The 144,179-nt window shown below is 42.0% G+C and overlaps 1 long non-coding RNA gene across 1 annotated transcript; it reads left to right on the forward strand.

The window, feature by feature from the left end:
- Positions 1–28,865: 28,865 nt before the first annotated feature.
- LOC146072563 (uncharacterized) lies at positions 28,866–61,375 on the forward strand. Its single transcript, XR_014473187.1, has 3 exons — positions 28,866–29,044; positions 37,160–37,272; positions 60,159–61,375. It is a non-coding gene; the product is annotated as an uncharacterized LOC146072563 (long non-coding RNA).
- Positions 61,376–144,179: the final 82,804 nt, after the last annotated feature.

Here is a 144,179-nt window from a genome sequence, read left to right on the forward strand (position 1 = left end):
TCCTGGATGTAGAATGCACAGAACTGGCGGATAGAAAACACAAGGTATGGACAGATGTCTTTGCATGACTTGGAGCCAGTTTGGCAATACTGCATAGGACTGAGTGTTTTGTTCTCTATAGAATTTATTAGCAGAGTGAGAGCTTTACCTCCCCCCCCTACTGAGCTTCCAAACCATCCTGGTTATTGAGGCAGAGGAATATCCAGCAACTCGACCAATGTCACAGGGAGTTGCCATTTGGGCTGTGTTGAATGGCACTTTTGTTTTGTTTCCAGAGCTTCTGTCTTTGTGATGTGGAAATGTAATGTGAACTCATTACTCTCCTTATCTACATTGGTGTAATTGCACAACATCACGTGTTTTGTTTAACAAAAAGAACAAAAAACAGCTGATGTTCTGCTAAACTCACTCATCTTCTTAAACATTGACTCGTTATCCCTAGGTACTGAATAACTCAAAGACCACTGTGTGTATAATGCTACACTGAGCACCATGGCAAGGAAGCCTAACAATATCAGTCTGTTGGACATGTCGGCTGGCCTGTCATGTTTAATTTGCGCATGACCTCTTGGCCAAAAAATGGGAGTGAAGTGGCAGAATGTGGGACTGAAAGCTCATATCATTGCTTTGACAGTTTCACTCATCTAGAAGTAATGCAAAATGCAATTTATATTTATACTCTCTGACCTTCTGTACAGTGAGTGAAACTAGCTAATGATGTTGTGAGGGAGAAGAAGACGACACAGATCTCAATAGAGATGGGGGGTTTGTCTACATGTTTGATTTTCAAACATTCAATTAGAATAGAAGAGAAATAAATGAAACGTGAAGAGTGCACAGGTTTGGTAGTGACCGAATTGTTCTTCCACTGACTGCTTTTTGCCCCCCCTATTTTGGTTTAGTCTCCTGGAAGGGGGCTTGTTTCCTAGATATGGATGATCTGCAGGTTACTTCTAGGTGGGTTGAGAGGGACAAAACTCTCTCTCTTTTTAGGTGTGTCATTACATCCTTTAAGGAGGAAAAATAGACACCACCGACTCAGTAGCATAGTCTCACTAAACACTTGGATTTTCTAAAGAGCGCCTGACATTTTAATCCTATTAGTGGTCATGAATAAGCGCAGGCCTAGTTGTAACCACTGCATTTCCCAGCTTAGCTAAGAAAAAAAAAATGTCTGTCTGAATATATCACATTCTTTTTAGAGAACGCAATGTTTATTTCTTTGCAGCCAGGACTTTGGCTAAAACAGATTAAAGTTAACATTATATCCAAGAGATTATAAAGAAGAGGGAATTCTTAAAATAAACAGTAGTTCCTTTGAAAATCTCATAAAGGCAAGGATGTGATGATATTACAGTCAGCGGATCATTCCATGGGAAGCAGACAACACAGTAAGCGGTTTAGAGAGGTTTGATAAGTGTCAAATATGGGAAAGGGAAGCCAGTGTAAAAATATGGCTCGTTAGACATAATTACAGTTATATATTAAGACTCCTATATAATTATGTTGTGATTTGTTCGAACTGTTGTACATGGAACACATGAGAGGAAATGAGCGGTTGAACTTGTGAACTTGCAGAACTAAACAGAAAGTGACATTTTTATATTTATCCGTGTCCCTGCGCAAGGTCTCGTACAGACGAGTTTTAAAGTTAATTTTTGAATGCGGGTTCTTTGATGCTTATGCTAAATGTAAGCAAATGGACATGTACGTGAATGTTCTGTCCAGCGTTCGCTTCATCTTGCTTGGAAGGTTTGAGACACATTAGTGGATGTTCTTCTGTTGTCCTATCATAGCATGAACCAAAGTAAAAGTTTTGCCTATGCTTTTAACTAGTATTGTTTTCCAATGTTTTACTGGCTGCAAAATCAATGTATCAAGCCTTCTAGAAAGGACAGTTGGAGGTGGGGATGGTGTAATGGTTAGCATTACTGCCTCACAGCACTGAGGTCATGGGTTCTATCCCCACCATGGCCCTAACTGTGTGGAGATTGTATATTCTCCCCGTACTTGCGTGGGTTTTCTCTGGGTACTCCGGTTTCCTCCCACATTCCAAAAATATACTTTTAGGTTAATTGGCTCCCAACAAATTAACCCTAGAAAGTCTGTGTGTACATGTGGTAGGAAATATAGATTGTAAGCTCCACTGGGGCAGGGACTGATGTGAATGTTCAAATATTCTCTGTAAAGTGCTGCAGAATATGTATGCGCTATATAAGAAACTGTTTCAATTTCAACTTTATTTAAATTTTTCCGTATAACAAAATATAAGTAAAAAAAAAAAAAAGCAATCATTGGTTTCCATTCAATGGAGGGCAATCCATACTGTTAATTATTACCAACATAGTTTATACTTTTTCTAAAGCAGAGCATATGAACACTATCATATACATTAAAACAACATTATCATAGAGTTGTAATCATCTTGGTATAGCCCCCCAGCATAGACGCGGGAGAGCAATCCCAGTGGTTCTATCCATTTCCTAATTGCCGAGGGCATTAGCTATCGGGGCACTCATGTATAAGAAACTGTTAATATTGCCCATGGCAACCAATCACATTATAGATATCATTTATAGAATGTACTAGGTAAATGATAGCTACAAGCTGATTGGATGCTATGGAATATCAGTGTATTTCCCTTTTAAACAGATATTAATAATAACAATAATAATAATAATAGTAATAATAATAATTATTATTATTATTATTATTATTATTATTGTTGTTATAATTATTGTTATTTTTATTTTTTATTATTATTATATAGTGCTCTTTCTCCATTAGAATTCAAGGTGCTTAACAGAAAACAGTACAAAGTACAGAAAAGTTTTTCATAAAAGAGAGATGGAGAGCATGGAGATATTAAGCGGATATATGCAGGGCTGCCAAGAGAAATCCTGGGCCCCGGTACAACAGCGTCACGGGGCCCCCCTGGAGTGGCGAGCAACAGAAAAGAGGTGTGGCCATTAAAGGATATAGGGGTGTGTACCACACCATATACCCTTTATGCAACACAATAGTAGACCCCTTATACTTGCCCCTTACACATTATGCTACACAAAATTCAAATCGATTACTTCCTGCCCCGTTCGTATGCAGCAGTGTGGATAAAAGCGTGGGGTGGTGGATATGGGTTGCGCCCATGGGAGTAAGGGGTCGTGGCCATGGATGGGCATATAGCGGCAGGGTCCCTACGGAGGATGGGAACTAGGTAATAGCTCCCATCCTCCGCAAGGACCCCACTGCTGTCTGCCCATCCGTCACAGGGACCCTCTGCCCCCCTGCGCTGCCCAGACCCCTATGCCATACAGCAGGGGTGGCCAGCCCGCGGCTCCTCTCCCCAAGATCTGTGACTGGCACGATCATCCCCATTTGAAGCGCCGCCTCTGGAGTATAAGTATCCCAAGCTCACACACGCAGCAGGGAAAGCGGCAACAGTTCTGGCAAGAAGCAGCAGATGCCACTACTTGCAGTATCGCCGAGCTGAGCTGCCGGTATCTGCTGTGTCCCCCAAAGCTACAGATCCGGCGCCAAGAGCAGCTGCATTGTGATGGCCAGCGGTATGTGCACCTGGAGGGAGAGGGGGGATTGTGTCCATTAAACCTCTTTAATCTCATGTGATCCTGGGCAGCATGGTCCCACCCAGATCGCATTCCATATATGATCCGTCATAAATGGGCCCCATGTAGCCTGTTCCCTTCACTCACATTGGAGGTCATTCTGATTGACCACAAAGCTGCAAAATTTGCAGCTTTGCGGGTCATCTAAATACCTCAGATTTCACGCATGCGAACGGATGTTTTACATAATCATCGATTTGCAGCTTGTGTGCAGGGCAGTGCGGTCGCCGACCATCAAATGATTTCTCAAGCGCTCGCAGATCTAAGTCAGTCTCTGCTGTCTTAGATCTGTGGCGCTCCTGTACGAGAAGAGGTGGGCAGCTGACATCCGGTGACATCAGCTGCCCTCCCCCGGCACTCACGTCATGGGAGTTCCCATGGGCGCAAACCATATCCACCACCCCACGCTTCCGTCCACACTGCTGCATGCGATCGGGGCGGCAAATAATCGGTTTGCTCGCTCACACAAAGTGGCTGCACATGCACAACATCGCTCCCCTGTGTGACCGTGCGGGGGAGCGAACCAACCTGAATGAGGGCCATAGCCTGTTACACACACACATAGCCTGTTCCTTCACACATACAGTACATAGCCTGTTACACACACACACACACACACACACACATACATACATAGCCTGTTACACACACACACACACACACACACACACACACACACATAGCCTGTTACACACACACACACATATATACATACACAGCCTGTTCCTTCACACATACAGAACATAGCCTGTGTTACACACACACACACACACACACACACATATATATATATATATATATATATATATATATATATATATATATATATATATATATATATACAAAGCCTGTTACACACACACACACACATAGCCTGTTACACACACACACACATATAGACATACATACATACATAGCCTGTTACACACACACACACACACACATAGGGCGGGATGTACTAATGCTTGCCGCCGTGGAAGTTGTCTTTTATCTCCGCGTTCCTGCGTTCTCGAATGCACTAAAGTAGAGGTGGTTTTGTTCTGCTCTTCAGTAGCCCGTCGGGGAGTATCGAGGGACACCCACGACGAGACTTCCTCCTCATAGACGGCTGAGTAGAATTGTCACGGCTCACATGCACTAACAGCTGCACTGTTTGCTAAAAGCGATTAAAGCAGTGGGCATTAACGCCACAATAAGCTGGCGAATTTCCTCATTATTTTCTTGTATTATTTGTCTACAGCATATTTATTTGTATATAATATATATATATATATATATATATATATATATATATATATATATATATATATATATATATATGTGTAATATTGCCAGCACTGGTACTTGGTGGATGGATAGGAGTATGTAAGGATGTAATTAAGTATTCTTTCATATTGGGTTATACAGAACCCTTTGACATTTTGCAAATCCCTTAAGGTACCGTGACCATCAACAAGTGCGCACTGCGCATGACGGCAAGGAAATAAACCTGCGCATGCGCAGTACAAAAAAAAACACACCATGACGGACGCACTGTCCGCAACTCCAGCAGGGAAGTCTGAAGTTTAGAGCATGAGGCGGACGAAGATGCACCAGGCAAACATAACGCAGCATACAACAAACGTTAGGTAGGCGAAAAAATAATAATAAATTGCGAAATTTAGTACATCCCGCCCTACGCCTGTTACACACACATATATACATACACAGCCTGTTACACACACACACATATACATACATAAAAAGCCTGTTACACACACACACACACAGAGCCGGCCCTAGCCTAAATGACGCCCTAGGCAAGATTTTGGCTGGTGCCCCCTAGCACCGCCACTAGTTCCGCCTCTGACCCTGCTCCCCTTTCCCAGCACCATCAACCCTCATCATAGCAGTTATCGTTTTGGTGCTCCTACCCGCAATATTTAAAATAGAAACAGTGCACACATTCGGTGCGCAGCCCAAACAGGGGTGTGTTCTTGCTGGGAAGGAGCATGTCCACACAATTTTACCCCCAATTCAAATTGTGCCACACAGTAGTGCAACTTTATTCACATTATATCATGCGAGGGTGTCCCTTATTCACGTTACATCACACTGTAGTACCACCTTATATACATTACTCCTCACATTAAACCCTTAGAAAAAAATCCTGACAAAATATTGTATTTGAATCACCTCCATGGCCACACTGCAATCCAGCACAAAGCAGTGTGTGCTGGGCAGAGGAGAAGAGCTGCAGCTGCTGCTGTCACTTAAAGGGAGGGGGCCCGGGGCCCCCACTGGGGCCTCCCATCAGACTTTGGCCTGGGTAATTTGTACCCCCTACCCTTTTCTCTCGGCACCCCTGATAATACCACACAGTAATGCTCCTTACACATGACACACATTATTAATGTCCTTATAACCAAAATGTCCCTTACACATTATGCCAACCTTTATTAATGCCCTTCATACACATAATGACACACATAATGCCCCTTACACAAATGTTGCACATTATTAATGCCCTTATACACATGACACACATAATGCCCATTACACATATGTTGCACATTATTAATGCCCTTATACATGACACACATAATGCCTGTTACACATATGTCGCACATTATTAATGCATTTATACATGACACATAATGCCCCTTACACATATGCAGAACACTATTGCACAACCAACCCACCCGCAGACAGCACTCGCACAGCGCCTAACACTGTGACCTCTGCCTCTGCTTGGATACAGATTTTTCTCATACATCTTGCCTCAATAAGCCATGCAGCTCCTGGGCAGTTGTGCTAACGTTGGGTGCCTTTTTTGCTGAAAATTCATCTTATTTGCATTGTAATGACCAGCACACACAAGGAGCTTCCGATGATTAAAATGATATGCGGCATGCCTATATTCTGTGTGCGACTGTGGCTGTACCTGAATACGGAATGCTATGTTACAGTGATTTCCATGAATTCACTATTTGATATGCAGATACAGCCTCACTCACACATAGAATATAGGCATGCTGCATATCATTTTAATCAGCAGAAGCTGCTGATGCCCCTAGGCATTCCAAATGCCCTAGGCAATTGCCTAGTTTGCCTATGCCTAAGGCCGGCCCTGCACACACACATAGCCTTTTACACACACACACATATATATACATACATACAAAGCCTGTTACACACACACACACACACACACACACACACACAAATAGACATACATACATAGCATGTTACACACACATAGCCTGTCACACACACACATATATACATACACAGCCTGTTACACACACACACACACACACACACACACACACACACACACACACACACACACACACACACACACACATATACATATATACAAAGCCTGTTACACACACACACACAGCCTGTTACACACACACACACACACACACACACACATATATCCATACATACACAGCCTGTTACATACATACACACACACACACACACACACACACACACACACGCTTTTTGTCTGTTCCCCCTGTCCATAGCCATGCATTGCGGGCGGCATTACCTTTTGGAACAGGAACTTGGAGCAGGAGTAGGACAGCTATCGCTGACCGGGCTTAGGCAAATTCGGGGGCGTGGCCTAATCGCGGACCCGTGGCCACGCCCCCTTTTTAAAAAAAAACCCGATTTTTTTTTTTTTTGTGTCGGGACCCGGGCCCCCCTGGCAGGCCCGGGCCCAGGTAAAATGTACCCGCCCCCCCTGCCTCTCGGCGGCCCTGGATATATGTTACTGATTGCTACAATGGTTTACATAGTTTAAATGACAGTAGTTCGCTTTAACAAGCTTTTTTGAGAAATATATTTTTAGTGTATATTATGGGGCTTAATGGTGTTCCATGGAGAACGCAATAATGTGACAGGTACTTGTATCAGAGAGTAGAGATTTTGTATATTTGTGCATATTTGGCTACAAATTTTCATTGCAAACACATCACATTACAGTCATAACCATTTAAATTAATAAATAAATAAATTATGACACTGGAAAGAAACCTGACCACAATACACCCTTTCTGCTAATTATTTTTATTATTATTTAGTTTCTTATATAGCGCAGCATATTCCGTTGCACTTTACAATTGGAAACAACAGTGATTAAACAAACTGGGTAGATACAAACCGACATGGAGGTAGGGGGGCCCTGCTCGCAAGCTTACAACCTTTAGGGTAATTATATAACATAGTAATACACAACCAGTATGAAAACATAAATAAGAAAACTTCAGGTTAGTCAACCAATTCTTTTGGAAAGTGATGAGTCCCAGATATTAGTATTATTATTAACATTAATATTAATAATAATAATATTATGCTTCATTTATATAGCGCACCAAAGGATCCACAGCAACCAATTACGGAGTCCATAAACTAATAAACAAGAAAGGAAATGCTGACTACACAGTTGAATACAATAGAGGACAAGTTCAGGGTACATAAATCTGGCTGCATCAGGATAGCAGAAAACCACAGGATTTGGTGCCATCGAAGATGATTTAAGTAAGAGAAGGAAAAGCACATGAGGGAAGAGGGTCCTGCTTGTGAGAGCTTACATTCTAAAATAATGTTGTGTTGGTATGTGCTGAGCCCCAGTGGTGTTGGAATGACAGTACTTTTACTAGTGGTATAGTGAATCCATCTACTCTCACTTAATAAATGTTATATGTAGGAAAGTATATTCACTTTATCAAATGGTAATTACTTTGCGTTGGCTCTAACAATGGGTAAAATGTACAATATCTGTTCCTTTGTGTAAGTGGGGATTGGTGAAATGGCAGTTTGTGTAAAGGATAACAAGGGGCTATTCAGTTTCCACCCTCATGCAGCACAACCCTAGAACAAGCTATATTGGCTAAGTCTATTGTAGCATTTATATGAAATACAAGGAACTGAGAGGGCGATTCAGACCCGCTGCATGCCAAATTCGCTACCCTGTATGATTGTTAGGGTCTGCGCTTGTGCACACCCCCAGAGCGAACACTTTTGGTGAGTTTCACATTCACCGGTGGCTGATATCAGATGATATCAGTGCCTGCCCCATATTCAGCCATCTCCAGCCAGATAAAAGTAAGCCTAGCCTTACTTTTATTTGCAAAGGGAAGAAAAATCATTTAATGGTGTATGCAAATGCATCCACTAGCATGCTAGTGAGGGGATTTGGGTGGAGGGGCAGGGTGGCTGGGCAACATATCGAGCAGGTCTGAGTCAGAGCCTAAGACACCATACTTTAAGGCAGGGGTGGGCAAGGGGCCCTCCAGCTGTTGATGGACTACACATCCCAGCATGCCCTGCCTTAGTTTTGCTATTTGGCCATGCTGAAACTGATGTACAATCCAGCATGAGATTTTGACCATATAGTCAAAATCGCATGCAGATCGCATGCGGATCGTAAGCAGATCGCATGCAGATTGCACAGGTTTTTTACCTTGCGATCCCGATGCGCGCTCCCGAGACAGCACAAATCGAAACCCAGATAGATAGGGCAGCAATGACTATATAGTGCAAATCTAAAGCAGATAGCGTGAATTGTATGTAAATAGCACATGAGTTAGCAAAGAGTGTATAGTTAGTCGAATAGCAAAGGAATATATGTACACACCATAAAGGTGCCCATACACTGCTGCGATGTCTTGCAGCAGTGTATGGATACATAGGTGCCGATTTATGTTTTTGCTGGTGGGTGCTCAAGCCAAAAATATAGGAGTGGCTTCATGGGGAAGGGGTGTGGCCACAAAATAATACCAATTTATATTGCAGAGCACAGTTGTCTCCAATATTCAAATTACGGCAACAGAGTTCCAAATACATAAATGCCCCCACAGTGCCGGTACATAAATGCCCCCACAGTGCAGGTACATAAATGCCCCCACAGTGCAGGTACTCCGCGGACAGAATACACTATTCCCGGCATACTGTTTCCCAGGTGGCCGCAAACTAGCAAGTTAATATGGCGGCCTGTGCTTATCAATTTCTGTGGGGGTTTGGGCCCTTGAGCACCCACAGAATCGGCACCTATGTATGGACACCCGACAGCCTGCGAGCCACCGGGACCTTCCCGGCGGCAGGGACGCATGCAATCCGTTGTGATGGATCACATGCGTCCCTGCTTCCCACCCGCCTCGCCACCAGGAGGAACAGTGGTCGGACGGCCTGCCGGTCCCACCACCTGGTCGGGTCCAATGCGCATGGGACCGCGCATCGGACCCGACGGCATGTCAGGGAGGGACGATTTGGTCCGATTTAACGGGTCGAGTGGTCGCAATCGGCCGAAATCGGACCAAATCGCCTCAATGTATGGGGGCCTTTAGTCATTTAGCTCTTCAGTTACTTCCCCCGTTATCATTGCGCATATATAACACATTTATAGCATGTCCCCTATAGGATCTCACAGAGACTATAATACATTGTGCGATAGTAACTGAACAAGACATGTATATTCGTATATTTTACTTGGAATTCTTACTGGTTTTATGCACTCTTCACTCTGTCCTCTATCTCATGGGAAATCCCAGCCTTCAGCAGCACAAGATGCAGAGATACAGACAGATACAGAAAACAGTGACTGTCCTGGCAATAAGAACTAACATTGTGCAGTATATTTTCCAGGAAGAAAGTATAGAGCTGTACTTTAAACATGACATAAAAGACAGATATCTCATCGTGAGAAAGGCAGACATCAAATTACATTTTGATCTGGTGCCACTGAAAGGGGTCGGTAATTGAAATGGGATGCTAAAGGGATGCTAAAGTTGTTGAAATGTCATCTTTATCAGCATTATGGCAGAGAGTGTCCTGAATATCTGCTTTAAATGAGGGGAATGAGAAATGAGAAAGCAAAGGTACCCTGGTGAAGTCATGACGGCAGCCGCTGGAAGTTCTCCTCGGTAATTGAAGTGATAGAGGGCATTACATTTCTCATCCACTACTTTTCTCTCACTAAAGAGGCCAGACAGTTAAATGTTCTACAATGTGCTAAACACTCTGCTTGCCAAAGAGGCATCTACAGGATGAATGCGTAATTACTCACACATTCATACCATATGCGCAGTATAGGGTGTGCATGTGTTCTATCTAGAACATCATAATCTACAAAATAATCTATATTTATTTATATAGCGCACCCATATTGGTGCTTACAATCTATATTCTCTACCACACGCACACACATTCAGTCTAGGGTTAATTTTGTTGGGAGCCAATCAGCATATTTTTGGAGTGTGGGAGGAAACCGGAGTACCCGGAGGAAATCCACGCAAGCAGGGGGAGAATATACAAACTACGCACAGTTAGAGCCATGGTGGGAATCGAACCCATGACCTCAGTGCAGTGTGGCAGTCATGCTAACCATTACACTGTCCGTATGTCATATTTATCTATCAGAATGGGAATGTTAATTAAACAGGCAAAATTTAGGTATTCAATATTCTAAATATATACACAACAATATACAATGTTTAGAAAACCAAAATAGTGACATTGACTATATATTGACGATCAATGGACAGAGTCAAAGGGTGAGATTTAATAGGATGAGAGATTCAAAAAGTGAGAGATTCGGGAAGAAATCTCCAGTTTATTTAAAGCGGCAACCATTTACACTGCAAAACCAGTTTGATTTTGAAGTGGAAATGATTGCCGCTTTAAAAAAAACTGGAGCTTTCTTCCCAAATCTCTCACTTTCTAAATATCTCATCCTATTAAATCTCACCCAAAATGTCTACAAGTATGGACAAGATTTAAAATATAGACCCACTGGTTTTGCAGTGTAAATGATTGCCGCTTTAAAAAAACTGGAGATTTCTTACCAAATCTCTCACTTTCTGAATCTCTCATCCTATTACATTTCACCCAATGGGTGAGATTTAATAGGATGAGAGATTCAGAAAGTGATAGATTTGGTGAGAAATCTCCAGTTTTTTTAAAGCGGCAATCATTCACCCTGCAAAACCAGTTGGATTTTGCAGTGTAAATGATTGCCGCTGTAAAAAAACCTGGAGATTTCTCACCAAATCTATCACTTTCTGAATCTCTCATCCTATTAAATCTCACCATACAAATCTATCTCCAGGGTATGCAAACTTTTGATCAGGGTCATTTGGGTAGTTTCTGTTGTCATTATGATATAAAAAGAGTAAACACAGTTGTTTGACAATAACTGGCTTAACCCAACCACTAACCATGAGTGAAAGAAAAGATTGTAAGTTATCATTCATATTCTCTGAGAAATGGCCAGAAAATCACAAATTCCGCTAGGGTTTGTACACTTATGAGCACAACTCTATCTATCTATCTATCTATCTGTCTGTCTGTCTGTCTGTCTGTCTGTCTGTCTGTCTGTCTGTCTGTCTGTCTGTCTTGTTACGTATGATATTCGCACAAAAATATCTCTGAGAAGTGAGGGTTGAATGGGGATATTTTGTATGTGCCAGGTATGTACATTATAGCCAGTTGATTACATTGCCTTTAAGTGTACACAACTGATGCATGCAAATGTCACTGCCATGACAGCTGAAACCATTTAGCCTGTCTGAGCTGTAATGCAGCTGTTCGCATGTTGGGCACACCTGATCCTCTACCTCACAGCTCATTTAAATATCATTCAAATTCTGTTTTCACCTTTGTATGATCACTGACAAATTGCTGCACACCGCCGGTTGCACCTACCGCTTTCATTACAGAAAATCTGTGTCTGTTTGTGAACATCTTCCAAATACGCCATCTTGGATCAAGCTAGACATGTTTTCGGGTGCATGTACTCTTCATTAGAAACTAAAGAAATAATACATTTGTAAGGACTGTAAGTACACAGAGGTCCATTACAAAGCACAGCGTACTGATTGTGAGTAGTGTCATGCACATAATATGAGTAGGTAATGTTCCATTTATAGTATATGCGATTCAATGTGAGACTAATATTTATTTAACGCATATGGGATATGACTGAAGTGATTGCATCATATGATATATGGGATTAATGTGTCCATAATGTAGTTAATGTTTAATATGATATGTAATGCTTTTTTACATTGAATAATTGTATTTGTCAAGAGAATAAAACGAAAAATCAACGTTTCGGATGCTGGAAACTGACATAAGAGCTGTGAGGTCCAGAATGTTACTAATAATTCCTAAAACATTTTAAAGAGCCCCTATTAGATTATTAGATTATTATCAAAATTAAGAAAGCATGTCTCCTTTTAATGTAAGTGATAATAAGAATGACAGCAATGTATGGTTAGAGTCTACCATTAATATTTTGTACCAAGCACTTCAATGCGTCATTAGATGCCTGGCTGTCCGGGAACACTGGACCGCGGGATACCACTTCATGGACTGAAATAGAAGCACATAGACAATAGGTTACAATAATATATGTGAAGTATGTAGTTATTATCTGGGGTGTATGGCCCTGATTCTCGGCAAATAAATTCCCCCCAGCAAAACCGCTTCCCTTTGCAACCATGCAAGGGGATGTGTTATGAAGACACGTCCCCTCGCACATGTCCGCTGCTGGAGAAATCATTCGATTGTCGCCGTCAATGGAGACTGACTTATATTTGAAGGCTTCCGGCCAAAGACAGGGTGGGCGACTGACATCATGTGACATCACCCATCTGCCCCCGGAACACCTCGTCCCACAAACATACCCATGGGAATAACCAGTGTTTTTAAGGGGACGCCTATGAAATGCTGGGCATTCCCATGGGTGACACCCATCCTGGCTGCCGCACACCTCCAGCCAGTCTCGGTGACTGTGAAAGTCGCCGTACTGGTTCTCACAGGGAACCTGCACATGTGCAGTAAAAATGTGTTGGTCCCACTGTGCGAACACGCGGGGGACTGCAGCCATTAGAATGACCCCCCTATGTGTGATGTCTTTGTGCTGTTAGCTTACTTGTGCATTGATCATTGTGTGTTTTGTGTGTTTTCTTAGTGACACAGACTTGCAGTGATCAGGGTGCAGTTTGAGGCTCAGCTAAGATTTCTCCATATGTCCGGGAGCTAAATTGTAGGACTTTGTACCCAAATATGTTATTATTATTTTAATGCATACAAACATAATGCATATGGTCATATGCATACAAACTATATGATATATTGTTTACGATATGCACTTGCACAATAACAATATCGTTCCATGTGTATGCACAAGATAGTTCGCCTGGGAGTTCCATGAAAAACACTAACAATATCGCTCATAGGCACTTATTCAGATTTGTTCTCAAAATGGGCAAAACCATGTGTACTGCAGGTGGGGCAGATGTAACATGTGCAGAGAGAGTTAAATTTGGGTTGGGTGTGTTGAAACTGACATCTAAATTGCAGTGTAAAAATAATGCAGCTAGTATTTACCCTGCACAGAAACAAAAAAGCTCACACAAATCGAACATGTTAACATCTGCCCCACCTGCAGTGCACATGGTTTTGCCCATTTTGAGAACAAATTTGTACTGCGATCAGATCTGAATAAGGGCCAAAGAGTATATTGTACAGTGTGTACAAAGCTTTTGATCATTTAAGAATTAACTATTGTTCTGTATAATATACCAACAAGAAAATGTATTGGATTACACAAGATATTTAATAGTATACAGTAATGTATTTATGTATGCACAAGTTGAGCAGTACTGCGCAGTGATGTCCTAAGTACTGAAGTGAACTAGTTAACAATGCTTGCAGTAGTTTAATCCACAAGTCTGTCCCCTGCCTGCCCTTATAATCTCCTGGCATGTGCTGGTGACATCACAAGACACTAGTTCCAATTTGCCAGCGACTGCTATTTAAGTGCCGCAACCAAATGAAAAATGACTGGGAGACACTCTGGCTCCCAACAATGACCTTGGGTATTATTAGAATGACCTTTCCTTGGCTGGACCAAGAAACAAATCTTTCTGATATCATCACACAGACGATGCAGCCCACATTTGTTAGCCTGATAAAACAGAAGGCAGCACACAGTGCAAACACAATACATATTCCATCCTGACTGCTCAGCTATGAGGAAATTCAGCACACACAATTTACACAACATCATGTAATAATCTGTGACGTTAGACCTGTTTGTCATGGTTTCATGCCAAGACAATAAATATGATATATTATTATAATGAGTAGATTGTTCTAGATATATATTTTAAAAACAAAACATTTGTATGTTGATAATTCTGACAGACAGCAAGTTGAGCAAGTGTGCATTGTGTGAGATTACCAGCTCTTCTGAATCAATGGTCTCTGTGTCCTCTGTGAGTACTGTACATACCCGCTCAGTCTTGGCCAGAGACATACTGGTCTACTTTTTAAAACTAGCTCCAGAGAGATTATAGTTGGTAGCAGAATTTTGCATGGTGCCCCATATAGGGGGCGTGTCATGCTCCACTTACATATATGGAGAGATTGTGAAAAGAGATTGTGAACGTGGTACCTAGAAGCGTGGCTGTGTACCGCTACATCTGAGAGGAATTTTTTGAAATTACTTAGATCCAAATGTAGATGAGCCCCAAAGCAGTTAGTAAGAGCTACTATACTTGGTAAAGTGCTGGGAAATGGTGCTGATGATTTAATAGAAATGTATCTGTCCCTCATTCCTTTTTTCCCCAAAAATGTAACAGTGTAATGTGGGCTAGGTGACATGAGGGAGATTGCTAGACTAATGAGAGAGGAGAGAGGGAGAGGGAGATTACTGCTATTTGAGGGAGTCTCTTGCAGAATGCAGGAGGGTAGGAAACTATGGCCAGAGGGTGTGGTATGCCGGGCCAACAGTCTGGAATCTGACGGTCAGTAATACCGACATTGGAATCCCCACTTCTGGTACTCTGACAGGGGGGCGAGCGCAACAAAGCCCCTTGTGGGCTTGGGGGCCCGCTGCACTCCCCACAGGTTCTATTATCCCTATATGGGAGTTGTGGACCCACACAAGGTAGGATAGCCCCTCTCAATCGGGATCCCGTCTGTCGGGCATTTTACAGTGAGGGTTCCAATGTCTGTGTACTGACCATAGGAATCCCGACTGTCGCTACGTCATCCGTCACCCTTGGTCAGGGAAGGACCTCCTGTAATGGTCACTGCAGTTGTTATGGGTGACCTGCGCATGCGAGGGACTGATGCATGCACGCCAAGGCCAGTGCCATACATACCCCATTACTGCCATTTGTAGTAAAATTCACTACTGAATGTGGGCATAAAATATACTATATACAAAAAAACGGGGGTTGGGGGGGATTTATCAAAGCTTGGCAAGAGGTAAAGTTGTGAGAGTACCAACAAAGTAGCACCTTGGTTGGAACTTTGGCTCTCCCAATGCTATCTCTTGAAAAACTTTGATAAATATTCGACTAAAATTATTTTGTGTTGTCAAAGGTTGTTCTCCTAATTGTTGGGTAATTAAGGACAAGAATGAATAAATCATTTGTTAATGAATTATAAGGCATAAAAGTGTGGTAGAATAGATGATAAACTAGTGTTTAGTTTGCAAATAACAGATCATTGAAATCGAACAGACCCTGCTGCGCTGTATCAGAAATATAGAACCCACTCAATGGAACGAGTTTGGGGAGTAACTCCCTCTGATTTCTAGTTAGAACACATATTATGTTACAAATGGTACACCCATTATATGCTACAGTAGAATGGTGATACAAGGCAATGCTTTCCTCTTTAAGGGGCCTATGCATTACAACTTATGGGCCTGTTATACACGCGGACATGCTAGTTTCTGTATGTTATGTGTAAGCAGCCATGCATTATTAGGGACCAGATAGGACTGGCTAATATTCATCAAACTGTTAGTACTGAAACTTTGTAGATTGTTTGCGAGAGCCATCAAAATCTTCAAACAACCCTGGTTCTTGGAGACCTGCTTCTTCCTGTTGCAAACAGGGTTCTGAGTGGATGCCTCCACTGGTGCAGCACAGTGGAACCTTTTGCTGTGTGCATTCATAACCCACAGTTGGTTGGACAGGTTTAAATAAGTATCACAATCAAATCATCATTCTTTCATCTGAGGAACATAGCCAGAATCAAGCACTTACTGTAATTCCCCCAGAAGATCTGCCTACAATGTTACATACATTTGTATCATCGCGTCTAGACTACTGGGGTATGAGTCAAGACACCCCCAGGAAGGGACACCCCTTGGACACTACAAGCTCCGGACTGCAGATTTTGATGTCCGGTCCGAGGTCTTGTCCGGGTCTGGTTTTTACATAGTCCCAGACTACTGCAACGCCCTCTACCTGGGTCTCTCAGCAAAAGATTTGCACTGGTACATGCAAAATACTCCCTAAGTATTAAAATAATAAGTTTTCAGCGAATATTTCTGAGTGACCTAGGTGCGTGTTTTTAGGTTTTGCACTTACAAACTGGGTTTGATGGCTCAATATACACAGTGCTATTTCCAGGTTGAACAGTGGTTAGTGTTGTTTTATTTAGTTTGATTTCACATTGGCCTCCAACTGAAAAGCAAACAAAAAGAAAAAGAAAAACCTAAGAGGATTAAATTGTATCCAATCCCCCATAGTGTCACCAAGCTCAGCTCCACCACGGGCATCTGCAGGTTCCTGGAGTAAAATCATCATAAAACTTTGTCAAGAGCTTCCTTTAATCAACCTTGCAACATACAGTACCTGCATGTTGTATATTAGGCAGAGAAAATTCCCTTTACCAAGACTACAGGAGACAGAGGAACTTAGCTCCAGGCTAGAAAGAGTTAAGACTAGTAAAGATAAGAAAGCCAGAGACCTGCTCCTTGCCTCTCCTCTGTCAGATGGATATGGAGCGAGTGCCCTCTGGACTTTAACTCCCCACAAAAGGGCATTTATTACAGGTTATGACAAGTTGCAGAGAGACATGGAGAACTCAATAAGTAGAAACAGCAAGTGGAATCACAAATGCTCTGGATGTTTTGAAGACAGAACGAAGATGACTAGAGATGACTTGAAATGATAGGTGTTAGCAGAATTCTTGATATAATCAGTAATCTGAGGCAGAACTTGAAACATGGCATCTTTAGCACTGTATGGAGAGACACAGAGAAAGGGAGAGAGGCTGCAATACCAGGAAGATGTGTGCCCTTTCTAATCAGATCAGCCTCTCAGAGCTGCTTCACTATTAATGCTGGCTGCTCTTCATAAAGTAACCAGCAGTGATTAGAGGCAGCTCTGCAGATCATGACTTGTTACTCATCCTTCACAATGCTCTCTTCTGTCCCTCTCCCTTTATCAGCCTCAAATTAATAAACCATGAGAGCAAGCAAGAATTAGATGGATGATAGAGAAAGAGATAGATAGATAGATAGATAGATAAATAGATAAATAGAGACAGACAGACAGATAGATAGATAGATAGATAGATATATAGATAGATAAAATAGATAGATAGAAAGATATATAAATAGATAGATAGACAGACAGACAGACAGACAGACAGACAGACAGACAGACAGACAGACAGACAGATAGATAGATAGATAGATAGATAGATAGATAGATAGATAGATAGATAGATAGATAGATAGATGATAAGCCCTGTACACACACTCAGATTTGCTTTAGATTTGATGTTAGTTTCGATTTTCTATTAGAACTGGCATTAGATCCCATTCGATTTGGCATTAGATCTGTACTTTTGCATTCGATTCGATTTCGATTTCACAATGTAGGCACATTCGATTTACTGGATCGAATTCAAGATTTCCTTGGCTGCACAGTAGATTTTTCTATTTGATTTTGAGAAAATGGGAGCGCGCATCAAATCGAATGCAGATCGAAAACAGGGAAAAATCTAAGCATGTGTACACAGCTTTAGGTAGATAGATAGATAGATAGATAGATAGATAGATAGATAGATAGATAGAAAGATAGATATTTAAATATGAAATAGATACATTCATATCATACATACCGTATGTACATATATACATATTCTAGATAGAAATGAGTGATAAAGATTATAGGTATATGTATGATTGATAGACATAGATAGATAGATATTTAAATATGAAATAGATAGATACATTCATATCATACATACATATATACATACATACATATTCTAGATAGAAATGAGTGATATAGATTATAGGTACATGTATGATAATTAAATATGATAGATAGATTGATTTTTAAGCATAAAGCGTACATTTAATGAAATGACTGTAAGCCAAGCACAATGGGGGTTATTTTGGTTCACTCTTTCTGACAAATTATATCTTAGATGGACAAAACCATGTGCACTGCAGGTGGGGCAGATGTTACTTGTGCAGAGAGAGTTAGATTTGGGTGGGGTTTTACTTCAAAGTGAGATCTTTATTGCAGTGTAAAACTAAAGCAGTCAGTATTTTCCCTGCACAGAAACAAAATAACTCACCAAAATCTAATTCTCTCTGCACATTATTTGTGTGGGTAAAGGGGCGGCACACCCAGTTGCTGTGCTACCACAACCAAACATGACTTTACATGCCCTTTTGCAGTCCATTAGGCAATATAGCTCAGCGTCTAGTTTGTAAGCTTGCGAGCAGGGCCCTCCTACCTCTATGTTGGTTTGTGACTACCCGGTTTGTTTTATCACTGTTTTCAATTGTAAAACAGAAAGAATATGCCGCACTATATAAGAAACTGTAAATAAATAGTCCTCCCACTCATGTATAAAGAGTGGCTGCTTTGCATGAGTATCTGTGTTTTGATCATATGCAACAAAAAAGTATCAAGTGTTTTGTTTTAAATATGAATTAATCTTAAATGAAGAACAGAGCTGCTGCAGGGCATATCAAATACGGGAGTTTAGTGTAACTGAAGCCCATGCTGTTCTGCAAACCCCGCTCCTCTCTGCAGTGCCCACAGTCAGCAGGGATCTTAATGAGCTCCCTGTTGTGTGACCACCAACACCACAAGAGATTTTATGCTGGTGCTCCAGAACTTAACTCTGTTGGGAAGGGGATTTGTGCTGGTGTTCCCTTCCTCTCTGAGCAGGAAGTATCCTGCAGAATGGGTGCAGCAGAGGAAAAGGAGCAGTCCAGCTGCCTAGTAATATAAGGGAGGGGAGTGGAGACTAGGGAAGGAGTCCTTATCTAAATCCTTGGGAGCCCTTTACCAATGATGTTGTGAGGCCTCCATAATTGTAGTTATGTCCTTGTTTGAAAATCTATTTATTATTTATTTATTAATAGTTTCTTATTTAGCGCACACATATTCTGCAGCGCTGTACAGAGAATATTTGAACGTTCACATCAGTCCCTGCCCCAGTGGAGCTTACAATCTATATTCCCTACCACATGCACACGCACACACAGACATTCTAGGGTTAATTTGTTGTGAGCCAATTAGCGTACCAGTATATTTTTTTGGATTGTAGGAGGAAACCGGAGTACCTGGAGAAAACCCACGCAAGTATGGGGAGAATATACAAACTCCACACAGTTAGGGCCATGGCGGGAATAGAACCCATGACCTCAGTGCTTTGAGGCAGTAATGCTAACCATTACACCATCCATACTGCATTAACTAACATCTACAGTATGTGGTGTTCTGCCCCGGGCTCCAGTTTTTTGTTTTTTTAACCACAAAAAAAATGAATTTTCTGATGTTAAATATGTTAATGTATGATTTAATATTTGCATATCTAAAAATATTTAATGAAGATGTGGACAATTGCAAATGGAAATGAACATTAGTAGCTGAGTACAAGGATGCATAAGTACAGTACATAAACATGAACACGCACCGATAACACATCACTACCCTGGGACATACATGTTCAAGTACACATCGCTGTCAACTGACAATCCTACATAAACCAGCGATCTGCCTATGTGGATTAACTGGTGTCCCTTACATGTTCTTGGATCAAAAAGGATGTATGTGCATTATAAATAATGACTTACCCAATTTCATCAATAGGACATTTTTAACAGTCATAATGTGGATATATATTGTTCAATGTGTGTATTTATGCATATTACTTTCAAGTGTTCCCTAAAAACTCACCTCTTCAGGCAAGCCTATCATATTTAAGTTCCACATGCATAACCATCTGAGACACTTATATATTACACAGCTTCCCTTCTGGACTTGTAACTTGGTGGGACTGCTATGCTGTTACTGGTGCCTGTCCTTGTGTTTCCCTCCTATGTCCCTATAGATTGTAAGCTTGCAGCAGGGCCCTCTAACCTCCATGTCTGTCTGTTGTTACCCAGTTTGTTAAATTACTGTTCACAATTGTAAATAAATAATAGATATAATGAAATGTTAAATAGTAAATATGACAAAACCAGCAATAAACAATATATTAAAAGTAGTGATTTACCAAAGGTACTATTGATGCTTATTTTCATTGCCCAATCAAATTAGAAGACAACAGAAAAGGTGTGTGTGTATGTGTGTGTGTGTGTGTGTGTGTGTGTGTGTGTGTGTGTGTGTGTGTGTAATGCAGAATGATCTACCAAGGCAAAGGGAGAATCTGTAGTTTAAGAAAAAAATACTGTAAATTTAAAAAATAACATTTAACCCCCCCCCCCCCCCCAAAAAAAAACAAATCTTCCCTAATTGACAGATTTACCTACTTGTGATGTAAATCTACAGATTCAATACATTATCTTTATAACATCAGTACAAAGATTTATTGAAAATATGATTCAAGAGTAGTTACATTAAAATTTTATTTCAAAATAGTTTCATACTGTGTAAGGTTACATTAACAATATAATGTAGATATTTTATTTCTAATTTGAAATTGTTTACAAATAAAGAATTTTTTTGATATGCTCTAATTTATGAACCTATAACTTTCTGATCAGATGTCTCTTTTCCAATCATTCAACATCTCTAAATTGAACTTGATAATGATAATAATAATAATAACAACAAAAATAATAATAATAATAATAATAATAATAATAATAATAATAATATGCACATTACAGGATAAAGACAGGCTGAAGTATGGGAAACAATAAAATGCAATGTGGTTACATACAGAATATTTTGATTATATAAAAATATTAAAAAACAAAACAAACAAGTCAAATGAGCAGATTCAAAATAAAAACATATTTGAAAATGTAACTGCTATTATTGTCTGCCTATAGTACCGTTTAGTACAGTTAAAAGAGGTTTGGTGGGGAAATTCTTTAGTAATACATTCGCTTTAGACACAGGCTCCTTAGAAATGATCTCCTTATATGCAACAGCTCTAGAATTTGACACCAAGCTTTTAACTCACATATTATGCACACTCATAATTGTGTAGAAATGTAAATAACGTTACATGTTCTTCCCCCAAAATGATTTAAATGTTAAATAATTGATTCTCCATAATTACTCCTGTCCTTTCGCACACAGCGTTATCTTTAAGCACATCAGCAGCAAAGTGTCATAAATACGGGTAAAATATAGTTAGAGAACCGCCCAGCGTTCCTCAATGAATATATATTTAGAAATGTCTATAACGCCAAGGAAATATTCCCCTGGCGTTATTATAGAACCACTTAGTAATAAGAAGCACAATAATACAATCGGTAGAATGTACAGCATTGTCATGAGTAAGATGTGTGCAATTCATTCTGCAATATTGTCAAAGGCACAAATGATACCCACTATAAATTATTAAGGCAAAGCAGTTGTCTCTTAACCCTTGCAGCTTCCTACAGACCTCAATTACCTAAGAGTTTATCTGTGAGAGATGCCACCAGGAGAATGGGGGGTGATCATTAACCCCATGCAACATCCATTGTTCTCTGCTCAGCCTCCTAACAACTAGTTAACCCTCTAGGTCCCCACTTCAGCAACCGCTGGCTGCGAAGTTGTTAAACAGCCTTTCCCAATCTCCCTGAAGCGTCCCACAGATATATTATATTTCCCTGTATATTCCAACTCTCTATTTGTATTGTTTATAGCGATCTGATGAATCTTTAACGTGATTAACGACGGACAAATTGAATCATGGACACCAATAGCCAAACCCACGCTTAGTAATTTAATATGGCTGTTGTAAAATAATGAACTTTAAATCTGTCAGATATCCGGATGTCCCCACCCCCCACCTGAACCCCCCAGCTCCCCCCCATCCCATATTTAGGCATTATTATTCTGGGCGATTAGAGACTACGTACAAACAGTAGATTAAATTTAAAAAAAAAGATGATTTGATGGGGAATGCATTAAACCTTTTGCTGAATCTGTCTGCGTTGTTAGCACATATACATAAATAATGCATTAGCCTATGCATGGGTTGGCATACACTGTAGCTTCTCTGTAATATAATGATGGGTTCACTCCAATATTCGTCTGATTGTCACAAATGGCTTCATTTGACACCCAAGTCATGAGACAAGTGATGGATACCATTGTCCAGAAATGACCCTCCATTAACACCAGCTCTCAGCATCTGTATCCTGTCACTAGCTTTCATCTCAGAGCCAAGAGAGGCTTCATTGTGAGAGTGCCATGCTGAGCCCAACCTTGGATCATCTAGATGGGTGCGGGGGCTGCCCTACAGCTTGATCTCCCCCTATCTGCTCGCTGCCTTACCCACCAGCTCCCATGCCACCGGTGTGCAGGTGCTGCCATCTGACGCTAAGCTCCGATGTGTCTTATCAGGGATTTCATAAAAACACAATAGGGGGGATATTATTAATATTAATTAACAAAATCCAATGGAAGGGGGGTTTTGTGGAAGGGATGAAAATGAAATCAGCTCATCCCTGGCCTGATTAGACGAAGAGCTTGGCTGGGGAAGGGGGGAGAGAGAGAGAGAGCTGACCCGGTGGGTGACAGGCACAGGTTGGAAGGGTGACATTGCATTGTGAGGCTGGCTGTGAAAGGAAGAAAAGGGAAGGAGCAGCCAGAGTAGTGCGGGAGCAGGAGTGCAGCGGCGTTGCTAGGCGACGGGGATGCTGCGAAAGTTCTATCAGAAGCGTTACTCTGACCTTATGCAAATAGCAGCCCCCAACTCTTTGTGCTGAGGCTGGGATATCCTCCCACTGTGTCACCCATACCTGGCATACAGCCCCTGCTTCACATGTGCTCAAAGCACACACAGAGCATGGGACAAAGCCTGACACGTTTAGGGCTGGAGGAAAAAATCCGAGGGGATGGAGGGGAAACAGTGTGGAAATGTCAGTCCCTCATAGTGGGGATCTCTCCCAGGCCAGGCACACTGGTAGTGTCAGCACAGCTAATGCTTACAGTAACGCAATCAGTATACGTTCACCTATAGTAACTGTATGTATGTATGTATGTATGTATGTATGTATGTATGTATGTATGTGTGTGTGTATGTATGCATGTACGTGTGTGTATGTATATATGTATGTATGTATGTATGTTTGTACGTACGTACGTATGTATGTATGTATGTGTGTGTGAGAGTATGTGTGTGTGTATATATATATACACATATATATGTATGTTTATGTATGTATGTATGTATGTATGTATGTATGTATGTATGTGTGTGCGTCAGAGTATGTGTCTCTCTCTCTCTCTCTATATATATATATATGCATGTATTTATGTATGTATATGTGTGTGCATCTGTATGCATATTGTATGTGTGTGTGTGTGTGTGTATATATATATATATATATATATATATATATATATATATATATATATATATATATATAGTGTGTATGCATATATATGTGCGTGTGTGTATTATTATTATTATTATTATTATTATTATTATTATTATTATTATAATATAGTTTAGTCCTATAAATACAGTGTAATAATACGGACACAGACTTTGATTCACCAGCTGTTGTGGGACTACAGATCCCAAACTGAAGGGCATGTGTGACATGTAGTTCATCAACAGGGAATGCCACATTTACCTACCCAAGGACTAAAGGATATGTACGCACGATATCTCTCTCTATGTATATATATATATATATATATATATAGATAGATATATATATATATATATATATATATCTATATATATATATATATATATATATATATATATATATCTATCTATCAATATATTGTACACACACACACTGTAACACACACCGAACTAATGCTAGGGATTGAAGCTAGGACGCTATTTTCTTATCTCATGGTCTCCGCTTTTAATTAGCCAGATTAAGCAGTAGGTAAAATTTTAAATGGGTTTTAAATGAAGTATAAAAGTGCCTAATCACCTTGATAAAGAGACACTGACACATGGCGGAGATGTGAGGCGGCTGGCCGCAGAGACTTATCTGCAGGGTATTCATTTCTACATTAAGGCAAATAATCGTCAGGAAATCGATATGGTCAAATCTGAGTTAAGAAAGTATTTCAAACACAGCTGTGATTTGTAGATAACATCAAACAGCAAAGGGGTTGATTGTGTCTACTGCTTTGGGACAAAGCGGAAAGACAGCAACCTTTATGTAGGGGATACACAAAGGCTACAACAAATCAATCCCTGCAATAGTGCTGCTCTTTAATGAAAATAAACCGATTATATCTACAGGGTGAAAAAAGTAGAAATGTGGAATCTTGTTTCATTTGTTGATTATGACATTTGTTGCTATTATTATTATGAAAGAAAGAAGAGAAAGAAAGAAAGAAAGAAAGAAAGAAAGAAAGAAAGAAAAAGGAAGAAAGAAAGAAATCATGCATTGTTCAAGTGTCCGGTCTTTTATGAAGATTTGCTGATCTGGTGTAATTCAATTTCATTTATAAACCACTGAATTCCCAATTTAATAAAGCCACTACCTTGCATGTCTTAACAGGGAGGATGAGCCTGTAAATAAATTACTCGGGGCCCAATGCGAGGAAAACGTGTTGTGGTTAATGTGACACAGTAATGAATTGTCTGCTACAAACGTCTCCCTCCGCCCTCCCCTCTTAGTGGTAAGACGTTTTATAATGTTCACTATCCCATTAATGTTTCATAGGAGCTGTTCTTATGGTGAACTTTGTGATGGGGAACTCAATAGTCGCAGTAAATATTAATGGAATATAAAATGAAGTCACGGCTACGTTGCGATGACAGTAAAAGGGAGTAAGCATGTGTTGGCCCTGGGGCTGGACTGGCCTTTACTCTTGTCTACACTGTTCCATTACATTAGGCCAAGGCGTTGTACAGTGCTCAGCTCCAAGGCTGGGGGGGGGGGGGGGGGGGGGGGGGGGGGGGGGGGGGGGTGCTCCTGATGGGTCACTACAGACAAATGCCCCTGTGTCTCGCCATTACATCCACACAACAAGCCTCTGGAGAGCATTTAAGGGTGTCTATTACAGGTAAAGAGCCTTTTTAAAGCAAATGCTGGATGGAGCCTGTGTTAAGTACCCTGGGAAGTCATTGAGAACAATTCTAGTGTGCTTTCCTCCTGGATGCAAACAATCACTTCATTTGTTCATATAATAGAAAATATAAAAATACTGGCACAGCCACTTCCAACAATGTATCAGTCAGGCTTGTGAGCACATTGAATGTCAAACGTCCTTTGTGTCTGTGAGGATCCATTCAGCAGGTTGTTGGTGAACTACAAAGCCCAGCATGCTATATAAGGGAGCAGGGAACAGCCTGAGAGCCAAATCTATTTATAGCCACGTGACCTTCCCTTGCTGCTTGTGGAATCTAGTATTGGGGGACACGCTACGGGGTAAATGTACTAAGATGTGAGTTCTTCTGAAGCTGGGGTGTTGCCTATAGCAACCAATCAAATTCTACTTATTGATTTTGCATCTTCGAATCTAGAAGATAATAGATCAATCTGACCGGTTGCTACGGGCAACATCCCTTACAGCTCCCATCTTAGTAAATTTACCCAGACGTCTGTTAGGAGATAGCCTCCTCTCTCAAAGCTGCTGTGGGGACTTTAAGCCTTCTGTGACTTGTAGTTCCACGACAGTGATGTGAATGCAGTATTAAATGTTACAAGCCTACCAGATGTATCATTGCTTTTGATATTGTTGCGATGGTTTTATATGAGCACCACTTGCATGTCCCTTTCCCGATCAAAGCTGCGCTGTACACAGATTGCCTGGTGCCAGAGTTGCTGAGTTGCACAAGAAGAGAGAACCTTCCTCAATTTGATACCACTTAAGTTCTTAACATGTCGCCTGATTTCCAGCAGATCCAGCAAGGCTCGGTGTCCCTTTCCAGATGTACTTTTACAGTTTGTGGGACTTAATTTAAACCGTCTATTGCACCCAGCATCAAAGTACAGAAAGCCATTTCTTTCCTATCACTTGAAAGGCCATTTCTTTCAAAGAATTTTTTTTTTTTTGTCACTGGGAGAAATAAAAGGGATGCAGGTTTTATAAGTGTTAAATAACTTGCCCAGCGTGCATTAAAGCAAGATTGTATTTTATCAACAGCTGATTGAAGCAGCTATGTGATCCTCCCTGCTTGTCTATGGTATCATATTTATTTAACCTGCTGGGGGACCATGTCCTGGGTCAGCCTGCTCACGCTGCTTAGAGCACGCACATTACACACTACCCCAGGTATTCTGATTGATTGTCACCACCCAAAGCCTTTGGATCATAATTTAACGCAGCGGGTTCTACATCACAAGCTCAATTTCAAAAACTCTAGTAAAGGAGTTTCATTGGAAAAAAAACAACAACTGACTGCATAGCTGTGGTGGGGTTTACTGATAGAGGATGCATATTAACAAGTGACAGCAACTTCAGTGCTTTTAGGGCTTTTCTATGGATTGCACGTTGGAACAGACGATGGTTGGGGAAGGAAAACTTCAGTATAGGGGATTAACAGTACAATAAGAGAGGAGTATACTGTATATCTCTCTCTTTGTGCAGGGCAACATGTGCAGGAAATGGGGCTGCAGCCTTGGGCATCCCAGCTATTGCTGTTCTGTACGGTGATCTGATCTGCCACCCGCAGCTTTGTTGTCAGAATCACAGTTTACAATGATAGAAAAGGGGCTTTCGGGCTGCAGATTACATTCATATAGGTTTTATATACCCTCCTGCAATTTTGACTGTATACTGATTTATCTGTTTTGTAGTTTTTGGTTATGTCTTTGTATTACCAGTTATTGTTTATTTTAAGCTATATAATAAGTTATTTCCTAATGCCATATGTGTCATACGCCAGTTTATTATTATTATTATTATTATTATTATTATTATTATTGTTATTATTATATTTAAATTTATTTGAAATAAATATGACTGTGTGATGTAGTAAAAGATGCAAAAAAAATTCCAGGTGCAAAATAGAAAGTAGAAAGTGATTTTACCAAGAGTTGCAGGCTAAAGCTAATACATTAAAGTAGAGTGAAGGTGCATGTGCCTATCTTACAGCATTCTTTGGTGCACATGGCTGCTGGGTCTGCTAATCTAATGGTCATTTCTGGGACTGATTCTGAGGGGTACATTTACTAAGATGGGAGTTTTAACCAATACGATTCTAGCTATAATCTTCTAGATATAGAACAGTGATGGCTAACCTTGACACTCCAGCTGTTGTTGAACTACACATCCCAGCATGCTCTGCTATAGTTTGGCTACTTGGCCATGCTAAAAATGATGTAGGGCATGCTGGGATGTGTAGTTCAACAACAGATGGAGTGTTAAGGTTAGCCATCATGGTTCTAGAAGGTGCTAAATAAGAAAACGTGTCTGATTGGTTGCTATTTGGCAACATCTTATCTTCCATAGAACTCCCATGTTAGTAAATTTACCCTGAGTTGGGCAAACAAGCAAATAAATGTACCTTTGTAAAAGCATGTTGCACCGCAGGTGGGGCAGATGTAAATAGTTTAGAGAGGAGGATGTGAGAGGGATATGTCCAAACTCAAATCTAAATTGCAATGTAGAAATAAAGCTGTCCAGCTTTTCCGGACTACATGCAAAAACAGATAGTGTTTACTCTGCATGTAATAAAATGAAATGTGTTTGCACCTGGCAGGTGCAATGTTCCAGGTATAAAGTTGCCATTTTTTTTCTTTGCTCCCAACTCAGAAACAACCTCTCTGCTTCAAAATAACACATTCTGTATGAATAATACTTTATTATATCTACATCTGGCCTTGTAAATTCCAGAACAACATTTTTTTTTAGCATTGCATGGGTTAATCCATTAATTTCTAATGTGGAAAGACTGGGTGCTTTTAAAGAAAAATAAATACATCCAAAGGTCATTTTATATCATGAATACACTAATGGTTGGCAAAGCTAGTCTCCATAGAGGCACGTCCCCAGCACTGATAAGTCATTGTTGGACATTTGATTCAGTGAACTAGTTGTTTGTACTGCAGCTAGGGCTGGATGACAGAAATGTTTGCAAGGCACCATGGGGGCCATCTTTTTGCTAAGAAAACCCTTGTTATCAGGGTGAATACACACAGGGTCCAAAGAGAAAGAGCAGCCTGGCATTGAAAATATTTACCTATGACTCAGATGTGACTGGGGGTACAAAGTCGTACCAAGGTGAGCAGCAGAGCGTTGTAGGTGGCACTTAATAGATCTCTCATAATCATCTGGGTCAAAGGAGTGTTGACAGATCACGTTAATCTGTAATGTTACCTATTGTTCTACAGAGGCTAAAATGTTTAGGGATCATCATTATTGTACAGTCTGCCCAATCTCGCTTGTTTCACCCTTTCACCTTCACATGTGTTTTGTTGCAGGGTAAATATACTATGTGAAAGGCAGGTGAGCACAGTGCTGTGTGTGTGCGTGTGCGTATGTGTGTGTGTGTGTGTGTGTGTGTGTGTGTGTGAGTGTGTGTGTTGCTGGTGCTCCTATTTGTGTGACTTATGTTTGGACACTATTATTATTATTATTATTATTAATAATTATTATCATTTGCAATGGTGCTTTTGTTAAATAAACATTTTTTTATGCTTATTATTATGCTGTTGTATAAGAAATTATTCAATGCAAAGTCAATATGGTAAAAGACCTAATTTGCACAGAAACTCTTTACTATGAATTAATACACTGCAAATGGTCAGTTTACTACACCAGTGATGGCGAACCTTGACCATCCAGCTGTTGTTGAACTACACATCCCAGCATGACTTGAATCAGTTTTACTATTTGGCCATGCTAAAACTGATGCAGGGCATGCTGGGATGTGTAGTTCAACAACAGCTGGAGTGTCAAGGTTAGCCATCACTGTACTACACCTATAGTGGCGATTGATGTGACAATTGTAAATAGCCCACGGAAGGTTCAAACAATTCACCAGCTAGGACTAAAGCTGTCTCATGGCTAAAATTCGCCATTTACCAGGACAGATTGGCTAACAGTTGACATTATGATGTCACCAGGAGGGTCTGAGTGGATTTGCCGTGGCTAGCTTCTGGGACCAAGAAGTTGAGAACATGGAGCATTGTAAAATATAGATCTCTTTTCAGGGACCCTGCAGTCCAAATACACACGCTATGGGTCAGCAATCGTGCTACCCACAAGAACCTGTGCACATGATGGCAGCACCGCTTTCCTACCTTAAGGTACATCCCTGGCTAAAGCTGGTCACACACTAGTGCGATTTGGCCACTTTTTACCACTTTTTACCATTTTTTACCTGATTCCGACAGATCAGGCAGAGAAACTGGGCGAAAAGTGGCCAAAATGTATGTGTTTAACATCCTAATGCAGGGTCCCGTACAAATTGGATCAGAGACAGAGATTGAATGTGCTGTACATCCGACCTTCGACTCAGACCATCTCCCAGCTGGGAAGAATGGGAAAACCTACAATATATCGGTACTTGTGTATTATCACGGTACCCCCGATATTTAGTCGCGCGATTTTTCATCGCATCGCATGCCATACACCCGATGCACTGCAATGCGATGCGATTTAAGCCCCCTATGCGATGGAAAATTGTATAAGCACCCTAATGGGTGGTAACAATGTTAAATGCACCCCCACGCCACCCCCCCCCAGTGTAAACGTGAACCCGAAGCGTGGCGAGCACAGCGAGCCCGCGAGGGGTGGCGGTACGCGTCCTACGACCTTTTTATACCCCCACTATCCACGTCGGCGTGGAGTTGATTTTACAAAGTGTGGGGAGCGCAGCGAGCCACCGAGCCCGAAGCGTGGCGAGCGCACGCGTATACCTGTGAAGTTATGCGCATCCACTCGCCACGCTTCGGGCTCGGTGGCTCGCTGCGCTCGCCACACTTTATAAAATCAACTCCATGCCGACGTGGATAGTGAGGGTATGAAAAGGTCGTAGGACGCGTACCGCTGCGCTCGCCACGCTTCGGGTTCACGTTCATAGTGGGGGTGGCGTGGGGGTGCATTTAACATTGTTAGCACCCATTAGGGTGCTTATACAAGTTATAATTGCATCCCATCGCATTGTATGGCATTGTATGCCATATACAGTGCCAAACAATTTTAAAATTGTATGACATTGGGGAACATTGCGCAATATCGCCTCGCATACCATCGCATGCCTTATGGTCTGCGATGCGATGGGCGCCGTGATACTACACAAGTACCGATATATCATATGCAAAAGGACCGCCAACAATATATTGTAGGCAATACTGTTACCCGGGAAACTCCCAGAAAGCTCAAGGGGCATCGCATGCGACGTCTTTACCCGGAGAAGTCGCATAGTGTATCAGTGTGTTATTTACAGACTTTGACTTCAGCATTTTAAAAGTAAATGCTCTATTTGTTTACTTTCTACGGTTACAGATAGCAAAAAATATCAATAAACCTAACCCTACTTATATATATATATATATATATATATATATATATATATATATATATATATATATATATATATATATATATATATATATATATATAAGACAGCAAATGTGTGGCACTCTGGATACCTTCTTTCATAAAAAACAGCAGACACTGTAGTCAGTTTGAACGTTTCATTTCTTTATAGAAATTTCTTTATTTAGAATTTCTATAAAGAAATGAAATGTTGAAACTGACTACAGTGTCTGCTGTTTTTTATGAAAGAAGGTATCCAGAGTGCCACACATTTGCTGTCTTCTATCTATCCTTGTTTGGAAGTGGGGGCACCGGATCAAGTATCCCTCATCTTACACAGTGCCGGGTCATCTATCTACTATATATATATATATATATATATATATATAGAAGATTCAAATCTGCCGGCACTCAATGATATAGATGAAGTTAAATGTACAGCGGGCCCCGGTGCCCAATGAAAATTCAATGCACAGACTCCAAAAGAATGGCACTCCAGAGGCAAAGTTCAGCATATGAAACAAGCGTGTATTAAAACATCAAGCTTTCGGGGTTTGATCCCCTTCGTCAGGATACACTACAGCATATATATATATTTGTCTAGGGGTGAGTGGACTGCCTTAAATAATCTAGAGAAACGTGATGACATTGTCATACGAGCCTCTGATAAAGGGGTCTCAATTGTGATTCAAGATGTTGTGGATTACAAAAAAGAAATAGAGAGACAATTATCGAACATTTCTGTTTATACCAAATTGAACAGTGACCCTACTAGTACATTTAAACATGAACTGGACCTATACCTGAGTGAAGCGACCTGCTCAGGAGTCATTAATTCAGATATCTGTGATCTGCTTATGACTGAATACCCCATAAAACCGCTACTGTACACGCTGCCCAAAGTGCATAAGAGCCTTGTGGACCACCCGGGCAGACCTATAATTTCTGCTAGGGGGTCGATTTTCCACAAGGTCTCTATGTACTTGGACACATACTTACAACCCTGTGTACAGAATGCTAAATGTGTATTACAAGATGCAACTGCTTTGCTATTGGCCTTGCGTGATTTGGAGGGTATAGAGGATATCAGTGTGTTGGCCAGTATTGACGTGGCCTCGTTGTACACATGCATACCCCACTTACAAGGTATAGCTGCGACTCGTCGCTTGATTACCAATAATGTTTTCTATAAGGGTCCTGACATTAATTTCTTCTGTGGGCTGTTGGAGCTGGTGCTTACCCGCAATTATTTCTATTATGATGGCGGTAATTTTCTGCAGATATCGGGATGTGCTATGGGGGCATCAGTGGCCCCCGCTTATGCTAATGCATATATGATATCTGTAGAACAGGACATATTTTTTTCATCTAGTGATGTACGGGATATGATTGTATACTACTCCCGTTACATTGATGACATGATTCTGCTATGGTGGGGTGACAAGGAGTCTTTAGATGCTGTGATTTCTAAACAAAATGCTAGCGACAGTCAGGTGAAATTAACTAGCAATGTCTCTAATACCACTATTGATTTTTTGGATGTTAGGATCAGGTTACAGGGTACCACACTACTTACTACGTTATTTGTTAAGCCTACAGATAGAAATGTTCTATTGCCCCCATCCAGCTTTCATCCTATATCTGTACACAAAGGATTACCTTTCTCCCAACTTTTACGAGTCAGGAGAATATGTAACAGTGATGAGGAGGCAAAATATCAATTGGATCTAATGATGGAGAAATTTATTCAGAGAGGCTATGACCGGAGTGAGTTAATAAAAACTAAGGATAAGGTGACGAGGAGAACCAGAGATAGTACCCTTAGCAAAAAGGCTAAAAAAAGTCACACTGATACCATCATTTGGCCTAATAGGTTTAACCCCTTCCCGACATTTGACGTATATATACGTCATGGCCGGGATGTACTTCACGACACATGACGTATATATACGTCATGACTTTAAACTGTCACCGCGTCTAGGGACGCGGTGACAGAGGGACGATGTCTGCTGTCCCTGACAGCAGACATGTCCCAGCATGCCCAGGGGGGGCGGCGATGCCTCCCCCCCGTCGGCGATCGCTGCGATTGGCTGTTCAATGTGAACAACCAATCGCAGCGTTTTCCTGTGTTACCGGCGAATCAGACGCGAATCAGACGCGAATCTGACGCTCAGTAACACAGGGATCAATCACCGCCGGGTGTGAGGGGGCGTGAGGGGGTCACCGGTGATGACCACACCTCACCCCACCTGCCCCCAAGGCTGTGATTGGTCCGTCGGACCGACGGACAAATCACATCCATGGCGCGTGATTTAAACTAACGGTGACTGCGCTGCAGACGTAATTCCGGTCTGGAATTGCGTGCAGAGCGGTCACCGACCAATCTGTCATGATATACATACCTGATCCTTGCCTGATACTTACCTGATCACCGCTGGTAGCGTGCTGCCAGCAGCTGTATGCTTCCTGGATCTTGTCACTTCCTGTGTGCTGCTGCTGCAGTGTCATAGAGTGACAGATAGTTACAGATAGTGACAGATAGTGACAGATAGTGAGAGATAGTGACAGAGAGTGCTATATTTTGTGTCTGCTGCCCCCCCCCCTTTTGTGCTGATCAGTATATCTGTGCTGATCAGCAACTTTTTGGGGGTGCAGGGTTTTTTTTTTTATATATATACCTGTCAGTTGCACCAAAGGTTGTGCTGCCTGTGCAACTGACTGCTGCCCCCCCTGCTGCCCCCCTTTTGTGCTGATCAGTATAAATTAACTGATCAGCAACTTTTTGGGGGTGCACCCACCATTCATTCCACCAGAATCTGAGCTGCAAAATCCAAAAATCACTCCTTCCCTTCTGAGTCCTGCCATGCACCCAACTGGTATTTTTGGTCACATATGAGGCATTGCCATACTCGGGAGAAATTGGGGCACAGATTTTGGGGTGCTTTTTCTCCTTCATACCTTGTGAAAATGAAAAATTTTGAGCCAGAACTGCATTTTTGTGTAAAAAATTAAATTTTTCATTTGCACAGCCCAGTTGTATCAAAATTGGTGAAACCCCTGGGGGTTTGAAATGTACACTATACCCCTAGTTGAATTCCCTGAGGGGTGTAGTTTGCAAAATGGGGTCACTTGTGGGGGGGTTCCACTGTATTGGTGCTTCGGGGGTCTTGCTAATGCGACATAGCACCCACCAACATTCCACCAGAATCTGTGCTGCAAACCCCAAATATCACTCCTTCCCTTCTGAGTCCTGCCATTTTTTGGTCACACATGAGGCATTGCCGTACTCGGGAGAAATTGGGGCACAGATTTTGGGGTGCTTTTTCTCCTTCATACCTTGTGAAAATGAAAAATTTTGAGCCAGAACTGCATTTTTGTGTAAAAAATTTAATTTTTCATTTGCACAGCCCAGTTGTATCAAAATTGGTGAAACCCCTGGGGGTTTGAAATGTACACTATACCCCTAGTTGAATTCCCTGAGGGGTGTAGTTTGCAAAATGGGGTCACTTGTGGGGGGGTTCCACTGTATTGGTGCTTCGGGGGTCTTGCTAATGCGACATAGCACCCACCAACATTCCACCAGAATCTGTGCTGCAAACCCCAAATATCACTCCTTCCCTTCGGAGTCCTGCCATTTTTTGGTCACACATGAGGCATTGCCGTACTCGGGAGAAATTGGGGCACAGATTTTGGGGTGCTTTTTCTCCTTCATACCTTGTGAAAATGAAAAATTTTGAGCCAGAACTGCATTTTTGTGTAAAAAATGTAATTTTTCATTTGCACAGCCCAGTTGTATCAAAATTGGTGAAACCCCTGGGGGTTTGAAATGTACACTATACCCCTAGTTGAATTCCCTGAGGGGTGTAGTTTGCAAAATGGGGTCACTTGTGGGGGGGTTCCACTGTATTGGTGCTTCGGGGGTCTTGCTAATGCGACATAGCACCCACCAACATTCCACCAGAATCTGAGCTGCAAAATCCAAAAATCACTCCTTCCCTTCTGAGTCCTGCCATGCACCCAAATGGTATTTTTTGGTCACATGTGAGGCATTGCCGTACTCGGGAGAAATTGGGGCACAGATTTTGGGGTGATTTGTCACCTTCATTCCTTGTGAAAATGAAAAATTTGGAGCCAGAACTGCATTTTTGTGTAAAAAATTTAATTTTTCATTTTCACTGCCCAGTTGTACCACAATTGGTGAAACCCCTGGGGGTTTGAAATGTACACTATACCCCTAGATGAATTCCCTGAGGGGTGTAGTTTGCAAAATGGGGTCACTTGTGGGGGGGTTCCTAAATTTTAGCATCTTATGGTGCATAGAAACCTACATGGTGCCTAAAAAATAATCTCATAAAAAGGAGGCTCCAAAATCAAGTAGGTGCTCCTTCTATTATGAAGCCTGTGGTTTGGTCAACGTGCACACTAGGGCCACATATAGGATATTTATGAAAACAAAAGAATTGGGGGAATCAATTTTTAGTCACATTTCTCTAGTAAAATCTACTGTGTTCCTTAGAAAAATGTATTAAAATTGCAAATCTGCAAAAAAAATGAAATTTTGAAATTTCACCTACACTTTGTTTTAATTCCTGTGAAACACCTAAAGGGTTAACAAACTTCCAAAATGCTGTTTTGAATACTGTGAGGGGTGCAGTTTTTGAAATGGCATCATTTATGGGGGTGTCTCACATACAAGTCCCTCAAAGTCACATCAGAACTGAACTGGTCCCTAAAAAAAAATCAGTGTTTGAAATTTTCTTGAAAATTTGAGAATTTGCTATTCATATTGTAAGCCTCCTAGTGTCCAAAAAAATTAAAAGGAAGTTGAAATAATGATGGAAACATAAAGTAGACATATGGTCTATGTTAGTTATTAACTATTTTGAGTGGTATGATTATTTGTCTCACAAGCAGAAAATTTAACATTTTGCAAATTGCTAAATTTTCCATTTTTTTACGACATTTTGGTATTTTTCACAAAAAAACACAGACTGTATCGACCCAAATTTACCACTAACTTGAAGTACAATGTGTCACGAGAAAACAATCTCAAAATCACTGGGATAAGTAAAAGCAAAAAAAAAGTTATCCCCACTTAAGTGATACATGTCAGATTTGAAAAAAAGGGCTCTGTCAGGAAGGCAAAAACTGGCTGTGTCAGGAAGGGGTTAATACCTCCAGTCAGTTGGCCAGATCTGCTCTAAAAAAACATTGGCCGATCGTGGCCACAGATCCAGCCCTCACCTCATTCAAGTATAAAAAAGTGATGACTAGTTACTCTAATGGTAAAAGTCTACGTGACTTTGTGTTCCATTCGGATGTTACAGAGATGGGCAAAAAGAAATCAACAGCTTTTTGGGGAAGTGCCAAACTAGGCTGTTATAAATGTACAGGCTGTGTGACCTGTGGGTACATGCTGTCAGGTATGACCATTAGACATCCCTCTGAACCTAGAAACTTCAAGATACAACATTGTTTGGGCTGCACAATATTATGTGGACAAAACTGATTGCCAGTTCAAGGTCAGGATGGCACAGCATAGGATGGCGATTCGGGCTGCCATCCTTGGCCGGGACCAGCAATCAGCCAGTAGCCCGTCATTATGCAGAGGCACGACATTCACCCACAGCTTTTAAACATATGGTAATAGATCATGTGCCGCCACTTATACGTGGGGGAAATAGATCTAAGATACTCTTGCAAAAGGAGGCAAAGTGGATTTTTTTATTAAATACCCTTAGCCCTGCAGGTCTGAATGAAACTATGGGTTTACAGTGCTTTCTGTGATGTTTTTTGTGGATGTATAACTTGCCAATATCTATGTAACATATTTCATTTGTTCTTGCCCTTAAGCAATATGGTGGTGAAGGTACTGTATAGGGTGACTACTTCCTGGGCGCAAGGGTGATGGAGGTCCGTTTCAGGCGCTGGGAGGAAGTTTGGTGATGGTGAGCACTACAAGAATGGTGAGTGTTTGACTTGTAAATTGCTGCCCTGACGAAAATACGATAATGTATTGAAACGTTGGCGTCTATGGCGTCTGCTTATGCCTGATTTATTGACCGAGTGCAGCCGGGAACGTGATTATATATATATATATATATATATATATATATATATATTCGGAATAAGATCCGGCACTCACTGGGTGTATTGGATGAATTGCTCCGGTGCCCTCCTTGGAAGCAATGATTCCCATATAGGTAGGGGAATAAAGCGGCACTCTTGAGTCTTGTTGAAAAACGTAAGGCAATCTTTATTTATCCGACATGTTTCGGGGGGTAACCCTCCCGTCGTCAGGGATATACAGACAATGAACAAGCAAGTGGATTTATGCAAAACATCAGGAACATCATAGCCAATCAAGTGAAGCAAATATTTAATGAGACACTCCCATCACACCTGTGGTCTAGGTTCCACACGGAAACCATGACCAATCAGGAAGATAGCCTGGGGTGACGTCAGTAGAACACACGTGAAAAACATTATTTTATGAATAAATAGACATACTTTAAAAAAAATTTTTAGATAAATAATAAATTGAATAATTATACGTGTAATAAGTGATATACTGAAAAAAATACAATAAAAAGAAATAAATAATACAGACAATAAAATTACATGCAAAGTCTCTGTACCGATGTAAATGGTTACTGCACTAGAAAATATCCAAGAGAAAATTAGATAAGGTGAAACATCAAGTAAGCGCACTATTAGCCGCAATGAGATAGAAATGGAAACATCAACCAAAGACTAAAGGGACCGTGTTCTAAATACAATATAATAAAACAGTCTAAGGCATGACTAGAAATGCTCTAAGTGGAACATAGCTACATGGCCATATCAGAGAAAGCAATGTAGCCCCAGCTGCTCATTTAAGCCGCGGGGCGATATAGCCTCCAATTTCATAATCCATCTGCTTTCCAGTCTTAGTAACATTTGACTCCTATTGCCACCCCTTCTGGGTTCTGGTATGTGGTCAATGATTTTGGTGCGGAGACTAGCTACCGAATGACCTGCCGACAAAAAATGTCGGGGTACAGGTTGGTCGCTGACTCCTGTGGTTAGGGCTGATCGTATTGCCAGCCTATGGTTGGCCATACGTTCCCTAAAAGTAGTTTCAGTTTTCCCTACATATATTAATCCGCAAGGACAATATATAAGGCACACAATGAACTTGGATAAACAATTCAACACATGCTTAATGGGATATTTCTTACCGCTATAGGGATGCAGGAAAGAATTTCCCGTTAGCATTGAACTGCACGTTGTGCAGCCAACGCACCTGTAACAACCAGCAGTTTTTGACAGGAAATGCATCGGGGGTTTGGGTTTTAAAAGATCGGTAATATCTGTTTTCACTACAAAATCCCGCAAATTTCTACCTCGCGAATATGCTGGCATTAAACGTGCGTTGTGTAAAGCAGACAAATTACCATCAGAATTCACCACCGGCCACATGTTCTTAACATATTCAGTAATGGTGTCGCTACTCTCAGAGAATTTATTAATCCAAGGAATGATTTTGTCATTCCCTACCTTAATGCTGGCCCCCTCAAGACACTCATCCCTCGTAATTGCCAGGACTTTTGCCTTGATGGCTAATAGGTCAGTGAGGTGGTAACCCCTGGCAACGAAACGATCCACCATATTGTCAAGAGTTTTTACAGTGTCATCCGGATCACTCACAATCCTCCTTACTCAGAGCATTTGTGAGAATGGTAACCCCCGGCGTAATGGTAACGGGTGACAACTATCATGTATAAGTATGGAATTACGGTCTGTCTCCTTAACATGTAGGCCAGTGGATATTTTACCCTGGCAGAGATTAATTTGAACATCCAAATAGCTTAAGGAGACATGACTAGTAATACATGTAAATTTCACAGGGTGATCAACGGTATTATGCCCATTGAGGACCCCCAGAAGCATCTCTTCCTCCCCTGACCATAAAAACAAGAGGTCATCGATGTAACGTACGTACATGGATAAAAATCCACTCTGATGTAGAGGTGCGAAGAGATCCTTCTCAAGGGCCCACATGAAGGCATTAGCATACGATGGGGCCACTGAGGACCCCATCGCACACCCGAGGAGTTGTAGATAGTAAACCCCGTTAAAAAAGAAATAGTTTTTAGTCAATACTAAATTCAATAAAGACATGAACAATGACACATCAGGGCCATTATAAAGAGGGTTGTCAGTGATGAGAAGCTGCACGGCCTGCATCCCTTTGTCATGTGGGATGCAGGTGTATAAGCTTACTACATCAGCTGTGCATAACATTAACCCTCCATCCACCACAGGGAGACTTTTTAACTGTTTTAACAGGTCATTAGTATCTTGCAGGTAAGCTGGTATAGCCTGCACGCATGGATTGAGGAGGCAATCAAGGTACACAGAGATCGGCTGATACAGAGATCCCCTGGCAGATATGATTGGTCTGCCAGGGGGATCAACCAATCTCTTGTGCACCTTGGGCAAGGTGTAAAACAAAGGTACCTTAGGAAAAGGAACAATTAAAGCTTTTAAGATAGATTCTGGTAACTGACCGTCATGAAAAGCATTTTGTAATAAAGTATTCAATTCAAGTTTAAATGTATTGGTTGGATCATTATCCAACCTGGCATATACCTCAGAGTTATCTAATTGTCGTTGACACTCTGCTGCATATGCCAGGGTGGTCTGGACCACAATGGCACCCCCCTTATCAGCCATCCTTATTATAATGTCACTACGTTCACTTAAAGCTTTGAGGGCCTTACGCTCACTCATAGATAAATTGCTATGTTTTCTATTTTTGGAAGACACACAGATATTAGGAGCTCCAAGTAGAATGCGTGAAAAGGCTTTAATAGAGTGAGAATTGGTGGGGGGATCAAAAGTGGATTTCTGGGCTATTTTACGTAAGGGTACAGGCACAATATCATTAGAAAATCCCACATTTTTCAAACGGCCAAAATAGTCTTTTAAACGCAAAGATCTTGTGAAGCGAAAACAGTCAATTTGCCATTGTATAGAGTCATGGAAATTAGTGGAATGAAAGTCAAACCTTTAGACAGGACCGAAGTCTCAATTGCGGTCAGAGGAGAGTCCGTGAGGTTGATAACCAGATCTTCTATTTGGGTTTTCTTGCGCTGGACCGACCTCTCCCTTTCGTTTTGCTTTCCCCTCCTTGTGCGGCGGATATACCCTTCAGAGTTACCAGCCGCCGTGGACGCCCGCCTAAAGGGACGGCAGCTTCATTGGAATAGGACTGTGAGGAATCAGCGTCGCTCATGGAGGTGCTTGAATCGTTGGGTTTTTGACGGGGGGGACGACCCTGTCGATTTCTTTGGGTATGTGGTCTCTGTACTTTTGAAAATTGTGGATTCAGCCACGCATAGACAGAGCTATTATCATAGTCACTTTGCACTTTACGTGCTTTGTCTTGTTTAAACTTAATGAGGTCTTTGGTGTAGCGGTCGACAGCCGTGTTGATCTTTTCTAGCCAGTTGGTATCTTTTTCGGCTAGGAGTATTGGCTTTTTGTCAGTATCGAATTTGGCAAGTTGCGCTTGGGTTAAAGCCAGTTCTTTAGAGGATTCTTCCACCACAAGCAAAATAAGGTCCATTGAGCATTTGTTTAATATCCCAAACCATTTCTTGCAGAACGCCGGGCTATGGCGGCCGATGGTCGGGATATTCCTCACACGAAACCCTCTTGGGATCTGTTTCTGTCGATGGTAATCAGAAAGTGTGATGCCATGATATAAAAAATCGGTTTCCCGCTTTCTCAATCGAAACCATTCATTATATAGCTCATTACAGTCGGGTGTGGTGGTTTCTCCTCTCAAGGATCTTGTAAATAGGATCCTGTCGACCTCTACATCAGAGTAACTGAAATGGTCGCCCGAGTCCAAATTAGCAAACGGGGATTCACCGTCGGTGCCAGAGGCCATGATGGTTTTAGCCTCAAACCTTGTGTGCAGCAACGGAGCAGGTAATTTGCATGTAAAAAGGTGATGTCCCGTATGACGCCAAGTCAGGTGAAGGAGATCTTGTAGGTGCCTTGATTGGGCTTCAGTACACTGCACTGGAGTCCTCTATATTCGGAATAAGATCCGGCACTCACTGGGTGTATTGGATGAATTGCTCCGGTGCCCTCCTTGGAAGCAATGATTCCCATATAGGTAGGGGAATAAAGCGGCACTCTTGAGTCTTGTTGAAAAACGTAAGGCAATCTTTATTTATCCGACATGTTTCGGGGGGTAACCCTCCCGTCGTCAGGGATATACAGACAATGAACAAGCAAGTGGATTTATGCAAAACATCAGGAACATCATAGCCAATCAAGTGAAGCAAATATTTAATGAGACACTCCCATCACACCTGTGGTCTAGGTTCCACACGGAAACCATGACCAATCAGGAAGATAGCCTGGGGTGACGTCAGTAGAACACACGTGAAAAACATTATTTTATGAATAAATAGACATACTTTAAAAAAATTTTTTAGATAAATAATAAATTGAATAATTATACGTGTAATAAGTGATATACTGAAAAAAATACAATAAAAAGAAATAAATAATACAGACAATAAAATTACATGCAAAGTCTCTGTACCGATGTAAATGGTTACTGCACTAGAAAATATCCAAGAGAAAATTAGATAAGGTGAAACATCAAGTAAGCGCACTATTAGCTTTAAGTGAACGTAGTGACATTATAATAAGGATGGCTGATAAGGGGGGTGCCATTGTGGTCCAGACCACCCTGGCATATGCAGCAGAGTGTCAACGACAATTAGATAACTCTGAGGTATATGCCAGGTTGGATAATGATCCAACCAATACATTTAAACTTGAATTGGATACTTTATTACAAAATGCTTTTCATGACGGTCAGTTACCAGAATCTATCTTAAAAGCTTTAATTGTTCCTTTTCCTAAGGTACCTTTGTTTTACACCTTGCCCAAGGTGCACAAGAGATTGGTTGATCCCCCTGGCAGACCAATCATATCTGCCAGGGGATCTCTGTATCAGCCGATCTCTGTGTACCTTGATTGCCTCCTCAATCCATGCGTGCAGGCTATACCAGCTTACCTGCAAGATACTAATGACCTGTTAAAACAGTTAAAAAGTCTCCCTGTGGTGGATGGAGGGTTAATGTTATGCACAGCTGATGTAGTAAGCTTATACACCTGCATCCCACATGACAAAGGGATGCAGGCCGTGCAGCTTCTCATCACTGACAACCCTCTTTATAATGGCCCTGATGTGTCATTGTTCATGTCTTTATTGAATTTAGTATTGACTAAAAACTATTTCTTTTTTAACGGGGTTTACTATCTACAACTCCTCGGGTGTGCGATGGGGTCCTCAGTGGCCCCATCGTATGCTAATGCCTTCATGTGGGCCCTTGAGAAGGATCTCTTCGCACCTTTACATCAGAGTGGATTTTTATCCATGTACGTACGTTACATCGATGACCTCTTGTTTTTATGGTCAGGGGAGGAAGAGATGCTTCTGGGGGTCCTCAATGGGCATAATACCGTTGATCACCCTGTGAAATTTACATGTATTACTAGTCATGTCTCCTTAAGCTATTTGGATGTTCAAATTAATCTCTGCCAGGGTAAAATATCCACTGGCCTACATGTTAAGGAGACAGACCGTAATTCCATACTTATGCATGATAGTTGTCACCCGTTACCATTACGCCGGGGGTTACCATTCTCACAAATGCTCCGAGTAAGGAGGATTGTGAGTGATCCGGATGACACTGTAAAAACTCTTGACAATATGGTGGATCGTTTCGTTGCCAGGGGTTACCACCTCACTGACCTATTAGCCATCAAGGCAAAAGTCCTGGCAATTACGAGGGATGAGTGTCTTGAGGGGGCCAGCATTAAGGTAGGGAATGACAAAATCATTCCTTGGATTAATAAATTCTCTGAGAGTAGCGACACCATTACTAAATATGTTAAGAACATGTGGCCGGTGGTGAATTCTGATGGTGATTTGTCTGCTTTACACAACGCACGTTTAATGCCAGCATATTCGTGAGGTAGAAATTTGCGGGATTTTGTAGTGAAAACAGATATTACCGATCTTTTAAAACCCAAACCCCCGATGCATTTCCTGTCAAAAACTGCTGGTTGTTACAGGTGCGTTGGCTGCACAACGTGCAGTTCAATGCTAACGGGAAATCCTTTCCTGCATCCCTATAGCGGTAAGAAATATCCCATTAAGCATGTGTTGAATTGTTTATCCAAGTTCATTGTGTGCCTTATATATTGTCCTTGCGGATTAATATATGTAGGGAAAACTGAAACTACTTTTAGGGAACGTATGGCCAACCATAGGCTGGCAATACGATCAGCCCTAACCACAGGAGTCAGTGACCAACCTGTACCCCGACATTTTTTGTCGGCAGGTCATTCGGTAGCTAGTCTCCGCACCAAAATCATTGACCACATACCAGAACCCAGAAGGGGTGGCAATAGGAGTCAAATGTTACTAAGACTGGAAAGCAGATGGATTATGAAATTGGAGGCTATGTCGCCCCGCGGCTTAAATGAGCAGCTGGGGCTACATTGCTTTCTCTGATATGGCCATGTAGCTATGTTCCACTTAGAGCATTTCTAGTCATGCCTTAGACTGTTTTATTATATTGTATTTAGAACACGGTCCCTTTAGTCTTTGGTTGATGTTTCCATTTCTATCTCATTGCGGCTAATAGTGCGCTTACTTGATGTTTCACCTTATCTAATTTTCTCTTGGATATTTTCTAGTGCAGTAACCATTTACATCGGTACAGAGACTTTGCATGTAATTTTATTGTCTGTATTATTTATTTCTTTTTATTGTATTTTTTTCAGTATATCACTTATTACACGTATAATTATTCAATTTATTATTTATCTAAAATTTTTTTTTAAAGTATGTCTATTTATTCATAAAATAATGTTTTTCACGTGTGTTCTACTGACGTCACCCCAGGCTATCTTCCTGATTGGTCATGGTTTCCGTGTGGAACCTAGACCACAGGTGTGATGGGAGTGTCTCATTAAATATTTGCTTCACTTGATTGGCTATGATGTTCCTGATGTTTTGCATAAATCCACTTGCTTGTTCATTGTCTGTATATCCCTGACGACGGGAGGGTTACCCCCCGAAACATGTCGGATAAATAAAGATTGCCTTACGTTTTTCAACAAGACTCAAGAGTGCCGCTTTATTCCCCTACCTATATATATATATATATATATATATATATATATATATATACACGTTTTGGCTCAAGGTATTGGTCTTGCCATTATTATCATTAATGAATAACTATATGGGCCCAAATCAGACTGGCCGTAGAAGTGTGTAAATCACTATTTGTCAATTTCTGCACTTTGTTGCATGCGCTGGAGCATACATACGCAAGCCCTATAACTGCAATCACAGTTTCAGTGCTGGCCGGGTGACTGGGTGACAACATGGCACTGCTTTGGTAGGAATGTGGTATTTTGTGGAAGAGGTCCGGACAAAGCAGGGGTGTCTGGACCACTTAGGGGTAGGGCCACAGTGGCTTAGGACCCAGGGATTTGCATAACTGTAGGCTGATGTCCATGTATGTACAGTATGACTCCCTGCCTATAAACCCAGAAGCTCTCACAATGCAAAGGACAGCTAACATCATAAATGCAGCTATGTATACAATTAGTGGTGGGACGTAGCACCTGCAACATGCAATGCATGCTACATGATACATCCTGTCTCTAGTGAAATAATCTAACTGGCACCAGGGACATACTGCTGCATATAATCAGGATCGAGTAATGAAAGCCTATCCCATGAGCAACACACACTGCTCCTACCCCTAGTCATTATTGCAGTAATGATAATTGAAGATAGCTGGCACCAATAAAGTCTAAATAAGGTTTGGTGTATGCAGCTAAAACCGTTGGAACGCAACAAATACTTTCTTAGACAATAACAGGATGGAATGACAGGTTTTCTGGGACTTCTCCAACCTTTAATCCCAAAATATGTGGGTTGCTTTGCCATAAAAAAGAGGAAAACAGGTAGAGTATACTCTGAGTAAGTCCAGAACCATGTACTCAGTATAATATATGCACCATGATTCTTGTAATCGAGCCTCAGATTATATTTTAAGGTTACCTGCAAAGTTTTTAAACTGCATCGAGGACTCTCAAACCTGTTGGTAGATGTTCCTCAGGATACTCAGCAAGCAGGGGCACATCTATAGGGGCACAAGGTGTGTGGTGCACACGGTCCTCTGGGTCCCACACTGCACACATTCCACCCAGTTCTTGAATACTTACTATTCAAGAGTACCCCGTTTTAGGAAGCTGCACTTCACAAGCAACTGGGAAAATGGTGGAGCGTGGATAGGAAAATCACTGGAAAAATGTCCACTTGCCCCATTTCCCCTGAGTCGTGTGCATGCATACTAGTCTCTGGCACAGGGCTAGCTTCTCTTAGTGAACCTAATGCTCTGAAACGGGTACGGGTTGTTAGGTTGACAGTGTCTAGGTTGACAGTCAAAAGGTCGACACAAGCAAAAGATCATTGAACGCCGAAGAAGGGGTGGGTCATGACATCATGTGATGTTAAAATGCCCTGCCGTGTATACATATGCGCAGACCCCCCCCCCCCCCCCCCCCCCCTGTCAGCTATGCTCATTGAAAAACCTGTCTCATGTGAGGAATTGGAAAAAAATAAATCCTTCAAGATTGTACTCACCCTCTATAAATGTATTAGTCTCAATGGACATTTACTTATAATCCTGATGTTGGTTTGATAGTAATGGATAAAAGTCCTGTTATCTCATTACAGAGACGAGTAAGAACTAAAACAATCTTGAGAGCTTTTGTGTTCTTAGAAAAAAGTGGGTCTAATTAGGGATGTCCTCCCGATTTCAGAGACGATCAATACCCATGTACCTTTTATTCAAAGTTCAAGAGACTTCAACGTTAAAGCATAAAATATGTCTAAGTATTAAAATAATAGAAAAATATTAAAAGACCAAAAATATTATGAGCTAGAAAATAAGAAAAGTTGGGATGAATAGTAATCTCAAAAGTGTGTGTCGCAGATCTCCGTCTGAATCGCCCGAGTCTGATCAGGGCAATAACTGGGATTGTATGACCTTAGCCCTTACTTCTGGACAGTAGGGTTCCTGAAATGACAGCATGCAGCTATGATCTCTGCTTCAGCACCACCGGAGCATTCGGTAGATGGTCCAGACATCCCCTGTGCACTGCATCTACTAAATCTGCTAGCCCCACCCCTCTGTATGACATAATGATGTCAAATGTGCAATGCTATGACATGGTGCATGGCCAAGACAGGGAGCAGATTTTATATTCAAATATTCATCAATTGCTGTACATAAATAAACATCTTTTATTCAGTTTGCTCTTCATTCCCTAGTCCAACATTGCCCACAGCCATTTACAGAATAATTGTGCAGACAATTACTGTAATTACATTTAATCCAGTATAAGTCTAATGAATAATAAAAAAAGATAGACACAAATCCATATGCTCGTACTATGATGAGAACTAAAATCTATGAGGTCGTACCTAGAGGCATCAGAACATTTTGTTAGGTTTGGGGGCCGTTATCCTCTCATTTGCCACTCATGGATCTCTAAAGGTAGAACTGTGGGGCCTTGTGAGGTGTCATCAGAATGGAGGCACTGGGGAGGAGGAGGGGGTACACCACGGGGAGAAGTAGGAAGTGGCACCACGGCAAGGTGTAGGCGACGCCATGTAGGAGGCCCTGCAATGGGAGGCGGGGGGGAGAGACCGGGTCTACGGCAGCAGTACATACAGAACATGCAAAATGTTAAAGGTGAGGCTGGCCACAAGGACCACCAGGGAGTAGGAGGGTCTTAACATTACATAGTAAGAAAAGGGTTCCGCTGCAGAGTCCCTGTACTACACTAGTACCAGGGCCAGATTAACAATGGATCAGATGGAGCTGAAGCACCAGGCCTCCACATAAAAATAGGCCCATCATCATGACAGCATGATAATCACCAGGCAGATACCATCTGGTAACATGGTTGGCCATAAATCATAAGCATTAAAATTGCTTTCCTATTTTACATATGTTTTTTTTTTTTAGATATTTAGAGAGACGCTGGGGCGTATGGTGTATGGGTTCTACATGCCTACATGCCATTGACCTCACCTCCTCCCCTTTTCATAATAGCTCCTTGAACATTTTCAGCCCCAAGCCCATATTGTTCTTAATCCAGTATCATACACTTCTAGTAACAATAGATACCATAACACATATATACAATCCATTGTAGTCAAACATTTATGTCATGACTGAAGTGACTGGCTCTTTAAGCCAGGGGTCAGGGAACTTTTTTACCTTTTACCCCAAAACATATTTAGATACGCCAACGTTACCCCTTGATTTGTACCATACAAAGCTATTATACATATGCCACATGGTGATGCCCATTATACATATGCCACACACTGTGATGCCCATTATACATAGCCACACACTGTGATGCCCATTACAGATATGCCACACACTGAGATGCCCATTATACATATGCCACACACTACACGCTCATTGCTGGGGGCTTCTTTCTCAATGCCAGGAGTTACATGCTAGATTCCAGGTTACATGCTCAATGCCAGCGGATTCCTGCTTGATGCCAGGGGTGTCATACTCAATGCCACAGAGGAATTTTATGCTTGTTGCCAATGGGTAGCAGTCTGACAGCCGGGCAGAGAGTGGTGGACTGCCTGGCTGTCTTCAAAGAGGGTCTGCAGCAGCTGCAGTGAAACAGTGTGACAGCTGGACAGAGAACAGTGGGCTGTTATCCTCAGAGCAGGTCCACTACTGTTTGAAATTTCACACAGGGCCGCCAGCAACCTCAGTTCCTGATTAGCTGCCGAGCCGCGGCTGTTATTGGCTTGCGGCCCGGTGCGAGATTTTAAACAGCCGTGGAGTGGATCCGCTCTGAAGACAGCCGGGCAGCCCGCCGCGTCTGCCTAGCTGTCACACTGTTTAAGTGCTGCCACAGTGCGGACAATGAAATTAAATTCCAGGGGGTAATGGGTGGTCGCGCTACCAAGTGGCTGAGTCTCGGCAGCACGACTGTCCTCATTTTTACCCCATTTGGGGTAATTTTACCACTTTTCCCCGACCACTGCTTTGAGCAATGAGACCACTTATCACATATATTCCAATTGCAGTCAATGTTGCTGCAGTTATATTGCTATAACACTAGGGAAGAGCAGGGCACTAAAAAGCTCTGACCTGAAGTAACCACTTTCCTGGTCTGGACACAGCACAGGTGACCATATCAGGTGGGGCTTTCCCAGACATGGCTGCATCTGATACTACTAGTCATACACACCCATGGTTCAGATGCCAAAAGAAGAACTTCCAGCAGATGCCAATCTCAGAGGGTCCTCCTGACAACTCTACATCTATTTTTCTTCCCCCAGTGCCTGCCAGCAGTCGATCTTGGCAGCCAGGGCCAGGGCCGACTCTACCATTAGGCAGCTTTAGGACAGCTGCCTAGGGGCTCCAGAATCTGTGGGGTGCCCCTGAGTCTATTACAAACGTAAGGCTGACCCTGAGAGAGGCACCCTTGTTGAACTTAATGCAAATGTCAGGTGTTGAATTTCAAAAATGCTGCCTCCACACGTTCATCTGAGGCTCGGGAAAGTCGGTATTGGTGTGTGGCTGGTGGTGGGAGCAGTAAGCTGAAGTTTTGACTAAGGTGCTGAAAAACCTTGCACCAGCCCTGCCAGAAGCTCCCCCTAAAATGTAAAAGATGTAGCCAACACCTTTATCGTGTGAGCTCCTCTCTGCAGCTGCTGGAAAATGTTAATATGAGATGGTTGCGATGGTCCGATTTCCAGCTGGCCAATATATACTGTAGATGTACTTAACCTCAATCAACTCACTCATTAAAAAAAAAAAAAGACAATTTATAAATGTTTTTGGAAAAAAAAATTGTGCCAGTTAAATGGGTACACTATTTCATGGGCAATGTACATATAGAATGAGGAAAAGCTGGGGATCAGTGTATGAAGTAATGGTTACAGTTTGTCCCTGTAGCTCCTGACCGACTTATATTGTAAATGAACTTAACTAGCTCTTAGTACTGTGGCCCAAGTGAAGTGGGATATTTCTTGACCCTGGCCCTTATTCTGGTTCACTTGCAAAGGCAAATTCCTTCTCAAATGGACAAAACCTTGTGCACTGCAGGTGGGGCAGATGTATCTTGTGCAGAGAGAGTAAGATTTGGGTGGGGTTTTACTTCAAAGTGAGATTTATATTGCAGTGTAAAAATAAAGCAGTTTGAGTACTTTCCCTTCACAGAAACAAAATAACCCCCCATATCTAAACCTCTCTGCACATGTTACATCTGCCCCGCCTGCAGTGCACATGGTTTCCTCCATTGGTGAAGGAATTTGCCTCTGCGAGTGAACCAGAATAATGGCCCCTGTCTTAAAGCCAGGTAGGATGGAAAGGAATATATGGATATGCACTGCTTGCTGGAAGTGACACTAAAATGTATATGTCATTTGCCCTTAATGACATTAACAAATAACAGAACATGTTCAAAATGTGATATAATCAATACGGTGGTGCCTGTAAATTCTGAATAAGCAATAAATAAAAATAAAAATGTATCTACAAAAGATCTCGAAGAACAATTAAAAAGGAAAAAAAAATCCATTTACATTGAACAATTATAACTATCAATAGAAAATAAAATTCAAGAGTTTTAAAATGTAGTAACGATTCTGATTTGCTAATAGGCCTCAAGCAGGCCTTAATGTAAACGTTTGACAACATTGTGATTGTAATCCTGTGTGCTACTGCCACGGTTTACAATAAATAAAAAAATAAATAGTAGTTAAAAATAAAATACATTTGTTTAAAATAAAAAGGCAAATTCTTGAAGTTTCTGTTTTCTCTGATATCACAGCCTTAATTTTATACTGTTTGGTAATATGGACGGTTTGGGGATAATGTCATCCCCACACGTTAAACAATCCCTTTGTTTGTACTACAGTATTCCCTCAAGTAAACCACACTTACAGTTGCTCTCTCTCTCTCTCTCTCTCTCTCTCTCTCTCTCTCTCTTTTTGTCTGTTACTTTCCCATAAGGCTGTTATCAAAAAAAAAAAAGAAGAAGATAATGACTGAAGACGGAGCAGTTAATCAGCTTCCCAGCTCAGTGCTAAAATAACCACGAGGGTTTATTGCTGTACACCAACATGATGTAGTGGTGTGTTACATAGATAACTGGAAATCTGGAACTGAGGCAGCTCCGATAAAAACCAACATTATCATTTTCTCCCCCAACAAATATAAGAAAGTTACATGTGCATACATATTATTATTAACAGTTTCTTATATAGCGCACACATATTCCGCAGCGCTTTACAGAGAATATATGTCACCTCAGTCCCTGCCCCAGTGCAGCTAACAATCTATATTCCCTACCACATGTACACGAACACATAGACATTCTAGGGTTAATTTTTTTTGGAAGCCAATTAGCCTACCAGTATATTTTTTGGATTGTGGGAGGAAACTGGAGTACCCGGAGGAAACCCATGACCTCAGCGCTGTGAGGCAGTAATGCTAACCATTACACCATCCGTACTGCCCTACATATGCGTGTGTGTGTGTGTACTGCATTGTCTTGTACTGTTATGCTGGGTACACACCACAATGCAGATCGTGAGCGGGTCATAAGATGATCGTGCGAGCGGCTCACGATCTGGTGGAGCCTACGACCCGCTCAAGAACTGCATGCGATCTGATTGCGATCTGATCGCGACCCGTACTGCAGGTAGGATCTGAGAAACGACCTAACAACCCGCGGGGCTGTGCATTGGATCAGATCTGAAATGGCCCAAAACATACCCAATTTACATAAAATCGGTCGAGATTGTATCTAAATTGTGTAATTTTGGGCCAAATCGTTCTGGTGTGTACCCCACATTAGTCATTGTTTTCTTGTTTTGCTCATTTGTTTATGTATATTATTAGGCACTGCGTAACCCTTGTAGTGCCATATAAATAAATGCTAATAACAATAATGAGATAAATAATAATAATAAATGGCATACAATTAAAATCTGTCATTTGGAACCATATTGCAAGGAAAGTGTTGTATTACAGCTGATGCAAGCACACGTGTAATGCTACCCATACACTTGTGCAACTGCATTCAATGCGTTATCGGGTTTGAGTTCCCTTGTAGCTCACCTTTCAATAAATCAGATTGAAAATGCATTTTTTTGGCGTTATGTTGTGAATACAATCATGCGATTTATTGCATGCCACCTTCGATAAACAAATTGGGCGGGATTGCATGATCGAATGAGATTGCATTGAATGCTGACAAAAACACACCAGATTACCGAACAGATCTTGAAAAATGTAAATAGAGGGCTGGGACAACTGGGTCATCTGGGGATATTTGAATAGGCAGCCATTTTTACTCCCTGCACTCCTGTTTGCTTTGTGACTACAGAGGTTTGGATTATACCTGCTGCTCATTCCAGATTGCTAACTACTGTGCACTGTTTTTTTCTGCTTGCATTACAAAGTGTTTCTATACTGCTACATGTAGAGAAGGATTCTGCTACATTGTGCTCAATGTGATGAGAGACAGGGAGAGGGCCCAGCAAAGGAGGGGAGAGATATCTTGATGGACGAGGGCCTAATCGGTCCTATACGCTCATCGTGGCTCATATCCGAGACAAAGACCCGGACAATTTCCACAACTTCCTACACATGGATGATGACACCTTCCAGGAGTTGCTGTGTCTGGTGAACCCCTTTATTGAGAAGTGGGAGACCAGATGGCAGTTTCCTATCTCTGCTCAGGAGAGGCTTGTGGCTACCCTGTGGTAGATGGCTACTGGGAAGTCGTTTGAGGACCTCATGTTTGGGACATGCATCTCTGCGCAGGCTTTGGGACACATCAACCCTGAAACCTGCAAGGCTATAATCAAGGTGCTTCAGTACAAGTATTGAAATATAAGAAAATTACACCACACATGGCTTGTCATTTTAACAAAATGTTTTATTTTAAACTGCATTTTGTAGACTTTTTTGTTTTTTAATTTTAAAATATCACTTTCTTATAAATATGTGGCCAACATGGCTGAACTTTAGCAAACAATATAACAACAGATGTGGTGCATTCTGCGTTGAGTGGCCCTGCAGACAATGCACACATGCATCTTGGGGGTAGGAAGATGGGTCCCCGATACCATCAACCTGTCCCTAGTTGCATGTGTGCATTGTCTACCTGATGACACTGAAATGCCATATATCACATAGGGGCAGATGTATTAAGCATGGCGAAGAGATAAACTGGAGATAAAGTGGTGAAAAGTGGAAGGAGATAACGCACCAGCCAATCAGCTGTGTTTGAAATATGACAGTTGGGATCTGATTGGCTAGTGCGTTATCTCCTTCCACTTTATCTCCACTTTATCTCTTCGCCAGGCTTAATACATCTGCCCCATAGTTACATAGTAGTTAAGGCTGAAGACGTGCGTCCATCAAGTTCAACCTTCGTTATTACAACACATTATCTATTTGCTACATCCCTTATATAAACTGAAATCTGGGGGGAAAATTAATGAGAGATTCAGAAAGTGAGAGATTTGGTAAGAAATTTCCAGTTTTTTTAAAAGCGGCAATCATTTACACTGCAAAATCAAACTGGTAAATGATTGCTGCTTTAAAAAACACTGGAGATTTCTTACCAAATCTGAATTCTGAATCTCTTATCCAATTAAATTTCCCCCCCATATTTCATTATATACAGATTATGATGACTATTTGTACCTCTGGATGTTGTACCAATTGATGATTGTCCAATCTTATTTTGAATGAATTTATTGTCTCTGCCGACACCATCTCTCGTGGAAGAGAGTTCCACAATTTTACTGCCCTGATCATATATAAAGTTTTTACTTTAAGAGTACAAAAATCTCTCTCCTTTAGTCTAAACACATGCCCACGTGTCCTAGATTCCTTCATCAAAGCAAAAAAGGGTGCCTGACAGTTCATTATATTGGCCCCTGATATATTTGTGCGTGAAGCACGTCTCTTTTTAGCATAAACAATCCCAATGTGTCCAATCTGTCTTCATAACTTAATTTCTCCAACCCTTTTATTAGCTTTGTTGCTCTTCTTTGGACTTTTTCCAATTCTACGATATCTTTATTGTAGTGCAGGGTCCAGAAATGTACTCCATATTCAAAGTGTGGCCGGACCAATGCATCATAAAGAGGCATAACTACTTTTGCATCCCTAGTCTCCATACCTCTTCTTATACAGGCTAGTATCCTATTGGCCTTTTTAGTAGCTATGTGACACTGAGCACTACACCCAAGTTTGATGTCTGTTTGACTCCTAGATCCTTTTCCAATTCTGATGTACCCAATGCCACCCCATTTAGGTTATAACTAGCACACTGGTTGTGTCTCCCAAGATGCATAGCCTTGCATTTATTCACATTGAACCTCATTTTCAATTTTTTTTTGCCCACTCATCTAGTTTATTTAGATGGCTCAGAAGCGTAGAAACATCCATGTCTGTTTTAATTACCCTGCTCAGTTTTGTGTCATCAGTGAAGATTGAGACATTATTGAGTATATGCACCCCAATATCATTAAATAATATGTTAAATAAAAGAGGCCCTATCATTGAACCCTGTGGCACTCCACTTAGTACATATATCATATTAAAAACTGCACCATTTACAAACACTCTCAGCTCCCTACCCATCTACAAATTTTTACCCCAAGGCCCAATTTATTTATCAACCTCTTATGTGACACAGAGGTAGATTTATTATGCTTAATGAAGTGATAAACTGTCTGGTTTTTATCACCGGCCAATCAGCTCTTATCTGTCATTTTTCAAACCAAGCCTGTAGCTTCACAGGTAGGAGCTGATTGGACGGTGATAAAAACCAGACAGTTTATCACTTCACTGAGCTTAATAAATCTACCCCACAGTATCAAAAGCCTTTGAAAAATCCAGGAAGACCACATCTACAGCATTTCCACTAAATTGTTGCTAACTTAATCATAAAAGCTTATTAGATAATTTTTGGCACGAGCATTTTTTTACAAACCCATTTTGGTTAATACTGATTATGCTGTGCAGTTCAAAATGTTTTTGGATACCATCCCTTAAAATCTCCTTGAATAATTTACTCACTATTGATGTTAAGCTTACAGGTCTATAATCTGCTGGGTCATCCCCTTTTCCTTTTTTGAATAAAGGTACTACCTCTGCTATTATCCAGTCCTTTGGCACCTTTCCAGATGAAAATTATTTCACGAAAATGTAATACAGAGGGCTTGCTAATGCCACCCTTAATTCCATTAGAACCCTAGGATGAATCCCATCTGTTTTGATTTTGCGGAGCCTCTTTTTAATATCATCTGTGGAGAATTCAATACTAAGGTCAAGATGGCTTGCCCCCTTTGTTGTACCTGTGAGTTCCACTGTTGGCTCTTCCCTAGTAAACCGATGAGAAAAATGTATTTAACAGTTCTGCTGTGTCCTCAGTAAAGCTACTGTATTTCCATTGATGTTGATTAAGGGGCCTATGTTCTCTTTTATTATTCTTTTGTTATTTATGTATTTTAAGAACTTCTTGGGATTGGTTTTACCCTCCTTGGCTATGCGCTCTTCGTTTCCCCTTTTACCTACTTTCATTACCCCTTTACAAATTTTATTTAATTCTTTGTACTTAATGAACTCCTCATCATTCCCTTTAGCCTTGTAAGTTTTAAATGGTCTTGTCTTATTGTTTATTGCTGTCCTTACTTTTTGCCAACCATGCTGGCTTTTTCTTATTGATTTTAACCTTATTGACTTTGGTATGTATTTAGCCGTTAGTGTTTCTAGGGAATGTTTTAGGGTTTCCCACATATCCCCTGCATTTTTACTCTCAAATAATGCTTCCCACTTGATTTCTTTTACAGATTCTGTGAATAAATCAAAGTTTGGTTTCCTAAAATGTAGTATTTCAGATGGCCCCGTATGTTGATGCTTACGAAAAAAAGATTTCCAGTGAGACCATGTTGTGGTCACTGCTTCCCAGTTGTTCTATCACTTTGTTTTTTTTTTATATTAAATCTATATTATTTGTTAATACTAAATCCAATAATGCCCCTTTTATGAGTCAGTGTTTCAACTGATTGTGTTATAAAATGATCCTTAAGTATGTTTAGGAATCCCCCACTTTTTGCTGATGTACTGGTCTCAGTCGTACAGTCAATGTTTGGTAAAATCTCCCATAATTAATACCTGCCCCATATCTGCCGACTTTTTAATTTGGTCTAAAAGTAGTGCCTCATTCCTTTCATTAATGTTAGGTGGTCTGTAACATAATCCTATTAGAGGTTTATTTGATTTTTTGTTATTGTCAGTTATCTCTGCCCAAACAGCCTCAGTATTATTCTCCACTGTCCCCAAACGAATTTCCTTTCCACATGGTTTCAAGTTCGTTCTTACATAAAGGCACACCCCACCCTTCTTTTTTCCCTGTCTTTTCTTAAAAGGATATATCCCTCCATGTTTAAAGCCCAATCATGTGACTTGTTACACCATGTTTCTGTTATCCCAATTATATTATAGTCATCCCTAGTGGCTAGGGTTTCTAATTCCCCAATTTGCCTGCCAAGCTTCTTGCATTGTCCAGCAAGCATTTCAGTTTTCTTCTTCTTTTGTCCCCTTTTAAGGTTTGATTTAAGGTCTGGTTATATTTTGATGTGCTGCTGATTTCTTACTACAGTAGATCTAGTTTTTCTCCCTGACCCCCTACTCCACCCTCCATTATCTTATTTACCCTTTCCCCACTATTCTGTCTGTCTAACCCATAGTTTCCTTCTATAACCCCCCCACCCCCACAACTTGTTTAAAGACTCCTCCAACCTTTTAACCATCATGCCTCCCAGCACTGATGCCCCTTTTCCATTCAAGTGCAATCCATCTGGGCTGTACAGATCACCCCTGTCTTAAAAGTTTGACCTAGGAACCCAAACCACTTTTTCCTACACCACCCCCTTAGCCACGCAGTTCAATCTGTCTTCCTAGACTAGCGCTCGGCACAGGTAAAATTTCTGAGAAAATTACCTTGGATGTCCTTGCCTTTACCTTGCGTCCTAGATCCCTGCAATAATTTTTAAGGATACCCCACCTTCCACTAGCTTGGTCATTTGTGTCAACATGCACCATGACTGCTGGGTCTTGCCCAGCCCCACCCAGTAATCTGTCCACCCGATGTGAGATGTGATGTACTGGAACACCTGGAAGAACACAGACTGTATAACTATTGCAGTCCCGGTAGCAGATTGCCCTGTCTGTCTTACGGATGATAGAATCCCCTATGACCACCATCTGTCTTGTTTTCCCTGACTCCCTTACCCCCACTAAGTGGAAAGTCCCCTGGTTGCTAGAGGTGGTGGTCACATCCGGCACCACCAGTTTTGAAGTAACATCTGCAGTAGTTTCATCCAGTCTGGGGAATCTACTGTCAGTCACTGGCATGCCTCTTCCTCCCCCTACTACCCCTTCTGACTGAGACCCAGCTGGCTGTCTCACACACCTCATCTACTGCTAACACTCCCTGATCCTCAAAAGCTTTCCTCCAATTTGCCAATGTACCTTCATGCCGCATGCCGTACCTTCAAACCGCATGCGATTTATCACATGTAAAAAATTGCACATCAAGGGCAAAATTGTATGTGAGCCTCCCGGGGAGCTGTCGGGCAGCTCGCAGGAGAATTGGGTCCGAATTGTCCTTAGGACAAGTCGGCCTAATGTATGGGGGCCTTTAGCCAGTGTGCTTGGTGCCAGCCTGCAATGTCCCATAGACGCTTTAGCCAGTGTGCTAGGTGCCAGCCTGCATTGTCTCAGTGGCACATCCAAATTTGCATCAGATAAATCACATGTGATTTATCTGACGCAAATTGGATGTAAAGAATGGCACATCTAGTGTCAAATTGTATGTAGGCCTCCTGGGAAGCAGCCGGGGAAATTCAAGGGAAATCAGATGCAATTTTACAGGTAAGATAAATCTCATAGTGTATGGGGGCCTTTAGCTTTTCAATGGTCTGCCTTAAGGCCCCCATACATTAGGCCGACTTGTCCTAGGGACAAGTCGGACCCAATTTACCTGCGAGCCGCCCGGCAGCTCCCCGGGAGGCTCACATACAATTTGGCACTTGATGTGCCATTTTTTACATGGGATAAATCGCATGCGATTTATCCCATGTTAAAAAAAACCCGGGGAGCTGCAGGGCGGTGAGGAGTAGTGGGGGCGGGCAGCGGCAGTAGTGGGGGCGGGCAGCGGCGGCTGCGGTGGTGGGGGCGGCCAGCGCTGCTGACCTGGCCGGGCAGTGTACTTACTTACATAGCAGCAGCGGGGACGGGCAGCGCAGTGGCGGCTATTATATTTTGAAAATACTTGTCAAATGACCGGCCGCTCTCTGATTGGCCGGAGAGCTCTCAGCCAATCAGAGAGCGGCCGGTCATTTGACAAGTATTTTAAAAATATAATAGCCGCCACTGCGCGTCCCGTCCCCGCTGCTGCTATGTGTAAGTAAGTACACTGCCCGGCCAGGTCAGCAGCGCTCACCGCACCCGCCGCCCGCCCCCACCACCGCTGGCCGATGCCCGCACGCACCACCGCCCGGCCAGGTCAGTCAGCCGGTGCGCAGGGACCCGCTGCCCGCCCGGTGTCTGCATGCATATGCCTGTCAGGTGGCAGGCATATGCATACAGGGAGGTCGGACGTGATCGTATGTACAGACCGTCCGACCTCCCTGATCCGGTCCGATGCGCATGGGACCGCGCATCGGATCGGATCAGATATCACACACATACGATTTTGGGCCGATTTCATCCGATTATCGGCACCAAGTGCCGAAATCGGATGAAATCAGACCAAAATCGCATAGTGTATGGGGGCCTTTAGATCAGAGATCTGGGCTTCCAAAGCAACCATCTCTATGCACTTTGCATGGATGTATTCACCCCGGATTCTCTGATACAAGTGCACATACATCCAGCAAGATATGCAATGAGTGAGATTGCTGACCCCCTCATGGTCATTCTAGGGTGCTATCCCTAAACCCAAGAAATTAAATGGATCTACTATACTAAGAAGATATTAAGGGGATACTATATATACTACAGCTACTTATGGGGTGCAATAAATGATATTATATTATAATATATTATACTAAACTTAGTGGGTACTATCCAGTAATCCAGTAATTATGGCCACTGAAGGGAACCTATATGGGCACCTATACACCTATACAGATACCAGTACAAAAAATACTAATACAATTTATAAGAGAGAAAGAAAAGATACAAGAGAGAGAACAGATTATAAAGCAATGCAGATGCACCTATACAGATACCAGTACAAAAAATTAAAATACAATACAAAACAAATACAATAAAAAAAGAGAAGAAGAGAATACAGCAAAATCCATACAATTATTTAATACATGCTGTTCCTGGCAGCCGCCAATCTTCCTGTTCACTAGTCAGGCTTCTGCCCACTGCACTCTCCCTGCCCGGCGACCGCACACTTAATGCCTGGTGCCTGCACCACACTTTCCAGTGTCTTCCCACACTTGCGACCCGGCAAATGTGGATGCAGCAGAACTATTGCAATATACAGTATACCAAGTGCAACAGCAATTCAAAATACCAACAGATGTGGTACATTCTGCTACTATGGCGTTGAGTGTCACCACAGGCAGGGGCGTAATGCACACATACTGTATAGCTTTAGGTAGGAAGATGGGCCCCAATACCATCAACCTGTCCCTAGCTGCATGTGGGCATTGAACCCCTGGTAGTGGGGACATTCAACGTCATAGTAGCAGAATGCAGTACATCTGGGCATGCACATATGCACACATTTGTGAACCAATATACGGCCAATATGGCCAAACTTTTACAAACTTTATAACAATGTAATGACATTAAATAGGGATTTTATATTTCTGGTGCAGTATGATAGACTGTGCTAAAATCACCGTACATTTACTAGACTTGTCTCCTCCACCTCCTGCTGATCCCTGTCTGACATTAATGAGGCATATATTGCGGAGTGGACGTTGGATGTGTGGCTGGCTTGGGAAGGGTAGCTGAATCCGGGAGGAGATTGGAATTGAGGAGGAGACTGCAGAGTGGTAGAAGGGTGGGTGGATGGGGGGGGGGGGGTGACAGTAACAGGAAGGGAGGTTGTTGTGAGGAGGGGTCTGAGGAGGAGGTTGGTAAGTGGAGGCCAGTGTTTGTGCATAGCCAGAATGGTAGGTGGACTGCTGATGAGGATAGGTACTGGTAAAGGAGTAGGTGGGTGGTGGTGAACTGACGGCAAAAGGGGAGCAGGTGATTTAGGTTGTGGCCCATGATTGTTTCATTCTGGTGTCACTTATCCTGTAAGCGTCTTGAACAAAACCTCTGACACCAGGTGCTGGCACTCTACTTGCTGTTGCTGGGAAAGTTTACGCATGGTTTTGACAAAATATGATGCAAAGTCATCAAATTCAGCCAGTTTCAGGAGCAGTTGTGAATGTGCTCCAATAGTAGTGGGTCTTCCACAAATGTAGTTTTCCATGGCTTCCTCCTAACACCCTGTCACAGTGGAGATCTTGAACCTTTGACTGATCTGTCTTGTAGGTCAGGGGTATGGCGGAAGCCTTCAGGTATCTGTAGTAGGTATTGTGACAGTATGACTGTAGTGGAAATTTTTTTTTTTACATTTTAAAACATTTTCTTTTTTTTTACAGTTCCCTACAAGCGTTGAAGAATGGCAAGCTATTGCAGAGGAATTTGACAGTCGCTGGAATTTCTCAAACTGCGGTGGTGCCATAGACAGGAAACATGTCTGCATCACCAAACCCACTATCAGCGGGTCAAACTACTTTAACTATAAATGCTACTTGAGCATTGTTCTCATGGTGGTGGTCAACGCAAACTACAAGGTTTTTTTCCTGGATTTTGGGAAAATGGCTGATGCTCAGATAGTGGGTCTTTAAGAAATAACTGTTTCTATGATAGGCTTACCACCAACTCCATTCATCTTCCACATGTTGAGCAAACCAAGAATGGCCTGCAATTTGTGTTTGTGGCAGATGAGGCTTTCGCACTGCACATAATGAGCCCTACCTGCAAAAAGTCCTGAAACACGATAGGCACACATTCAACTACCGACTTTCTAGGGCCGTCGGGTTGTTGAGAATGCATTTGGCATTCTCAGGAACTGGTTCAGGATCTTCCCACCGACCATTAACATAAGGCTGGACAAAAGTAACTATGCAGTAACAGCATGCTGTATACTGCACAAGATGCTCTGACGCAAGGCCACCAGCAGAATGCCTTTGCTCCTAGCAGGATCAGGAGACCCGACCCAGTCAGTGGATCTAGTACAGATTTCCTCGCTAGCAGCTTCTGCAGCAACCTTACGTAGCACTGCAAGGGCCAAACAGGTCCGGGAAAGCTACAATGCCTTTTTCAATGGAGAGGGAGCTGTGGTATGGCAGGAGGAAACCATCAGATAAAAAATATCTTTAAAAAGAAGCTTACCCCATTGTCCTCCTCCAAATTCTGACTTCCCTACTCAGAATCTGCAATCGCGACTAGGGACTCCATAGGTGACCTTTTCACCAGGAGGAAGTTTAGTTCCTTGAAATACCACAGCGGCACGTATATTGGCAATTTTCTTGCACTCCCAGGTCACAGAGGCAGCAAAGTAAGTTGGCTTGGAGTACTCCACCAGGTGGTTGTAGGCAGCCTCCCTCTTCTGCTTGTTGCTATATTCCGGGGATGATGTCAGCCAGAGACACTCCTCCTCCTGGTACAGGCTGATAAATCCGTATAGAAAGTCTTGACTCTCATGCGACATCCACAGAAATAAAAAAAAGGAAATGAATAAACATGGGAAAGTTGCATTATTCTTGTAAAATAAAGTTTGTTTTCTAGTTACTACAGTGAATTAGGTATAATGTGTTCTGGATAATACCTTGATTTGCCGGGTGCTGCAACATAATGGTGTGCAGTGCAGCAGCATAATGGTGTGCAGTGCAGCAGCATAATGGTGTGCAGTGCGGCAGCAAAATGGTGGACAGGGTGCGGCCAGCAGCTTGCAGTGGGGCAACATAACGGTATGCAGGGTTCTGCAGAATAATGGTGTGCAGTGGTGCAGCATAATGGTGTGCAGTGCAGCAGCATAATGGTGTGCAGTGCAGCAGCATAATGGTGTGCAGTGCGGCAGCATAATGGTGAAGAGGGTGCGTCCAGCAGCTTGCAGTGGGGCAACATAACGGTAGGCAGGGTACTGCAGCATAATGGTGTGCAGTGGTGCAGCATAATGGTGTGCAGTGGGGCAGCATAATGGTGGGCAGTGGGGCAGCATAATGATGGACAGGTTTGGCCAGCAGATGGGCCAGTATATGGTGGGTAGAGCAGCATAATGGTGGGCAGTGGTGGTTACACAGCATAATTATCATTGGTTGCCAGTTGTGCAGCATAATGGTGTGCAGTGGTGCAGCATAATGGTGTGCAGTGGGGCAGCATAATGGTGGACAGGTTCGGCCAGCAGATGGGCCAGTATATGGTGGGTAGAGCAGCATAATGGTGGGCAGTGGTGGTTACACAGCATAATTATCATTGGTGGCCAGTGGTGTAGCCTGCCTACCATTTCTTCTGCAGTTTGGGAGCTCAGCAGTGTGCTTCCAGCCTCCTCTTCAGTCATGTGCACAGTGGGTGGAAGAGAAGTGGCCAGGAAGGGACCAGAAATCTTTAGCAATCGAACGTCGCAGTTAAAAAAAATCAAATGTGCACAAAACAGCATTCGACCGCATGTACAATGCGATAAATATTATGTGCAGAACGTAAGACCATAAGATGCGAGATTTGACCAGCGGGCCCGTGCATCACGTCGTATGGTACACAAAATGTGCAAACAATCATTCAATTTATCAAACAGATGTGGTCTAAATCAAATGATAGCATGCAATATATCATAAGTGTATGGGCAGCATAAGATAAAGGCTCTGGGCGGGATGTACTAAAGTGAAAAAGCGGTAAAACTGGGGTTTTACCGCATTTTCCTATGTACCATTACCCGTCCGCCCCGTCTCCGCCAGGTGGCGATACCCTATAGAAGCCTATGGGCTTCTATCGCCACCTGCTGCCCGCGACCCCCCCTCCCGTCCTCCACCGATCTCCTCCTCCCCCAGCAGGTGTCACAGCCGGGAGGACATCCGGCTGCAGGGGGGAGGAGGAGACGCTGGGGACACTGACAGCCGCCGGGATGTGACGGAGACCCCCGAACACCATATTATAGGTATCTCGGGGATCTCCGTCACCGCACCCCGATGCTAGCCGCATATGTTAGTACATATCGCGGTAGCATCGCGGCGGCTGGGCGGCGAGGGGTGGCGATGTATATTAATACATCCCGCCGCCCTCTGTCTGGCTATTCCTATAGTGCGGTGCCTCATCCCAGCAGTCTCATGAAAAGCTGAAAATAGACACCACTGTCTGATTGTAAATGACAGATACCAGCGCTCTGTGAGTAAAAGGGTGTTTGTGCATTTTGTGGTGGAGGTGGTGTGTGTGTGTGTTTGTGGGGGGGGGGGGGTTATATCATATTATATTTAGGAAAACAAATATAAATGTCTTTACACATGCTTCTATTCTATTTTCTATTTAATGAAAGCTACAGTATGTATGTCCATGCAGATGCATGGACAGGGGCTCAGAAAGAGCCCGTCCCTGCGATCTTCTTTACTGGGTCTAGCAGGTCTGTGCATTCGGGGATAGCATTGACCCCTGCTGACCTGTGCTGACCTGCAGTGCAGAAAGTAGCCCATTGGACCATATGAAAAAGTGGGGCTCTGAGACAAAGAGCCATCTTGGGATGACATTCGTTCTCATAGGCAACCTCCTACACCTGAATAGCAGGTGTTCTGGAAAGCCATACCAGCGGTCACAAGGCTGGCAGTTGCAACAATGATGGAGAAATCACTATAGAAGACTGGCACCGGAATCTCAACATTGAGGGGAAGATAAGAGTTAGGCTGTGAGGAGGTTTAGGGTTAAGCAATTAGAAGGGGTGGTGAGGGTCTAGCTGCGTGGGGGGGGGGGGGGATAGCTTAATGCACCAGAGAGGGTTAGTTTCAGGGTGAGGGGGAAAGGTTAGGGTTTGGCTGCTAGAAGGGACAGTAAGTATACTTACAGATGGAGCGTGGCCCATCTTTGCAGGGGATGCAAAGATCCCCGCCAGCCGCCGTAAGGGGACGCGCGTGCACGTCCCCTTCCATGGGGGCTCCCCCGGGTCCCTGCGCGCTCGCCGACGGTCACCCTAGGTCCCTGCCGCCTTGCCGCACCCCCCTAACCCTGTCCGTCTCCCTGAAGCGGAGACGGACAGGGTTCCTGTCCCCCCGCCGACAGGAAACAGACGCACGAGCGTCTCAGTCAGATGGAGCGCCTCTCTGCCGGCAGATTCTGGCGATCCCGGAGCAATAGTGAGAGGCGCTCCATCTGTACCTGACCCCTTTCACTATTATCTCCTTTGGGATGCTGGCATCGGTATTGTGACCACCAGAATTCTGCCCGCTGGTCAGCCATATGTATCCCCTCTGAAAGCTGTAAGTTCTTATTGGTATTTTAGGATGATTCTGCTGTTTTCGATTACATTGCTGTAAGAGAATCTCACTAAACATGTCTGCTGTACTCATTGTCTAATGTCACACCTACCTAATATAGGGTATATGCACTATTACACAAGATGGAATTGAATGCTACAGTATCAATAAGACACATTTTCAATCAGTCTGGTATTTTCTTGTTTGCAATATTTGTGACTGCCCATATATACAACTTGGATTTTGGAGTCATATCATTGTACTTAAAAAGTTGTGTACAAGACTATACTTATTTTAATATATAAAGAAATGGCTTTTTAATGAAAAACGCTGCACCTTTAAGATGCAGTTGTGAATGTGCTCCAATAGTAGTGGGTCTTCCACAAATGTAGTTTTCCATGGCTTCCTCCTAACACCCTGTCACAGTGGAGATCTTGAACCTTTGACTGATCTGTCTTGTAGGTCAGGGGTATGGCGGAAGCCTTCAGGTATCTGTAGTAGGTATTGTGACAGTATGACTGTAGTGGAAATTTTTTTTTTTACATTTTAAAACATTTTCTTTTTTTTTACAGTTCCCTACAAGCGTTGAAGAATGGCAAGCTATTGCAGAGGAATTTGACAGTCGCTGGAATTTCTCAAACTGCGGTGGTGCCATAGACAGGAAACATGTCTGCATCACCAAACCCACTATCAGCGGGTCAAACTACTTTAACTATAAATGCTACTTGAGCATTGTTCTCATGGTGGTGGTCAACGCAAACTACAAGGTTTTTTTCCTGGATTTTGGGAAAATGGCTGATGCTCAGATAGTGGGTCTTTAAGAAATAACTGTTTCTATGATAGGCTTACCACCAACTCCATTCATCTTCCACATGTTGAGCAAACCAAGAATGGCCTGCAATTTGTGTTTGTGGCAGATGAGGCTTTCGCACTGCACATAATGAGCCCTACCTGCAAAAAGTCCTGAAACACGATAGGCACACATTCAACTACCGACTTTCTAGGGCCGTCGGGTTGTTGAGAATGCATTTGGCATTCTCAGGAACTGGTTCAGGATCTTCCCACCGACCATTAACATAAGGCTGGACAAAAGTAACTATGCAGTAACAGCATGCTGTATACTGCACAAGATGCTCTGACGCAAGGCCACCAGCAGAATGCCTTTGCTCCTAGCAGGATCAGGAGACCCGACCCAGTCAGTGGATCTAGTACAGATTTCCTCGCTAGCAGCTTCTGCAGCAACCTTACGTAGCACTGCAAGGGCCAAACAGGTCCGGGAAAGCTACAATGCCTTTTTCAATGGAGAGGGAGCTGTGGTATGGCAGGAGGAAACCATCAGATAAAAAATATCTTTAAAAAGAAGCTTACCCCATTGTCCTCCTCCAAATTCTGACTTCCCTACTCAGAATCTGCAATCGCGACTAGGGACTCCATAGGTGACCTTTTCACCAGGAGGAAGTTTAGTTCCTTGAAATACCACAGCGGCACGTATATTGGCAATTTTCTTGCACTCCCAGGTCACAGAGGCAGCAAAGTAAGTTGGCTTGGAGTACTCCACCAGGTGGTTGTAGGCAGCCTCCCTCTTCTGCTTGTTGCTATATTCCGGGGATGATGTCAGCCAGAGACACTCCTCCTCCTGGTACAGGCTGATAAATCCGTATAGAAAGTCTTGACTCTCATGCGACATCCACAGAAATAAAAAAAAGGAAATGAATAAACATGGGAAAGTTGCATTATTCTTGTAAAATAAAGTTTGTTTTCTAGTTACTACAGTGAATTAGGTATAATGTGTTCTGGATAATACCTTGATTTGCCGGGTGCTGCAACATAATGGTGTGCAGTGCAGCAGCATAATGGTGTGCAGTGCAGCAGCATAATGGTGTGCAGTGCGGCAGCAAAATGGTGGACAGGGTGCGGCCAGCAGCTTGCAGTGGGGCAACATAACGGTATGCAGGGTTCTGCAGAATAATGGTGTGCAGTGGTGCAGCATAATGGTGTGCAGTGCAGCAGCATAATGGTGTGCAGTGCAGCAGCATAATGGTGTGCAGTGCGGCAGCATAATGGTGAAGAGGGTGCGTCCAGCAGCTTGCAGTGGGGCAACATAACGGTAGGCAGGGTACTGCAGCATAATGGTGTGCAGTGGTGCAGCATAATGGTGTGCAGTGGGGCAGCATAATGGTGGGCAGTGGGGCAGCATAATGATGGACAGGTTTGGCCAGCAGATGGGCCAGTATATGGTGGGTAGAGCAGCATAATGGTGGGCAGTGGTGGTTACACAGCATAATTATCATTGGTTGCCAGTTGTGCAGCATAATGGTGTGCAGTGGTGCAGCATAATGGTGTGCAGTGGGGCAGCATAATGGTGGACAGGTTCGGCCAGCAGATGGGCCAGTATATGGTGGGTAGAGCAGCATAATGGTGGGCAGTGGTGGTTACACAGCATAATTATCATTGGTGGCCAGTGGTGTAGCCTGCCTACCATTTCTTCTGCAGTTTGGGAGCTCAGCAGTGTGCTTCCAGCCTCCTCTTCAGTCATGTGCACAGTGGGTGGAAGAGAAGTGGCCAGGAAGGGACCAGAAATCTTTAGCAATCGAACGTCGCAGTTAAAAAAAATCAAATGTGCACAAAACAGCATTCGACCGCATGTACAATGCGATAAATATTATGTGCAGAACGTAAGACCATAAGATGCGAGATTTGACCAGCGGGCCCGTGCATCACGTCGTATGGTACACAAAATGTGCAAACAACAGATGTGGTCTAAATCAAATGATAGCATGCAATATATCATAAGTGTATGGGCAGCATAAGATAAAGGCTCTGGGCGGGATGTACTAAAGTGAAAAAGCGGTAAAACTGGGGTTTTACCGCATTTTCCTATGTACCATTACCCGTCCGCCCCGTCTCCGCCAGGTGGCGATACCCTATAGAAGCCTATGGGCTTCTATCGCCACCTGCTGCCCGCGACCCCCCCTCCCGTCCTCCACCGATCTCCTCCTCCCCCAGCAGGTGTCACAGCCGGGAGGACATCCGGCTGCAGGGGGGAGGAGGAGACGCTGGGGACACTGACAGCCGCCGGGATGTGACGGAGACCCCCGAACACCATATTATAGGTATCTCGGGGATCTCCGTCACCGCACCCCGATGCTAGCCGCATATGTTAGTACATATCGCGGTAGCATCGCGGCGGCTGGGCGGCGAGGGGTGGCGATGTATATTAATACATCCCGCCGCCCTCTGTCTGGCTATTCCTATAGTGCGGTGCCTCATCCCAGCAGTCTCATGAAAAGCTGAAAATAGACACCACTGTCTGATTGTAAATGACAGATACCAGCGCTCTGTGAGTAAAAGGGTGTTTGTGCATTTTGTGGTGGAGGTGGTGTGTGTGTGTGTTTGTGGGGGGGGGGGGGTTATATCATATTATATTTAGGAAAACAAATATAAATGTCTTTACACATGCTTCTATTCTATTTTCTATTTAATGAAAGCTACAGTATGTATGTCCATGCAGATGCATGGACAGGGGCTCAGAAAGAGCCCGTCCCTGCGATCTTCTTTACTGGGTCTAGCAGGTCTGTGCATTCGGGGATAGCATTGACCCCTGCTGACCTGTGCTGACCTGCAGTGCAGAAAGTAGCCCATTGGACCATATGAAAAAGTGGGGCTCTGAGACAAAGAGCCATCTTGGGATGACATTCGTTCTCATAGGCAACCTCCTACACCTGAATAGCAGGTGTTCTGGAAAGCCATACCAGCGGTCACAAGGCTGGCAGTTGCAACAATGATGGAGAAATCACTATAGAAGACTGGCACCGGAATCTCAACATTGAGGGGAAGATAAGAGTTAGGCTGTGAGGAGGTTTAGGGTTAAGCAATTAGAAGGGGTGGTGAGGGTCTAGCTGCGTGGGGGGGGGGGGGGGATAGCTTAATGCACCAGAGAGGGTTAGTTTCAGGGTGAGGGGGAAAGGTTAGGGTTTGGCTGCTAGAAGGGACAGTAAGTATACTTACAGATGGAGCGTGGCCCATCTTTGCAGGGGATGCAAAGATCCCCGCCAGCCGCCGTAAGGGGACGCGCGTGCACGTCCCCTTCCATGGGGGCTCCCCCGGGTCCCTGCGCGCTCGCCGACGGTCACCCTAGGTCCCTGCCGCCTTGCCGCACCCCCCTAACCCTGTCCGTCTCCCTGAAGCGGAGACGGACAGGGTTCCTGTCCCCCCGCCGACAGGAAACAGACGCACGAGCGTCTCAGTCAGATGGAGCGCCTCTCTGCCGGCAGATTCTGGCGATCCCGGAGCAATAGTGAGAGGCGCTCCATCTGTACCTGACCCCTTTCACTATTATCTCCTTTGGGATGCTGGCATCGGTATTGTGACCACCAGAATTCTGCCCGCTGGTCAGCCATATGTATCCCCTCTGAAAGCTGTAAGTTCTTATTGGTATTTTAGGATGATTCTGCTGTTTTCGATTACATTGCTGTAAGAGAATCTCACTAAACATGTCTGCTGTACTCATTGTCTAATGTCACACCTACCTAATATAGGGTATATGCACTATTACACAAGATGGAATTGAATGCTACAGTATCAATAAGACACATTTTCAATCAGTCTGGTATTTTCTTGTTTGCAATATTTGTGACTGCCCATATATACAACTTGGATTTTGGAGTCATATCATTGTACTTAAAAAGTTGTGTACAAGACTATACTTATTTTAATATATAAAGAAATGGCTTTTTAATGAAAAACGCTGCACCTTTAAGATGGGCTGTAGGATATCAAATCATGGAGAGAGATCACAGAGGTTTGACTAACTATCAGCATATATATAAACCTAGAACGTGCGAGAGGCCGGCACTTGCTGCTGTCATATGATATGCACAGGTTGTTCCTGTGTGAAATTGTTGGTTGTGGATCATTAGTTGGACAGTGCCTAGGACGACTGCCAATAGGTTGACACTATCGGGCCACAGGCTAAAGGTCGTCACAGCAAAAAGGTCCACATGCATTAGGTCGACAAAAGATTGACACAAGCAAAAGGTCAACAGGATAAGGTCAACACAGGAAATGTTGGCAGATGTCGGCATGGAGACCATATGAGTGTACCACATCCCCTTACTATGCTCACTGGAATGGTATAGTAAGCACAATGCACGTCAACCTTTTTCCGTGTCGACCATTCACATGTCAACATTTTGTTTATGTCAACCTATTTTCCATGTCGACCTAATGCATGTCGACTTTTTAACGTTTACTGGAATTGTTAGCAGAGTATAACACAGGCCTGTGCAGTGAGCCGGCCAGTAGTACAGTAATCTGTGTTATGATTTGTAATATCCAAGAACTCCCAGCAGACAGTTCTGCCATTTCCAGGCAATATAAATTATTTTGTGAGGCACAATAGCATCATTGCCTGCAGTTGATAGGACTATGCTGCACAGACTGGAAGACTCTATAGTTTTTTTTTTACATAAACTGTAGAGAAAAAAAGTAATCAGATTTCATTTCACATCTATCACAAATCTTATCAAACACACCATTTATAAGTCTGGTTTGAAGAAAATAAAAGGATAGTTCTAAAGTAAAAAAACATTACACCAATAGCTAAGTGATTATTTTTCTACTCTGTAATAGAAAAATGCCATACTTGGAAAAATGAGATAAGAATTTAATCAATTTTATATATCTGTGCCAATATACAAGGCCTCATGTCCTATACAGTAGTAAGACGTCTATGGGGGAAATGTACTAAGATGGGAGTTCTATTTCACATTGGATGTTATGGGCAACCAATTACAAACTAATTAGAATTTATTTAGCACCTTTTAGAAGATAATTGATCAATCTGATTGGTTGCCCATAGCAACCTTACATGTGAAATAGTACTCCCGTCTTAGTAAATTTTCCCCTATACCCAGTGGCGTAGCAACCATGAGGCAGACCCTGCAGTGGCTTGGGGGATCAAGCGCCAGCAAATGCAGGGTCACATCAGGATTTTGAAACGGTACAGTCCACGTGCAACCCTGCATTTGTGGTCTGTTCAAAGTGTAAGGCCTAACACTATGACGCTGACTGACAGTTTTCACCAGATCATCATCCAACTGCATCGCTGCACAGCCCTCGCAGTCATCTATGATCCTGCGGCCGACAGCCACATCATCCTGCCTGCTCAGTTCTGGGCGAAATAACATTACACTGGTTGGTACTCTTTACCTAGAACGGCGCCCGTCGCGGGCATCGCGGGTACATTTATGCCTGCCCGCGACGCGACCGACGCGATGCCCGCGATTTTCCCATTGAAAACCATGTTAAACCTGAAAAATCGCGTCGGTCGCGTCGCGGCCGGCCATAAACGTACCCGCGATGCCCGCGACGCGATGCTCCCGATTTCCCATAGGAAGCAATGTTAAAAGCCGCGATGGACCCGATTTTAGTGTTAAATGCCTCAATCCACCCGATTTGGCCATAGGAATCAATGTTAAATGGGCTACAGAGCCCATTAACCCTTAAATGTCCCCCCAAATTTTTAACGCCACCCCACGATCAACGCCAACCCGAAGCGTGGCGAGCGCAGCGAGCCCGCGAGGGGCGGCGGTACGCGTCCTCCGACCTTTTCATGCCCTACTATCCACGTCGGCGTGGTGTGAGAATAGAATAGTGTGGCGAGCGCAGCGAGCCACCGAGCCCGAAGCGTGGCGAGCGCAGCGAGCCCCGCGAGGGGACGCGGATACCTTCACAGGTAAGCGCGTCCCCTCGCGGGCTTCACAGGTGTCCGTGGCCACGCGGACACCTGTGAAGCTCGCGAGGGGACGCGTATAACTGTGAAGGTATCCGCGTCCCCTCGCGGGGCTCGCTGCGCTCGCCACGCTTCGGGCTCGGTGGCTCGCTGCGCTCGCCACACTATTCTATTCTCAACTCCACGCCGACGTGGATAGTAGGGCATGAAAAGGTCGTAGGACGCGTACCGCCGCCCCTCGCGGGCTCGCTGCGCTCGCCACGCTTCGGGTTGGCGTGGATCGTGGGGTGGCGTACAAAAATTGGGGGGACATTTAAGGGTTAATTGGGGCTATTTGGGCTCTGTAGCCCATTTAACATTGATTCCTATGGGAAAATCGCGGGCATTGAGGCATTTAACGCTAAAATCGCGGTCAATCAGGCTTTTTAACATTGTTCTCTATGGGAAAATCGCGGTAATCGCGGGTACCCGATTTTGATGTACCCGCGATTTACCCGCGATTTACCCGCGATGCCGCGATTACCGCGATTTTACCCGCGATGCCCGCGATTTCAATCGTGGGCGCCGTTCTAGGTAAAGAGTACCCACTGGTTCAGTGACGTTAACATCTAGGTCGATTCCAACTGGCCGCAGATGCTGAGAAATATACAGTAGATGACGATGGTGAAAAGTTAGCTGACAAGCTGTTTAAAGTTTACCCCCATGTATGTGAGTGTATGCTTTTGTTTATTTACATAATACATTTGTATTTATTGGTGCGCCTTTCTGTGTATTTTTTTCTCAATTAGTGATGATTTCAGGATCGTGGTTGATCCAGACACAGATTAAAAGTGGCAGCATACTGTATGGACATTCATCTTGCACTACCATTGGTTTGACCTTTATTTTTCTATATATACAGTATATAAAACATGTAAAAATTACAACGGTAAATAACATACCTTATATGGCATTGAGAGATGCCAGTCTGTCATGATTTCCATCACCAGGGCATGGAGCACTACCAGGACTGCACACAGTCCTATCCACACACAACACTCTGCTCCTGTTCCCATGGCAACCTTGAATATACAAACAAAATACCAATATAAAAAAGTTATACAAAACACATTAAAATTGGAACTGAGTGCCATGATATTCCTATTATATCTCTCAAACAATGTTTTCAATCATCTGTATATTTGTATTATACTATATTAAGCATATCACAACATACTACCTAAATACAGAAGGGCAGGTATTGATGCTCTACATCAAAGCTTCACAATCTTCAGAAGAGAGATATTTGCGATGGAATGCTTCTACTTTATTGATCGTTGGCAGCTCGCAAGTCGAAGGACAGGAAGCAGGTGCCAGGTGATAACCGAATGTTTTCTGGGTGTAAGGAAAAAATCAGGCATGCCCAGGCATTTTTATTTGAAGGCATGTGACATCAGCTAAGAACAAGGAGATTGCCACTACCTGGGTCCTCCTTCACGACAATGCGACAAGTCACACATCGCTGCAAGTGAGGAAGTTGGTCAAGCACAACATGACAACACCAGATTCAACCACCCTACTTGTTTTTGTTCCCCCAGATCAAACGTGGCCTGAAAGGAAACCATTTTCAGACCATAGGCAAAGTGGATGCGGCCACGAAGCGGGCACTCAAGGACGTTCCAGTTAATGCTTTCCAGGAGGCGTACCAAGCTTGGCAGACATGCTGGCAATGGAGTATTGCCACTCAAGGGTCATACGTTAAAGACCCTATGTACCTGAAAGTTCAATAAATAGTTTTTCCTGGATTTAGTCAAAATACTTTCTGGACAGATGCTGTAAATTGCCAGGGGCATATCTGTGGGGCATAATATGGTGTCAGTGGTATAACTGTGGTGTATAATATGATGTTGAGAGCATTACCCTCTGAGGCATAATATGGTACAAGGGGCACTTAATATTATAAGGAGGTTACGGTGTGTGGCATAATGTGTAAGGGGCATTGTTGGGTGTGCCATAATGTGTAAGGGGCATTACAATGTGATGCATAATGTGTAAGGGGCATTATGGGGTGTGGTGCAAACTGTGCAAGGGGCATTACTATAAGGAGGAAAATGAATATGTAATCAGGATTTTTTTTTTTCTGTGGTGGCCAATGTCTGTGGTGCAGTAAAACTCTGGGGTGCAGAAATTGGGGTGTAGGCTAGTCTTTCTCATCAATGCAGTGAGACTATTCCTCTTTTTGGTGTACGCAGATGTTTCAGTTTTGTCCATGAGGAGGTGCACCTTTTACTGTTCGCACTGTGAGTCAAATTGTCTAGTAATGGCCCTGCTCCAAGGTTTAGTACATCTCCCACCAATGGAGAGCAGCACAAATCCAAACCTGCTATTACTATGCCATCTCCAACTATTTGTTACCAACATATTTCTTTAATGTTATTTTCTACTTCCTTATTAATTTCATCAACAAATGCTATCGCTAACACAGTTTTCCAAAGCAGCAAATAAATATACAGACATTGCAATTATTTTAATGTGTTATGGAATTTACTTATGTACTTGCACCACAGGGAAAACAAAAAAAACAAAACAATGATTGTAGTCCTCGGTGCAAGCTGCCAAGCCAAAGTATATATAATTGCATGTGTACGATGTTGCCCACCATTAACATGTGTGTATATCTACATAGGCATAAATAGCACAACTACTTTCCATTTGACCTGCCAGATGCCCAGATAATGATTGCCAGGAATACTATTATCTGCCAGCCACTGGCACAACACTGTCCTGTTGGCCAACTGGGAATCATGAGGTTCATAGATACTATGGAGAGATGCAGGTGTTAGAACCCTCTGTACAGCACTTTAATCTGCAGTATTACATATGAGATCTGAGGCAGGGAGGAACAAAAAGGATGTGTACTGCCTTATTCAAACACAGGCACTATAATATAATGCTTCCTTATTCTATATTGCCAGCACAGATTATTATTTATTACAAGTTATTTATATAGCACACACAAAGGACCTTATTCTGGTCCGTGCGCACAGTTGTGAATTTGCAACGGTGAATGAGGTTTCCTTAATGCACATGTGCCGGGTGTGTGGGGCGGTGGTCAGTAGTCGCGCCCATGGGAACGCCCAGCATTTTATGGGTGTTATATCTTGGTGACACGGGTGCCGGAGCAGACAGCTGACATCACTGGATGTCAGCTGCCCGCCATGTTCACCTCCAGGACATACGCAAAGCTAATGCAGGGTACACACCATAATGATTTGGCCCTAATTCACCCAATTTATATATAATCTTCACCGATTGTATGTAGATTGGGCATGTTTTGGGGCCAATCAGATCCGATTCCGATTCGATGCGTGGCCCCGCGGGTCGTTTCGTTGTTTTACAGATCTTTCCTGCAGCAGGTAGGATCTGTAAAAGATCCATTCACCTGGATACAGATCACGATCGGATCCCGATTGCGACCAGATTGTGTGCGCTGATAGATCGCGAGCCGATTGTACGATTGTCTTGTGATCAGATCGGGTCGGCATCGTTTAGGTGTGTACCCTGCATAAGGCACCTGAGCGAAGCCAATGGAATTCAGATCGCAAGACGATTATATTATCGGATAGCAATCTGTCGGTGCACGCGATCTGGCCGATCGCGATCTGTATCCAATAGAATGGATCTTTTACAGATCCTACCTGCTGCAGGTAGGATCTGTAAAACGACAAAAATGACCCGCGGGGCCGTGCATAGGATCGGATTGGATTGGCCACAAAACATGCCCAATCTACATAGAATTGGTCGAGATAGTATTTAAATTGGGTGAATTGGGGCCAAATCGTTTTGGTGTGTACCCTGCATTAGATTTGCGTGTACCTTCCACATTATTCGATGAGTTTGGCCCCCTGGCTGGGAATGGATTTTTATGCAAAACATCAATTCGCAGTCGTGCAGGCGAATTCACCCTGCAAAGGTGGGCGGTGGCATGTGCGAGCGGCGGGCAGGTTTAAAATGACACACAACGCTGCGAACTTCGCATCGCCGCATGTCAACCAGAATAACCTCCCTATTCCACAGCACTTTACAGAGAATATTTGGCCATTCACATGAGTCTCTGCCCCAGTGGAGCTTACAATCTTTATTTCCAGCCCCATGAACATGCACACACGTACGCAAGTGCGTACACTAGGGAAAAGTTTTGGGAAACTGCAATACCCCCCAAAAAAAACACAAGTGCGGGAAGAAAATACAAACTCCACACAGTTAGGGCTGAAATACCACTACGACTACAACTGCTACTACTACTACTACTACTACTACTACTACTACTACTTCTACTATTACTACTACTGCTGCTACTACTACTACTGCTGCTGCTACTACTACTTCTACTATTACTACTGCTTCTACTACTACTGCTACTACTACTACTGCTGCTGCTGCTGCTACTACTACTGCTACTACTTCTACTAATACTACTACTGCTTCTACTACTACTGCTGCTACTACTACTACTACTACTTCTTCTACTATTACTACTACTACTACTGCTTCTACTACTACTACTACTACTGCTGCTGCTACTACTACTACTAATACTGCTGCTGCTACTACTACTGCTGCTACTACTACTACTACTGCTGCTGCTACTACTGCTTCTTCTTCTACTACTACTGCTACTACTGCTACTACTACTACTTCTACTATTACTACTACTACTGCTTCTACTAGTAGTAGTACGTTTATTTATAAGGCGCCGCAAAGTGTCCGCAGCGCCGTACATAGCAAACAAAAAACAAATTACAAGGTAACGTACAGGGTGTGTTGAAAAATACAGTATAAATAGGGGTATAGCTGGTAGAACTAAAATCAGCATCAGTTCAGAAATAGGTGTTAAAATTGTCGAGGAGACTGAAGATGAAGTAGAGGAAGGGAAGAACAGGGCAGGAGCGCTGGTGAGGTAAAGAGGTAGGGTGAGTACATGAGGAAGGAGGACCCTACTCATAAGAGTTAACATACTAAAAATAGGTGGGTGGACGAACGAAAAACAATAGGATAAGTAGGAACGGAGGCAGGATAGGAGGCAGGATAGGAGGATCAAAAGAGGTTAGGAGGAGCTGCTGCTCTGCTACTGCTGCTGCTACTACTAATACTGCTGCTACTGCTACTACTACTGCTGCTACTACTAATACTGCTACTACTAATACTGCTTCTACTACTAATACTGCTTCTACTACTGCTGCTACTACTAATACTGCTGCTACTACTACTGCTGCTGCTACTACTACTACTGCTGCTACTACTACTACTACTGCTGCTGCTGCTTCTACTACTGCAGCTACTACTACTAATACTGCTTCTACTACTACTGCTGCTACTACTAATACTGCTGCTACTACTACTACTACTACTACTACTACTGCTGCTACTACTAATACTGCTGCTACTACTAATACTGCAGCTACTACTACTGCTTCGACTACTACTACTGTTGCTACTACTAACACTGCTGCTACTACTACTACTAATACTGCTTCTACTACTGCTGCTGCTACTACTACTGCTTCGACTACTACTGCTGTTGCTACTACTAACACTGCTGCTACTACTACTACTACTGCTGCTGCTACTACTACTACTACTACTACTACTACTACTACTACTACTACTACTACTACTTTTAATGCAACAGTACAAGTCAAAATGTAACAATGTAATTTAGGGAATAACCACTTGATCATAGATACGTCATCCTATATAAAACAGCTGCTAGTCTTTTCCATATGTTCATACTAACGCAATATGAGCACAGGCAGCGTTAGTGTGGGATAGCTAATATGTTCTTCTGTCAGAGTTTTGCAGTTACAGTAATAAAGCCTTTTTGGCTAAAGTTAGAACAAAACAAAACTAAATGGCTAATCGATCTCCACTGTGTCCACTCACTATCCGCCATTCATATTACCGATCACACCAAGCGCTGTCACAGGCTGTGGCGCTGTACAAAACCACGGTTCGGATGAAGGATCTTTACCAACACCTCATCAATCCTCCCAGCTGGGTTTACATTGCAGGTAACCTGTGCAGCTGCAAATTCTGTGAAATTGATTCCTCCCCCTGCTCTCCAGTCACCTTTGCCATCTAAAGAGCTGAAATAATCTATATCAATGTTGGTTTATAGACGAGTTTAATGTCAGCTATGGATTAATGTGTATAAATTAAATTAACTGTAACTTCCCTAATGAGCAGAAACGGATTTATTTTTAATACAGATGATCTTAATAAGGCTTTTAACTGCTTATGTGTATTTTCTTTTCAACATAAATATACCCTTACATATCCTTGATGAATCGTTTAAGCTTATATTAATTTGCCTGTATATCTGCAGGAAGTTGATTAATTTAGAACTTCGGTTTAGAACCTACAGAGAGCTTACGGATATGTGGATAATATATATTCTTTGTACAATAATCTACCAACCGTGTGGCACGGCATGTCATAAAGTACCGGTTATTCCATCTCAACCCAGGTTGTTATGCTAAACAATTAACATGCACAAATACTGTACAACGGAACTGTATTCATGGCCTATTACATGGAGTCATCATGTTCTGCTCGTGTTTTCCCTGGCTTATTTCCCAAATGCAGTAACTTTTGCTGGGGGGGGGGGGGGGGAGAGAGAGAGAGAGAGAGAGAGAGAGAGAGAGAGAGAGAGAGAGAGAGAGAGAGAGAGAGAGAGAGAGAGAGAGAGAGAGAGAGAGAGAGAGAGAGAGAGAGATGCTAAAATGTGAATTAGATGTGATGTTGCTAAGGGCACCCAATCCGAATCTACTGCTTATTTATTTACTGCTTATTTTATTACTAGAAGATAGGATACATGATCTGATTGGTTGCCCATAGCAACATCACATTTGAAGTCTAATTACCATTTTAGTAAATTTCAACGTTTAACACAAGGGATGAAATTCAAAAGGATGAGAGATTCAGAAAGTGAGAGATTTGGTAAGAAATCTCCAGGGTTTTTTTAAAGGGGCAATCATTTACACTGCAAAATCAAACTGGTTTTGCAGTGTAAATGAATGCCACTTTAAAAAAAAATGGAGATTTATTACCAAATCTCTCACTTTCTGAATCTCTCGCCCTTTTACATTTCACCCCAGAAGCCAATTCAACCCAGGTTGCGTGTTTTAAAAATAAAGGGAAAGCAGGAGCAGAACATTGTTACCCTGTGAAATGGGTAATGCACATTGCAACATACTTAGAACTGTTCAGTATCACAGAAAATCGTAAATTTGAAGATTTATCATCCGTTTAAATTTTCCCTATTAACTTTCCATTGTCGATTATTATGGAGTAGAATCTGTTGTTTTGCCACCTATAATGCGTTGTTATAGATACATTTGAGGAACTTAAAGGAAAGAATATTTTGTTCTCTGATGACTGCATAGAGTTATTCGTTTCTGTGCCCTTTTATAGACAAAGGGTTAATGTGTATTTCTTTGTATCATAGGACGGTAGCAGGTGGGGTACTGACCTTAGCAGCCCTCCCCACAGATAAACCCCAATTCGGGCACCGCTTTGTTTAAAGTGAATAGACATCAGCATCACATTCTCTGGGACTCTGAGGACTGAACTCTGCTTTGCTATTAGCAAATTCTTCACCTCGCTTTGGGCCACTTGTACAGATAGTAGAAGAAGGGGGGGGGGGGGGGGAAGCTAAAAAACAAAATGATCGCTTAATGAAACCTTGCAAAGTGGGGGCATAGGCAGGATTACTAGCCTGGAAAAGTCATTACGGTTAGTTATTAGGAATGGGACACACATTATTGGCAAGGCATATTATTGCACACTCTGGCTGTTATTGTGTACCCATCTTTATGGATGAGCCATAGGAGATGGAAGATGGGATTTCACCATGACTCCAGGAATGAGACTGGTGTAAATCCAGCAATATAAGTATGACCTGTGTCAGATGCTGTACCTTGACCCATTCCCCCATATTGTCTGTTCTAAAGGACGCCGAAACAATTTAAATCCACGACCCTGCTGATCTACATCTATAGAGACCCGATCCCATGGACGGGGGCTCCATTGTGCTCCTCAGCCGGGAATCGCACTAATTAGGGAGAGATCACAGTGAGAGAAGATCCACCAGTCATTGGGAACACATTGTGCTGTAGCGTGCTTCTTATCAGCAGGTGACAGCAACTGGGAGACCCAATACACGGAGAACAAAACGCCTATATATATATATATATATATGTATATATATATATATATATATATATATATATATATATATATATATATATAAATACAATATATATATACCTACAATATTACTCCTCCCCTGCATGGAACATGTGTGTGTGTGTATATATATATATATATATATATATATATATATATATATATATACACACACATAAATTACTCTGTCTCAATGCAATAAGATCACTCTGTTCCTGCAGGCATTATACTATATGTATCTATACTAATCTGTCCCTATATAAATATTACTCTACGTCTACATTACTCTACTCCTGTTTGCAACACACACACACACACACACACACACATATATGCACATGTATGTCTGCAAGCAATAGGCATCATTGGCATTCACCAATCTTTTATGTATGCATCTTCTTTAATTTCGGTATTCAAGGCACAAATTAATAGAAAGAACATTGCATGAAATTTGACTACATGACTACATAAAAACTTTGGTGAGTGCCGATTGCTTTGAAAGTATAGATATGGAATCAAATGGACATTGAAACCCATTACAGTGCACTCCGCTATTGCTAGTTGGTGATGTGAGTGTGGAACTCTGGAGAGAAACACACACACACACACACACACACACACACACACACACACACGCTACATTTCTATATAGCTGATATAGGCTATAGCTGGGTTAGATGTACAAAAAATGTGATTTTATGATTTCTGAATAGCTAATAATATAAATGTTTTTATGTTGTTGTTTTTAATGCTCAATTTTCAGAAAAGAATGTCCCTGCTTCTTTCTTTGGCACACTCTAGATGACATCTCTTCTTTCTGCTTATTAGACGCCGATAGGTTCTCATTCTATTGTGTGGGATTATAGTGTGCTAAAGAATCTGCCTATAACGCATTGGGTAATTGTTCTATATTGTATCCAGAGTTTGCCTGCAAAGTATCATTCTCAGTATCATTCTCAGTATCATTCTCAACTACCTATGTTCTACACACACTATATTCATATTAATCAACCAGCAAATGCAGGACTCAAGTGCGGACCTCAAGTCAAGTTTGCGTGTAGTTTTGTGCAATTTGACTCATCTGTCTGGATAAATAGTTTAGATATATAGTAAGATAGGTAAATAGATAGAGAAATAGATAATTAGATGAATAGATAGATGATAGATATGTTTTTGTTTACTAGAAGTGATTTAAAAATGTAATATTTTATTTAAGTAATTTAGTATACAAAGCAATTTATATATCGTGTAATATCATTGGTACAAAAGTTTCATATAGAATGTGTGCGTGCGAGAGAAAATACATAAGATAGATAGATAGATAGATAGATAGATAGATATGAGTGCTTTATATTATAGGTACATTTATGATAGATAGATAGATAGATAGATAGATAGATAGATAGATAGATAGATAGATAGATAGATAGTAACAATAATACCGCCTGGTAAGAATAATACAGTAATAGCATACTATCCGTCGGACGCTATCCTGCTATGTAATGAAGGCGACACAGAGAACAATACAGAATGATTATTCTCCCCTTGCTAGAGGCTTTGATCATCAGCAGAAACATAACTTTTGCTCGGGTTGTGTGTTACCTCCTCCCCCCACAATGGTACTGTGAACACAAGAGCATGATAAATCCACTCTGTCAGAAATTAATGAAATCCCCAGCAATGTTGCTGTAATGTCAGCTAATGAAGCCACTTAAGTCCATTACAGCAACAAATAGCAGTTGTTTGTCACAATGTGGCACAGCTTCCAGTGTATCAGTGGGTGATGCTGGGGGCTGTATAATGGCTGGGCTGGAGCTAAATTCTGCATTCATTGGATCTAGACATTAGACTGCCGAGCAGGTGTATGCATTACAGTAACTCCCCCATCTATCCATTTAAGGCACTTTCATTTATTTTAACCCCCAGTGAAAGCCATCACCCATCGCTGCTCTGCTGGGGGAGACAGGTGACCAGGGCAATCACAGTGTAATGCAGTTGTTTTATCCTTATAAAGCGTCTTCTCATTTGCCTTTATATGAATATGATTGATGTTTATATCATTATGCGATGGCAGAGATATTGGTGTCTTATAAGATTAAACAGCCAACAGGTACCAGTGAGACAATGATCAGATCCCAATGACACAGCATATCTGATTATCCTGACACATTAAACGTCCCTTATAAAATAGATTTGCTCTGAGATAGGAGCAGCTTGCCCTGGAATTCTCACAATAATGCAGAGAGGTTCCCTGAGATGTATATGATATTACTGCTGTCATCCGGAACTCTAACTACATCTCCTGCTCCCTACAGTCATTAAGTGCTCTCATTAGACGTGGTATACAAATAATTCTCCCCATACACATTGTACCTTTGCTTTTCCCTATTCCCAGGACTCTTCTGATACATCACGACTTGAACTTATTTAATATGGGATTGTTGCCTGGGATAGGAAAAAGCAGATATCTCCAACGCGGCTTTATCGATACATCGATCGCTTTGTTTTTCCCAGCCTCGCTGTCTTTTATCTTTTGACAAATAAAATCCCCCCTAGACAATCTGTGTGATGTCTTCTTCACATGGGCTAAACGGTCGGGAGGTATCGCCACAGTATCGGGTTTTATTATGTCAAAAATAATAATTATATGCAGGAACAGTAATGGAAAAATATATAAAAATGTGTATAACTGTTCTCTATGCACACTAGAAACGTTATTGCTTTCTGCTAAATGGTTTATATATATATATATATATATATATATATATATATATACATACATACACACACACACACACACACACACACACATACTACACACACATATACATATGTGTACACACACACACATACACACACACACACATATATATATATACACACACACACACACACACACACACACACACACACACACACACACACACACACACACAAACAAACACGTTATATACATTACTTAAAAGTTTATAGTTGTATTGCACAAACCATCTGACACACATTGTCGTAGCCAATATACTAACAATTATAGAGAAAAACTGATGCAATACTTTTTAATAACAATTTCTGTCTATCTGTCTGTCTGTCTGTCTGTCTGTCTGTCTGTCTGTCTGTCCATACATCCAACCATCCATCCAAAACCCATCCAGCCAAAACCCATCCAGCCAGCCACCCATCCAAAACCCATCCACCCACCCAACCATTTACCCCAATTCATAAAAATAGCAATTAATACAATATTTGATATTTTCACACAGTTACAAAGACCACGTGCTAATTATAGTGAATCCTTCCTTATATAACGCCCTAACCTGCAAAATGCCTGATTTTAGTTATTTGCACCAGTCATTAGTTTCTGCCGGAGAAATAATGAGAAGATGCATATGTGCTCTCGCAGATCACAGCCCAGAGACACGGTGCAGGCAGAGCCTTCCATTGTAATGCAGTCAGTCACAGAGCTCACACTACGATGATGCCGGGGAGGTGGGAGCGCTGCCCTGCAGGGGAAGGAAGGGTTACCCTCTAGTGCTCTTTCTCAAGCACTGGCTCTATTTATTTTGCACTCCATAATGAAAGACCAAGAGTTCTTGCTTATTATCTTATTTTTCTTGATTCTTCCAGTAGACTTTAGCTCTGACTCCTTATGGATTAACAGGGAGATCAATACTAAACTTACTGTCTATTTCACTGCAGGAGAAAATGAACTCGAAATGCAGTCAAACTCTTATTGATCAGTGATCTAGGTCTCGGTTTCATTACCTCCCTCATCCATGATAACCCATAACTAATGTGATGAGTTACTAATCTCTTTGATTTTCTGCTCGCCTCCCTCCCATACACTCTCCTCATTGATGCTGTGGCAGTGTGATATTTCACTTAATTGTTGTCAGGCTTTGTCACTAATGACAGGAGAGGTGATTCCTGCTCATCTCTGGTTATGTGCAGGTATTGTATCTACGTACACAGCAGGAACAGCAAACCTTAGCTATAGTCATACAACTGACTGAACTACAACTCCCAGCATGCTACACTTGTAAAGAAGAATATACATCTAGTCCAAAGTATAACTCTAAAGATTACCACAAGTAGAAATAAATGGATCAAAACAAGATCTAGACCTGTAGAGTTGGAAGTAAATTGAGCACAAATTGATCAGAAATAAGCATGCACAGAAACCACTCTTACAGAGGGCCTGATTCATTGATGGACGCTATACCTATGTTTTTGCAAATGAGCAATAATCATAAACTTTGCAAGCTCCAAAGTCTTAATAGCAGTGCTGCTTGCAGCGCCTTTCATGCAGAGTGAGTGACAGTCAGGCACTGTTTGGTTTCATTGACAGGGGATTTGCCATTTTTAGTGCGTGTCCTTGGATGCATTTGCAAACCCGTACTGTACTCTGGTGCTCCAGTGTCTCAGTTATGGCAGTCATATTGCATGGACATTGGTTTACTGCCAATTCTTGTGTTTGCTTTTGCCAGTGGAGGACTCAGCATGGCTGAGTTTCTTGCATCATTTTGCCCAAACCAGTATGCACAACCACAGCTGCTATTGTCGTAGTGTCCATCTATGAACTAGGTCCACTCACCCATATAAATCAGCAAGTACTTGCGCATGCAGATGTTCCTCAAAAAAGTTGTATAGTTACTTTCCTCCAATACTACATAGACTTAATTTCACTGAACTTTTCCTTTGTGGGAACTCACCATTACAATGCTTCTTCTATCATAAGGACACATGTGATTGAAATGCATATGACCCGGTAATGCCCATATTTGCGTGTGCTTATTTTCTGGGTATGTGCAGTACGGATTTACATAAGATACTTTCTGCAACAGGTGCAATTCAGTTCTGCACCAGTGCCACAACTGCGAAGGCAGGCAGAGCATAGGATTATTTACAAGATAAAATGTAAGAATTTATATAGTAGGATTCAAGGCCTACTAGGCCAGCTCCATAGCGGCCGTAAGCCAAAGGTTGCCCAATTCTGCAAACCTGTGTGCTGGCTGTCTACACAGTACCTCCTATTCTAAATATAGGCAGACATTCTGTGCAAGTCTGCTGTTTGTAGTAGGCGGACAGTATGTCAAAATAATATTACTCTGATGCTATGTCACTGACAGTTTTTTAGAATGAATCTGCAATTATTGGTTACAAAGATGAAATTGTTTAAAAAAAAAAAAAACAGATTGTTGTCTTGTTATTGGCAAGTGAGGCTGCCAAAGTCATTTTATATTACATTTGTTCTATTTATTTAAACTTAACTGTGAATATACTCATCCTCCCTGCTGCAGCTGGAACCACTCTTGTGATATCAATCTCTTGGAATTAGAGAATGACTGCTATCCAGACCCTGTCTGCTCTCCCGCCAAAAGTACTGTACTTGCAAACAGCAATCCAATTACTACTGAAACTTAAAGCATCCATGTTCTTATTTACCAACAATTTCAAATTTGCATTATTCCTTTAGCAGCCAGTCAACCATCGCGTTTGATTGATCTTGGTTCAAGTTAAAAGTTGAATTCAGCTGATTGAATATTAGTGGTTACCATATGTAGATTTACCGGCATCCGCGATATAGCTGTGCCAAACATTTTGTTTCCATCTCTTTGGACAATGGGTCATAGAAACTGGCAGTGGGTGTCTTGAACTGCAAGTCATTGTTTTCTTGTTTTGCTTATTTATGAACTCTGTAACTGGGCGCTGCAGATCCCTTGTGGTGCAATATATATTAAGGATAATAATAATAATTTATTTATGAACAGTTTCTTATATATATAGCGCAGCATATTCTGTTGCGCTTTACAATTGGAGACAGTGATACACCAAACTGGTTATTTACAGACAGGAAAGCCCTGCTCGCAGGTTTACAATCTATAGGCATTGATATAAAAGGATAGGTGTTCTTTATTGCATAAAGTCCACTAGAATGCAAATGTACTTGGTTGGCTGTATGATACGGTGACCCAGGAGTTTGGCCAGGGGTCAGGATGAAGAAAAGGGTGAAAAAGTAGGAGAGAAGATATGTATGGTATCCCAGGATGCGATCAGTTGCCAAGGTAGTGGGGATGACATCAGTGACGAGAGATGCAGGTCGTGACTGGATGTGAACTTCCGACTCGCCCCCGGCCGTCAGGTGGCCTCATGAGAACAGCAACCCGGGTAACCTGGGTAAAAATCCTTCTTTTAACTAGGGATGTGCACCGGCCACTTTTCGGGTTTTGGGTTTTGTGTTCTGATTACCTTGAGGTTTTGGGTTCTAATGGGTTTTGGCAAAACACCTCCTAAGTGTTTTGTGTTTGGATTTTTTGGGTTTTGGGTTCTGATTTTTTTGTTAAAAAAGCATAAAAACTGCTAAAATCGCAGAATTTTAATTTTTTTTCTCCTACGCTATATTAACTTCAATAACATTAATTTCCACTCATTTCCAGTCTATTCTGAACACCTCACACCTCACAATATTGTTTTTAGGGCAAAAGGTTGTACCGAGGAAGCTGGATAACAATGCTAAGCCACACAAGTGTGCGGCACAAACACACACAGCCCCAAAACAGACGGTAAATACGGCAGTATTAGGCACCAGACAGGTAGATACGGCAGTATTAGGCACCAGACAGGTAGATAAGACAGTACTAGGCACAAGACAGGTAGATACGTCAGCAATACTAGTATGTGCACCAGCAGAATTTATAATAATTAATTTAATTATTTAGGTACTGCTTGGCAGTGGTACTCAGTGGCACACGTCAGTGCACCAGCAGCATGGAATTATTTTTTACAGTCCCACGCAGCACAAGTATTATTTTTTAATTAAATTAGATATAGCAGCCTAGTATGTAGTTGTACTACTAGGTAAGTACACTTAGGCAGTAACACTGCCAGTGGCAACAGTGGACTGAATAAATAATACTGGCAACTTCTATTCACAGTATTCAGTGCAGGCAGCACCAGTGTACTATATATAATTCAATTAATTAAGTATTAATAATATAGCAGCCTAGTAGGTAGAGAAAATAAACTACTAGGTAGGTAGGCAGTAGCACTGCCAGTGGTCACCACAAAAGGTAGTTACACACCACCAGTAGCTTTATGCAGTGCACCAGCAGAGTTTATAATAATTAATTTTATTATTAGGTACTGCTTGGCAGTGGCACACGTCAGTGCACCAGCAGCATGGAATTACTTTTTACAGTCCCACGCAGCACAAGTATTATTTTTTTATTGAATTATATATTGCAGCCTAGTATGTACTAGGTAGGTACACTTAGACAGTAGCACTGCCAGTGGCAACAGTGGACTGAGTAACTAAATAATACTGGCAGATTCAGTGCAGGCAGCACCAGTGGACTATATATATAATATAATTAATTAATTATTAATATATAATATAATATTACAGGCACAGCACAGCACCAGAGGTAGGCCCCAGCACAGAGGAGACAGTAGTACTACAGGTACACAGTTAGACTGTTCTCCTAAGCAGAGAGGAGAAAAGAGTACACAGGAGCACTGAGGGAGACAGCCCCAGCGAATAAAATAATTACAGCACAGCACACCAGAGGTAGACCGCACAGAGGAGACAGTAGTACTACAAGTACACAGTTAGACTACACAGCAGCACTGAGAGGCAGCCCCAGCGAATAAAAAATATTGCGTTCAAGGTCAAGCTCAAGCTCAAGTTTAAGCCCCAGCAGCAGCACCAACACACCCTCTCCCAACCCACTACTAGACTGGAGTGAAGATGGCGGGCGCAGCAGCCGCTATTTAAAGCCTCGCGAAATCTGGCGCCAAGAGATGACGTTCTGACCACGCGGACGGACCCGAGTCAGGCGCTGCTCGGAACCGGGCTCGGAATGATGACGTCTGTGGGGGCTCGGATCTCTGGAATCCGAGTCTGTACATCTCTACTTTTAACCCGAGTCAGAATGCTGGGATGCTGGACCCGGGTTTTTCCTCTTGGTGCTTTCACATCATACAGTGACCCGGGCCGGACCCGGGTAATTTGTACAGTGTTAAAGGGGTATTATGCAGCATTGTACTTAGGTGTGCAAACTGATGAGTAAAAATTAAGCAAATTTGTGGGGGCACTGCAAGACCTGTACAATTCCTCATACTACCAATATATACTCATATTTCCATGTGCGCAGAGCCCATAACCCTGATTTCTATCCAACTGTCCTTCAGGCCATTAAGTTTACTTTAGGATGTGTTGAGATAAAGCTGGAGCACAGATATTGTCAAGGAACAAGTAATGCCAGAACACAGATAACTTTCACTATGCATTTATCCACATAGTGCTGGCTTTGTTCTTTATTATTATTATTATTATTATTATTATTATTATTATTATTATTGTTCATGTATTTAGCATCACCAATTTACATAGTACAGAGAGCACATGTCCCTACCCAATTGGACCTTACATTCTAAGCGGCAGATGACTTAAGCCTGGTGAAGTGATAAAGTGGCACCAGCCAATCAGCGCCTTACTGTAAATGTACAGCTTGGGTTTGAAAAAAAAGACAGCTAGGAGCTGGTTGGCCAGTGCGTTATCACTGGCCACTTTATCACTTCACCAGGCTTAATAAATCTGCCCCTAAATTGCATACACAATCTTTGATAATTCAGCTCCTCAGTGCTGTGAGGGAGTAATGCCGACCATTTTGCCATTGTTCTTTCCTCAATTTAGCACAAATTACATCCAATAAAAATTACTCTGGTGATAAATGACTTTACCCTTAGATGTCTATAAATCACCACTGATCAATACTTATTGAAGGGATATTTGAGTTTACCAACAACGTCTAGGGCATAATTATGGTCTTAGTAGAATCTCCCACTTAATTTAGTTTGTCATGTTTTTGCTGACAGTGAAGCTTATTACATCCCCACACATGGCGATCAGTTTGACAAGGTTGCTGAGCAGATTAGTAAATGCACAGTTTTCCTGCAGCACAGAATCCAGGAACCCAGAGAGCAACACAGCAACCTGCTCTTCTGAATGCCAGAATGTGCTCATTTCTGTATAAAGAATTTTCGGAGCATCTACAATACTGTATGTATTTCAGGGCTGCAAGAATTGGATCCCACCAAACACATATCTGAACCAATTGCAGGGATCTGGTTGTGCAGGTGCCCCAGTGTACAACCAGATCGGAGTGACAAGTATGTCTTCTTTCTCCATCCTACAACAGTGTCGGCGAAATATTAAAGAGGTGGATAGAGGCCTAAACCAGGGGTGGGCAATAAGCGGGCCTCCAGCTGTTGATAAACTACACATCCCAGCATACCTTACCTTAGTTTTTCTACTTTGCCATGCTGGAACTGATGCAAGGTATGCTGGGATGTGTAGTTCATCAACAGCTGGAGAGCCGCTTATTGCCCGTCCCTGGCCTAAACCATCTACTGGGCTTAAAGGCAATAGAGAGGGTCACCTCAGTATTGGGGCATCACTGCCAGCTCTTTGCTTTTGCTTTATAGAGAAGACCATCCATGGACTTAAAGTTTGTCCTGGAGGGCGACTCTGCGCTGTTCTTACTGGATTATCTCTATGTCCATCAGCTGAAAGCAAGATGCCTAGGCTGACAACCAGCTAGAGTGGGGTGGGGGGTTAATTTGTATGGTGCCACAACGGTCCTGCAGCACCTATCAGAATACAAAAATGAGCCAAAACAACAGCTATATCTATTTAATCATTTACTAACCCTTAATTACTAGCAGGAGTAGAGATGCTGGCTACACACCAGAATGATTTGGGCTCAATTCCCCCAATTTCGATGCGATTTCGACAGTTTGTATGTAAAAAGAGCAGAGTTGGGCATGTTTTCAATGCGATTCCGATCCGATGCGCGTCCCCGCCGGACTATTGGTCACTTTGGAGATTTTACCTGCTGCACTAAAGATTCGTCCATCTACATTGGATTGGGTACAGATTGTGAGCAGATCGTGTTCATATCGTGTGCTCCAACAGATCGTGCGACCATCGTACAATTTCAAGGAAATCATTGCAAGATCATGGTCATACTGGTGTGTACCCTACATAAGGTCCATTCCTGAAAATTCTCTTCCGAGCTGTGGCCTTGCAGTGCAAGTAAAGATTTTCGTTGCCATGTGTTCTATTCTACACGTCTTTGATTTGAATTCACCTTGTATGTGTAATTGGTATTGACTAACAGTGGGTTAAAATCAGGCATGTAGCCTAGATAATAACAATATTATTGTTGTTATTATATTTTTTATTATTATTATCATTATAGATATATTAATAATAATAATAATAATAACAACAACAATAATAATAATAATAATAATAATAATAATAATAATAATAATAATAATAATAATTATTATTATTATTATTATTATTATTATTATTATTATTATTATTATTTCCAGTGCATTCTTAAAATGTTTATTTAATAAATAAATTGAAAATAATAAAGTTGCTAGTGATTAGGTAGATATGCTAATTTGCAGGTGACACAGCTATTGTTTCCTTTATGTCTAACAATGCCTTAAATGGCTACATTTGGAAATGTGCCACTTAAACAGCCCCAGGGCATTTCGGTATTTAGCAGTCCATATACTGCACACCTTAGATATAAAATCCAGCTCATTTCTTGGGCATTGACCACAATGACATGATTCAAAGGTAGCAATGCTAAAAATGAAACCATCTTTATTTCCATAACACATGTCTAGTATAACCATTAACACTGAAAGACTGCCTTTATGTTCCTTTTCAAAGTAAAAGCTTTTATTTTTGTCAATAAACTGTGTAATTTAAGGGAGTAAGAAAACTCATGTTGTTTGAGGTCTTTATCAGAGTTTCTGCAAATCAGGTTAATTGGTGATCAACAGAGATTTTCTGGCTCTAATGAGGCCCGCTAGCCCAAGGCAAGGCCTGCGACTTGATAAGGGACTTTCGCTTTCCTTCTGGTAAACTCTTTGATCACTTTTTTTGCTGGGAGAACAACCCCCGGGAATGTCATTGTTTTTTAATTGCCTGATTACCAAATGTTGGAGATAAAAGATAGATGTACTCAATTAATAACATTTACATAGATTAGCATCACTAACAAGGCTCATTAGAAGCTGCTGACTTTGTATTTAGGAGAAGTCCCCTGTCACTTACTCTGTCTGATTGTTCAATAAAAATGACCTTTGCATAATATACACAAACGTATATATATATATATATATATATATATATAATATTATATAATATATATATAATATATATATATATATATATATATATATATATATATATATATATATGCAATATACACGTACAAGAACGGAACATTATAGCCATCCTCCTAGTGCAATATGCAAAGTTGTGATATGTGATCATAACCAAAAATTTCCTAATGGGGTGAGAATGCAATTTTTGAATGTTCATTGATGCTCAGACAGGTAGGTCAGTGAATAAATCTGAACGGTGTTGAAATAAAAAAAGCGCCAAATAGTGTAATATATTAGGTGAAAACATAATATACAGTAAATATAGCAAATTTGAATGATCACCAAATGGGGCTCATTGTAGGACAAAAATAAAAAAAAAACTTTTTTAGTTTATCTGTGTATTGTACTTCATTTCATCAGGTATCGCCAGTCAGGCAGACCTTGCAGTTGTAGATATGAACAGAAATAGCCAAATAGTACAGTATTTTCATAAAACAAATAACAAATAAAACAAAAACGAAAAAAAATGTACAGGACAAGATTCTTATACAGTATGTTTCCCATAATACACAGCTTGCACAAGGTAGGGAGTGTCCTCTATAGAGTTCAAAGTCCAAAGCAAACCATTTCCTCAAGGAGTTCAAATAAAGTCCCTTATGTCCAAATTAATGGATCAGGAGGTAGTAAGAGGTAGTAGGTATTTCTGATGCGTTTCATCCTTTTATGTGACTTCCTCAGTGGTGTACTTTATTCATTTGCCCCATGAGCACATGTTCAGCCACGGATACTTTATGAAGAAAGAAAAAAGATGAGGGCACACTCATGATAATTATATTATTCATGTTATACTGTATCCATTTGCTCGAATTTGGGGTGTGGAATGATGTATTTGGAAACATAACATGTTCAGAAATGCCTGTAAGCATGATAGAGAAGATTAGGATTGGACCTTCATCACAAGAGTGAACGTTTATTCATGTGCTTTGCCTATTGCTCCACTTGAGTGACTCCAACGATTTGGACCTACTGAGGTCCCAAAGTGACAACTACTTTCTGGATATCCTCCGGTGGCCTAATTCTTCTTCAGTCACCCTCGAGAGAGTACGCTTGGTTCCAGTATTGTTGATTTACTTCACTCTCCAGCGACATTTGGAGAAACCCCTAAACTCCAGAGGACCTCAGTATCAACTGTGGGGGTCAATTCCCACCATCCAATACAACCATCCCTCCAGTGACAAACAATTGGGATACCGCACAAATCTAAAGGAATTTGGATACTACATTTGTGACCCATCCCCACCAGACAACAGTGGAGCTTAAACAAGCAGTTTGGTAATGTGCATTTACCTTATAAATCTAACCTATAAATCACTCTATAATTGCTTGATCACCCAATCCTGTGAGGGAGGCCTTATTTGATTTGATTTTAAAGATACTATTGTATTTTAATATTGTTATATACTTTCAATTTATTGGTATTATATTTAGTAAAACATTTATTATTTTACCCTGTTTTTGTCAATTATTCATTGTAGTATCACCACTGCTACTTTTTGTGTATTTTGCCTTGTTTTTTGCCTTGTGTATTTTGCCTTGTAAGTGATTGCCCCTTTAAAAAGATGTCTGAGTTCAGCTGGCATCCCAGACTGCCATCAATTCAGGCGGCATTACATTCTGGCCATAATGTAAGTGCTACTGAAAATAGTTGACATATGAATATCTGGGGCATTGTAGCAATGCCAAGTAGCATCACTGGTAAATGAGTTATCCTTTTAGGGGGGTATTCAATCTTGATTCAGGCTGTTTACTGCTTACAACAGTTGGAATATCATCTGCTTTCGCTGTCAATTGGGCAGTAGAATTCAATCTTTCGACTGTCTGCAATGTTTTGAAATACAAAATGGCGGGGGATTGTTAAAAAACGGCTGTGGATTGGACATTTCAGCGACTGTTTTTGACAATGCAGATACAACTTTTTAAAATGTTGAATCTGCGTAGGGGAGCCCTGGAAATAATGGCCAGGATTGAATACCCCCCTTTTTTGCTATTGAATAATAATAATAATAATAATAATAATAATCAGGATAAGAAACAGAAATGATGTGATGGATGATGGCATAGAATTAGTACATCCCAATCAGAAGAGCTTCTTTACTGAAACTCAGGATCTTTTCAAGATAATTGTTCTATGAAATGGTGAAGGAACCATGTGCTGAGAACTGAGAATTTTCTCATAGGGATCAATATCACTGATCAATATCAGTGGTCTCTAGTGTCCCAGCACCTCTCTTTATGTCCCCATATCTGACCTCAAGTGAACTGTCCCCTCTCCTCTCCAATGGCAATGCTGTGTAGGGCTGTAACAGACTGGGCAGCATGAGGGGAGCCGGAGGTTAGGCAGACTGCCAAGACTATGTGTTGGTTACAGGACATGAACTCTCACACTGCTTTGTCCCTACACATATGTAAATCAATAGTGATCAATATATCTGAGTGCACTAACTGTGTCCTAAATAACCTGAGACATGAGAACTGGAAGCTCCAGGACTTCTCATTCCCCCTGAGTGCTCTCCGGGGGTTAGCGGCAAGTTACAGTTTTTTTTTTTTTATAGTACACATGTTTAACATATGTTTTTTTTTTCAAAATAATTTGTATAACTTATCTTTACATTATTATATTTACATAATAGTGTGTATATCAACTTAGTACTGCATCAAAGAGTAAGCTATATAGGAACTATATCAGTTTGGCAGAGGGCTACGATCAGATATCCATCACCCAGACAGAGTGAAATCCCGCCACGTGCAGGTTTTCGAATGACTTGTGCATGGAATCAATTCGCCACTCTCTCACCGTCAAATGATTTTTCCAGTCTGTGCAAGTGTGCGGAACTCTGACCCTTCCACAAGTCTGTGACAGAGACAAGCTGGTTGGTGTTGGCGCTGATGTCACAGATGCTCCCTGAATACGCCCATGCATACCTGTGTTTATTCTGGCACTCCCAGGAAACATCTGGTTACCACCTCAAACGGCGACTTTCTGTCAGTTGCTGTTTCTTGGCATTGTTTGTCTTTGTGCATTCGCACTACGACCTGTACGCAGTCGCACGCGCAGTCATTTGATAATTGATAGGCTTGCAAATTTGATCAAAAGTGATCAGGTCTGAATAACCCACATAGTCTTTATTTTATCTACTCTATTATATTACTTGTGTTGAGGCAATGACACTTCAGTGAGTATCTTCTTTAAATAAGTGAAAACGTCATCATTACAGCTATTTGGTCTTATTTTGTTTGCATTATTTCGTTTTTTTATTTGGATGTAAGCTCCAACAACTGCTGCACTTCGGGGGTTATTCTGGTTTGTTCTGTCGCATGTGAATTTGCATGCAGGTACGATGTTTTTGAAGCACGCATGCGCTTTTCTGTGCATGTGCATGCATCGGGTGCACGCGGCCACATCCGAAAGATTGTTCGCCGGACGTTCGCACCCAAGATTGAGGGTGTGGTTCGGCAGGAAATCATCCGGTGACGCGGGGATGGGGGGCGGGCAGCTGACATCACCGGATGTCAGCTGCACGCCCAGTTCCTGTGGAGTGTGCAAGCAAATCTAAGTGACCTGAGAGTCACTTAGATATGCATGCTTGTTCCACATCATTCGATTGTCGGCGATCATCGAATAATGTGGGTGTTTTTACATAGGCTGTGAATGGATGTGTATCCATTTACATCCATTCACAGGCCATGCGAACGAACTTGGTGTGCGAGGGGAGACGGGCAGATCAGCATTCGGCAGGTGGCATCTGGGGGACTCACACGGTTGCAAATTTTCAGCCTTGCGAGTCAACCAGAATAAGGTCCTTAGTATATGGGGTTCATTTACAGGTGACGCAGGCATAGGGAAAGTCACATGCAATAAAAAGTATACGACTAGAGTAGGACACATAAAAAATTAGCATATACTCCCGGTGTACCTAAATGTGTATGTAGATTTAATGGAAGTGTAGGATATGCAAACATTAGGTTTATGTGCACTTAGGGCCTGATTTTGTTCTACTTGCAAAAGTAAATTCTCTCTCTAATGGACAAAACCATGTGCACAGCAGGGATGGGGGGGGGGGGGGGGGGGAGATGTAACCTGTGCAGGGAGAGAGAGATTTGGGTGTTATTTTGTTTCTGTGCAGGGTAAATACCGTCTGCTTTATTTTTACACTGCATATATATATATCAGTTTGAAGTACAAACCCCACCCAAATCTAACTCTCTCTGCATATGCTCCCACCTCCAGTGCACATGGTTTTGTCCATTAAATAGAGAATTTGCTTTTGCGAGTGAACCAGAATCAGACCCTTAATGCAGAAATGTGCTCAACCAGTGGTGGATACAGTCTGCACTTGTTTCACTGTGATTGACAGTGACTTCCTATTGGAAATCCTACCTGCCAGTCCTCCACATGAAAGGCAAACCCATTTGGAGGCAATAAGCAGAGAGTTGGCTTTTTGCCTTCTATGACTGCAGCCAATGCAGGGGTATGCGCATCTGCTGTACTGTCACCGATACTGTTCATGCACCAGGCCAGGTGCCTGTCGAGTGCATTGTACAGGCACTTGGACCCATGACAGTGGTAGCGACAAGACGGGAAAGACAGGAATCAGACCCTTAATGCAGAAATGTGCTCAACCAGTGGTGGATACAGTCTGCACTTGTTTCACTGTGATTGACAGTGACTTCCTATTGGAAATCCTACCTGCCAGTCCTCCACATGAAAGGCAAACCCATTTGGAGGCAATAAGCAGAGAGTTGGCTTTTTGCCTTCTATGACTGCAGCCAATGCAGGGGTATGCGCATCTGCTGTACTGTCACCGATACTGTTCATGCACCAGGCCAGGTGCCTGTCGAGTGCATTGTACAGGCACTTGGACCCATGACAGTGGTAGCGACAAGACGGGAAAGACAGGAATCAAATACATCCATGGACACAGTGGCGTAAGTTTTTCCCAGTTGCCCGGAGGCAAGATAAATATTGGTGCCCCCCCCCCAACTCACACACCGAATTATATCAATATATATATGTATGTATGTATGTATGTATGTTATGAATATTATGTTTAGATTAAAGAGAATGGGACAGCTATGGTCCTGCTAGGAAGAGGAGAAGCCACAAAAGCAATATCAATGGCTTTCAATTAACTGACTCAAACTCACAGGGGCGAGAGGTGCCCCCTTGGGAGCAGGAGCCCGGCGGCAGATGACTCCATTGCCTCCCAGAGTTCTGCCACTGCATGGACACAGATGGTTAAATCAGATTGACTAAGGTACTAATAATGTCACCTGTAGCCAAATGTGGATATACCTTGACTGTTGCCTCGAGGACCACATTTGGGAACCTCTGACCTAGCAGATTAATAAGTGTTTCTTGCAGCAGTCAGTATGGAAATGACAATTACGTAATATGTAGAGACAGGATTATATGCAACATAAAAAGATTGAAATATGCATGCAAGTATGCATGAAAAAATGTTAAAATATGCTATATTGAATAATAAAAAAAGGAATTTTTTTTACTTATTTATTTAAAAATCAGCATACAATTAGTTGCAAATAAACCTCAAAAATAGGCCCACAACATCTGCAGATGTCTAGTGCTGTACAGTCTTCCTGGCTGCTACAGCATACTGTAGCGTCCAAAGCTCTTCTTGCATCAACTACACAGACCCTCATCTCCAGCGCCGATGGATCAAATGTCAGCATAGCATGAGAGGGCGGCGCAGTCAAAGGCTTCCTCATTGCGCCGCATACTCACTGTGACACGACATTTCCTCCACGCCGCTTGATGTCACAACCCTTCCACCCGCCTCCTCTGCTGCAGAAGTCTGTCTCTTGGTGTAAAGTCTCAGGCCAGGGCAGGCAAAGGTTCAGGAGCTTCGTAATGGCATCCACCCCGACTGACTTTTATCAACATGAATTGGCAGCCTAGAGCAGGGTCAGACATAGCGTACATCCAAGTTCCCCACTCTGCGCACATATTGCCCCAACCTGCACACTCTACCCCATGGGTCCTCAAACTGCGGCCCTCCAGATGTTGTGAAACTACAAATCCCAGCATGCCTTGCCACAGTTTTGCTATAAGGGAGTGTTAAAACTGTGGCAAGGCATTCTGGGATTTGTAGTTTCACAACATCTGGAGGGCCGCAGTTTGAGGACCCATGCTCTACCCCATCTGGCCAGCAGCAGGGCAAATTAGTGCTGTGACTCGCAGGTGGGAAGAGGGCGGGGCCTAAAATATGCACCATCACTAGATTTTAGGTAAAATATGCAATAACTAGTGAGAATGGGCAAAGTATGCAAATGCATATAATCCTGTCTCTAGTAATATGACTAGGTGGCTGCTGCTTACTTTATGTAATTGTCCAAATATAAATGAAATGCTTATATTTTCCGCGCCATCAGCTGGAGTGGACATCAGTAATTAGCTAATCAGAAGTGGGGGTGGCGCGTGGTGTTACATCCACACGCAACACTGTGAATTTCGCAGCATTGCGTGTGGACCAGAGTAAGGTCCTAAACATGCATAATATTAAAACATGTTAGAAAATGGAAGACGCGATACTAACTTAATGTGTATTCACGTTTGATGTATTAATATTTTAAGAATAAATTGTAATTATATCTGAATATTCCTTATGACTGAATAGCACTCAATCCTTCTAGGTTTGATCAGGTTTGAGGGTCAGCTCCTCTTTTTTGGTAACAGCAGTCCCTCTACAGTGATATACTGTATATTGTATAATTTTTATTTAAGAGGGAATTGTGTCCATTAGCGTCTTCGGGGGAGATTCTCTAAACCAAAAATGCGGTAAAAACCCTGTTATCTGGGTTTTTACTGCATTTTGGGATGCTCTAAACATCCCCCGCTGGGTTACCACGATGAGGGGCATCACCAGAAAAATCTGGCGATGCCCCATAGAAGCCCCCCCCCTTACCCGTGTCCGGGCAGCACAGTGCTGTGCTGCCCGGACCTGTGACCTCTTCCACCCTGCACTATGATCCTCTTCCGGGTGCAGGGAGGAGGAGAGCCCGGCACAGCAGCAGCAGCGCCGGTAAGGGAGGGAGGGGAGAGCCGCCGGGACCTGCGGGGACCCGCTGACTCTCACCACAATGGACAGCTCTTAACGCAAAAGCTGTCCTTTGACATAATTATCGCATATGTTAGAGCATATGTGATAATTATGTAGGCGATGGGCAGCGAAGGGGGGCGGAGCTGGGCTGCGGATGTTAGAACATCCCGCCCTTCATCTTTTGTGTATACTTCAGCCCTACACTTCTGGGATCAGAATCTACTTCTTATTTATTTAGCAAACTCTAGAATATAGTAGACAGGAGTCTAATTCACATCTTTGTAAATTTGCTCCAGAGAGTTTTAAGTAGCAGATATGCAAAATACTTCATAGGGACAATACGGCCGATTCATACCTATTAGCATAGGTCCAAATCCGGCCCTCCGGCGATGGTGGGCAATTGAGCATGTGCAGGGCCTGGCTGCAAGCACCTTCAGCAAGGTATCCCCTGACAGGCTGGGTGTGTGCCTGGATGGACCCCCAGTGTTTCATGTGCGTGCCCACAACTGCATGCTGTCACTATGTAAATAGTTGCCTTTGCCTATGGCAAGAGCCTGAATACGCAAGCATGCCCGAATACCCGAACACCCGAGCACCCGAGCACAAGAACCCACCCAAACACCTGAGCATATGAATGTGCATAAACACAGGAGTGCACAAATGCACCCAAATACCCGAGCACACCCAAATGTGCCCGAATTCCCGAGCATTGGTGAACACCTTAACTCCAGAACACCCAAGCATCCGAGCACATTAGCATGTCTGAATACATGAGTGCCTGATTTTGCCTGAACACCCGAAAACCTGTCCGCTTGAACATGCCTGAACACACCCGAATACAGGAGCACCTGAGCACGCCTGGACTTGCCCAAACTCGCTGGAACACCCAAGCGCGTGAACGTGCCCAAGCACACCAACTCCTAAACACCCAACCATGCAAACACGCCCAAATGCCCGAATATCCGAGCTTCTGAATGTGCCTGAACACCCAAGCACCTGAACGCAGCTAAATGCACCCGAACGCACCCAAATGCACAAATGCGCCCGAACACCTGAGGGATAGACTTTGGGACTTGTGTATTAGCCAAAGCAGCCATGGACTCTCCTATCAGGATTGCAACTCGAGTGCGGCATGTTATACTCATACATGCATGCAGTGTGGGGGGAGACGGAGCAGAGCCAAAAAATTGCCTTGCTCCGGGTGAAAAAAAAACCTAGCTCCAGCCCTGCTCCTGTGCATTGTGTATACTGAAATATAGAAGAATTGATTCAATATACATGATTGGCAGACGGGATGCATGGTATTATTAAAGCCTTTGCAGAGAGAGTGACCAGCCACCATATGGGCTAAACATTTATAAACATATTGTGAATACTGCTAATAGATGCATGATAATGTACAAGGTTAATAACAATGTAAGATAACATATGCATAATGTATAATTCAATAGCATAGTCTAAAACCTGATTCCTAGAGGAGGGTGTGGGCCATCAGACAATGGACCCCATGTGGACCAATCTGGTACTGCAAAACGTGAATACTAACGGTGTTCTTTAATTGAGTAACCTTACTAAATAGGCTACAACAATATGGTCACCTCAAACCTATAAATTATGAATTAATCCACAATGTTGCAGCAGGAACAGAGATCTATGTCACCTGCCTCTTCCGTCCATTACTGATCACTGATTGTGTAGCTTATTCTTTTCCTGATTAATTTTAAATGAGTCACTCATTAGTCACATGTACTGTAACAGAAGAGTATATTGTCTGTTCCTGTGCTCCTATACACATCCTTTATTCTGCGCGTGGAATGCAAGGGTGTGAAACAACGGTGGTTCATCATCTGTTATCCTATTGTCATTACCTTGCTTTTATTCCAGCGGCATGATAAACAGTCATCTTTATTGCTGCATGATATCTTCTTTTGAGGTTTAATCACGGCCTTTACATCATTATAAAGTACGTTTTTCAAGAGTCAATGCCAGTCCTTGTTCATAGGTGGGGTATACCAAGGACTCATTAAAATGTTTACAAATTTATGTTTGATAAACATCTTGGATGCAGAAGCCAGGCGCCTTGAAGACTTTGAAACATTGCAGAACGTGCAAGTCATACCACTGAAATAACAAATTAGAATTTAATGAGAAGACCACACATCCTATTGTTTCTGGATCTGAAAGGCACCCTGTTGTCTATCGTTGCTGGCTATTTTCCTGCTGATCATTAGCATTCTTTTCTCCTCACTAGCTTCTCAGCTTGAAAGCCTGTATTTGAAGGTCTGGGTCTTATGCTTCATTTTCTGAAATGTGGGTTGGTGGGGAGTTCTGTGAAAGAATGTATTTGCTGTTAACGGCCGGGGCTAACACAACCTGCAGCCAAACGCTCTTGCTTACTCTTGCAAGTTCATATGACCACTCTGTCGTTGGGTGAAAGATCAACAAGGATTTAACTTCAATGCGAGAGGCTGTATGAAAATGAAGATTAGGAAGTACTTCCCATCAGTAGAACTTCTAATTAAAATATCATTAGCTGCGCTCCATGCTGTAGACACTCACCAGCAATGTCACACATACATATGCTAGAAATGTAATAATTTCTAAAGAAAGATGTTAGCATTATCACGATGATTTTTCCTAGAATTGTGTGCATTTTTTTCTATTAAGCAATATGGGGGATGTTGGATGCTTGGAGAGAGTTAAAGAACAACCTCTTCACTTCCTAATAATTACATCCTGCCCTGGGTGACATACGTCCTAGTTTCAGCCCTGATAGGGGTTACCTGCAATAATGTCCATTTGTACCAGAAAGGCCAATCCTGGGGCATTTTTTTCAACACCGGGATTCACGGATTTAGACTCCAGATGCTGTGCAGGGATCTGCTGTGAAGCAGTCCTTAGGGCGGATGCAGCAGAGGGGTCGGGCTGCACAGCGTGACCTCTAACACCATGTTGTGCAGCCACACATTCTGGTTGCCGCTCAGAGCAGAGTCGAGGGCTGCTGGTGCATGCGCATTTTGATCCCGAAATCACGGGTTTGGAGATGAATTTCCGGGATTCAAATACCATCAAATATTTGCCTAAATCCTGGGATCCCGCCGATCCTGTTCTCGGGATTGGCATCTATAATTTGTAACCTTATACACGCTAACATGCACATAAATGACCATAAACATGTTGCATGAGTGTTATATGCAATACCATAAAAGTGTCATTGTCAGCATTATTAGATATACAAACAGTGTAGAAGTCACACCGCGAGCAGGAAAATGGCAAACAGGGAGGCCTTGCCCTGTGCTAGGAACCCCCCCTCCCCCCACACACACACAGACTACCGACGGCGGTTGTGCTTTTGAAAAAAAATCCTGCGAGTCATCAGCTACAGCCTCCGTCGGCCATTTTATTTTATTGGAGGAGGGTTGTTTTTAAAACCATGTTATGCAATTGAACTGGTTGCTAAATTGAACTGCTCTGAGCAGAGGTGTAACTCTGGGAGGCAATGGTGTCATCTGACGCTGGGAATCTGCTCCTAAGGGGGCACGGGTGGTGTAATAGTTACCATTACTGCCTCACAGCAAAGAGGTCATGGGTTTGATGCTCCTAACTGTGGGGCATTTGTAAATTCTGCTTGCATGGCTTTCCTCACGGCTCAAGTGTTCTCTGTATTCCTCCCACGCCCCCCCCTCCCCCCAAAAAAATGGTAGATTTATTGGCTCCCAACAAAATTAATCCTAGAGTAAATATGTGTGTGTGTATATGTGGTAGGGAATATAGATTGTAATCTCCACCGGGGCAGGGACTGATGTGAATGTTCAAATATTCTCTATAAAGCGCTGTGGAATATGTATCTGCTATATATGTAACTGGTTATAAATAATTAAATAATATATAATGTGTGAAAAGCTGACCCTCAATAACACATGGGAAGCCCTGCTCTTTGCTGCTGATAATACAATCTTGAGATCCCTGACAATAGAGAAATAGAAAAGACAGAGAGGTTTTTCTGGTTCCTTTCAAAGATCAAGTCTCAATGTATGCCCGGCCACCTGCAATTCCTCATTGGCAGAATAAATCTCTTCAGATTTCCCTTGAACTCTCCCATATATCTGATCTGACCCTGGGCTAATTTTTCACTCTATTCACTTCAGATACATATGATCAGACCTATGATAAACCCCTGACAGCTTCAGATCAGATGGATCTTTGGTGCAGCACCTAGAATTTTTTTTTTTGTCAGATGGATCTGAGACTCATCCGCAAATCTGATCTGAGGTAGCTCCGGCTTCGCCTTTTTTTGGCAGATCGGTCTGTCAGATCCATCTGAATCTGATGAAAACAGGCCAAATGTGACTGGTTGATGGGTGAGAACCAAAGATTTCTCCTGGGCTCCAAGATGAACCCCGAATTTATAAATAGGTAGCAAACAGAGGCAAACTCCATTTAATATTGATGTTATGTAACAATACAGAACATACTTCTGACCCACCAATGATAATAGATCAGAAAATTATAATAGTTGTTTGTGTCTTTTTGTACAAGATTCAGTAAGTATTCTAGAACACATTTAAAGTGTCCCCTACTTAGCTATTAAAATAATGAAAGGCCGAGATTTAACTCCAGAGATGATCAACTACTATAGACAATTTTCATAAAACTGTAACAAGAATGTATTGATTACTGACTGTAAATCTGTTTATTTCTCTGGATAATTTCACCTACACAATGGACAAAGTAGATTAGCATAACACCTTGCAATAAATCAATCTGGAATACATTACAAAAATTAACCTTGATCTCAGTACAGCTCGGGAACATGTGAACTTTTCATACAAACGTCTGAAGACAAAGAATGATTAATATCACATATTTGTGACAACCGGGAAATTATTCTCAGGCTGCAGTCTGTAAATCATAATGATCATTCTCATCAGCTTTTTGTTGAGCATTGTCGGGCAGCACCCACCCTATGGAATGCCCTTCCACGCACATTAAGACTCTCCTCTAGCCCCCAAACTTTCAAGCGTTCCCTGAAAACTCACCTCTTCGGGCAAGCTTATAATATTCAGGAACACCACATATCCTCCAGTAGCATTCATATCTAATTGCATCCCATCAGGACGGTCTTGTAATCTGGTGGGACTGCCATGCTATGGAATTATTTCCTTATGTATCCCTCCTATTATCCCTATAGATTGTAAGCTTGCGAGCAGGGCCCTCCTATCTCTATGTCTGTTTGTTTCTACCCAGTTTGTTTAATCACTGTTGTTTCCAATTGTAAAGACCAACGGAATATGCTGCGCTATATAAGAAACTGTAAATAAATAATAAATAATAAAATCAGCTAACCCTTTCATGTAGTAAAACTGTAAAATTGGGTGTTCCTTCCAAAAACTACCAAGTGGATATTGTCCACTGAGTAGCTTTGCACTTTTTGGGGAGGTGCAGATTCAGTTACTTAAAAAAATAATAATAATAATGGAATCAATCAATCAATCAATAAGTAAATAAAATTCAAGTCCTTTATATTATGTTTAAGCCAAGTGCTACTGAGAAAGGAACCCATGGTTTTTCCTATATTACTGGACTGTTACTAATTTGAAGGTGTGAAACCAGGTATATTCCACCTGGTTTTACCATACAGTTTTACCTAAAGTAGAAGTAATTTAGGGAAATGTCACTGACATATGGACAAGCGACATCTGCTGTCTCAAAGGTAAAAGGTACAGTGATAAAACACTGCAGCACAGCAATGATAAAGGGGATAATCAACAAAGCTTTGGGAGAGATTTTTTTTCAAGCTTTGGTAATTACCCCCCTGTCCTCTTGGCTACTCTCCAGTCTGAGTGACTCCTGAATTTTGGGGAATTGTATTGGACTCCCAAGAGAGAAGACTAGGACTAGGCCCTATAAAGCTGACCACTTATCCAGAGAAGTTGGGCAGTCTGGAAAGCATATGCGTTGCAGAGGTAATGGGAGGTGAGTGCATGTACTGGGCATATATGCTAGTGCAATGACTTGCAGAGAATGGGGGTCCCTTGTCGATAGGATGAGAGTGTACATGTTTTAATAAAATGTGAAAAAATCTCCTGTTTTTATTTGCTACATACACAGATTTGCAGTATATTATTATTAGCACAGATACCAAAATGTCAGATGGTACCATCTATATAATAAGTTGAAGAGTGTGTGTGTGTGCGTGTCTGTTGCATTGCGGACACACAGTGGGAAAAATTCAGCAATAAGATACCTCTGGACCTGGTGGTGTGCACCTTGAAGCCGTTTTTGGGAAATGTCACTTAGAAATTTAAAAAACACCAAGTTTTAATTTGCCTTCATTGATGATCTGGGAAAAAGATCGACGACCTGGGAAACCGTTGGCGAAGGAACAACACTTGATTTCATTGCTGTCATTGAGTATGAATGACACATTCTAATATTATGGTGAAGGCTTTAAACAATTAGGAATAATTGAGGATATACATAGACCACACATCACACACACAGTACACCACATATGCACACATAGCACACAACACACAAATATATACGTAGCGCACCTCACTCACTTACACATTGGACAGATACACACAACAAAACACACACACATAACACACCACATGCAGTACAACACAAACCCATATACACTACAACATACACCCAAAAACAGTACAACAAACACGCAGAACACAGGATACGCACAGCACACTACACACACATATATATGTAGCGCACCTCACATTTGGCAGATACACATAACACAACACACACACATAACACACCACTCACGGTACAACACACACCCACATTCACTACAACACGCACCCAAAAACAGTACAATACACAGAACACACAAACATTGCACAGATACACACAGCACACCACACACACACACACACACACACACACACACACAAACACACACATTTATATGTAGCACACCTTACGCACTTACACATTGGGCAGATACACACAACACACACTCACATAACATACCTCTAACAGCACAACACACCCCCACATTCACCACACACACCCCCAAAAAAACAGTACAACACACAAAACACACACTTAAACACTGCACAGATACACAAAGACACAACACACATAATGTATATACATAGCACACCTCACACACTTATGCATTGGACAGATACATACAACACAACACACACAACCACATACACTACAACACACACACAAAAACAGTACAACACACACAAACACATAAACAAATAATTTGCCGTTTATTTAACAGTCTGTACTGGCAAATAAAAACTGTACCTAATGTACCGTTTTCCTTTTTTTCCTATATCTGTCTCTGCGCTCCCTGGCCAGTTGCACTGAGAAATCTTTGTCCTGGCCAATGCACCCATTGATCAATACAAAGTGGGTACACTGCATTCACCCTGTTAGTCAGTTGGATGTTAGGCACTGCTCTGACTTAAGGGTTTCCCAGACTCTTTTGGTTCATAGACAATGTTTGCTCAATAGGCATGAGCGCTGCATGTATTTGTTTGAATGTTATGAGTGTAAGAAGTTGAAGAATAAGACTGAGATGAAGATTTGTCACGTTATAGTGTACAATTTACTCAATAAATCGTGAAATAAATATGTGTATATAGAAGTACGATCAAGAAATGAAAGTAGCATTGAAAAATAAATTCTGATTCAAACTGATAGTTGTTTGGATGGGGGTGGGTTGCGAAACAAATCTATAAGTGGAGGGGGTATGGATATTGTGGGCATAATTGGTGTTTGGTACACCTACAGGGGGTCCCCAGTTGATGAGAAATTTGTGTCACTGTAGGGGGATTTCCAATTGGGGTTCAGGTGGTCTTTTAAGGACCCCTTTACAATCCCGTTGGTCTCTTCTCCTGGAGCCTACGGTCTCCCTCAGTGATTGACTATCATTAAGGGAGACCGTAGGCTCAAGGAGAAGAGACCTACGGGATTGTAAAAAGACCACCTGGACCCCAATTGGGAATCCCGCTATAGAGACACTGTGACCGTGACACTGTAGTGAAAATCCCATCAATTGAGAACCCTCTGTAGGTGTACCAAACACCAATTATGCCTACAATATCCATACCCCCCACCTATAGATTTGTTTTGCAACCCCCCCCATCCAAACAATTATCAGTTTGAATCAGAACTTATTTTTTAATCCTACTTTCATTTCTTGATTGTACTTTTATGTACACTTATATTTTTCTTCAGGATTTATTGAGTAAATTGTACACTTTAATATGGCAAATCTTTATCTCAGTTTTATTCTTCAACTTCTTACACTCCAAACCTTATTAATGCACCCATTTATGATTGGGATGGCTTGATCGGTGGATTGGCCCGGCGGGTGTTGGGAAGAATTTTGCCCATTGCACCCGTTCCCAGTGGTGCATTGCAGTAGTGCGGGTAGCATGCGTCGCTTCATGACATCATGTGGCCAGGCCCGCGGACCTGCTCCCACACTCAGGGGCTGCCCCACTGTTTGGTAGATACGCCCGGTGCATGTGCTTTATAGATCTCCAGACCTGAGAGACTGCTGCAGGCAGGATCAGTGAGGGGAGCGGCAGTGGCAGAGAGCGGTGAATTTTTAATTAATTATGGCGCGGTAAGTAACGCCCACCCCAGTCTCCACGCACTCAGCGCATGTAATTACACACCCTAGAAACTGTACCATTGAAAGTATAGAAATGGAAGTGTGGACACGTCCCTTTCTGATTTTGTACCGATTTCTGACCCTCAGATGTTGGAGGGTATGTCATAGGTGCTAAATCTCAGGAGCGGATGTGGAATTCATCAACACATACAAGTTATCAACTCAGGAGCATTGTGTTTCAAACAACAACCCCACACCTGATTTAATTGCCGTCATTGAGTATCAATGCAAACACATTCTAACATTATGGTGGAATCTTTAACAAATTACAATATTAGGTCTTTCACGCAGCATACTGTAAGATTAAATTTTTTAGCAATTTTGAAAAAAAAAAGATGGATACATTGCTGAATAACCCCATCCCAATATCGTTAATAAAAATGTTAAACAAGATTGGCCCAAGGACCGAACCCTGTGGCACCCCACCCCACTTACTACCAGGAACATATTTGATTCAGCGCTGTTAACAACCACTCTTTGTTCTCTATTACACAGCCAGTTCCCTACCCATCTACAGATATTTTCCCCTAATCCTAGGTCCTCCATTTTATTTATTAACCTCCTGTGTGGTACTGTATCAAAAGCTTTAGCAAATTCAAGGAAGATCACATCTACAGTGTTTCCATTATCAAGGTTTTTGCTAATGTCCTCAGAGAAGCATAGTAAATTTGTCTGGCATGAACGATTTTTCACTAACCCATGCTAGTTAGTACTGAGTAAACTATGAAGGTCTAAATATTCCTGGATACCATCCCTTAAAATTCCTTCAAATATTTTACCCACTATTGATGTTAAGCTCACCGGCCTGTAATTTGCTGGGTCGTCCCTTTTTTTCCTTTTTTGAATATTGGCACTACCTCAGCTATTCTCCAGTCTTTTGGTACCTTACCTGATGATAGTGAGTTATCAAAAATGTAATATAGAGGGGTTGCTAGTTCCACCCTTAATTCCATTAGTACCCTAGGATGAATCCCATCTGGCCCTGGTGATTTGTTTGTTTTGATTTTGCTGAGCCTCAATATTATCTCCTCAATCGTGAAATCAATATTGAGATCCGGCTTGTTTGTCTCGCTTGTGGTACATGTGCGTTCCACTGCTTGCTCTCCCCTAGTAAACACTGATGAGAAGAACCCATTTAGAAGTTCTGCTTTACCCTTATCTTCCGTAAAACTTTTACCATTGATATCGGTTAATGGGCCTATGTTCTCTTTAATAATTCGCTTACTATTTATATACTTGAAAAACTTCTTGGGTTGGTTTTGCTTTCAGTGGCTATGCGCTCTTCATTTTCCCTTTTAGCTGCTTTGATTACCCTATTACAAGTTTTGTTTGAATCTTTGTACTTGTTGAACGCCTCCTCACTTACGTTATTTTTATAGAATTGAATTGCTCTTGTTTTATTGTTGATTGCTGTCATAACTTTTTTATCCAACCATGATGGCTTTTTTTTAATTGATTTTACCCTTATTAACTTTTGGTATGAATTTGTTAGTTAAAGATTCCAGCACATTTTTTAGTGTATCCCACATCTCCTCTGCATTTTTCCCCTCAAATACCTCTTTCCACACAACTTTCTTTAGCGCTTCCCTGATTAACTCGAAGTTAGCTTTTCTGAAGCTTCTACTGTTTGTGCGATAAATTGATCTTTGAGTAAGCTTAGGAAGCCACTGCTTTTTGCTGTTTTACATGTTTTGTTTTTCCAGTCAATGGGCGGGATGTTCTAACATCCGCTGCCCTGTATCGCCGGGCATCGCATTATTAATAACCACATATGCTCTAACACATGCGGTTATTAACGCAAGGGACAGCTCTTGCGATAAGACCTGTCCCTTGCGATGCAGCGCCGATGCTGGACTTCCGGGTCTGTGACCCGGGAGTCTATCTGCGCATGTGCAGAGCATGACGCCGGCCGCAGGGCATGCTGGGAGGGATCCGTGATGGATCCCTCACACAGCACTGTGGTAAGAAGCCCATAGGCTTCTGCAGGGAATCGCCATCTTTTGCTGGCGATTCCCTCCGCAGCGGTGACACTGCAGAGGGGGGGACAGAACATACAGAAATGCAGTAAAAACCCGATAACGGGGTTTTTACCGCATTTCTGTGTTAGAGAATTGCCTCCAATATCCGGCAAAGTAAAGTCCCGAATATTTAGTACGCCCCGGATCCGAAGATTGCTTGATTTTGTTTTAATAGTAGTGACTCGTCCCTATCGTTCATGTTCGGTGGTCTATAGCATACCCCTATTAGAATTTTATTAGTGGGTTTTGTGTTATTATCGGTTATCTCTGCCCACACAGCCTCTGTCTTATCATCCTCTGCCCAATCATTTCTTTCTCACACAATGTTAAGTTAGTTTTTACATAAAGGCACACACCCCCGCCCCTTCTATTTTTCCTGTCTTTTCTGAAGAGTGTATATCCCTCCATGCTTAATGCCCAGTTGTGCGACTCATTACACCATGTTTCAGTGATACCAATAATGTCATAATCATCCCTATTGACCAAAGATTCTAGTTCCCCGATTTTTCCTACTACTTCTTGCATTAGCCAATAAGCATTTTAGTTTATGTTTATTATTAGTTGTGTCTTTAATGTTGTATTTGTTTCCTCCCCTAGACTTATTTGTATTCCTTTCTATCTTCCTTGTGCCCATCACCCCCTCAAAAGACTCTCTACAGCCCTCCCCCCACGTCCACTGTCTGACCTAATTACCATTTTTAAACCTTCTCCTGTGTCATTCACGCCTTCGCATACTCTAGGATTGTCTGTACCTAAGAGCTGTAATGAGGTGACATACATTCCTGATTCACCCTGTGAATTACCCATGATATTACCCTTATTAGTACCCCGGATATTGTCTGTAACTCTTGCCTCCCCCCTTTCTCCTCCCCCAGTTTGATCCTTTCCCCCAATCCTGCATTCTCACTACAGATCCCATAGTGCCTACCTACCCCCTCCCCCCCGCCGCCTAGTTTAAAATCTCCTCCAACCCTCTAACCATCCTTCCCCCCCAGCACCGCAGCCCCCTCCTCATTTAGGTGCAATCCATCACGGCAAAGAAGATGGCGCCTGACCAAGAAGTCCGCCCAGTGTTCCATGAACACAAATCCCTCCTTCCTACACCAGTCCTTGAGTCACACATTTACCTCCCTGATCTCCCTCTGTCTCCCTGGGCTAGCGCGTGGCACTGGTAATATTTCAGAGAATATTTCCCTAGATGTCCTCGCTTTTAATTTCTTACTTAATTCCCTATAATCTTTCTTGAGGACATCCCACCTACCTTGAACTTTGTTGTTGGCTGACAATGTGCACCAAGACTGTTGGGTTGCTCCCAGCCCCTCCCAACAATCTGTCTACTCGGTCCACGATGTGCCGTACTCGAGCACCCGGGAAACAACAGACTGTACAGCGATCACGGTCCTGAAAGCAGATTGCCATGTCTGTTCTCCTGATGATAGAATCCCCTACCACCACTATCTGGCTTTGTAACTCACTATCTGTCATCCTGTTTGACCATTCCTCTGATTGCTAGATGGAACAGTCTCCTCCAGCTCCGTCATTTCTTCTCTATCCTCCTCTGAAACTTCGTCCAACTGGGCGAATTTGTTCGGGGGAGATAGATCAGAGATGTTGTGCCTGTCCCTCCTAACCCTCTTATTCCTCCGCCTGACTGTGACCCAGCTGACTACCTGTTTGTCCTCACCTACCGGTGATACTCTACCATCTGATACTCCTCCGCCGTTCTATCTAAGCTTTGCTCGAGATTGGAAATGTCCCTCAGTCGCTGAACGGTCCACTCTAGATCAGTGACCTGGGCTTCCAGGGCGGACGTTCGCTCACATCTCCTGCAAATGTATTCGCACTGGGATTTTTGCTCCAGGTGCGCATGCGTATTGCATGACATGCACTTAGTGAGATTCTCAATCAGGGCCCCACCCATTTTATCTGGCTCCCTACCACTACCCCCTGTTACCAGTCAAGCAAACAATTACAGATGATTACAATATTAAAAAAAGATGTATGATCTAAAATTAAATTACAATGCAATTAAAACACCATAAATATAAGAAGTTGATACTTATCAGGCCCTGCAGCTGTGTTGCATAAAGGACTTTGTTTCAGAAGTTAACACAACTGCATAGAGCTATAGTCCAATATTCATAAAATGTTAGGAAAAGTTAGCAGCCAGCACAGTAATACAGTAAGCATTAGCGTTTCTAGACTCCTGGGACTTCTGCGGCTCTGTCTATTAATATGCAAATATTATATTAGTTTCAAGCAACCGCTTTCATTGAAGCTGGTCTCTCAAATAACATCTTGTGTTTAGATGTCTTAGAAAAAAATTAAACAAGCATCTTGAGCTAATATAAAAAAAAATCAACACAATTTGAACTACAGTAGATTATTTTATAGAATAAAAACAAAGCGAGTCAGTAAAAATACTAAAATCAGCTAAAATCAGTTAATGGCCTTGTTCCCAACTATCTGCTATGTAGGTAGGTGAACCTCACCGACCAAATTATCCACAAAATAAAAACCAGGATACAGTAGTTGACAAAAATGAGGTCGTGACTTATTTTTTTAATGAAGTTAAGGTTTGCCAAGAATTAAGAAAGCACTGCATTGGCCAGCAACATCCAAAATAATGGGAAGGGTACTTTCCTATCTTAACACAACCTTACCATTACCTGTCCAGTACTGGGTCTCTCCTTGAAGTCAGAGACCAAGCCCAGATCTAAGGTGATATTAATTGAGGGCAAAATGTACTAATGGTACTGAATTTGAAAAACATGGCCGGACGCTGATTGGCTGAATCTCAGCCAATCAGCACCTGGCCAGTGTTTTTCAATTCAGAAGTGCCTGTGACATGGCAGGTAGGAGTTGATTGGCTGGTGGTTTATCCCTCTCCATTGTATCACTTTTCAAACTTACTACATTTGGCCCTGAAAGAGAAAAAGAGAAGCCTTATGTTATGTCTGATAGTCAGACTTAGGGTCTGATTCAGACCTGTTTGCTAGACTGCATGTGTTCGCAGCCTAGCGAGCAGGTAAACGCAGCCCTGAAAAACTAGGTAATACAGCATCACAGTCCAGCGGTCACTTGTGGCATGAGTGGGCATATGGAAACACTGCTCCTTGAATGGCGGCGGGTGTGTTCTGCCTTTGCGGGGGGACAGTTGGGCACTCCTCCACTGGGGGGCCCACACCGGCCAGATAAGGGGTGGTGAGACTTCCCAGCATCAGGTTATGCTTTAGTCAGATGGGGCATCTCAGGCATAACCATATTTAGTGGCTGGGGCGTTTAAGTCGCCGTCATTTTATGTGACCAGAGCTGGACATCACGTGGCGCCTTATTGCCAGACCTTTGTGAAGAAGGGTCATGTCACATAATAAATAACTATGACCTTTTAAATCTAATACTATGTTGTCCGAGTCATTATTGAGTCAGCGTGTGTTATTTTTAAATAAGCTAACCTTAAGGTTTTGTTAAGGAACAAACACAATACATTTATAGATGCCTTATAGAGAATTGTTACCTGTGATCTGCTTTAGTTTTTCAGTTACTGCTATGTTTAGTTGTGTGTACCCTGTATTGTACAGCGCTGCAAACCACTTGTAGCACCTTATAAATAAAATGTTATAATAATAATAATAATATGAGACAAATTCAGTTTTTAAACATATATACTGTAAATATGTCAAATATTTTTTTTTTGCTGTTTTATAACCATGCATTTTACTGGGACCTCAAAAACAATGTTATAGTATTTGTTTCTGAATCTGAGTGTCTGATTTCTGGCTTTTTATCTTTTGGAAAACCAGTGCAATCTGGTTATAGGGAATCCGTGAAATCACAGTACTGGGCTTGATCTATAGTTCATTTAGAGCTGATGGTAAATGCAACATGGAGTTTGAAGTCAAATGGGGCAGCCAGACAATCTCAAAGTCGCACATTAGTGTCTATTACTTGGAACAGCCAACAAAGCACATATTTTCCTACTTTCTATCTGTCCCCTGGGATTTGCGGAGTGGGTTCCCTTTTGGGAGCTTAGCTTGCTTTTTACATGTCTGGCTGGGATTCCAATAATCAGCGAGTCTCCTGGGCAGGAGGCTACACAATTTTTACTTAACACTGCTATACCACAGGAGTCCAGGCATTTCTGTCTTTGTTCTAAACTCTAATTCGGAGGTGCTATGCTGCATTGGAAGATATATATTTGTTTGGAAATAATAATAGGTAATGGAAGGTATTTTAAAAGTATGCGCAATCACTTCAATAAATAATAAATAATACAAAAATAGACAGTGGAGAGGTAAGATGACAGTTTTTGCAACTTTATCTAGCCGACTAACTTTAATGTCTGTACTTCAAAAATAAGTTTTTCCTTTTTTATTTTAACCATTTTTTTTTATAACTGAATACATACGGTTCATTTACAATAGCACTAACATGCGCTGTAACGATGTAGACAACATTGCGGGCTAAGCGCCGAAAGAGATCGTGGATGGGATTAAGGATCACCAGACTCTGACTACAGAAACACTGGTGCTAGGTTGATGTAGAACTGTGAAGTTACCAACCGACTGGCAAAACAAAACAAGGATATACATCCTAAGCTGTTCAGTAGTAATTAACATGGGAAGCCACTAATGATGGACAGTATAGTAGCGGTTAGCATTACTTCCTAACAGCACTGAGGTCATGGGTTCAATTCCCACCATGGCCCTAAGTGTGTGGAGTTTGTATATTCTCAAACAGGTTTTCTCCACGTACTCCAGTTTCCTACCACAATCCAAAATGTATACTGGTAGGTTAATTGACTCCCAACAAAAAATCCTGCCCACTTCCTAGTGAAATGGGTGGGGCAGGGGGTATGATGATGCATGTTTTAAAAATTGGATTGGTTTGCTGGCTTCCACCCAGCAGCAGCTGTCTCAGTCTGCCAGGACATCTGCCAATCAAATATTAGTAAGTATATCTATACATACAATATGTACAGTGGTTCCAGTGCATGCACTCTGGAGATCCTATATGGTCCTGTTCAGTTCTCCCAGGCCCAGGCTGGATCCTCTGCACATTGAGGTTAAGCAGGACAGGAGCCCCTGCACATGCACTTCTAGAAACAAATATAATTTCAAGGTATAGCCCTAACACAGGCAAAGTATGGCAATAGAAACACAGCTGAGTGTGAAGGAATGAACACCAGTATAATATATAGCTGTTTGCACAGTCTGCTTTGAATGGTACTTAGAAATAGACAGACTCTCATGCCTGTTCCTCTGTGGGTATCCTCTATGAGCAGATACCCAAGCTTCTGCTCTTAAGCATTCTGGGCTCACTAGCAGTTCAGCTAACTTGAACATTGTTTCTACAGTACATTGTAATTATCACTGGCTATATGAACTTCCTTCCATCTGTTAATCCATTGGACTATGGAGACTCCATCTCAGAACTCAAATTCTGCTTCTTAAATATAAAAATTCTGATTTCAGGCCACCTGACAGTCTGAAGGGTGAATCAAAGTTTGACTAGTAGGAGAATGCTTTCTGTCTGAATGCTTACTGCCATCGGTAAAGTTGTTGTGGAGAGAGAATAATCAGTGGCGTAAGTTCGTCCCAGTTGCCCAGAGGCAAGATCAATATTGGTGCCCCCTAATATCTCAATCATTAAGGTGACTCCAGTAAGACAGGTCATGCTTCTTCTAATACAGGGTGAGAATTGTAAAAATGATGTTAGGCAGGAGAAGTCAGCCACACAAGTATAATTGAAAGCATTCAATTAACTGAATCGAACTCGCAGGGGAGGAGAGGTGCCGACTTGGGAGCAGGAGCCCAGCGGCGGATGACTCCATTGTTTCCCAGAGTTACGCCTCTGAGAATAATGGTCTGAATCTGGTTTTCGTAATTTGGTCTGGGCCACTTAGTTCCAGTAAAGAAACATCTTAAAGCCATAGTATACAATATCCTTCTAGAGAATAGTGTTCTTCCATCTTGTCCCATTAGTTTAGAGAAAAGCCTTCCCTCTTCAACGTACCAATGTCACATGCACAAAGTGTGGTCCAGTGCAGTCTATCAAAGAATGGTTTGTCAAGTTTTGGGTAGAAGACATTGTCTGGCCAATATGTGGTCTGTGTCCCATTGGACACCTTTGGGAGGAATTGGAAAGCTAACCCTGACTCAGGCCATATCACCTAATGTTAGTGCCAACCTCGATAGTGTTCTTGTGGCTGTCCCCTAAGCTGTATTGTAAAAAAATAAGTCATTGCAGAAGAGCGAGTAACCATGCAATTGGCCAGGTGCTATGAAACAACTGTTGTCAATCTCACATGCCATGCTGCCTTTTGTATTGTTTTTACAATTGTTAAAAAACAGTTTTGTGCCACTGTTGGTGTTCACCGTCTTGAGATGTTATGTACGTACCTACATATTCCTCCCTATGATGATGCTTCGTGCCAGAGCAGAAATATTCTTAAAGTGAGACTTTAAAAGGTTCCTATGCATACAGAAGGTGGGTATGTGGTCCCTGGGTCAACAATGTTTAGGTTGACAGTCACTAGGTTGACCACTAATAGTTGACAGTAACTCAGTCGACACCTGAAAATGGCCGACATACCATAGGTCAGCATTGACAGAAGGTTGACCTTTTTCATGTTGACCTATTGTTTGTATCGACTTTCTGTCAGTGGTATGTCGACCATTTCCAGGTGTCGACCTAGTGACTGTCGACAATATCTAGTGACTGTGGAAATATTGTCGACCCACTATACCGTAACACAGTAGGTGTACATTCTGTGGGGAGCAGTTTCCTTTAGATACTCTATTTACTTAACGCAAGTGGATCAGTGACAGGATTTCACCCCCAGCCACATGTTTATGTGCTTGTCACACATTACACGGGCATCACTGGGAGATTATGAGCACCAGTGGGTAACTAAGATGCTAAAACTCCTGAAAACCAAGATTATTATATTTCTAAATGTTTTTAAAGTCTGCTATTTCTCTGATTCCAAGTAAGGGGGTTATTCAGACCTGATCGCAAATTCAAAGCAGAAGGATAATCGAACAACGGCTAGTTGTATACATGCCTGAGGCCATCCTGCGATAAAATTCTGCTCCTTTTTTTTAGTTGCTCGCCATATACAAGTTGATTGACATGAAGCCAGCTTTTGTGGGTGCTAAACAGCAGTTTTCTGGGAGTGTCAGGGAAAACGCAGGCGTGCCCAGGCATTATGTGGAGGGTGTGTGATGTCAGCTCCGCCCCCCCCCCCCCCCGATCAGCCTGTTTCTATTGCACCCGCCAAGTAAGTCCTTGGCTATGCACAGACTGCACAGGCCCACTATGGATGGGTGGCAATTACCTGATCACAGAGCTCGGCAATTTAGCAGCTGTGCGATCGGGTCTTATTACCCCTCTATGTGACAGCTTTATTATGTTACTCGCTACTTTTTGTAAATCAAGCTGAAATGTTTTGTAATAACTGGGGTGATGTGGCATTTTCCACCTAGAAATGCCAAATGCCTAATTAAGACAGTTTACTATCATTATTTTGGCTTCAAGGTAGGGAAACATGACTAACTTTGGGCACCTCATATTTGCTGCAACACATGTTCTGTGAATCTACGTAGATGGCCATTCAGTGACCTCACCCATAAATGTGTAATATATGACTATTTTTAGAACAGAAACAAATTAAAAGTATTTATATGTGTGCATGAGTGTGTGCGCACTTGTATTTCTATCCTTATGGTGACACAGACCGGACAGCACACCAACACTGTCTAGACATCTGACATTGTGGGGACCTAAAATTAGGTCTCCATGAGTCAGACATCTGGAGGCAAGAGTGGACACGTGTCCCCAACTATGGGGGTTATTTTAGTTCACTCTTTCTGACAAAATCCTTCTAAGATGGACAAATCCATGTGCACTGCAGGTTGGGCAGATGTAACTTGTGCAGAGAGAATTAGATTTGGGTGGGGTCAGGGCTGCCACCAGAAATAGTGGGGCCCGGGACTGACATAATAGGCAGTTATGTCTATTGGGCATTTATGCTTAATAAGGCCCGGGACTCAAGTACCCCCAGACCCCCCCTCTCGGCGGCCCTGGGTGGGGTTTAACTTCAAAGTGAGATCTATATTGAGGTGTAGAAATAAAGCAGTCAGTATTTACCCTGCACAGAAACAAAATAACTCACCCAAATCTAACGCTCTCTCTGCACATGTTACATCTGCTTAACCTGCAGTGCACATGGGGCCTTATTTTGGTTCATTCTTTCTGACAAAATCCTTCTTAGATGGACAAAACCATGTGCACTGCAGGGGGGGCAGATGTAACATGTGCAGAGAGAATTAGATTTGGGTGAGTAATTTTGTTTCTGTGCAGGGAAAATACTGACTGCTTTATTTTTACACTGCAATATAGATCTCACTTTGAAGTAAAACCCCACCCAAATCTAATTCTCTCTGCACAAGTAACACCTGCCCCACCTGCAGTGCACATGGTTTTGCCCATCTAAGAAGGATTTTGTCAGAAAGAATGAACCAAAATAAGGCCCATGGTTTTGTCCATCTAAGAAGGAATTTGCCTCTAATACCCCGTTCTCACTGCAGCAAAAACCCAGGTTTTTGCCAGGGCAAGCAGTAATTTTGCGTCCTGTCTCAGTGTGAAAGGGTCTTTGTGAAATTCCTGGGTGTTATGCCCTGGGAATTACACACAGGTTTTTTGCAGGGGTTTTCCTGGGTAATACACGGGTGTGTGTCAGTGTGAATAGGCTAAACCCGGTGTTTTCTCACAAAATGCAAAAAAACGTTAATTGCATTGCTCAAAGCTGCATTTTAAACAGCCAATCAAAGATAATTTTTAAACAGCCAATCAAAGCTGCTCTTAGATGCCACACACTTGATGGCAGGCATACCAGGGGAAGCAGTGTGAACGGGGAAGACGCTGGAATTTCCCGGGTCTAAGGTGCAGTATGAATGGGGTCTGTAGAGCTGAGATGCTCTATGCCCCGCCAAAAACAAGGGAACAAAAACCTGGGATTTTGCAGGGGCGGCAATGAGAACGCAGCATAAGAGTGAACTAGAATAAGGGCCTATGTGTGTATGTGTGTGCAATGAAGATTGGGTGTTACAGCAAGAACATTTTTATTTTTATGGGGGTGAAGCAGTCTGTAGGAGTAATATTGATATCCTACACTTGATTTTATGAGTAGCAGCTCTGTAAGGGTTAAAATACAAATGCTAAAAGGAAAAAACAAAGTGCTAAAATAAATACAATACCAAATAAAACATGTAAGCTCTTAAGCTCTTTTGTCATAGCGTGTGGTATCCGGGTAAACGGTATCAACATTTTACTTGCCGCATGTAGTTGGGAATTTGCCATAGTGCAGTGGGTTGCTACCTGTCACTGACTATTAGGTCCGGCCCGGGTCCACAAGTCCACAGCTTCTTCCCCTCAGACACGGCTTTCGCTCTGGGTCCATCTGCGGGCACTTCTGATATTACGGCTCCATAATTCCGGGATACATCTTCTCCTCTCTCCAATGATTTTCGTGCTTGGGGCACTCAGACTCTTTGGGGTAAATTAACTAAGATTGGCATTCTATTTCAGATGGGATGTAGCTCTGGGCAACCAATCAGAGTACATCTATGATCTTCTAGAAGACGCTTGAAAAAATAAGTCACATGCATCTGAATTCCATACAATATAATGAATATCTATACAGTTTTAATGTAATTTCCACATATAAGCAATATACAAAGAAAACAAAATAAATGTGGTGGTATGTGGTGGTATTTAGCATAAGCAGTGTTGCACCAATGTATATAAGGATAACATGAACCAAAATAAAATAATATTGTGCCTGTTATCAAATAAATCCTGCAAAGTGCATGGGTAATGGCAGCTGATACAATCACCAGGTGAAGGCAGTCAGCATTGTATGTGGCCGAGAGCTACAAAATTGTAAGTTAGGGACACTGGATTGATATCCTTAAAAATGGGAATTTCCATGGGGATGGTCTTATGGTGTAGTGCCCACTATTATCCATCTTGGAGCTGTAGGGACACAGCCGCTGAGCTACTGGAGTGACAGAACCAGACAGGCCCGCCGCTAGAAATGTTGGGGCCCGGGACTGACCTTCAGTCCGGGCCCCCAGCGGCACAGCAGCACAGCGCTCCCTGCCCATGCGCACGCACGCCCGCCCCCCCACCCCATTACTTACTAGCATCCAGCAGCGGCGTCGGTGGCGTCGGCATCTCTGTCTCCCTCGTTCACGGTCTGGAGTGCACACTGCTCAGTGCAGCGTGCAGAGCGCCGAGCCCCTCTGTGTCCTAGGCTCGGCGCTCTGCAGGCTGCACTGTGCAATGTGCATGCCTGGGTGGGGTCTGCCAGGTTGGGGAGGCCCTGAGGCGGGGTGCGGGTGTGGGGGTAGGGTGATCCATGCTGCTGGCGGCAGCTGCCTGGGTCCCTCCAGAGGCCCGGGCCATGGACAGCTGTACCCACGGCACCCCCCTGTCGGCGGCCCTGGAACCAGATATTTGTACAAGGGTACTACAGTGTGGTATAACGTGTACAAGGGGTACAACTGTGTAGCGTAATATAAATAAGGGGCACTACTGACATGTAACATGAATAGAAAGCACTACTGTATGTCATATTGTGAATAAGGAGCCCTACTATGTGGTGTTATATTAATCAGGTGTACTACATGCAGTGTAATGTGAATAATATTGTGATAATATGTTGTGTAACTTGAATTGGGGATACTGTTATGTGACCATGCCCCTTTGTTGTGAGGCCACTGTCCCTCTTTATGACCACTTTAAGCCCTAAACCTATAATAGACACAAGAATAGGCCAATACTTACTCACACTGACTATAGTTATCTCTAAGTCCAGTAACTGTATTCAGTACATTTGTATAGAGAAATATGTCAGTCCTACAACAAGAGGGATTTCAGCAATAGGTAGTATAATTGCGGAGGAAGCTTGACATTTACTGATTATATTAGTTGTATGTGAAATGGCCTTTAGTGTATGAGGATATCATTTTTCATAAAAATGTTGTACAGGATGACTGATGTTCCATATTAGGCAAAAGAAAATACATTCAGGCTCATTTACAATACTGTAAAAGTGCAAACCTGCAGCACAATTCTGTTTAGTGACATCATCTGCCTAAATGATTTTACAGAAAACTTTACAGATATGTGATCCAAGATAGCAGTGCAAGCTTCACTACTTAGCATTGGAAGGGTATGGATGGTGCCTAATTATGGACTAAACACATCTAGTAAACTCATTGCCCCTTAAACTACTAGGATTGTGAGTGGCACCAGAAAGGGGGAGCGGAGCAGGTGCTAATACCTAGGCTGCTGAAGGGGCTCAGGTCCACTCCCCCCCCACGTATACCTGTGGCCGGCACCATATTCCTGATGTTACCTACAGGAAGATGTTGCCGCATACTGAAAGCAAAGACTCCGTCACTGTACCAGAGAACTTTGCTCTCTATTGGCCAGTGCCATCTTCCCAAATATCAGTGGAATGATGGTACTGGCCAAGGAGGGACTTCTTGATAAAGTAAACTAGGAAGTGGATATCCTGCCAATGCGCCCACTTCTGCCTTCCTCTATCCCGCTGTTTTAAAATGCTGCCTCCTTATGAAGCATATGGGACCACTTTGCAGGCCCAAAATTATTTTATTTCTTGCATTATTTAATATAAATGGGTGTTGTACCCCCCTCTTTTATAAGCCATGCCTCATCCCCTTATCGAGGCCCCCTGTGGTTCTCTCTATGCCCTTCGCGATCACTGGACTATGTACTATGACAGATATACGTATCCTGGCAGTGTTGCATAGGTATCTGTTACAGTCCAGGTATCTTTAGGAAAGCATCTGACAGGCTTTAGAAGGTGCTACAGAGTGCTCCAAGTGGTGCTGTCCTGAGCTGTGCTGTCCTGAGACTGAGGATGTCTCAACAAGAAGTTTTCCTCAGTTGAAGCGTGGTACAGAAGTACAGACAGCACTGTGGCATCCAAGAGGCAGTTGGATGCATTTGCATGAGAGATCTGTATAACCAGATACTGTATGCGCGCTGTAAATAGAAATACAGTCTAAATCCTGTGGGTGGACTGAGTAACAACATCCTTGGGGGATAACTGTTGTCAGGTTCTACCGGGATACTGGGTAAATTGTGATTGGCGCTACAGGTGAACATTTAACACAGCCAGGAGCAGCTACCCTTCTGGGGTGTTTTAATATGTAGATTTTACATTAACTTGTGTTTCTGACAAGTTGCTACCTATTGTAAGGAGTAAAGCATCACAATGACAACACCATCAATTATAAAATCAGTAACAGAGACCACATACTGAAATAAGAGTCTAGTTCCGCGTCAGATGGATGTTATGCAGATTGTGATTTTAATGCCATTTCAGACTGAGCATGGAAAACGATTATCAGGTGTATTTTCAGAAAGATATTCATTCCTGAAAGTGTGCAATACCATAATTAGGAAGCCTTAATCAGTAACATATATAAACATAATATGCTTTTTGTATAACTACATACTGATAGTAGAGTATGGGTACATTGTTTACAAATCTAAAGATCAAAGTCCAATTTGGCCACACATGTAGCTGCACATTGTACAAGGGGGGTTATTCTGGTTGGTTTGCAAAAACAAATTCCCTTTTAATAAACAAAACCTTGTGCATTGCAGGTGGGGCAGATGTAACATGGGCAGAGAGAGTTACATTTGAGTGAGGTGTGTTCAAACTGAAATCTAAATGGCAGTGTATGAATAAAGCAGCCAGTATTTACTCTGCACAGAAACAAAATAACTCACACAAATCTAACTCTCTCTGCACATGTTACTTCAGCCCCACCTGCAGTGCTTATGGTTTTGTCCATTAAAGAATGAATTTGCATTTGCAAAGCAACCAGAATAACCCCCTAGGTCCAGATATCCGCCTCTGATAGACCTGAGAGCTTTAGTTGCAGGTGTTTACAGGGTCCGTGCTGTTAACGACTCAAGGACGTGCACATCGTTAACGATATTGACTGTACATACTGGACGATATGTACGTAATATCCTTCATGATATCAATATCATCCATATTGTTAAGTACATATTTTTACACTGCAATACGGCCCAAGTGTTACTGGATATAGAGGTCCTGATTCTGGGTCAGACAAATCTCAGCGCAGAAGCCAGATTACAGAATTGTTGCGTTTCTCTGTGCTATCAGCTAAGACTTCCACAGATATTAAATTTCTTACAGCTGAAGCCTTGTACCTCTGACTAAACACCTTTAATAACCAAAATAATAACTTATATTGAATAAATAAAGACTAGACAACTGTATATGACTTTAAAAATTGGTCATCCATTTATCGATAACATTAAAAGAAGAAAATGTTGATAAGGAAATAGAGGGCAGGCAGATCAATATATAGTGATGTAACATAATAAGCTCTGTAACCACAGAAGCCTTACTATGTCAAACAGGGTGTAATCAGTCAGCCCTGTATAATCAAGTTAAAGACTCTTGCAACCTCAGTAGCATTAAGATGTCAAAAGTGAATGCAATCACCCAGACCCAAGGAGAACAGCTAGAAGGCAACCTCCCTTCTTTATCCCCGCCACTAAGGTGAGACCCATCTGGTAAGATGGAGTCGCTGGAATCTAGAATAGAACGAGATAGAAGTGAATGGCTGATCCACATGGATGCTAGCCAGTATGTAGCCCTGCAGTTGCAGGGAGAGCAGAAGTGAAATCATAAGAACAGTCGCTCATGGCCAGTTGTAAGAATACACAACACAGGGAAAAGGCAGCAGGAAATGCAAGCCGATGTAACTGCAGCCTGTGTACAACTCCACACAACCAGACACCCCCGAGGAAATATTGAGGCAAATTATACTGCAGTGCAACTAGCTGGTAAAGGCATCTGGATAGCCAGAATGACTGATAATACGCCCATGTTACAGCAGAGAAAAAGCCCATATAGAAATGAACTGCAAGAGCTTGCAAATGTGATGTAAATAGGGAAAAACAAAAGGGGCATCATGCAGACTGAGGGATGCCTTTGGCTGACACAGTACAAGGGAGGGTAAGGAGGGGGGTACTGAGCACCAGCAGTAGGAGCTGATTGACCACAGCCCCTGGGTGCAAGGTTTGCATGTCTACAAAAGAGTGCCTGCCCTTTTCTTTATATGAAGGCAGTCAGAGACAGTGGCATCCATGAGTCTTCCCATCTGACCATGGCCAAACCTCATCATTAGTGTAGGGTATTTTATTCAGGCACAGTAATGAGGTGGGTGTCCTATCCATTGATGCATCATTACAGACAGGGCTGAAGGCAACTATGCAGCTGGCTGGGTATGGCTAGGGACAGACAAGATAGAAACATAGAATTTGACGGCAGATAAGAACCACTTGGCCCATCTAGTCTGCCCCTTTTTTAAACATGTTACCTCAAACCATATTTGATCCTTTTTTTTTGTAAGGATTTCAATATGCCTATCCAAAGCATGTTTAAATTGTTCTTCTGTATTTGCCTCTACCACCTCTGATGGGAGGCTATTCCACTTATCTACTACTCTTTCTGTGAAGTAATTCTTCCTCAAATTTCCCCTGAATCTTCCTCCCTCTAGTTTCAGTGCATGTCCTCGTGTTCTGCTGCTTCTCTTCCTGTGAAGAATGTCTCCCACCTGTACCTTGTTAAAGCCAGTGGCGTAGCTTGTGTAAGGCAGCCCCCGCTGCCACTTGGGGGAGCAAGCGACAGCGGGGTCTGTGTGGGCGCAGGGCTCTCATGGCTGTGGATCAGGGAGACGGAGGAGGGGTTACCTCGTCTCCCTGTCAGTGCAGCAGCGGCTGGCGTCTAAAGTTAAACTCATCCCCCCCTTCCTGCCAGCGTGCAGCAGGAGCGTCTGGACTCCGGTGTCTAAACCCGCCCCCACACACAAACCTGTCAGTGCGCAGAGGCGGCCGGCTTCTCCCGTTCTCCGTGCCAGGCTGGGAATCCTCTGTATACACTGACAGCCTGAAACTCTGTCCGCACAGGCTGTCAGTCAGATTTATGTTTCTGCTACTGGGCACGGAACTATACCCTTGACGTGAGTCCTCCTCCCCCTCCAAATACTTACGTTTTCTATGTTCAGGGCAGACAGTTTAACTATATGAGACCCTTCTTTACTCCTGCTGATTTTTTTATATGTGTATGTGTGTGTATGTGTATGGATGTTATGTATGTATGTGTATGTATGTATGTATGTATGTATGTATGTGTGTGTATGTATGTATGTATGTGTGTGTGTGTGTATGTGTGTGTGTATGTATGTATGTATGTATGTGTATGTATGTATGTATGTATGTGTGTGTGTATGTATGAATGTATGTGTATCTATGTATGTATGTATGTGTGTGTGTGTATGTATGTATGTATGTGTGTGTGTATGTATGTATGTATGTGTGTGTGTATGTATGTATGTATGTATGTATGTCCGGCACTCCCAGCTAGCAAAAGATCTACGGCTCCTGGTGCCCTCACAAATGGATACCCAGCGTGTATAGAGGTGCGGCACTCAGGACAAATTAAACCGACTCACGGAGAAGTCACCACTTGGTTTTATGTGTCCTGAGTGCCGAACCTCTGTATACGCCCTATATATATATGATGACAACTGGCTCAAGTCCAGTAGAAACGGCTGTCGGGACAGCTGCTGTTTGTTTCTGATGTACCTGAAATAAACCTTTGTTTTTCTTCACTACGTTACTGAGTGCTGGTCTGAACTCCTTCATCCTGGGGGGGTAAGTGTATATATATATATATATATATATATATATATATATATATATATACACACACACACATTGTTACTAGGCAACTAGGGCATAAAGATTTGTGGCATAATGTGTAGCAAAAAGATGGAGCAAAAATTACAAAAATGGGCCATGAGTCAGGGATTTATTTTTCCTGTGGTGGCCAAAGTTTGTGCAGGTTGTTAAACAGGTATAAAGTAATCTTTTTTGCAAGACCACAGCCCTTGCAGCAAGGCCACAAACCTGTTTTTCAGAAACATGCATATGCTTTATTTTGAAAATATCTATGGGGGCACCATTGCCTAAAACCTCCCTGTTTGTTTTACCAAAATGCTATGGGGAGGGGGCGCCAGGAACTTTTTTGGCAGGGGGGAACAAAATTTCTAGCTACGCCCCTGGTTAAAGCCCTTGATATATTTGAAAGTTTCTATGATGGGACATCATAGAAACTTTCCCTTCTCTGCTCTAAAGAATACATATTAAGATATTTTAGTCTTTCCTGGTACGCTTTGTGATGTAGGCCATGCACCATTTCAGTTGCCCTTCTTTGTACAGTCTCTAATGTATTTATATCCTTCTGGAGATATGGCCTCCAGAAAAGATGTACTGGCTACTTGCACATCCCAATAGTCACAGCAGTGTTATCACAAGTTTTATTGCAGCCTATAAGCCTAGGCTTTGTATCAGTGTTGAACCCAAAGAAATCATTTCAAGGTGGGTGCTGGGTAATGACAATGCTCATATGTAACCATCCTGACTTGTTGGAGTGTCATGGATGTGTATCAAAAGTTCTTTCTGAATCTAGGCCATGCATACAGGAAAGTCTGTTTCTTGCAGATACAAATGATAATGGTTGTAGCTGCGAGCATATTATCAATGGGGGCACAGGTTTCCACTTGCATGGGCATGAACCCCTGTAGTTTATCTGGCTCCCTGGCTCCCAGCAAATACAGTCACTTTACCTGCGACTCACATATTGCAAATATTGACATCCCCAATTGCTGTTTATTTAATTTTTCAAATAAATAAAAAATAAAAAAATCTTTGTCATACCTAAGGTCCCAGTCTTCAGTATTTACTGTATAGACTTTAATATCTGTAATCTAAATGAAATGTACAGTCTGTAAATGTAGTAAGTAAACCATGTACTGTATAATAGACCAATCTTTACCTACTTTTGGGTTTTCCTCTCTGGGAGAAGCCTTTTCTATCATTGATTTATCCCCTGTAATCATGTAAATACAGTAGCAGTTACTCAAATGAGGGATTACTGGTTTCCAATCTGCACCCAAATAAGATGCTTTGGCTACTTTTTAGTGAGAGGCATTTACTGGGTTCTTTGCTACTATAAAAATTATGTACATAGTATATATAAAATATATATATATTTTGTATACACTGCAGTGGCGTAACTAATAATTTTGCGCCCCCCTGCCAAAAATGCATGGGGGCGTCCCCCCTAGGGTAAACAACTGCCGCCCCCCGTGCAGCCGTTCCCTCAGCCGTGGCCGCGATTGTGCTGCCAGTGGAGGGGAGCCGGGGTGTGCCGAGGGGAGCCGGAGTGAGGCGGGGGTGGGGGGCTGTGGGGGTGGGGTGGGGTTGTGTGTGTTACCTCCTGCCGCATCTGTCTGCACCTGGTCCCGGCTACTGCTGCTAATAAAAAGTAACACTTGGAAAATGGCTGCCCCCATACAGCAGACGAAAAACTGTCTGCAGTATGGGGGCAGCCATTTTCTGAGTGTACCTTTTTGCATTAGCAGGCTGCGCTGCAGCAGTAGCTGGGAGAGCTGGGACCCGGCACAGGCGCTGGCAGCAGAAGGCAGTGAGTAATAATAGTCCCGCAGCCCCCCGGCGCCCACACCCCCTCAGCACCTCCCCGCCACCGCGGGGGCTGCGGGACTATAGTTACGCCAATGATATAGCACAGATTGCTCCAGCGGCAACCCAAGATGCTGGGTGCATACCAAAAGGACACTCTGGGCACCCATGCAGCAGATCTACTGGCTGCAAGGTGCTGGCAAGCCTGCGTCCTAGCAGAACGTATGGTAGATAGATGATAAATCAATATATAGATGGATCGATTGATAAATAGAAAGATAGAAATAGGTAAAAAAATAATTTAAAAAAATTTATATTAAAAATATTTACCTATTTTTAAGCTTTTAGCAACAAATTTGTATTTTCTACTAATTGATATTTTTTGGAAGGTTATAAAAACTAACATCGGCAGGATCTCAACTGAGCTTTGCACCCTACTCTGCACATTTCAGGGCACTGGATGGCTAAAGAATGAAAGCAAATCAGCACATTACTAAAAGGAGACAAACTAAAAATATCCGCTGTGTGAACTTTTCACCTGCAAAATCTGCAGGATGTAATCTGGCTAAAGAGAAGCTTAGATTAGGCAGCAAATGCTGTGTAGGAAATGTGCCAGTATTTACAGTCCAAATGGTTTGTCAGGATATATATTTCAATAAATCTGAAAGAAAATTTGAATTAGTAAGCAGTCTCCAAATGCAGTGTTGTTTGAGCTGCACAACACACATTTCTAAATAACTAAATAAAAGGTTTTGGGGCATATTCAATCTTTGCAAATATTTCCAACACGGGAAATATTGGCAGTTTAGTATTCAATCCCGGCTGGGACTTGCCTGCTCCCCGTTAAGGCGAGTCTGTATTGTCGGAAACGGACGTGGATTGTCGAATACACAGGGGGAGATTTGCTAAGCTTCAAAAGTGATAAAATGGCAAGTGATAAACAACCAACCAATCAGCTCCTGTCTGACATTTTTTAAAACACAGTCTGTGACATGGCAGGTAGGAGCTGATTGGCTGACTGTTTATCACTCTTCATTTTATCACTTTTGAAGCTTAGAGAATCTGGCCCACAGGCTTTTGTTCGACAAAATGGCCATGTTTCGCGATCCACGGACTTTCCAACACTTGACAGCAGGAACATTGAATTTCAGCTGTCGAGTTACAGTTGGAAGAACCAAAAACGGTCTGGGATTCTGACTATCGGAACATTCGACAGTCGGAATCCCAGATTAAATACCCCCCTTTATGTGCAAACATCTATATTTTTTAAATGGAACCTTTGTGAATGGACCTGAGTATAAATGTTGACATTTCCTATAATTTACTGCCCTATGTCTTACTTTATGGGGTAATGAGCACTTTTGAGGCTCAGTGTCTGGCAGAGTCACCAATGCCATATGAATCTGTTTGGCGCTAATTGAATCTCTCCTGATGGTCGCCTGGTGCACTAGTAACACATCCACTAAGTAATTATGATTACATGCAAGTCCCCTTCCAGCCATTTGTCCTGGACTGGGTTGCCTTATCTACATGTTGCCTCTGGCTTGTGTGTTCAGATTTGTTAGTGTAAATAAAAATATGAATAGGAAGTAAGAGACTGCCATACATAGGGTGGTATTTAATCCCAGATGACCCGGTCCTGTTCTCGGCCCGCTCGACTGCATCTCGGCAGGCAGGATTCAATGTCCCACCAGCCTAATGTGGAAAAAGGGGTGTGGCCATGATAAACGGCTGTGGCTCATCGAGATTCACGGCTGTTAGGGTCAGATTAAAAGGGGCAGACTATATGGACCAGTGGTTCTTATCTGCCGTCAAATTCTATGTTTCTGTGTTTCTATTATGGTTTCAGCGAGCCAGGGACTAGGTTCTAGGAGGGGTGTGTGTAGAGATAGGCAGAATAAGCAGAATGGGGAGACAATCCTGAGTACCAGGTGAGATTAGCTAAGGAGGAAAACAATAGCAGTGAATTATAAAGTGACAGCGGGATCTGGAGTATTGATTCAAGGAGAGAATTGGAGAGCTTAGTGGTGATCATACAGACAGGTCCAGCGCAGGGAAAGAAGGTCATGGAACTGGCTCATCAGTTAAGTTTATGAGAACCCCAGCAGATGAGACAGAGGATGAGCCCAGCAGTGGACATGCCACCCAGTGGTAGAGCCACAGAGTCTCCAATTCCCAGCAGGGGAATTTAACATAGCCTTAGCAGTCAAGTGATCAGGGCATAAAGTGGTCATGCAGAGGTGGGGGAACTCATTTCTTTATGCCACCTAATTACCCCACTCCCTTGCCCCCCATTAGGCAGAGAGAGGGCCAGTGGTAGGGTTTTTGGCATCTCCCTGCAAACTAGAATGCTTTTCTGTGAGAATTACTGTGCTGGGCCAATGTGGAGGTTAAAATGTTCCACCTCACCATTAGAGATGGTGGAACTAAGTTCCATCCCGTTCCCCCTCACTTTAACCCCTGCAAGTGATCCACAGTTAGGTGATCCAAGCAGGAGGGCAATAGTGGCTAATCAGATTAGGGGGCCGCGGCAGCCTGAGCAGGATTGAGACATCAGTGGGTACTAGTAGTAGTGGAACAGCCCATCCCTTTATAGAAAACTGTGTGAGGAACTCCAACTCAAAGGTCAGCTAGCAGGACTGAGGAGAGCAGTCTTACAATGCAAGCAACAATGCACAGAGGAAGTGAATAATACTGTTACTGTAACTGAAATCAGACGCTAGTCTGGTTGGGGGGCCCCCTGAGAGAGGGGGGCCTGGTGATACTTGTTCCCAGTGCCGCCTATCCCCCCCACCATTAATCAGGCTCTGTCCTAACTGTCAGTCTTTAGGTACAATTTGACAAATGACAGTTAGGAGTGGATTGGTTGGTAGTTTATCCCTCTCTACTTTAACTCTCCCCAAGCTCTGACACATATGCCCCTTACACCTCATTTATGAACACTAACCGCTGACTGGTCACTGTAGCTCACAAAAAAGCTCTTTACCTAAATGCAACGCGAGTCTTACAGATTTTTATTCTAACAGGGACAACCTCTGCTATAAATTGATTATTTCAATTTAAACATTATAACAAATGATTCACACATCCGGATAGTGATATACACAAATGTATTATCTCCCACCCCCCTTTGCACTCGGTACTTTGGTAAACCATCTTCATGAAAGATTGCGATACAAGGACATTTATGAAAAATCATATGCGTTATTTCTCAACTAAATCACCCAATTTCAGTTTCTGGGAATAACACAATAGTTAATAGGAGCTCATTTAATATCATGGAGATGGACTGAGCACAGTTACCACCAGATAAGTAGGACAATCCTGTGGAAATAACGTCTGGTAAAGCATTGGGTTCAATATGACACAAACCCACAAATCATTTATTCCCCCCAGACTCGGGAACATTAGTGTAATGCAGAAAATGCACAAGGGGTCAGGCACAGCAAAATGCTGCTAATATGAAAACGTAATAAAGTCTAATTCAAGAAAAGAGCCCGAGGAAGATGAACCATGCATAGAAGCACAAAGAGATACATGTGTATCGAACATGTGTAACCTTCACACACGCCTCTTATAAATCATAGGGTTGAAATGGACAAGCCATTAATCACTGCTCTCCAATAGCGACTTTGATTTATGACTTCTCATGTCAATCATTGGGCAATATTGCACTCCCTCATCTGTGCAAAAAAAGCCCAGCAAATAATTAAACAAACACAAGTTTAGCATGTGTGTCATTCGGAGGCTGCTACTGAGTCCTATTGTGCTGCACGATATTTCATCGTATACCTTTATATTCATTTTCAAGATTTAATTCTGCATTGGAAATGTCCTTAGAAAAACCGTAAAAATATTAGTTATTGAAATTTAAATAATGTTAATAAATATACTACTAAAACAGCCTATCTGCACTCTGCTATTTCAGACAAATAGAATGTTTTATAAATAGAGAATTGTTTAAGGGGGAAAGAGATAAAGTAGAGAAAGTACCAACCAATCAGCTCCTGTCATATTTCCAACACAGCCCTTAACATGGCAGCTAACATGGTTGGTTGATACTTTATATCTGCCCACTTTATAGCCAGCCAAGGCTTGGTACATATATTTATTCATTTTTTTACATGAAGTGGATGATACATACAAGAGGAGTATATCTACTGTCAGCTGTGAGCTCCTACATCAGGCATGTCCAAACTATGGCCCTCCAGCTGTTGTGAAACTACAAGTCCCATCATGCCTTGCCCCAGTTTTGCTATTCGAGAATGCTAAAACTATTGCAATGCATTCTGGGATGTGTAGTTTTACAGCAGCTGGAGGGCCATAGTTTGGACATACCTGTCCTACATCATGCACAATCATGGCACCTGCAATGCTACTGCTGCGTCCAGTCTGTGCAGCCAAAGGCCTACACTTAAACACAATGGGAGTTTATTCTGGTTGATGAATTTGCAGTCTTGCGAGTCCACTAAACCTTGCCTTGCGAATGGTGGCTGACCGATGACCGCCACCCATTCGCAAGGCAAATTCGCACGCAGGGCATGTGAATGAATGTTACACAGCAACATCCATTCGCAGCCTGCTGTGATCCCCCCCCCCCCCCCCGCCCAGAAGGTTGCTTGCATGCACCTGGCAAACAATCTGTTCGCTGTGGCCGCACGCAACAAGTGCATGCAAATGATGTGCAGAAATGCGCATGCGCATAGAAGAAACATCGGTCCCTGTGTGAACGAGCCCCCTTTGCCCTGTTCCTTATTTTTGCATATAGGCTGTGAATGTGAGGAAATCTCAGTTGCAATTGCATTTGTGTACAACAGGACAGGCCAACCTGTGGCTCTCCAAATGTTGTCAAACTACAAATCCCAGCATGCCTTGCCACAGTTTTAACACTCCCATATAGCAAAACTGTGGCATGGCATGATGGGATTTGTAGTTTGACAACATCTGGAGAGCCACAGGTTGGCCAAGCCTGGAGTACAACTACAAACATGAATTAGGCCCTATGGGGTACATTTACTAATGTTGCCCATAGCAACCAATCAGATTCTTATCTATTTAGCACCTTCTGAAAGATAATATAATCTGATTTACCCCTAATTTCACCTTTACATTTATTTCACATTGGATGTTTCTACCGGTAACCAATCAGAATCTTCTTATTTATTTAGCACCTTTTAGTAGATAATAGTATCTGATTTGTTGCCTAAAGCAACATCCCATATGAAATAGAACTTCCACCTAAGTAAATTTCCACCTATGTGTCAATAATCAAGTGATAAAACAATATTTTTTTTCTAATTTGGAACATTTAGTATTCTGAAACACTTATCTGCCAGGTCCATACACACTGGGCAACTATGTGTGTATGGGGGGAAAGCTGCTCAGTGCATACACACTGAGCGGCTTTCCCCCTGCCCGTCGCCGACAGAGGGGGGAGGACGGCATTGCATAGCGCAGCGCTATGCAAAGCCGCCCTGAAAGCCGCTCATCTGCTGGTATAACCAGCAGATGAGTGGCTTTCCCAGCAGCAGCACTCACCGCTCATTGCTGGGGCATACACACTGGGCGGCTTTCAGCTGAAAGCCGCTCAAACTGGGTGTTTTGAGCGACTTTCAGCTCAAAGTCGCCCAGTTTGTATGGGCCTTAAGCCTAACACTATTGCTGTTTGAGATAAATTAGCAATATAATGCAGCACCTAAACTATTTTCTATAAGCCAACAATGTGGATAGTAGAATGAATAGTTGGTGTCTCTGTTAATGCAATGACCACCATACTATAGTAGCCACACTGTACTAATTACAGAGACAGAGAGAAGCTCATGAACAAACAAATGAAATGTGTAATAATTCCATGAACTCAATTATTCTGGTTCTACTTCTATATTTCACATAATACGCAAATTCTTTTTTTGATTAAAATTACAAGGAATAAAAAAGGTTTCACTCAATTATGAATACATTTTTCATTTAATCCTGATTGAATTGTTATTTTGTTTTATCCCCATTTGTAGATAACTTACTTTAGATGAAAACTTTGCATCTCAGGTTCACAAAAAAAAAAAGCTGAACAGAAGTAGCACAAATAAAAGTGAACAGGTGGGAATAGAATACATGTAATAGAAGTCTTGATGTATAAAACACACCGCAAATAGTTGCTTTGTGTCTGTCATGTAGAAGGTGACCCTGGCAAGGAACAGATCCATAGAAATGTATTAAATTGTCAGTGGAAAATTTTATAAGCAGCAATTTTGTGTAACAGTTGCAAACCACCACACACAGGATGTGGCTTTTCTGAGGCAAACTAGCGATTTACTGTCCTGTGGTCTGCAGGTTGAAACTCAAACCACATACGGTGTGTAGCAGTTGCATTCATTGTAGAGTAACTTATACCCCTTTTACATTACCACAAAAACCTGGGGTTTTGCCTTGTTTACATGGGTCAGCGGCGGTGTAAATGGGGTACCATCCGACCTGGGGCCTGTTTACACCATTGGAGGAGCCCAACTTCCCGACTGCAGCATCTTGTGGTCAGTAAGGAGGTTGGGCAGAGGGCGCACACAGCCTCCGCTGCTGTCTGCTGTACTGTACAGACAGTAGCAAAACCAGGGAGGTGGTGAATGGAAGCCTGTGATATTTCCGATCCTCTGAGTTATCGTCCGTTTTCGCATAGAATAGTTTGAATTTGCTATTCTAACTTTTGGAAACAATCTGAAAGTCGGAAAAGAAGTGGATCCACTAAACCACATCTTTTTATGTGGAAACGGATACTAATTCACAACGTTTTCAAAGAGCCAATCTGCAGTGGCGAGTCATTACCGGGCAGTATTAAGTAGTTACGTACCAAAATTTTCACCCATCAGATATATCTGTGAAGATTGAATACCTGGCTAAAGGTTTAAGCTAGGTAATTAAAATGATCCTTTGGCAGTATAACTAATGCTCAGATAACTATGGGCCTAATTCAGCATGGATTGCTAATTAGAGAAAAAGCAGTTAAATGCAATCAAAAATCGCCGCCCAGAATGAAAGAATAAACACTGCATTTAAACACTGCAAGATTTAAAAATGCACCGCAAATAGCAATGTAATTGCAGATCCATTCACAAAAAATCTAAACGCTGGACCCGGGATCGTGAATATACTACTATAAACGGCTGCCAAAGCAGCCCATAGAGGCTGAGGGCCAGGGAATGCGCAGTACCGAAGAAGCTACAGCGCATGCACCGCTCCCTCCATGGGGGTTGGAACTGGCAGCAGGAATCAGCAGACGGCAGCGTCAGGCACCTGCAGCTAGGACCAGAAGCGGCAACAGTGGAGGGGGGCACCATGGTGGCAGCCCCCCTCCACAGAGGTAAGAGCCACAGGCAAAAAGAAAAAGAAAACTTTCAAGTAATCTATATCCCATAACTTCTATTGTTCAAGTAGTTACTGTACATATAATTTTGACAACAAATAAGAACCATTGGCCCATTTGGTCTTCATGCACACGCTAGGGTTAATTTTAGCCAATTAACTTACCAGCATTGTGGTTTTGGATTGTGGGAGAAATCCGTAGTACTCAGAGGAAATTCACCCAAGTACGAAGAGAATATACAAACTCCACACAGCTAGAGGTGTGAATGTGATGGGAACTGAACCCTTGATCTCATTGCTGTGAGACAGTAAAGCAAACCATTACAGCATCAGTGCTGCTGTGTTACAGATGGTGGATTCTGTTTGTCTTCTCATAGGACAAGATCTAATGAGAAACTGTCCGTGGGAGAACAATATATTATAAGTTAATAAATTGGCATTCTTAACTCAAATAAACATTGAAGTTTATTATGCTATTTTTTAAATTATGTTTACTATATCAACTAAACCCAACTAAAGATACAACAGATCCCCAGTTGCAGAAGCATTTCTTTTTCTTCTATGCTTCATAGTGAAACGGCTTCTGATTTGAGACCGTGTTTAAAATTTCTGCCTGTTTTCTGGCATTTTGATGGGTAGTTTGTTAAACTGCAGCTTAATACATTACATGTTTTGTATTTTTCTTTGTGTATAAATTAGGATGGTGGTTTCAGAGTTGGCTTACTGAAATAATGTGATTATTATAGTTTTGAAATTGCACATAAAAATATTACCCGATCCGAGGCGTCCGCGAGCCCGTCTCATCCATCCCGCCGAAAATCTGAGTCGAAAATGAGGCCAAAACATCGTCAGCCTGTTTCCGATTCTCACGAGATCCGGAACTCTATATAAATCCCGGCATCTGGTGCCATCATTATTCTGTATGTGAAAGTCAGATAGTACGGATGTCTCCTTGTTGTCTGCAGAGGGGGGCTATGGGGGCTGCAAGAAGGGGGGGGGACACAAAGAGGGGGGTGAAAACGTATTTTAGTATTGCGCTCTACTTATTGTTGGGGAATGGATTGGTGGTGCTGCTAATTCTGGGGTGTGTCCAGAGGACAAAGCTGCACCTTTCCAAGCAGCGAAACGCGTCAGGAGCTGATCTTGGACAGGACCCGCTGATCCCCATTCGCTCTCATCAACTGGACCTATTAGAGTGACCGTGGTCACCCACTTCTCACTTACAGAGGACATTTCCACCACCACTTCTATCACTGCTGGTTCTCACCTTCGCCACCTTGTTGACCCCACCACAAGCAGGAATCAAGGTTGGACTCCCATGTTCTCTAATATCGAACATTCATTTCACCAACCCTGAGGACACCTGCACAAACCTGAGATTGCAACCTCCAGCGACGCGAGCTACCCGTGACTCAATTACCATCTAGCCTGACAACATCAATGGGTTCCCACTAAAGTGGTCATATTGTCGCATCCATCTGAGGATATCTGCAAACTCATTTGCACTCGGGATTGGACATTCCGCAAATTTCAAGTGGTATATATCAGCCCAGTAGGCTCCCGCATTCCATTAACCAGCTATACCCCCCATTTACAATCACGAATATTGGTCCAACATATTTCAGCCTCCGGTCCAGAACTTTTTTAATCACCATTTTTATTGTGAATTTCATAATTTGTCATTATGTCTTGTTTTTAATTGTTATTAAATATTGTATTGATTTCTTCATCAAATCAGCGCCACTTCATTTTCCTTTTTTTTCTTGGCTTCATTGGGGCTGACAACCCCTACATTAAGTGGCAGCTCCTGACAGAACATCCCTGGTAGCGCCTGTCTGTGCACCCTAGGGAGCACACCACACCTTTGTGTCCAGAGGACCCCTTAGGATTTGTAATAGTTGTGTGAATAGCGCACTCGGGGTAGGAATTGATGGGGAGGGGAGAAGGGAATGGGATGGGGATGTGATGATAATAAGTACTGATAAATGTAAATGAAAATCAAGGTGCTTTATTATATGGGTCTGAATGAAAATGGGCATAAGTGTCTTGGGACTACTCATTAGTCACACAGTAAGGCTGCCACAGTGTCACTCTTGAGGGGCCTAGGAGAGGGGTAAGGGATTCCTTTAGGGAAACCTTTTATCATAGGGTCCTTGCCTGGATCCTATGTCCCCCCTGGTGATTTGCTGGCAACCTCTTTTTGGGCTTTTCATTCACCCATATAATAAAGCACCTTGAAGCATGTGTCCCATATAATACCAGGGGTACCCGCATGTGTGCCGTATAATTCCAGGGGTACCCGTATTTGTCCTGTATCAGTCCAGGGGATCGCGCATGTGTGCCGTATAATTCCAAGGGTGCCCGCATGTATCCCGTATAAGTCCAGTGGTGCCCGCATATGTGCCGTATGATTCCATGGGTACCCCATGTGTCCCGCATTAGTCCAGGGGTGCCCACATGTGTGCCGGATAATTCCAGGGGTATCCGCATTTGTCCCGTATCAGTCCAGGGGTGCCCGCATGTGTGCCGTATAATTCCAGGGGTGCCCGCATGTATCCCGTATAAGTCCAGTGGTGCCCACATGTGTGCCGTATAATTCCAGGTGTGCCCCCATGTGTCTTGTATTATACCAGGGGAGCTGCCCCTTTTTTTTTTTTTTTTTTACTACAAGGGCTGTTAAGTGTTCTGTATCAGTCATGGGGTGAGCCAAGTGTGCCGTATAATTCATGGGGTGTTGCTAAATCTGCTGTATAATTCCAGGTGTGCTGTTCTTTATTTTAATTAGAAGAATAAAAGTTTTTCTTTATTTACTGCAGAAGTGTCACCATGTCTGCCGTATAATTCCACCGCCGTATAGAGTTCCTCCGTGTAATAGCATGTGTGCCGCCATGTGTGCTGTATCAGGTCAGGGGTGCCACCATCTGTGCCGTATAATACCTGGGATGAGCCAAGTCTGCCGTATAATCCATGGGGTGCTGCCAAGTGTTCTGTATTAGTCCAGAGTGATGCTAAGTGTGCCGTATCAGTCCAGGGGTGAGCCAAGTCTGCCAAATATTTCCTGCGGTGAGCCAAGTCTGCTGTATAATTCATGGGGTGAGGCCAAGTGTGCTGTGTTAGTTCAGGGTGATGCTAAGTGTGCCGTATCAGTCCAGGGGTGAGCCAAGTCTGCCAACTAATTCCTGGGGTTAGCCAAGTTTGCCATATAATTCATGGGGTGATGCCAAGTGTTCTGTATTAGTCCAGAGTGATGCTAAGTGTGCCGTATCAGTCCAGGGGTGAGCCAAGTCTGCCAAATATTTCCTGTGGTGAGCCAAGTCTGCTGTATAATTCATGGGGTGCTGCCAAGTGTGCTGTATTAGTTCAGGGTGATGCTAAGTGTTCAGTATCAGTCCAGGGGTGAGCCAAGTCTGCCAACTAATTCCTGGGGTGAGCCAAGTTTGCCATATAATTCATGGGGTGCTGCCAAGTGTTCTGTATTAGTCCAGAGTGATGCTAAGTGTGCTGTATCAGTCCAGGGGTGATGCTAAGTGTGCCATATCAGTCCAGTGTTTGTGCCGCCCGCTTATTATAGTCATCCAGCTACCTTGGTGCAACCTTTTGGCCTAAAAACAATGTTGTGAGGTGTGACGTGTTCAGAATAGAGTGGAAATTAATGTTATTGAGGTTAATAACAGTGTAGGAGATTAAAAAAAAAAAACAAATTAGGCAATTTTAGTGGTTTTTATGCTTTAAAAAAAATCAGAACCCAAAACCTTGAGGGGGTGTTTTGGCAAAATCTATTAGAACCCAAAACCTGAAGGTAATCAGAACCCAAACGCGAAAAGTGGCCGGTGCACATCCCTAGTTCATTTTGACCACAGATGCTGTCTTCCGATGGTCAGGTATATAAAGCTGGGTACACACCTACAGATTAATCTGGTGGGAACAAAGATCTGGTAATGCATGGGAGCATACAGTGTTTTCCCAAACACTGGGGGTTATTCTAGTCCATTCTTTCTGACAAAATCCTTCTTAGATGGACAAAACCATGTGCACTGCGGGTGGGGCAGATGTAACTTGTGCAGAGAGAATTAGATTTGGGTGGGGATTTTCTTCAAAGTGAGATCTATATTGAAGTGTAAAATCATGCAGTCAGTATTTTCCCTGCACAGAAACAAAATAACTCACCCAAATCTAATTCTCTCTGCACATGTTACATCTGCCCCCCTGCAGTGCACATGGTTTTGTCCATCTAAGAAGGATTTTGTCAGAAAGAATGAACTAGAATAAACCCCACTGGAAAACAGACAATGTTCATTTAGACAAATTGTTGAAATCCATTTGATTTGACACATGTATGCAAACAATTGTTTTTGTCCATTTTTGTTCCCACCAGACAGATTGGACAGATAACTCTGTATGTATGTACCCAGTTTAAGAGTTATATAACATGACAAACTAAAGCAGACTGAAATTTCCTTTCAGATAGCCAAAAATCGACCCTGACATGATTTCAGCATATTTGATCAAATTCTGGTCCAATTACTGGGATTACTGGTTACAGAGCAATGATTGGGTAATTTAGTAATTGAGTAGCTTTCGCAACAGGGTTCAAATCCCAGCACCCCGGTCCCGGGATTTCGTCCCGGGAGCCTTTCACACTAGCGCTAGTGCCATGTTGTTCCCAGGGCCAACCGGGGATATTGCCTGGTGTGAAAGGAGTATTAGGGTCTTAGCATGTTCATTAGTAAAGTAAAACAGCAAGCAACTTGGCAAACCCATGCTGCACTGCAGGTAGGGTAGATGTAACATGTGTAGGCTGCCCAGTATGTGTGGGCTACATGCAAAAACAGACATTATTTACCCTGCTCCAAACAAAAATATAATCCAGCCAAATCAAAATCTCTGTACATGTTACCATCTGCCCCGCATGCACTGCAACACAGTGTTGCCCAGTTGCTTGCATTACTTGCAAAAAAGAATCAGGCCCTTCATTCACAAACATTATATTATACTACTATTAAAATCTATAACACTTATATTGAGCACAGCTTTTCCAGGCACAATCTTTTAATGATTTATCTTCTATATACTGATATGAAAACATTTAAATAACTATTCAATTTTTATTTTTACAGATACTGTATTTTGCGGTCTAATACTGCCCTGCGCTCTATATTCAATATAAAGATGAATGAAATATTTTGGCATATTTATATGTATCGTACTCATTTAATATCAATAAACATAACTATACTTAATTTTAAAATGATTCAGAGAAGTATTTTCCATGAAGTAAGTTAAAACCTGTCACCCATGAGTCAACTGAGAAGTCTGTAAAGTAAGCAGTCTGTGCAGTAAAGAATGGAACAAAAAGTGTAGTTGTGGTTTGATAAATGTATGTGTCATTTTATTTCTGGGTGCTACCAGTGCCAAATTTCCCATTAGGCACACGAGGCACGGGCCTAGGGGCGGCACATGTTTGGGGGCGGCACTTGGATGCTTCTGTTGCTGCTGTCAGCCTGAAATGTACCAGTAACTGCACAATATCCACTGTACTGTTCCATATTCCATCTTGTATAGAGTGTACATGGATAGGGCATGCAGATACTGTCCCTGTAATCTGTCCTACTTACTTATTCTATTCTATCAAATGAGGGCTTATAAATAATCAATAAAAATAATACAATTAGGCAGGGGGGGGGGGGGGGCATTATTGTTGTGCCTACGGGCGCCCTCACTCCTAAATCCGCCCCTGGGTGCTACCTATGAAGATTTGTGCACATATGTATTTTCCAATACATAGATGGAATACAATATAGGCAGAGTATCACATAAAAATAATAAATTGTGGAATGCTTTTAAACAAAACACATGTAATCTATCGGAGTCATCATTAAGTAGAGTCCCAATCAATGTCTGATGGTAGAGTTTGAGAAGCGTTCCAGTTGTACAAGGGAGACAGAAGCACTGTTCATTTAAGCACAATAAGATATTTAAGACAAGTAAAATGCAGAGGAGAAATCAGCGGAGGGATGTCATCTTGAAAATTGTGGAGTTTTGTAGTCAAATTTTGCAGGCACATCTTTTCATGTGTAATTTGATGAAATGACCTTCAGTATTAACAGAACATTTGTCTAACGCTTAAAAAGCCGCAGTTCGATTTGAGGCACTGATTTGCTGAGAGTCATGAAAGCTGGGGAAGTAGGGAAGATAATAAACAGCTTTTGACCACTGTGCCAAATTCAGAATATCCAAGATGTCTCGCTATTGTTTTATTCCAGCATTTATAAGAAATATCACGGTATTATAAGGAATGCATGCTTCCAGTCAAGTTATACATATTTCTGTACACTTTTTTTCTCTGATGCCTAAGAGGGATAGTTATTTTCTGTGAAATGTGTTACTGGAGGTCACTCCGTAACCCCCAGAAGAAACTATGATCTTTACAGAACAGCAGTTTAGAGATGAGTCAAATAGGAGACAAAATAAAATATTGCAGAAAACTTTTTTTAGTCTTTTTGCATCTCACTCAATCAGTTATTATACAGATACTATAATACATTGATCAGTTAGATTGTTGCAATAACACAAACAAACTAAGCTGGATACAAATAGTGCAAATGATAGTAGCCAATAGACCCATAGTAAATCTATTGCAAAAAAGAAACTTTTCAAAATATTTTGTCTGTTTCAGAACATTATCATTGTAGCACAGGGGCTTCCATTTATAGACCATTGTGTTTACAGATAAAAGCTGAATTTTCATTAGCTATGTTACAATTATTGAAAATTAACATCTCTGTGGCCAGTGGTGATCAGTACAAGTCAGACAGTCCTAAACACAGGGGTCTAGAACCCAACCCCCCCAAAAAAATGTTCTCCATGGTAGCAAAGTCATTAAAAGAAGACATTTTCCAATTAACTACTTTCCCTTTTGACATACAAACCCTTTGTATGCCATACAAAGACAGCAATAGCATATATCTACACAGTCATAGAACTGCTTTTGTGTTTAAGACACTAAATCACAGATTTGTTCGAAGTATCTTCTTTCTTGTGACATCACACTAGTGTATGAGGTATTGTAGCAATGGCATAAAATGGAAATCTTTGTTCCAGTTATTTTAAAATATAAGTTACTTCCATACCAAGGTTATTTGAATTAGTTTCAGACATTGTGTTTGATGATAAATAGTTTGGAGCCCTGTGATCACTGACAAGAGTATGGTATTATCTATTCAGTTAAACTGTGTTTTAGGTAGCAGTCTTGAAATCAAGAATGATTCATCTAGTATTAAACTAAAAATATTTCCTTTTAATGGCTACAAGAGACACCACGATGCTGATACCAGCTTCTAATAGTGAACCAGTGCCTACACTCAATAGTTAATATAGAAAGTTCCTCTTGTCTTTCAACTAGTGTTGCAGCAGGGAACATGGCCGTGGACCTTCATCGCTTCATGGGAATATTAACTCTCCCCAGGGATCAAGAAAGTAGTTCATTGACGGCTGTTGCAAGAGTGTGGCAGGTTATCTAATTAGCTACACTTGTCACCTTGAGTCACAGCCAGGCTCATTATGTTCAATTTATGGTTCTACTAGTTGTGTGGTAGGAGGACAATTAAAAAAAGGGGGCTGAAACAAAGTTGATTGAAAATTGGAGCAATTGCACTCGTGGTAGTATACAGTGTCTCACTCTATGCAAATACACTGTCCCTATCCATATGCTTAGTTTCATAGGGATTCACCATAGCCACCTGCACTTATGTGGACAGCAATGTTATGAGTGGACATAAACCCTACCTGTGATATATTTTTTGCATCTTGTGCTGGGTGTATCTGGAAGCAGTGATTTGCTGTCTATGGAGTATACTGGAGTATGATAGGTGAGGCAGTGCCTCACCTGCATTCCTGGTTTGCACAACTCTGATCAAAACATATAAAATATTCCTGTGGCACATTTGGTTCATATATGTGTATGTAAATCTGGATCTGATTCTAGTCAGGACCTCCCCAGCTATTTACATCACCTCACACCATTATCGGGAATGGAACTCTATAACCTATATTGTCAATACAACTACTGGATGGACCCTGAATTTTTTTTTTAACAAGGTTTGACTATTTAAAGTTATTACTAGTTTCATTAATGAGATACATCCATTTTAGGAAAAAAATCTGATACATTTTAACAAATTAATTCAGCCCCAAAAATATACAAAGGTTATGTCATTGTTCAAAGAAAAAAAATAGACTGTTTCAGCTGTTTCTAGCCCTAGAATGAAACTGTAAGACTGTAATTATTTTGAACATATACAAATTTAGTCAGCAAAATAATGCCTAGAGCCACACACACATCTCTGACTGTTACTAATTATGTTTTTTCATAGCAGCACATATATTGTGCAAAAGATGTGACACAATATTTTGTGCATCGCATCTTATTATGTTGTGCCTGTGACCCAGGTAGACAGAGTTACTTGTACAAAGTCCTGAATGCAGATCTTAGAGATTAAAATACAGAGGGGGAAATTTACTAAGATGTGTATTCTACTTCACATGTGCTGTTGCTATGGGCAACCAATCAGATCCTGTCTACTATCTTCCGGAGGGTTCTAAATAAATAAGAAATAGATTGTGATTGGTTGCCCATAGCAACAGCACGTAGAATACACATCTTAGTAAATTTCCCCCAGAGTCTCCACAAAACCTGGTGTGTTTATTGTACTACTTTCTATCTATCAATATTATATTAGTGCACTTATCCCACATTATTACACAGGCTCTTACTACGTTACAGAATTATTTTTATCTATTGAGAGCAACTAAATATGCCATTTTCTAGCAGAAAACTACGATATGACATGTCGCCCAAAAGTCTTTTAAAACAGTCACTCATTATTTTAGACATATATTTAGGACTAAATACTGCTTACAAGATAAGATAAAAGGTTCAGCTTCATCAGTTGTTAATAAAAAAATAAATAAAAAAAAATCAGACAAATAAAACACTTCAAAAGCTATTAGAAGCAGCAGTGTCCTGCTTTGTTCCATCTGGACAGAACAATGCAGCACAATTACACATTTGCTAAATTTTAGTGTCACAAGATCATTTAACAACTCTAACATGCCCACGTAAGGAATTGAACAGTCCCTCCCACCTGAGTGAAATGAAAATGACAATGTATGAGCTAAGCAGATTTTGTCCTATATACTTATATTAAAACATAAAATATATATACCAACATCTTTCTTTCTCTCTATCTACGCACACACACACACACACACACAAACGAACACAATATATATATCTACACCAACACATATATTGAGAAGGTGAGAAAGAGAGAAAATAAAATAAGAGTAAATTAACTTTTGTGTTTTCCTTGAAGAACTGTAGTAACAAGAGTTGCTGCTACTCTTAAAAAAAGAAAGTATTTAAAAATGAAATCTCACATGAATAATACAATCACCAATATGTCTTTAAAGAGTATAAAAGTTTAGATTTTACATATATTTTAAAAAAACATTTTTATAGCAATTGTTACAATAGGTAATTGAAATTTAGCGACTTTTCGACTACTACAGAAAATTAGTTTATTTAAATTAATAGTATACAAAAGAGTCAACATTATTCATAGTATTATGAATAATACACACATACACACATACACACACACACACACACACACATATATATATATATATATATATATATATATATATATATTTGAAAAATTACTTAAAATATTTAAGTTTGTTTAATTTTATACATACATATATTCTGACACTACAATAATTTTTAAGGAAAATTACAACATTTTATTAACCTCCCTCAAAGAAAAACTGTTAATGTTTCATTTTTAATATATGTGATGAAAATATTAATTATACTTATTTCTATGAGAAAATGCCTTTTTATTATTACCTAAAAAAAAAAAAGATACATTGCACATACCAAAATAACTCTAACACTTTATGTAAATAATAATTATAAAGGGACTCAATTCCTGCAGTGAAAACATATGATATAATATACCTTTGTACAGAATATAGATGATTTAATATATAATTTCAATATATGTGCACCTAATGCATATTTTACAGTTAAAACATTTTTTTTAATCATTCCAAATTAAAATAATCATAGTTCATGAACTTCAATACTGATTTTCTAAATTAACTCAACTATAAGGGCTTAAAAGTGAAACTTGTATTATTGTAATAAATGTAAATTTTGTTAATTTCACCAACATTTCTACATAATAGCATTCCATTTCCCAAATCATAATTTCAATTAAAGGTAACATAACAAAAACAGTGTTAAATCCTGTTTTAGTAGGATATAAGTCAACACCGCACAAAAAAGCTACAGAACACAAAAACAACTTAAATGTCTATATTGTCAGTTTTTTTTTTTTATTCCAGCTATCTAAATATATGCCAAGACTCCAAAAAGTAATGTTTCACATTAAAATATGAAAATGTAATTTCTACGGTCACGTTAGATGCATTTAATCTACAGTATGTATTAAAAATCAGTTAACTACAGAATAACTATATTGCCAAAAATGTGCAGATACCCTCCTTTGTGTTGCTGCAACCTTCACTTAAACTGTCTATTGCATTTCAGATCGATGACAGAGCACTGGATTAACAACATTCGAACAGTCTTCACTATAGCAGTGATCTATAAAACTCTTCAAAATAGCACAGTGATATCAAGAAATCGTATCCAGCTCGCACTATCCCCCGCATTAACCTATACACACTTAAAAAATAGATTAACAAGAAAGGTGGAGATTTTATTTAGAAATTTTCACTTTTTTTATTAATAAATAGAAAAATTCCCATTAAACCTCACTTCATTCTATCTCTTCCAACTGCAATCTTTTAATTCTGCTCCATGTATGGGACTCGAAAAAGGCATTGGTCTTGCAGTGTGTTCCAGGTATCTTATATTAGAATGTTTCAGTGAGATGCATTGGAATACAGACAATGTCTTCACCCGCTGAGAGGAGTTACATAAAATGGGTCTATCAAGGGCAGCATCTCATCTTTTGTACAGTTTCCCTATCCACTACAATACATTTCATTAGATGGAAGTTCCTGCTTCGCTAGTGATCTTTCATCTCTCGAATATAATCATCTACAATGGAATGTTTAAAGTGCATGGAAGTGATACCTTTTTTTTTAAATATAAAAAAACTCTATCTCTCACTTATTCCCGGCTCATGACAAAAAAATCTTTAAAAAAAG

Source organism: Crinia signifera, chromosome 4, assembly GCF_055691185.1.
Source record: "Crinia signifera chromosome 4, ASM5569118v1, whole genome shotgun sequence".
NCBI classification, from domain to species: domain Eukaryota; kingdom Metazoa; phylum Chordata; class Amphibia; order Anura; family Myobatrachidae; genus Crinia; species Crinia signifera.